This window comes from Seriola dumerili, unplaced genomic scaffold (assembly GCF_002260705.1).
Source record: "Seriola dumerili isolate Sdu_G_001 unplaced genomic scaffold, Sdu_1.0 BDQW01000138.1, whole genome shotgun sequence".
NCBI lineage: Eukaryota > Metazoa > Chordata > Actinopteri > Carangiformes > Carangidae > Seriola > Seriola dumerili.
The window spans coordinates 6,828,086-6,972,264 of NW_019174393.1; the positions used below are offsets into that span (position 1 = coordinate 6,828,086).

A 144,179-nucleotide genomic window follows, 5' to 3' on the forward strand; every position below is an offset into this window, starting at 1 on the left:
GTGCGTACTTCTCAGCCAAACGCCTCACACCGCCATCGGTGCGCGTTTGGAAACAAATCTCATCTGGTATGCCCCCCCCCCCACACCGGTCGAGTTGAGGAGTGTGCTTATTTTTGGTCCAGCGACTGTGTGTGTGTGTGTGTGTGTGCGTGTGCGCGCGTGTGTATATGAGTGTGTGTGACTGTTGAGTGTGTACCTCAAACTGCGATAGGCTATTAGCACAGATCTACGGCGTGTGTCAAAAAATAAAAGGAGAAAAGGGGAGGGCGCCTTTAGATCTTCAGCTTGGCCGGCGGAGCGGTGCCACTCCGCACACTGCAAAAAACATCGTACCCAGCGTTTAGCATTTAGGTTCTTTACTGTTACACACGTGGGAAAGTGAGTTGAAGTGGGTGAGATCAGCTCATATTCTGTGCGTTTGAAATTCTTTTTTTTTTTTTTTTTTTTTTTTTTTTTTTACTTGAATTAAGCATAATTTTCTAAATAGCTCTGGAGTGACCCTGATGCTGTATTCTGCTTCATTTCAATAGAGATCCAGACCAATATTTATGTGAAAATCCTCTCAAAAGTGGAAAAAAATAGATCCTATAAAATACTTTATGTCGATCTTCACTTAAAAAAAATACACTAAAATGACACTAGATTAAACAATTTGAAGCGTGGATTAGTTAGTCGTATTTTTTTTTTTTTTTTTACAGTGTGCGTTTTTTTGTGTTTGTGTTCCTGACTCACAAATGTGTTTCCGGGCGCCCTCTCCACCCACCACACGCAGCACCAAACGCAGCACCACACATTACGCACGTTTTCTCTCGCCGTCGGAGCCTTATCAAGCACCGGACACTTGACACAAAAACCGCCTCGGCACCTCTCAACACCATGCAGCCACCTTCCTGTGTAGCAACTGTCTACAGTTTTCATTCAGACTAATGGGCAGGTCTCTCTTTATCAACCTTATATGACCTCCAGCTGATGATCACCACAATGCAAATGACAACCAATATGAATAAGAATGCTACGTTTTGTTTTGTTTCCTTAAAATTAATTTTATTTCTCTAGTCTACAAAATCCTGCATCCACAGATTATTTCTTAGTTTGGAGCATAAATTTGCCTCCTTCACATGCATAGCTCTAATGAAACCTGCCAAAGCTGACTTTTGCTGGGCTTTGTTCTCCCTCCTCTGCATCCTTGATAAAGACGCATCACAAACCAGGTGGGACTTGTGAGTGCACATGAGGACAGGTTTGTTTGTGTCTGGTCACATGTTGCTGAAAGCGTTTTCCAGGCCCTCCAAGTAACTGTTGTCCATGTCAGATTCAGTGAATCATCATGAGAAAAATTTAGGTTTTATTATGTATATCGTTATAAGCCGTCATTTAATTTTGCATCATTGCAGTGCATCCGCTTATGCAGAAATGATATAATAAATTCTGCTTGCTCCAAGGGCTGTGGCAAACTTAATATGAAGTGACATTTCCTGTGCTGGGACAATCAGCAAGGTAAATACCAGAAGAATATACTGTACTTTCTAATGAGTTTCTCTCCAAAGCCTCTTGTCAGATATAAAACTAATCCCTGCCTAATTTCCTCAGAGCTCTTCCATTATTATGGAACCCCAAAGTTATTATTTCTGAGTGAAATTTTTATCTACTTGTTTGTGTATGTGTGTAGAGGCAAGGAAGGGTCAGAGCAGACAAACAAGGCAAAGTGCTGCTCACCTGCTGTCAGATGAATCACACAAATAGATTTACTGTGCAAATAGCTGTCCATGTTCCCCTAACTCAGGTTTCACTATAACTCATACAAAAGCGGCTCCTCTGGGACCTCCTCTCGGGCAGGGCTCAGAGGTGGGTGGGGGGGTAGGAGTATATTTACAGAGCAACAGTGTCGAGTCAGTGCAGGTTAGACTGTCAGCCGGACAGAAAAAGGACAGATGATTTCGAAGTTCATAATGTAGAGATATAAAGATATAAAGATACAGATGAAGACATGCAAGGGAGGAATTCATAAGTTGATTAATACAAAAAAAATCCATCAGCCTGTTTTGAATTTGCGATGGATTCTGAAGACATTTCCTGGAACAAAAAAAAAGGCACCATGTGTTGTCACGTACAAAAAAAAATCCAACACCAATCCCTCATGCTGCTTCTGTTTTCGAACCAAGGAAGCAAATGCAACACTCTCTTAAATAGGATTATATGGGATTCTTCACAGGGATTAGTTTTGTTTTACAGAGGCCTCTCAAAAACAGCAAATGCAGTTTGACTAAATACATCCATTTCCAATTAATGATCAGATTATGACACACAGTGTTGTTTCATGTAGTGTTTATCCTTAAAAGAGGCTATTTGTAGGTTTTCTCTGCCGCTGAACATGGTTTCTTGTTGGGAGCAGGTGGTGGTGATGTCGTTTGACAAGAGCTGCAGCCATCATTGTCTTAATAATACAACAAGTTAAATACACCCTCTGAACAGCATCACATCGTCAGGGCAGATTGGAGGCTAGTGAGTTGCTAATGGAAAGTGACGAGACGGGCTAGGGTTAGCTGGTTAGCATGCTTACTTCAGTAGAAGAAAAGACACGATACAGACGAGCCAACACTGGTATTGCTTTGCACCACTGGAGACAGCTCTTGGTGAGTAAAGGAATGAAGTTTGATGCTGAACTCACAAAATTTCTTCTAGACTGGTAAGAAAACAGCTGTAAATACCAGCACTGGCTATGTAGCAGTAACAAAACTAACAAATAGCTCCTTTAAAGCTGATATAATGAATCTATTCATGTAAACAATAAATCAGATGATTTATTGTATTGATGTAATGTGAAAGGAGTCGTTTGTAGAGACAAAAGGACCAATAATTATCACCAAACTCTACAGTTGCTCTCTGCTCTGTCACATTTTAGTGTCTTTCAGCTCATTGTTTTGGTTTTACAGCCCACAATTTTAATCCTCTGTATGGAGCCTGCCCCACACCCAACAGCAGATGGACAAAGGTAGCATCTAGTTGGTGATCGTAGAGAAGCTTTCAGCAGCTAAAGAGCCAGATATTTCCTTCAGGAGTGGAGAGTAGAAGCTAAAAGGGGAGAGGATATTGTACTGCTGGATGTTTAATAGGCAACAGTTTGCTAAAACATTTGCCAATCAATCAATATAGGTTTAAGTATTTAGCAACAGTATACTAAGAAGGAAAAGGCTTTATTATAGGCTTTTTATTCTGTTTCTATATTTGTTATTATGCACACTGATTGTGTTTGTGCCAATCACAATAAGCAAAAAGGCTGAAATTAATCAAAAAGCTGGTTAAAAACCAGCTTCAATTGGACAAAGATGCTGTAAAAATGTTCTCTGTTGGGCATTTTAGATTCAACCTTCTGTAAAGGTTGTGTGGTTCTCAGTTATGTGGTTCACTGCGCTTTCATTTTAACCTGTTGACCACTAAGTTACAGTTTGCTTCAGGTCATGTTTCCAGAAAAGAGCAGCAAAAGAGGTAAAATCAAGAGTGTAAGTGTGTGTGTGTGTATATAACAGGCAGCGACAGGGGGGGTTGATATAAAGGTTGTGTTTCTGAGTGAATTAGGAGTGTGTGTGTGTGTGTGTGTGTGTGTGTGTGCGCCTGTCAGGCAGCAGGTGCGGCCACTATCGCCAGCTCCCGACCCAACCCACCTGTACAGGGAATTGCCCGGCTGCCGTTGCCTAGCAACCCCTTTGCCGTCTCCACGCCGACTCGTCACAACCGAGCCACAAGGCTGTTGTTTTCCCAACTAGTGAGTGCACATCTTAAGTGTGGTCTTACGCTGGGATCTGCACATAGAGGACAAAACAGGAGAGATGAATACTCAGTATATTTTTATTACTTTTTTTAATTTTAAACACATACCTTTTGGCTTTTCATTCACACTACCAGACAAAAACAGTCTTTAGTATTGGTTGCTCTTTAAAAAACTATAAACACCACAATCTTTAATATTAAGATTATCCATTAAGCTATTAATAATCAGTTTCTACCAGCTTTCCTCTCCAATAAAGAAGGAGAGGCTAATTAGGGTTTATTTCCTAAAAATACAGCAGTTCATTAAAAACACATTTACAGGGCAAAAGCCTTTGCATTTTATTCAAATAACATTTCAAATGTACCCATGGCCATTTTTCACATCAAATTACACTTTAAAGTCAAGTAAAGATGACACAGTGTTTTCTTTTAGCCAACTCCTGCATTTGTGATTATCTTTGTTTTTTTTCATGGCTGCTTTTCTTAATGCTGACATCAGTGGAAAAATGCAGGTTGTAAGCATTCAGAGAGCAGTCTAAGCTGCACGAAATGATACAATATGGTGAAGCATCTGTCAAATCTGACTCCTGTCTGAAAAGTTTAAAATGTCACTGTCACATCCTCTCATATTTTTCAGTATCTTGCAGGACGAAACAAATTGAGGTATATACTGCTGAGCCTTCACTAAAATTCAAAAAACTGCATTCATGCAAAAATCTTGCATTATACCGTAATCATTTATTAATTCTTCTGGGCAAGTGCGTTACCCTGGCAACAAATGATTCCCGAGTTTAAAGTTTAATCGGCATCTCCCCCGCACAGTGTCTTCTTGGCAAAGATGATGGGACATGTGTTTTATCTCCACATAAGCTGACACAGATCCATCCTTCATTGTCAGATCCAAGAGAAGAGATGGAAGATGGAAAAACAGGAGATTTGGGTGTGATTTTGATTAACACACTGTAGTTGGAGTTTAGTGTCTTTTGAGGAAACTGTGTTTAAGCTTATGTTAAAAAGGTAAAGTTACAAAATTTTGGGAAATATGCATTTCTTGCAGAGACCTCCAATGTATACATTATATATGAAGCTTGAGCCAGCAGCAGGTTAGCTTAGGCTAATTAACACAGGAAAAGGGGGGTAACAGCTAACTTTGCTCTCATGTCTGTAGTTAAATATGAAGCTACTGCTAGCATTAGGTTAATTTAGTGTGGTATAAAGACTACAAAAATGGGGGAAACAGCCTAGCCGAGTGATCCAGTTTTTATGCTAAGATGAGCTAATCAGCTGTTAGCAGTGGCTTTAAGTTGATTACAGGCGTGAGAGTGGTATCGATTTACCCATAAATATCAGTAAATTTCCCTAAACTATTCCTTTAAGGCTGATTTAAATCATCTTTCTAGATTTTTCTTGTCTTTACAAATTCATAGTTGCTGTTGGACACCCTCCTCTTTGACTGGTCATCATCAGTAATAACACACAGCTTTTTTAGGTCAACACACACACAAAAACCCACACAAAAACCCACACAAAAACCCACACACACACACACACACACACACACCTGTTTTCTCGCACCACATTCTCCTCCTTCGTGATGGTAGCCATGGCTGCGCCTTGTTGACTCAGTGAAAGAGGAGTGATGCCGAGTGTGTGTGATATGATGTCTCACTTGGGACAGGGGCATCCTCAGTCCCCTCTGTGCAATGACTGATCACATTACTATTAGTGAAAGCTATTCTGTCAGGAGGAGAAGTTATGACCCAGCGAAGGAGGACCTCGGGGTGAAACAGGCATCCAGTGACAGGAAGTCAGCTTCAGGGGAGATTTGAGGTGATTGGACATGAAGGGTCCTTGCTGTCCTGTTCAATTTTTTTTTTTTTTTTTTTTTTCTTACAAAATCTGAGTTCCTTATTACAAAATTATGTTTTTGCTTTTGTACTTGTCAATGTTGTCATTTGATGGATGCTTTATGTCTAAATGGAATGACTGGTGACAAAATATGGCGCTTGGTTTAACTACATGGACAGTAGTAAACTCTCACATCTGTAACAGGTGGCTGTGATAAATGTTTCTGCCTCATGTGTAACCACACTTCCCAAACTTCTTGATCTACAGCTTCATTTTCATTTCCCAGCCACTATTTCTGAATTCACATTTATGTTCTTAGACTCTGGCTTCATCTAATATCAAGACACTGACATTAGTCACTGGTTAGTGACAGCATATCGCTATCTGTGTATCATCTGGACAGCTGGACTTTTCCAGATGTCCATTTCCCATTTCGTTCCAAGAAGACAAATTTAACAGGAAAAAGGTTCTGATCATTAAATCAAAGTCAGACAAACAATTTTCAAGACCTGTCTGCCTCTGCCTTAAATATTACCAAATGTAACACAAGAAAACTGCAGCAACTGCCAATCTGTCAGCACAGCGTTGCTTTGAGCTGAATGCTAACATAAGCATGCTATCATGTTCACAATGGCAATGGTAACATGCTTATGCTAAGTTGGTATAATGTTCACCATGTTCCATCTTAGTTTTGCGTGTTAGCATGCTACATTCCTAATTACTACACATAGTACAGCTGAGGCAGATGGTAATGTGTTCAGTTTTGCAGGTATTTAGTCATGAACCATAGTATTGGACAAATTCAAATTTTGAACTAATTGTGATGCTAGATGAAAAGTTAAGGCACCACCAGAGTTATTACAATTCATCCTGAACAGGAGATGAATGTCAAAATGGTACAAAATTTCATTGCATCCCATGGTTGTCGTGATATTCCACTCAAAACCACAAGTCAGTCAGCACAATTCATCCTCTGGGAACCATGAATGTCTGCAAAAAATTTCATGGCAATCCATCAAATAGTTGTTAAGCTATTTCAGCCTAGATCAAAGTGGTGGACCTTCTGACACGGTCATGCCACTTAAAAGTCACACTATCTACTAATAATTTTTATCGACTATTGATTTTCTAATCCAGTTTTAATCCCTTCTGCAACAAGAAACAAAGCAATGAACAAATTTTTCCAACTGACCGCTCAACTGAATGTTTCTGACTCCTCTTTGGACATCAAGCCATGTTCGATAGATGTGTGACCCCTGTCTGACCTCCTATGAGATGATGCATCCGGCGACGTTACCTAGTGTGGCCTCGCCAGATCTCAGTCTTTCTTATTCATTTTGATCAGCCTCACCACTCAGTGATTCACAGACGCAGGGCGACATCGGCGCGTTTCCAGGCCCCAGCCTGACGCAGGCCACATCTTTGAAGGCAAAAGAAGGGAACAAACATCTTTAGAAGTGAAGGATCTGAAGGATCCATCAAAAAAAAAAAAGAGAGAGAACAGAAGGAGAGTAACTGAGAAGAGGGATGGAGAGGGTGAATATGAAAGACAACACAGGGAACATAAAACGAGAGGGGGAGACTGAAAGGGTATAATGTAGACAACAGAGCGGGATCTGGCAGGGAAAGCCTGGCATCCTTTGATCAAATTGTGAGCATTTTCAGCAAAGGAGCATATGAGAAGTCAACCAGGCCATTTACATCATTGTCTGACAGACACTTCTGGAAAGAAATAATACAGAGAGTTGTGCATGACTACAGTAAATTAGATGTTTCATCACAAGATTTGGTACGCTATTAGAAAATGGAAAGTGCTTAATTAAGTGAAATTACTGCCCAATATTATCATTTTACAGTAGTTTAGATATAAAAAATATATATATATATTTTACATCAGACAAAGCCAGACCAGCCTTTTCTTTTAAAGTTGACCACTCATATCCATTAAATTTAAAACTGCATCCAGCATGTTATCTTACACATTTTCCAAATGCATTGAACTATTTTTTCCAATACACAGAATTTCAACTGTGAATAATTCCGTCTGTTAAACTTAGTGAGATGTGAGTCTGAATCTGTAAATACAGCCCTTGTCAAACTTTCTGAATATAGCTTGTGCCAACACCTCGGTGCTCTTCTATATTTAAAATGTTTTATCTATTTAAAAGTACAGATGAGACTCACTGCTTCTTGCTGAGCCACACGCAGCTATCACATGGCGTCTGCAACAGGTGTCCGTACAAAAATTACACTCAATCATCAATATGATGAAGAGTCCCTGAATTAGTCATCATCAAGCCTCACATAACAGATTGGCATCTGTTGATCGCCATTTAAAAAGCGAGAAAGTGGATCACCCTGAGGAGCTGAATTTCATGACTCTATTCTGAAATGTGGATCCAAGCTCCACTCTCAGGCTTTTTTTGTTTAAAACGTACAGATTCACACTGAGGATCTGGGTGATTGCCTAATTAATTCTAGTTCATCTTTTACTGAGCAGGCCCTTTCGTACTTTTCGTATTTTCAATATTGTATGTTTTATTAGAGAGAATTCATATAAAAACATTTAAAAACGTGGCTAGATAGTTGGTTAAAAAAAACAAAAAAAACACTCTTTCCAATTCATTTTATGTACAGTCTGTTTGTGACAGACTCAGCACACTGAAGCAGGTGGTTTGTAGCTGCAGCCACCGCCCAGCAGTTGCTGCACGCAAGTGCACGCGCGCACACACACACACACACACACACACACACACACACACACACACACACACACACACACACACACAGGTCTATCTTTGTGAGGACACTCCTTGACATAATGCATTCCCTAGCCCCTTATCCTAACCTTAAATATCACAATGGAATGCCTAACCCTAAAACCAAGTCTTAACCCTCAAACCCTTTGAAATTGTTTGCCAATATGTCCCCACTTTCCAAAAATGCCCTCACTCTGTAGGTTCTCTGCAGGAACTCAAACTGGTCCTCACAAAGGCAGAAGTACAAGTACACACAGACACACTCACTCACATTCAACATCAACAAATGAAAATGCATTCAAGCATTTAGTGCATTTGGATAATTTTCCTTGTGAACTCTGACAATATGTATTTGGCAGAGGGAGAATACACAACAGGTCAAAGGTCCAAAAGAAATCCACAACAGAGAGACCATTGGGTGACTCTGCAAAATGGGTTCCTCACTCCCCCTGCAGGTAGGATTATAGAAATGTGGGCATTCAAATTCAATACCCCCTCAAAATGTGATGCCATTTTCATTGAACATTGGCCGCATGCAATCAAGTGACAAATGGACACGTGTGTGTGCGTGCATAGAACTAGGCACATTTCCTATGTGCATGCCTTACATTTTAGGAGTGTGAACAGTTAAATCTGAATTGTCATTAAATACCAAGCTTTCAGAAGAATAGAGTAGAATCACTGAACCAATCAGAAACACTAAATTGAGACACCTTACACTAAAATGGATAATTATGTGCCATTATCCTGGAGCACAGCCCCCTTCAATTACATATTTATGTCACAATGTTGTGGAAACACAAAAATAAAACTGAAAAATTGATGCTAATGTTTGGTAACATTTGTACCAGATGGAGTATTTTGAACCTGTAGTTCATCATCGGGTACAAAAAACAATCCAAAAATACTTCATACTCAGGAAATAAACAACACATGTCCAGTCTTTAAAGCCATTGGCTGCAACTCAAAATGACAATTATTTCCTTTTCATGAGCGTCGTTTGATTTCATCACACAATTCATCAATGTGCCCTGGCTACAGGCTTTTTCTTGAAGTCTTCATTACATGATATATGTATTGTAAGCCGACCACAGCTTGATCTCCAAGAAATCGTGATCACACAGTGAGCCAAACACAGCTTCTTTGTTTCCTGTGGTTCACAAAACATGTTGACCTCTAAGATGTGAACAGTGGCTACAATAGCGCACAGCTGCTCACTTCTACAAATGTCTCGGCTTGAGCTTGAACTGATTCCATTCTGTTCGAGCTGGCATCAAAACTGTCACTGCTATCCAAAATATATACTATAAATCTTCTATTTTCAATGCTAATGTTCATCGTCTAAGATAACACTGTGTTCATCCCTGAAATGAGGCTAGTTTGCAATCCAGGATCTAGCAATATACTATTTTCATTCCAATTGTGTGTGGTGGTTCAAACTCCACCACTGGCCCCTCAAGTGCCTTTAAAATGTCCCTTCTATCAACTCACAGTGCACAAATCAGTAGTGACTACAAACAGAGAGGACCAATGACACTCTGATTTATGAGGCCACTTAAAAGGTACACACAAGAAAGTGGATGCATACTCCTGCCGATTCTTTTTATGACATGCCAAAGCAACAAAGAGGATTTGTAACAGCTGAGAGTGATTTGAAGACCAGTGCCACTAATGGCATAACCTAGTACAACAAAAACAAGGACAAATAAAATGTTACTTAACTAAATGAGGAAATTAACTATAAATCAAGTAGTATAGTGGTCTCTGTGGCACATGTCCTAAAGGAGAACATGATTTAGGGATGTGGCAAACAAACTGAAAGCCAGAGGAGGGAGATGGAAACTGACTGTCACTGGCTGAGCTATTGCAGGCAGTCAGACCAGGTGAGCTGACACACGGCCTTTTTAACTGAACACTTTTTTTAAACTGTTACAGTCGGAAAAGTTTATGACTTACTGGGACACTTGAATATAACAGTTAATGGTGTTAGTAACTCCTCTACTTTCCCTTCAATGATAAGTCAGAATGTCTGCTGTGAAGAAATAACTGAGAGCATCTAAAAGACAGCAGCAGGAAAAACAACCAAGTTTGATCATATAGAAAAATCACACATTACCTGTGTCATCATTGAAAACATTTGGTCTGGTTTGCAAATGTGTTGCCATATTAGTACCCGGATGGTGAACTGAAAATGGTGAAAAAAAGTTCAGCGTAAAACAATGGGCTCTCTTCGCCCATAACGGTCGCCATCTTGGCTACGTAGGGGCATGGATGTATTATAATACATCCACGCACAGGGGTCACACACAGGACAGTAAAACCTTCAGTTTGAACTGGAGTGAGCAAAGCATCCGGCAGGTGGGCGACAATCGCGGGCACCTGTTCCCATCGTCATTTCCGGTGAGTGCACAACAGCAGTGTTTGATTTGAAGTATCCGATTTGACACAGAGCAACGGACCAACATAGTCAGCATAAAGGCCTTGTAGGGCTACATACACCGGGTGTGATTTAGACGGTCTCTCACCTTGAAGTAGAATGGCGCTATGGCACAGGAGAGAGGAGCTGTCAATCAAACACAACACAACCACGCACGCGGTCTAATCAACCAGTAATTGAAAATACCTGTGTCAGTGTCCCATGGCTGTGTAGGCCCTGTGAAGATGTTACCATGGACTTTCTTATTCTTTGGACGTATCTTAAACTGACAGCGCACAGCACCATCTTGTGGTTATATGCTGGTACTTCACATCATTTGTATCATCACCTGAGAATCAGCTTCGACACCACTCAGGGAATTTTAAAGTTGAACATAAAACCAAAATATATCACTAATAAACCAATATGCAGTAAATGGCAATACACAACAACACTTCATTTGTACTGATATTTAATATTTAGACATGGGGCAACAGCCATTTTTACAGCACAATTTGCATAATTTATCAATACCTCCTGTATACAATCACAAAACCATGACAGTAGATTTTTTTCTGTTTACTTACAAGTGAAAAACCAGACAGGTTTTACAAGCATAATCTTTGTACAGTCAGCATACATCATCGATAATTTTAATAGGTTTTCTCCATAAGTTCCCTCTCTATAACATTTTGTTCTATATCTTTCTCTACCTCATTCTTTTTTTTTCTTTAATAATATCTGGACACAAAAATAGTATGAACCACCAACGAAACATGCAACATCCAGTGTGAGCACATTTAAATTCTCCTGCAACTACTTGAGTTGTTAAGATAGACGTCTGTGTAGTTAGACTCTGGTAAACCTTTAGTGTTTGGTGTAGAGGGTCTGGTTAATCTGGGTCCCTATAGACAGACATAAAGTCGTTTCTCAGTCTATCCACTGTACATTGATCAAGAGAAAAACAACTTCCTGTTACTTCTATGATCACACACCATTTTGTTTTTTTTTTGTCTGCTAAAAGACCTATTGCTCCCCAAACCCCAGTATAAAAAAGCTATGTATTTACAAGGTTGGAAATAGAGAGATGGCATCTATGTGTGTGTGTGAGTGTGTGTGAGCGCATGTGATTCTTTGTGTGTAACGAGAGATTTTAAAGTCCATATTTTTAGACAGACAACACTTAAAAGAAGGGATATGCATTGGAGCCAGTGACATGCATGGACTTGGTATGAAGATGCTAACACACACACAAGCACATGGGTATAAAAAATAAGAAAAAAACAAAAACAAAACACACACACTGACCTAAAACCACTATTGTTTCAGGTATAACATCCACTGATTACAATGTTCTTTTTTTGGTCATTTCTCATACACATACTGGAAAATGAAACTATTGAAAGGGGGAGTGCATAAAAAGATGGGAATCATTTGAATAGGAATGTTCTTTTTTTTTTGTCTAATCTTGATTCATAACTAGGTGAAATTCAGGATCTCTGCATGTTTATTTTCGTATGTGAGTGTGTGTTCGTGCACAAGGGCAAAAAAGTTGGTTCTCTGAGTTTCAGGCCCTCTAAACATTGTAAACAAGCACTACATTGTGTATAAAAACAAAATTTCTCAACTTTTTTATGTACACCTGATATGTACTGTAAACAAATATAATACAACATATGAAATAGTCTCACAGGCAATAAATAAAGATTCATATAGCAATACAAAATAATACATCAAATAAAAAAAAATCATATTAAAGCAGTAACCATTTCGAGTAGGACATAAAAACACTGCAGTGCAAAAGAAAAATAAATAGAAATGCTTCTTCTCCCTCAAAGTGTCACACTTCTAGCAAGTCAAGATGCAGTTACCACCTTTATACAGTAGACGTTGCATAGAAATCACTCCGATATTAAGTATAGTTTCGCTGCTAGGTTTGACTGAAAGTGTTGAATGAACCAGCTGCCTCGCTTCTTGACCCCCGTACAAGCACACAGGATGACCGTCCTCAAGACAAAATGGGCGTAATAAATATCTAAAGACACAGCGTTGCAGTTTGAAGTGTAACTGTTAATATCAAGACAACACAGACTTGACAAAAAAAGCTGCGACATAACATCAACATGCTACTGGAATAGCATTGTCGTATCTTAGAATGATAATAGTGGTTTTTCATAGATAGTTTCCAGCACATTTGTCTTTTGTTCGCTACAATATCTCCTGATGTTGTTGTCATCCCTTTTTTTTTCCCTTACCTCTCTACTTCCTCACCTTGGAAAATAAAAAAAAAAATCTCTGTTTATCTCATTTTTAGCAGGATGATGGCATCAGTTTTACATTCTAAGCAGGAAAAGTGCAAAATACCACAAAAGCGTGTGTTGTTGAGTTGACTGCCCTTACGAACCAAAGCAGGACTGATGTAAGACTCATAATGTGCTTGGATCTCACAAAGAAAAAACAAGAGGTGCTTAAATCTCAAACGGTAAATGTCTCACATTCTAAGGGGCGTCATCAATAAATAAAACCTCTATGTCACAATCACCAAGACTCGATTGTCTGTGATAAAGATATCTATATATCTATCTATATATGTTATAATTAATTTCCAGCTATCACACTTCACTATATACAAAGTGAACCTTAGAGGTGATTTTTTTTTTTGTGCAGAACATGTGGCACTGCATACCAAATACAGTAGATAGACTCATGCGCACAATATATAGTGTCCAATTTGCGATATATTCATATTTATCATTTATCAAACAATAATTTGATAGAACTTAGTTTACACTTAAAGCGAAAAAAAGATGGGCTTAATAAATTCAAAAACATGCTTGCTGGGATTTTTTTTCTCTTGAACTGGAATGATAGGTAGTGTGTTATAAAATATACTATTCTTCCTTCCCAGGATAGATTTTTAAGTACTTAAATAATTGCGGAGAAGACAAATGATAGAACTCTATGCTAAATATCATAATACAAAAATAAATAAGAGGGCTCCATAGGGGAGTCTTCAATATCTCATTCTCAAAATGCTTTGTAAATCAATAAAACTCTGCAGGTCATTATAAAGCAACGAGGAAAACCTTTCATGGGTAAAACTAAGCTAAATAAATTAAATTATAATCTACAAGTGTGTCCATTCCCTGTATCTATTAGAATTAAAATGTCTCTTCTGCGTGAGTGACTGTGTGCAAAGTAGTCGTAAATAATCATGTGCATGTGTGTGTGTGTGTTTGTGAATTAAAGTGTGTAATACCTGGTTGATTCCGCACTTGACCTCCGAACTCAGCACTTGTGTTCTCCTCAGCCCTGGCCACACTACTGTACACTGTATGTCCTGTAAACATGTGTTCATTTCCTGTAAACACATAAATTCTTCCTCCTAACGTCCCACATGACAGAAAACCACCTGAACTCTTTCTTTGTCACCTTCCAAAACTCCAGCTATCCGAGCCCTGAAACAAAGATTGAAGAAAGAGATATTTTTTGCCCCGTCCTGTACCCATACCACCCTTTCTCCCACCCAACAAGAGTGGACCAGCGTTACAGATGATGGACCTTAGTGTCCCCAGATGTCAGAAACCTCTTTGTGCCCTCTCAGGTTTAGTTTTCTTTTGATTTAGTCTTCTTCTATGAGTGGATCTGGGCAGTGCTGGCGAGCAGCTTGTGCCAGCTCACCACTCGCTTGCGAAGGTCGACTTTGTCCAGCCAAACGTAGGCCTCCCCGATCAGCGTCTTCTTCACAAACTTGCCACCATTGGACACCAGGAACAGCTGGAGAAAACCAGAAAACAACACGTTATGATTGATCATTTCAAAGGAGTCCACCAGGTTACGCGTGGGGACACTTTTTCGCTTTCTTGCTCAATTTCATTCTCATGTCTGTATGCTAAATATGAAGTTAGCCGTCAGTCGAGTGGCTTAGTTTAGCATGAATTTTGTGTGAAATAGACAAATGGAATATAATGCATAAACTTGTGATCTTTAGCGGTGATGGTGAGCTTCATATTTACCATACACATCATTTAGTTCTCGACAAGAAGATGTGTATTCTCCCTGAGTGTGTGTGGGTGTATGTATATGGAACTGAGGGTGGGATTACCTGCAGAGCGTGTCCGGTGGGGTTCATACAGAAACGGAAGGTTTCGTTGAAAGACGGCTCACGATCATGGCGACACACTCGGGTCTTTTTCTTGATGATCCTTTTCTGGGTGGCAATATTCACCACGTACAGCTTCACATAAAGATCTGCGGACACACACACAAAGCTGACATCATGAGTTCAAACCCCCCCCCCCCCTCCACACTCAGTTTTTCGACTGTGTGTGTATGTAACCTTGCTACTTCATATTCGCATCATCTTTTGTGTGCAAGTTTTCCACTTTCTTATTTTCATTTTGTTTATTGGCAAAATAAAACCACAGAAGCCCCAAACCAGCCATTAAATGACATGAAACACAAAGGACTGCACACCTAATTATGCAAACCCTGTACCCATACTTTCTGCAGGCACTGATGATTAAACTAATTTATTATCAAACAAATCACACCAGAGAGAGAAACATTAGAGCTGATAAAATATACAATTAAAAAAGTGGCACCAAAGAAGTTAATCAATTATATTTTTTTTACATACTGTAGAAGATGGATTGTAGTTATTAGAGGTGGGTGGAATTTCATATTTTTCTGCAGCCAGCCACTAGAGGGCAACAAGAGAGCTTGAACACTAAAGACTGGTGTTGGTTTACAAAGTCAAAACCACATGACATGCAGAAAAAGAAACACCAAAGGTACACGAATACTGATTAACATTAAAGTGCTATTGTTATGAGTGAGTGAGGCAAATTGTGTGGTGGAGACCCACCACATACTGTCAATGGAAATAAAGCTCTGTGGGCAGATCCCATCTGGAAGCAAATGCAAATCAAACAAGTGGTAGGCAGCTTGAGTTTTAGGATGTAAATATTATGAGGAGGAGGCGAGGTGGGTGGCAATCTGTGAAGGAGAAGTCTGATTTCACCGTGTACAACACAGACACATGTCCAGTCTTTATAATGCTGGGTTAACCTATAATCCACAAATTCAGTTTTCAGTGTGTCAGTTATTTAACTTGCCTATGATAGTCAAAGTTGACGTTCATGCCCGAGCACATCACAAGCCTGGTGTGTCCATGGTGTATGTGTACATGTGTCAGCTACTCTTGTCTTAATGGATTCCGTAACCTTGCACATACAATATACATTATTGGCCAGTAGGTTAGTCTAATGCCCAATGCTGCTTTCCAAGGGAATGTTGGCTGGAAGAAACTATCACAACACACGTGGTTCAGCATCTAGAAAAACTGGAGAGGATTTTATGGTATGTCAGATGCCAGTCCTTCGAAAACAAGTGTCTGTGTGGGTTTCCCAGCTGTCAAATATTAGAAATTATACGTATCACATAAAATTATCTTTGAATACTTTGTAGAGACTTTGATGAGATTTTACAGAAGAGTGGAACATAAGTGAAAATTATAAACCATGAGGTAATAGATCTAGAAATTGTTTCTGGGGAATTTCTGTGCATGTGCAAGTATAAATTTGAAAGTGGATGTGTGACATGTGACGTGTATAGTTAAGCTATTGTCCATTACCAGGCAGGTGGTCTGGAGTCTTGAACTTGTAGGTGATGTTGCGACACTGAAGAATCTCAAGGACCAGGTGCTCACCCTCCGTCTTCATCTCCTTCTTCAGAGCGATCTTTATCTCCCCCATTACCTGGGATTTACCTGAACATATATATATATATACATGTAGACACACACAAATTGGGTCAGATGAAGTCAAATATACACTACATATGGATTAAAGGACACTCAAAAGGATAAGCGTTACAGCTAATGGATTGATGTTGTTTCGCAGCTACAAAAATTGAATGCCCAGTCTATCAATTTGCTCTCCGTCCCCCATTCTCCCCATGTGCTCTGTCAAATGAGGCATCTACTCTATGAGACTGCCCTCTACTGGGCACTAAGTGTACTCACATGATGAGTAATATCAAATATGGCCCGCAAGCAATCACATTTGTTTGTTTAACAAGGATGGGGAGAAGTTATGAAGAGCTCTGCCTGTCCTGTTGTTGCCGTGGCAACTGAATGGAAATGAAAGCAATATAAGACCCTGCCAAATGGTAAGGGTGGCCTCTGTATGTGTGTGTGTGTGTGTGTGTGTGTGTGTGTGTGTGTGTGTGGTGTGTTTTTGTGTGTGTGTGTGTGTGTCTGTGTGTGTGTGTGTGTGTGTGTGTGTGTGTGTGTTTTTGTGTGTGTGTGTGTTTCAGAGAGAGAAACAGTGAGACAAAAAGGCTGAGAGCAAATGATGGAAGGTAAAGAGATGAAGAAACAGTACAGATGTGTTTGTGTGTTCACTGCGCTTCAGTCATTGTTGTAAAGGTGAGAGTGACATGGTGCACCTCAGGTCTTACTACCTTTTTAAGGTCATCTTTGCACCTTTGCATTAGTCATAATTAAATGACTCAAAACATCAAAGACAGGACGGAGGAGTGAGGACAATTAGCAAAGACAGAATGACGAAAAGAACATTTAAATACCAGCAGGTCTACATACGGTATGATGCTAATGATGAATAACATAACAACAAAACATTTTCATACTCTAATTGTTGGATGGTCACAGCTAAATACACACACACACATACACAAAGTACTTTCTAAAGATTAAAAAAGGAAAATGAATAGAAAAAGTGTTCAAAAAAGAAAAAGTGTTCAATCAACAAACCAATAATCAAATCTATTAATTGATAAGTAATTTGTCACTATATCTACTGTTACTTGAGGTGGGACACTTGTATGCAAATATAGGATAGCAGTAAAATTTGAGTTTCATCAGTTTGAAGTTTTCAAACTTATCTGCTAAAACTGATTTTAGCTATTCAGCCTTGCAATGACGTGTTTTACAGCCATACATAAACACACACACACACACACATACATGTATACCTTACCTTCACTGTCACCGTGTCCCATTGATGATTTCATCACATCCGTGCCATTTGGGATCTTTCCACTAAACAGAGAGGAATCAGAGAAATGATCAAACTACACAACAGATATCTGATGTTTATCTATGGCTCTGAATGGAAGCATGTCTGTCTGGGAGCAGTGAGTGCAGCAGCTAAGCATCAGATAAACATCTATAATACATTCAAAATGTGAAACTGGCAGCCTTTTTAAGATAATAATAAGCTGAATAAGCTGACTCACAATCGGGGCACCTGGAAGATGGCACTGTCCACCTCATTTGTCTCTGCTTCTTCATCCAATAGGCTGTAGGCGCTGCCACTCAGGCCGCTGTCCAATGAGGCCGCCGTCACTGGGGCGTCGCTGGATCTGTAGCTCGACCGAGCTGTGCAGAGATACGACCACATCCATCACGACAAGACAAGGACAAGAGACAGGAAGAGAAACTGCACCTCTGCCAGGTCCAGGAATGTAAAAACTAGGGCCAAGAAGCATTAGTTAATATCTGCAGCAACTAAAATCCATCATAAACAACTTCAATACTGAAAATAATTCATGCCGCAGTCAAGAGGGTGACTCATTTTAAAGCACACAAGACTGAATTGTAATGAATAGCACACAAACACAGAGGACTAGCAAGAAGCATATGGACAAACAGTGTATTCAGAATCTTTCTCTCAGACAAAGACAAGACAGTAAAAATCCAAATGTAAAGCTTTAACATGACACAGACAAATAAATCCAGAGGAATATTACACAGATATGTTTATGCAGACCAAACAAGAGGCACGTAGACCCTAGTGACATTGTTAGTCTACTGTATGAACTATTTATAATAATCTAATATCTGAGTCTCAGCATTGATTTAGTTTAAAAAGTTAAATCACTTGAAAATAGTTTCATATCAGGAGGAGTTTAAAGAATCGTTATGAGTGTACCTTTTTTCATGGATGTTTAAAAAACCTTTTTACATACAACATATTTTTGATGTAATTCTTTAAGTGCATGTTTAAATGATTTACATTTCAACATTTTGCTCTCAAACAGCTGGTCAGGCAGTGTGATAGAGTATGAATGAGATGCGTGGATGTGGTGCAGAACAGGATCCATGCTGACACGTTTTCCTTTCAGGCCACTCTACACCATGTCATTGACGTATTGCAAGAGCTCACTAATACCAGTTCAATGAAGCAGTGGGGGAGTCATGACGCAGCAGATGTGGCAGTGGCACAGTGTTAACTCTCAGTGAATCATATCACAGTTTGAGACATTCATTTCCTGGTATTAGTGAACTGTGTTGGTGGCCGTGAAGGAAGTGTGCCTCGCTGCATGAATCTCTGGTGATGTGGCTGAGTGCAACTTTCTCTCTGTCTTCCTGTCTCTTTTATTAGCTTGTAAGACTCCCCTCTCTCTTTCTGCAGGTGTGCGTTAGTAGTATCGCATCCTCTCTTTCTCTCATTCTCTCTCTCCTTGCTCCATCTGTGCTTCAGTCACACGACAGAGAGGAGACTCTTGGGCAAACTCTCACCTCCGGTGCTCTGCGGCCTCTCTTCTGACACAGCTTTCCTGAGGGTCAGGTGTCTGCCGTCTGCTCTGCTCCCTTTGGCCGACACAACCGATGGCAGGGCAGGCAGCCAATCGGACTGGGCTCTCTGAATGGTGAGCACGCCCACTACGCTGTGTCTCTGGTGCCTCAGTGAGAGGCGGCCTCTTTGGCCTGGATGTGTTTGTTTTCGCAGGCGCAGATCGGATGTCAGGGGGTCAACGCCAGGAAACAAAGGTCATGGGGTCGAAGTTCAAGATGGAAGGGGGGAGGAGCAAGATGGAGATTCAGAGAGCGGTTTATCTTCACCATGGCAACCAGCTTGACTGTCAATCACATGCAGCCACAGTGTGCGGTGCACATTCGCCCCATCCCGCATGTCAGTAAAGGGCGGGGTGTGCAGCATCTACTGAGGTGCATTGTGGGTCCGGTAGTTATTCAAACAAAAAATGGGGGTAGCGGACTGCATGCACAGCCATCTCAGTGGAGGAGCTTCAGAAAAGCTGGTCATTGCTTGTTGATAAACAGAAATAAAAAAAAATAACTCCAAAAAATAAGAAAACAAAAATACCAAAAGAGGTTAATGATATCTTAGGGAGGGGGGGCGGGGTTGCAACTTTCTTCTGTTTTAAAGGTTGGACAAATCAATCCAAAATATTTAACTGCTAGCTGGCAGTAGGAACCTCTCTTTGAAGCAGAACATTTTTCCCGTTGAGCTCCATTTAATGAACTTGTAGCAACAAAGTTAATAATTTGCTGGTTTTGTCATTTAAAGTGAGCTGGAGACGTCACTGCACTCTGACAATAACTGACAGATATTGCTGATTTGTTTTCCTTCAAGTCTGCTGTTTCTTTTTCCTTTTTTCCATACTACTTATCCTATTAAAGTTAATGTATTTAAATTACAATTCAAAACAGCAAAACCTAACGTTAACCTGGGTAAAAGTAAGTATTTCTGTTCAACTTCATTAAAGTAGTATTAAAAAAATAAGATTTATAGCCTCTAAACATTTAATTTAATGGTTAACAATTTCTATGTAGTCAGAAGTAGCCTTTTATAAGCAACCATTATGCCTCTTTGGGTTCAATGAAAGGGTGTCAAACTCAGGAAGGTCAAAGACAGTGTGCTACAATACAGGTGAGGTGCTGGCTCTAGACACTTGTGAGTACATACAGAAGAGAAGCGGCGAGAGGTTGACACACTGTGAATACAACGGGGAGGAGGACCAGAGGGTGTAAAGGGTGAGGGGAAACCGAGAATAAAAAAGGAAACTGAAAGAACAGAAAAAAACTCAACAGAAGGTAGAACAGATGAGTGCGAGGAGGCCATGCTGCGTAGGCTTTATTTGCGTCTTGGTTTACTTGGTTGGAGGCGTTGCGGCGGCTGCTGCTGTGACTGCTGTGGGGCATCGCCCGTTGCTATGGCAGCGCCTCCGCTGCTTCCAGTGCCGCTGTCCTGATGGTGTTGCCGTGCGGCGCTTTTGCTGGAGCGTGAAGCGCCGTGCGAGCGAGAGTGTTGGCTGTGTCCATGGCTGTGGCTTTGGCTCTGGCCCTCGGACGGGGAAGGCTTCGATGTGCCAGGGCTACTGTGAGATTTCTCGATAGTGGGCACCTGCGTGTCTAAAACAACCAGATTCACCAAATTACCAAAAAAACTACCTTTTATTTTAGTGAACTGAGGCTGTTACCTTTAGTTTAACACCTGTGGTGAATGAGTTGCTGGCTAGTGGGATACTGCATCTAGCCAGCACGGTAACTGCCTTAGAAGTCTATGATCGTCTAGCATCCTTATTAAATTTTCCTCTATTAATTTTTTTTCTAAATTAGGGGGACATTCAAAGCCTTCCACGGCCATGTTGCCCTCTGTGTTAGAAGAAAGATAGAGGGAAGCTAAGGCTAGGCCTCTGAGCTTGGTGACATCATGGCAACTGAGAAAACTGACCATGAGAAAGCAGAAAGCATGAAGCTGAAGCTACGATGGGGGTGCAAAAATGGGCAGAGGAAGGTGCTGGTAGAAAGAAAGGATTGCAGAGAGAGAAACAGGTGGACAGAGGTGGACACTGAGACAGAAGGAAAAAGCAGAAGTGAGAAGCAGTGACAGGAAGAGAGCAGAATGTAAGAAGTGTGAAGAATAAAGAAGAGGAAAGAACAAACACAGAGAAGAAAGAAGCAGAAATAGTAGAAAAGCAGAAGGTAGAGAGGGCTGTTAGGGGATGAGGGTGATCGAGTCGAGCAGGAGAGGGGAATTCATCGTGTCCTACCCTTGGCCGGATCTGGAAAGATCCCGTGGCTTCGGCTCTTGATGACAGATGATTTTGGGGAATCCTGATTATCATGTGAGGAGCCAGTGGTTTTGGGGGAGGAGTGCTGTGAGGAGGGTTTAGAGGAACTGTGTCGGCCCTGGCCTGAGTGGGAGCGCCGGTGGTGTTCCCCCTCGCTCTGCTCCTTCAGGGGGAGCCACCGCGGGACGTTGTCCAGCTGGGCGGTGTTGGACAGGTCAATAAGGACCTGTGAACAAACAGCAGTTTAATGAGCATTTGCATAAAAATGTAGTGGTACACAATTGAATGAAAACTGATATTGTCAAAGAGGTTTACCTCTCCTAAGAAATCATTAGAGGAGCACTTGTCATAGTCCCACACGCTCACCTCCAGGGTCTTCTTCCTCAGCTGGAACACACACATTTAAAGAGTTACAGGAGCTATTTGCAAGTGTTGCTAGTGCTACATAGCTAACGTTAGTGTTAACTGTTGTTCACTTACCAGTCTAGAAGAAATGTTGCTAGTTCAGTATCAAACTTCATTCCTTTACTCGCCAAGAGTGGAAAAGTGGACAACAGCCCTTTTGTTGCTTCTATTTCTGTCACAAATGAATTGCTAACCGACTAGCTCAGTCCTTTCTGATACTGAGTCAGTAGTGTCCAGGGTACCGTAAAGATGTAGCACTGCACAGAGGGTGTATCACAACTTCTTGTATTGTAAACGCAGCAATGGCTGAAGCTCTAGGAAAGACTGGTAAGTAAACAGCTGCTAATGCAAAAATGTACAAATAGCTCCTTTAATGTGCCTTTATAGTAACCTATCTTGGCTGAGTGCACAAAAAAATGGCAAAAATAAACCTTAAACAAAAAAATGTGCAGTCATTCAGCAGCTTAAAAAAGCAGACAACAGACGTTCACAAATTTGTTATGATTGATATGGGTCCAACTAATCTAAAATGGGATCTCACATGGTATAATTAAATCCCAGTGGCATATCCATCTGCTCTGCTAAAACCAATGGCCACAATACTAGTCAACGTGCCAGCAGAAAAAAGGCAATATTCTGTGTTTTGAATCATTTTAACATGGAAATTGACACATATTGTGTCTTTGTTCGTACCCAGTGACTCTGTGCTGTAGAGTTACAGAAAGTAGTTGCAGACTTTAAATTACACTTTCAAACTTCTGTAAATGTAATGTGATGCCAGGTCTATGGTGCTGGCTCACATTTGCCACTTTTGTGCAAGCCTTTCACCACATAAAAAAAGATGTGTGATGCTGCACATGTGCCTGTGTGTGTCTGACCACATACAGTACCTGCTCCAGGTGGATGTTCTTATAGATGACAGTCTGGTTCCACTCAGGGTTGAGACTCTTGCCCGCAGGTTTGGACCTCCTCTTGTTTTCAGCACTGGGGGAACACATCACACCAATGGTCACAGACATGCAAGAGTCCTGCAGGTAAATGGGGCAGCACAGTATACTGGAGTAGGGCACAATGTGACAGTAGAGGGGAGAGAATGAATGCGATGCACATTGTTTGGACGGTAACAATGTATGGGCCTACGTGCATGGACGGCAGGGTACGATGTCAGGGTGTGCTGCAAAAAAGTCCATTTTGATTTCCATCAAGTCATTTAGTCGCATAAAAATTTCTATATCCTAAAACAAGTGAAAATGAACACCAGTAAATAAGAGACTCATTTCTGATTACATTTTTCGCCACTTTAATTTAAAGTCAATTTGCACTACGTAGAAACATTACTATAATCTATCTTCACTGAATATTTCACTTGTTTTGAGGCAAAAAATATTTTACATCACAGTTGACTCACTGGAGTAGAATGAATGACTTGTTAGATGGATGTTTTTTGCAGTGTGTGGGATTTGATTTAAGATTGTAGGGTATGAGTAAGTCTGTAAGAGTTAGTTTGGTAAAGACAAGGACAATCTACTGTATATTGGAAAATAATGGAATGAATAAGGAGTGCAGAGCAAAATAATGGGAATGTGTATTAAATGTGGCGAGGCATCGAGCGCACAGTACGATGTTGGGGCACGATTACTGAGGGATTTTAATCACAAAACAGGGACAAACTAAAGCGTGTCAGGTTCAATGTTAGGGTTTCAAACTACAATGGTTAGGAACAAAAACAGACCATCTACCAGGAAAACACAACAGTTAGCTAGGAAAGCGTGAATTGTCAGCACAGAGGACTATATCTTTATATGTTATGTTAAATACATGGTAAGATGTTAATATTTAGGGATTTTAGTTGTTTAAAATGCAATGCAAAGACACTAAGCCTGAAGGTGAGGGGAACATCATGAGAATATGGCGACTAAGGGAAAATGAACAATTGTTCCAGGGTGAAGAGAGTTAGTGGGACTGAGCTAATTGACTTGTATCAATGAGCCTCCGATCAGTTGGAAAACAACCTGGACGTTTTGTTACCTTCACCAAACTGACAACCAAATTTCAACCAAAACAGAACCAAAGTGCCAAAGTGGGCAAGTCACATACCTGGCGTTCTGGACAACCATGACCTGACTGAGGGGGTCCAGCATGCATTAAATATAAAGAACAACATACAGAAACAGTAGTCAGAGGGAGGGTGGGGGTCAAAGAGTGTCTGTGGACTGTGAGTGCGTATGTGGGAAAGGGGAAATTACTGTAGTTTTTGTAGTTTACTGTAGTTGTAGTATTACTGTAGGCTGAGTTTGTGATTCATTATCTGTGCGTTTGGGAGAGGGACAAGAGCAGGGAACTGTGGTATGCTGCAGCGGGGTGGATTGACTTTGTGCTTTAGTGTCTCATGAATTGCATATATGTGCGTTGAGAGGGCTTTCAGGTGATGTAACGCATCCATTGGCAACCCTAGTGGAGATCTGCTGCTCATGGGGCCGAGTGAACAGCTGATTGCATTTATAAATCTTTGTTCCCTGGATAGAATTCAAAGTCTAGGACTAAGACTTCAGCACTTTACATCTAAACACAAAATCTAATCTAATTTGTGTTTACATAGTTTGTTGGCTAGAAAATCATTACTCTATCAAGTAATATTGGATTACAGTTTAAATATTAGATTAACACTTAATCTTAGCTGACCTAAGCAACAAGTTGCATTGGTCCATTGCAGTGGGCATTATGGGTAATGCGCAATAGAAACCTGCATATCAAGTCAACTCTTAGGTGAAAGTTTTCTCTAGTTTTTTCTTCTAGAATCTGGTCGTTTACTTACTACATGTCCAACCAACACCCGTGTACATTCGCTTACATGCAGCTCGGATAAGCATAATTCCAGCCTTGTCCACACTGACATGTAAATATATATTACTTCCGCTACATTTTTTCCTCTTTCCTGTTTGCTGTGTATTGAATCTTTATTTGAAACCATCCAAAATACTGCAGGACTTCCATGTGGTTGCCAGGAGATCTGTGATGCATCTGAAAAGCCTCTGCATGGATTGCAATTGGTGCTCTGATAGCTGTGAGATTGACCATGTATACACAAGAAGCATATACAGTATATGCACACGTGCACTTAAATGTGCATGTTTCTGTAGCCACTGTGTGTGGGGTGGCTGCAGGGCTTGTGGGTACCACTCTTTAGCATAACCTTAACCCACAGTGATGTTTGCATTTCCGCATGTGTGAAACTGAAGGCCTGAGTGGCGGCTGGCTGTAAAGCCCACAGCCATATATTATTGCTTTTATCTGAAACAATAACAGGAAAAAAAAACACTCTCTCGAGGGACGTCATACAGCAGAGAAGGTGGGAGAGTCAATTACATTAAAGCGCAATCACAGTGAGAAGGGAACCCTGGATGTATGAGGGAGTGTGGATCGTATTGCAAGTAAATATGAGAGCTATTGATTCTGACTGCACTCACACCTACAGTTGAGCACCCATCATCATGGGCAACATCAACACAAGTACACTAAACCCCATAGCATTTACATAACGTTTATGTCATTCAGCAGCGATAAGGGGCTGATGAGTCCCATAGCAAGAACAAGTAACTGGAATGTAAAACATAACATTTGATGGACCTGATGTGTAGTGTATACATAGGTGCTATGGAACTGATACCTAAGAAAGGTCATGTGCTGCACATTGAAAGATGTCATGGTAAGCCAAAATCAATTGTAAATCGATTTTAAAATGAATGGAAATCAGGTTTGAGCTTAACAAAGTAGCTGCCTGCAGAGCCTGGATGGGAAAATCTAAGCAGGTGTACTTAAATTCCTCCTCCAACAGTGGCTGAAAACAACAGCAAACCATGAAATAAAAGTCACATCTTACAAACTTCTATTTGCTTAAATCAACAAAACTGGTACACCTACAATATATTTCTCATTCTATATCATTACATCATTAAAACTGACCTTGGTCCTGCTCTGAACTATTTTTTAAGGTGTGCTTGCAGGTTCCACACCCTTGACTCACCCTCTCCCTGGCAGGAGATACACTTTAACAAATGGGTCAGAGTAGCCATTGTTGTCCCGCGGAGCGAGGTTTCTGGCTTGCAGGACATGGACGATCAAGTTGCCAAGCTGCTTATCGTAGTGGATTTGAAGCTGCAGAGAGAGGCGCACTGAATTAGAGTGGATTCAAATGCATTTGGGGAGAGAAATGAGATGCAAAAGTACAAAGTAATTATATAAGTGATAAGTGATAGAGCTACCATAACCATATATTTACTTAAAGATCACAGAATTCATGGTTTCTTTTCACAGACCTGAATATCTCCAGAGATGGGGTGGGACAGGGTCTTCGTTCCCTCTGCAGTCTGTAAGAGATAAAAGCAACATGTTTAGATCCTGCCAGCAAAAATCTGTGGGTGGAGAGTTTGCGTTTACTGGTGGGTGTTCATACTGTACACTGTGTACTGTACTGTGCTGTGCTGTACCTCATGCAGTGCTTGAGTCTAATGTTGCATCTTTGAATTTGTTTCACTATTCATTTTGATTAAGTTATAGCTGGTTTTGCTGCTTTTTTTACTTTTGTTTTTTTTTTACATTTTCACAATTCATTGGCAAATATTATATATTTAGTTATATTGATTATAAAAAGAAAAAGCTACCTCAATGTGTTAAACTTATTGTTGGAAAATTTGACACATACTACTTTAAAAGATTATTTTAAAGACTGATAGTGCCCAACATAGCTTCTTGGGAAATGCATTTGTAAGTTACTGAAATGTGAAGGTGTGATCTTCACTAGCCATCCGTAGATTTAACCAGCAACTCAATGTTGAGATCATAATAGTATTGACACTTCTTCTGGGATATTCTGTAAAAGTTTGATCCGCTTTTAAAAGCTGATCATCTGAAATCTCAACTCAACAGTTCTGTGAGGAACATGACTAACAATCCCCCCCTCCCACAGACTGGCCTTGCTGCTGTGGCGTTTCTTGCTGACGGATGGCGAGCCTGGCTGAGCGGGACTGGAGGTGGCGGAGGTGGTGGCGGGCAGGCCTGAGGAGGAGCTTGATGTGGGAGCCTGCTGCTGCGACACTTTCTGCAGCTCAGCTGCCAGCTGCTTCGGGTCAACCCCTGGAGACCTGGGAGGTCTGTCACCTACAAGGTGCATACATACAGCATGCATCCAGAAAGACTATAAGAGACTATATTCTAGCCTTTACTTATCAAAGGAAAGATGGAACGGGAACACACACTGTGCAGGGGTTGAAACCATAAAAACTTTTGATCACCAATTCCATTGAAAACTAAGAAGAAATGAAAAACCACAAACAGAAACTTCTAGTTGAATATTAAGGCACCACATTATGGCAGCCCTTTGAAAACTATCTAATGTTCCCAGACTGGTTCAGTGTAATGCAGACAGACAGAGGAAATAGGCCACAAGTAATACACGGCTGAACTTGAGAAAAGAGCGAATCTTAGATGAAAGCGATATGAGAAGAGAGTCTGAAAACTGCAATAGACAAAAAATTAATTAGGAAATACAGAGGAGGCAGAGATGGTGTCGGAGAGGAAGTGAGAAGCATTAAAAAAATAATTAAAAAGCATGTTGGGGATCGAGTTATAGAAATGCTGTAACTCACCTTTGCCATGCTCCTGGAAATTCAGGTGCTGGGAACCGTCAGCTTCAGCCAGCATGTTGAGATCGCTGAAAACAGAGAAATAATGTGTCATATAATTCTGAAAATAAAATTATGAAAGTAAAATGAGTCTCATTAATTCAATTGGGAATAGCAAAGCTAGCAATCATGACTGACTTTAAAATATGAAATGAGAAAAGGATGTTTTGTAGAATTTAATGTGTGATTTAGGGGGAAACTGAGATTTTGCAAATTATGACAATGACTGGAAAAAAGAAAGAAGAGCAGAGGGAAACATTAGGTAGATGAGGAGGCAGGAAATGAAGAAAGAGCAATGATTGGATTTGGATCCAAGATAAACTGAGGAAGAAAATAAAAAATAAAACAAGAATGAATATGGTGTGCTAAAAATACAATGCGGGAGAGAGCAGACAGTGACAAAGGTTATACTCACAGTCTGACGCACACTTCTGCATCACTGCACGGCTGTCCGACGAGCCCTTGTACTTCTTCATAGGTTTTCCCCGTCAGAAGAACTCCATTCCACTCCAGGACTTGCATTCCTATACACAGTTTGCACACAGGCAGGAAAACAATCATAAATACTATATACAGTGCAATAGAAATATTTCATTTCAAAACAGAAAGAAATCAAAAGCTTGAAGTGAGAAGCTCTTTGCCTGAATAAAGGGATCAATTCATATAAAAAAATAAATCCATGTTGGCCAGGATACGTGACCAGTTCATGGTCGAAAATCCATCCTTTGACTCAGAGCGAGGAATCTTTTGAGAGAAAACAAGCTTTGATTCTTACACTCAAACGACATGTGCATCAGACTGCAAGCCAAAACTGGAGAGATGAATACTGGTGACAGCCCAAACAGCAGCTGTGTGACAAAGCTGCTCATGGAGCTCTCAGGCACAGACAGAGTGAAAATCAACTCAAAAATGGCTTCATGTTGTTTCAGCGATACAACTAGAATTTGCAGGACAACAATGCAAACATGATAAATTATGGAAAGAATCCAAAATCCAATCAGATTCTCCCCGCTGATACTTCAGGAATGAAAAATGTCTCATAAAACTGACCATTTATTTATATTCAATTCAGCAGTGAAAGCTCATAGATTTCCACACAGCACAGCAAACCCACTGCATCCTCCAAAAACACTCCCTGCACACTGGCAGGACTTACACAGGTTGAAACAGCCCATCAGCAGGGTCCTCTGTTTGCGACGATACTCCCTCGCTGCATGTGTGAGTGACAGGGAAGTTGCACTGTAGTTTCACCCTGATATTATTCATCACATTGGTCCCATTGTGTGGCTTGTGAAATCTGAATTTCAGCATCAGCACAGAAACAAGCACGCATTCCTACATGTGCTCTCTGTGACACTAAGCCTCTCCGCCTGTTGAATCTGACGACATTTCCCCATATTCACACCACAGAGAGTGAGATACCGTGTTCCCACTGGCAGGACTAAAGTACTTTGCAGCCATTCTGCTTAGTGTTGATGACAGGGTTATGGCTGTTGTCATGGTTGAGTTGTCCTCGTGGCAAACAGGATCGCAGACGCATCTTGACTCTTGGACTGAAGCAATCATCATCAGCTACAAACTATACCACAGAGGTCTTTCTGTGCTTAGAATAAAATACATAAGACTATAGAAGGCTCAACCACGATGGATGAATCACAAATAGAGAGAGCAATATAGTGTAAAGCAGAGTTTCAGTTTCAGTTTGATAGAATATACTAAAATTATGTCGATTAAAAATTCTACGGCCCATTAAGTCTTTTAGAAATTACACAGCATGATTAATCCTGTGCCCTTTGACCTTTTCAAGTATTAAAACCCTGATTAAAGCTTTAAATCTTATTCAATTTTCAATTGAGAATCTTGTTTCCTGATTTTAAAAATTATAGTTTATCTATTTTTTGTAAATCTTCACACTTTTATTTCAGATATAACCTAAATTGATTACATGATCTACATCTACATACAGTATCTCTGCCTGTTTGTCATAATGTTACACTGGCGATTCCAATTTCCACTATGTCATAAAAAAATGTGTTTCAATTCAAGCAAATACCTTTAAGCCAAGTTAAGCCCTATTCATTTCCACAGTTTTTCATGATTTAATTTTTTATCTTTATCTTTTCATGATGCAGTTTTCACTGAAAATCTCTCAGAATGTCCTGATTAAGAAGTAGAAACAGCCATGGATATGGATTTTTTTTTAAACAAGGAAGGGAAATGGGATGAGACACAAACAAGAACAGAAAGTGTGAAAAGAAATGCCCACGCTCAAACACACACACACACACAGACAGATGGATCGCACACACTATTCCGGGTCCAAGCTGGGCAGTATTTCTCTCTCCCTATCTCACCATCCATAGATCACCAGTGCGGCAGCCTCAAAAAGGCTCGGGCCACAGCTTTACCAATTGTCCAACACCTTCAATGTGCCTCAACACAGAGATTAAAGGGGACTATGAGTAGACAGATGGACAGGGAGGGTGAGAGGGTTAACTGTTTCCAGAATCCCTGATGTGAAATCAATAACACCTCATGAAAAGTGTTCCTGTTAATACACCACACAGCAATTCATCCTCAGGTGGTGTCAGTGAGAGGTGTGCAAGGGTGAAAACACAGGTCATATATCTGTGGGTGAGTGCATTATGGTTACATGGTGACTTGGTGAAATAGCTAACTGTGGTAGCTGTTGCAGCTTCCACCTATATCATACAGTGTATAGTGTAACTGATCACATTTCAGATGAACAATCATCTAATAATCCATTATTTGTGACAAAATAAACTAACCACAACCACACATCTCCAGTATTATTAATTTAAAGCTTGCTTATGAATATATCCAATTTTGCTAAAAACACAGCTCCATGAGTCATGGTCCTTTGCCAGCATGTGATAAAATTAAGTTCAAATTAAGACCTCTTTCTGTCACCACTCTGTTCTCAAATCTTTGTCCTTTATACATACAAATGAAGTCTATTACAACATGTTTTTGAAAAAAGAGAAGTAAAATTCATAAAGGAACATACCTTCAAGAATCTTTCCTGTTTGTTCTGCAGCTCCACCAGGTAGGACTTTGGCAACATAAGCTCCAATGTCTCCATTACTGCCAGGGACCTCTTTCCCTCCAACCACACGGATACCCAGACCATTTCCTGTTTAGGATAAAAAACAAAGACTAGTTAGTGCCATTAGTAATTAGTCTGTGATCTTTAAAATTGGCATTAAAAGCGGCTTTCTTTTGTATGTCAACACACACACGTAGACTCGGAATTTGACTTTTTGGTATCAACTTTACCACAGAAAAATCAGTATGGTACAGAAATGTTCAATTACCATGAGACATACTGTATGTAAAATTGTCATACAGAGACAAATAGCTAAAGTAGAGGAGATTTATAGAGTGAAAACTACAGCTAGTCTTAGCTGAAGCCAAAATTAGCCTACATTTACTTCCTATTTTTTTCCTTACCTGTAACCTGTAATTGAAAAGGTAATTATAATAATTTAGCTAATTATTTCAAATATTCCATAATAAACTAAAATTGAGAGATGGCTAAAACCAATTTTGATTTTGACTAAGTTAAACTCGCGCTAAAGGTAACTAGCTTGGAGAGTAGCAGGAAGTGTCATCTCAGCCTTTGACACAATTAAAATCTATGTGATGTCATTTGGTGTAGGTAGAGTATTAAAAACACATATTTTATGTTTGTTGTACAAATTTATTAATATATTTAATTTATCAATATATACATACATCTATAAATAAACATTTCACTGTTCTGTAGGCACTGCATTTGTAACAGCATACATGCCAACTCCGCTACTGACTATCCACAAATCAAATGCATCTAGTATTCCTCTGCAGGTCACACATAAAAAGGCCTTCACCTACACAGAACCACAACCTCCATCATTTTACTGTATAAACGTCTTAAACATGGTTACTGCAGCATGAGCAAAATGACTCAGTTCAGCACCCGGCCCTCATAAACAAAATGCTTCCTTTGTGGGCTGTTTGTTAATTGTGTAAGATAATCCTGAGTGTGAGGGATACGCCATTTTGAGCATGGCACTGACTGATGAGCATGGATAAGAGCCACATCAAAAGGGAAGCCAGGAAATGAAATGTCTGTCTGCTTTGAGCCTGGAGGAACGGTGTGATGGAACGTAATGGCAGGGGAAGTGACTTGCCAGTTTGTTGAGGTTTGGCATGAATATCAAGTAAATAAAATGTGTAAAGCATACTAGTCATGCTCTGTAAACCTAATGAGACGTTATGATGCATATTAATGTGTAAATTTTACTGTCTTTACCCTTTTTAAATAAGTTTGAATCCATTTTATGATCATTCATATTCAATAAAAGGAAAACAATGTCTGTGCTGTAAACAGTGCATATTTGATGCAGTCAGTAAGCATTGGGGTCAATAAGATCTAATGCATGCCTCAGTCAATAACACATTAGCTTTTAATACATGCCTCTTTGAATGCACACTAGTCCTACTCATGCAGCAGCATGCTGATGGTGTTATTGAATGAAATGTAGTAAACTGTGGTACTTTACCTGAGACACTGCGGTCTTTGGGATCCCTTTGCAGTTTGACCCTGAGGTGAGGGAAGGGGTAGAATGGGCCTTTTCCCTGTGGTCCATACACAATGGTGAGATGTTATGTATGTACAAGGTAAATGGGAAACAGTTAAGTATGGATTCTTTGCAACATGAACATATATGTGGCATTTAGGTGCCTTGCAACAACATCTGAATGTACATACCACATATACAGTAGATATCCAGGTGAATGAATGTGGGTGCATGCATTTCATTACTGCTTGGACTTGCTAAACAGTGTACAATGTGTGTGTGTGTGTGTGTTTTGTCTTTCCTGTTTCACCTGTCTCTTTTCTTGTCCGTTCTCTGAGCGCCCATCTCTTGGTTTGTCAAACCAGTCTGTCTCTTCTCGTCTAAGGTGGTATGCTTCAGGGATAAAAACAGGCACTACTTCAGAACCAATCTGAGAACTTGGACATTTCCATCCTACTGGAGAGAATGGATTTCATTTCATTGAAAGGTGATTACAGGCCATATAGCAAAAGTTTTAAGGTAAATACTAATTAGAAACGGGGATAAAAATATGAGGAAGGTAAAATGGCCAAAAGAAATTTTGATTTATTATTTCACTTTTTTGTGAAAAGGAAAAAGGATGCTGAGGAACACAAAATTTTCACAGGTACTGGAAAATAAGCGGAAACAATAATGCAGTTTGAATAAAAATAGTATTAGTACAGTATGTACAGAAGCAAAATCTAAACCTATAGTGCGGTAATTTTCTATGAATGTAAATGTTGGGTATGTATATATTTTTCATTACTCTCCAACTGTTATGAAGGTGAATGTGTTTCTTCCAAAACATATGTACAGTACATCTTATATGACATTTGTAAAATTGCATATAAAATCTGTAAAATTTGTTTTGAATTGCAAGTGAAAGTGGTATTTATATGCCATTTTACAAGTGTCTTAGACCTCCCAAACATTTAGTCATCATTTTATGGAGCTCTGCATTTGACTTGTGGTGCAAGGTTAATATGTTAGCTAATGGATGACTAAAGAACTGAACTAATACTCTACCATTGGCTGCATCGTCTCTGTTCAAAGCCATCAGGGAATCACTTAGGGCTGGAATCAAGGCAAATCAGTTTACATTGCAAAATGACGGGATCCATATGAATTTAATAACAAGTAATTATGCTGCATTCAAGACAACTGCGAACTGGGACCTTTAAACTTTTAAACCAGAAAGATACAGTAAACAATCGTACTTTCATCAGAGTCTGCACTTACTAAAACTGGCACATTTTGATGCTGCTTTAATGAAAATACTATTCTCAGCTTTAATGAAGTACTTAATAAAACACAGTATTTATTGTGATACAATTTAGTCACTGCTGCAAGAGTACGCACTGACAGTATCTTGTTTATATCAAATTAATGGTTTATTGTTTTATATCCAAGAGTTTTAAAAGAGGAGATTGTACTAAAGTGAGATTTACCCAAATTTTCTTAAAAATTGAGTTCTCTTTCCTATAGGATTAAGACACTGTTCAACACATTTTACAAAAACTGGGTCTTCCAGTGATGATGGCTGAGAATACGGCATGCTTTCAGTAATAGAAAGTGTAGAGAAAAATAATGAAATGGAATATTTGTTCAGCAAATTAGATTTTCAGTGCTTTCTTCCATTATTGATTTTTTCCATTAGATTCTTTCCTGATTTATAATCAAAAATACAGAGAATAATGGGCCATACTAATAGAGTGCATTCTTTTTGATTAAAGTTAGGCAGTAATACCTTTAGGAAATGCATTATGAAGAACTGTATAGAAAGATCAACAGGCATAAATGTATTTCATGCAACATAAAGTCACTGATGTATCACAATACATACAAGCAAGTATTCACGACAAGACATGCAATTTAAAGTTTTGTATTTATTACACATATGTAAGTGTTGCAACCAAATATCATGCATTTCAAACATAAAAACAATCAAGGTCTTTCTACTGTGACGCTTTAAATTTTTTTATGACATTATAATGCAGTGAGGGTTTAATCTATAGTTTGTTATCATAATAACTAAACCCACAAATACGTTTATAAACTTAAATGTGATTATGAAATACACCAATAATATCCACTATCCACTTTACACAACTATCCAAAGATATACTCCATGTACTGTTGGTACCGCTATGTTACAGTACAATATACTGTCATTTTGAAGAGTAATTTTAGAAGAACTGGCTCAATTGATAGAATTCTGGACCAATTATGTAAATTTCAAGTGGGGAGGCACTTTTTCAGTGTATCATTTGTGAAAAAAGAATTAGTTTTCTAAATCTGACATAAGTTCAACTATTGTGCCTCAAGCCTCGTTTACTTAGTAGGATTTGAGTGACTTGAAAATCTGAATAGAAACAGCTACAAATGACAGCATGCTCTAAATAAAATATGGACTGCCACAAGCGGAAGCCTCCCACACAATGTAGCTGTAACATAAAGTTAGACTGTATGATGCCATGCAGCGAACTGATATAGGAAACGGTTACACAACATCTTGAATGCAGAGAGAAACACAGTGCATGCATAAAGATTCAAGCCCATCCTATAAGACATAGAGCACAATGTACAAAAGTATGCATGCACACCAGATCTCATCAGAGTGACCAAATGTACCAGAAAATAAAATGAAGATATATTCACCAAAGTTATGGTTGAACATGAAAACGTGAAAACATCAACACATGCAGACTTTCAATAAATACACAATAGCTAAATATTACCCACATTGGTACTAAACGCATGCAAGACAAACAAATATCACACACTCTCAAGGATGAAACATTAAATAGAAAAAGAGAGACAGCATGACAAGTATGTTTTTTACCTTCACTATCTGACATGGTGCCCTGAAGGTCATCCAGAAGCACATAACCCCTACCCCTGGTTGGCTCTTCCCTGATATGTTGCTGCTGCTGGGAGTCCTGCAAGGAGAGGCAGGAACCAAACTGGTCCCTTGAATCAGCTGAGATGGGTGGCAGTGGTCCAGCCGATGCACGTGCCATGCCCATAGGCTGCCCAACAGGGCTCAAGGGACTCTCTTCCTCTGAGTTCTGGGCCACTATAGGTATTCGGCCACGTCCACTTTGCACAATAGGAAGGCTGGTGGGTTTAGTGCGACCAGAGGGGGTTTGATAACTTGGTCCGTCTCCAGATGCTTCACCGTCCCCTTTAAGCCTCAATGAGGAGCTGGAAGGGTCCCTTTTGATAGACAAGTCCAGGCCATAGCAAGACGTGGGCCTGGATGAGGGTCTTGAGCGGCTACCACTAGGATAAGCAGAGTCCAATCCCAAACTCTGGCCCAAATTTAGTGACCCAGCCAAGTTGGCACCCAAGGTGGACCCAAGGTACTTTTGCTGCTCAGCAATATTCTTACGAAGGCCAAAGGTAATTTCATCCTGCATAAGCCGGCTGGATCTTGGAGATGCACTGGTAGACCCCAGATAGCTGGTATAGTCTGTTTCTAGACCTCTGCTGTCTGTAATAGAGGAATACTTGGAGGAGATTTTAGGATCTAATAGTGGAGTCTTGTGTTTTTGGTACAACATAGATGCTGGGAGTTGTTTAGCTGCCTGCTTCTCTAGAGTAAGTCGACTGATGCTGTATTTTTCTGACTTTGGGTAGTGTCTTTGGGAGTAACTAGAGATGCTAGTGCTTGGCGTATAGTAGTGCTGGGAGAGACCTGTCAGTTGTTCTAGGTTTTCTGTCCCACCGGTACTTCTCCTAAACTCTTGCTTGAGCTGCTGCTTCAGGAGTTTCAGTTCATACGGTTCCTCCATTGTATCCTCTTCATCAGGGGTCTTTCCAAAAGTATGGAGTCTGGAGGTGGATCCCAGATAGTCAGTAGACCCCAGATCTGCAGCACTTCTTCGCAGCAGCTTCTCTGCCTTGGCTAGCTCCCTCTCAGCCAGGCTATAAGATGAAGACAGGCCTGTGGAGCTCTTAGCCAGTTCTGCAGCATCTTCCAGCAGCATGTAACTCCGAGGCGTATGGTGATCTACATCTGGGTAATAGGAATCAGAGACAGCTGACATGGGGCTACCTGCTATACTTCCCACCTCCAAGGCTCTGAGGTCTAGGTGGTTGCCGTATTTGTCATACTTGACTCCCAGGTAAGCTGAAGATGTGGGATCAGGCTGGCGACTAATGACATCATATTTAGTTGCATCCAGCTCTGAGAGGAGGGCTGCTTGTCTGGCAGCTTTCTGCTGCAACAAGAGCATCTGGTGGTAACTCTGCTGCTGGGAGCTAGTGAGCGAGGGGACAGAGGAATAGATGGAATGAGACTGGTAGGACTGGGGTGTCTGATACAGAGTCTGCTGGTATTGGCTTTGTGGGTATTGATACTGGGAGTATTTTCCATACTCATGCTTGGTTTGAGGTGGGACAAAGTCATCCAATTCTGACTGAGGAGCTGTCCTGGGACGTTCAAGACCATGACCTTCAATCTCTTCATCTTCACCACCTCCATGCCCACCTCTAGTCTCTCGGATGTTACTAACCTCACTGTCTGACATGTAATCTCTGTCCTCAGCAACACTCTGTAAGTAGGCCCTTTCTCTCTTCTCTCTCTCTTTCAGCAGCGCATCTTTTCTCCGATTAATGCCCATCTCCAAATATCTCAACTTGGCATCAATCTCTTTCTCCTCCTCATCGAGCTCTGCTTGTCGTTTGCGGAGCTTGGAAGACTCACGTTCCACCAGATCTAGCTCACGATCAATGTCTTGCAGAATCTTGGCACGTGCCATGTTAGAATTGCGGCACATTCTTCGGCGGGCAGAACCAGTGCTGTATGCTGTCTGGCTACTGGTTGTGGACTCATCCTCTGACGGTGGATTGGGGAGAGTCCTCTTCACCTTCTTTTGAGTGCCTGTTGGTGTGCCACCTGAGCCTTTCCCCTGTGGGAAAAATAAATGAAAAATTTATTAGCACTTTAGAAATTGTATTAAACAGTTTTCTTAATCTCCAAAATAAATGAGTCAGCTTTTTGAAAAAATGAAGTTCTCTGAACCATATTAATCAGATAAAATTAGCGTGAGGTAATTGTCAAATATTGCATGATTTCATATATGTAATCAAATGTTTAAAAAGGGGAAAAGGATGTCAATTCTGGTCATGACTATAAATTAGTAGGTGAAAATTGTGTATTTGAATGTATAAAAGGTTATTAGAAAAAACATGTATTGATCACCCTTTGTACATCCCTGTAAAATATGTATTCCTGCCCATAAATGGTACCGACTACTTGCTAAATTGTACAATCCTAAGTGTAGTCTCATAAGAAGTAATTTATTCACATTAAGCCTCTATGGATATCTGACAGCTCAATATTTTCCTGCAAGCTCAGCTTATTTCCCATCCTTTTATGTATGTATGAGATTCTCAGCAGTGAATTGCCGAGGCAGAAAACTGACTTCCATACCCCATGAGGGCCAGGAGCAACATAGGATGTCTAAGCGGGTATGCGCAACCTGTTCAGTTGTTTCTTTTATGACTATGTTCCATTCTGTATGTCAGCAAACAAAAAATTCAAATATTACTTTGAATGTTTTCATTGCGCATAATATAGTATTTAAGTAGAAATGCCTACTGTAATTCTTAAAGTTATACAGCTGAATTTAAGCTTTTACATATAATATGTATTGGTATGAACATTCAAGTCTGCACTGGGTAACTTTGTTAATGTCTCTATTGTCAGAATGTGAGGTTGGTACATCCCTTGGGCTAAGGTCACACCAATTTACAGGATAAAAATAGTATAGCACTGAATGCAGGATATCTGCATATCCCAAGCATTAGACTGATTTAAGTATAACTACATTTCCTTGTGTACCAGGCTCATAGAAATATTCTATGACAAAAAAAAGTATGTCTTTGGTTGACTCACCATCCTATTTAATCTATTAAATAGTTATTTTTTCAGTTGTTCCTCTATGTTTGAGTTATCCAACTGTTTAGAGGAGCATTTAGCAGTCATGGTGCAGCAAACTGTGTGAATTGGCAGCAGTATTCCTTCTTACTAACATACATGCATGCCACACAGTATGATGTGCAAGTGTCTTCATGCAAACGTGATGAGAACATGCAAACTCTTGCTGCGGGGCAGGAATGCTAACCACTGAGCCATCATGTCACTTGCGCTACATGAGCATGACATGAAAAAGGATGGTTTGTTGGTGTTGCAAGATGCTTGACTTGTATGGAGCAATAATTCTTGGATTATATTAATCCACAGGATAATATCTGAAAACTTTAATAATTTATACTATACTATACTGGTGATCTTATCTTGTTTGTTGTTTACACTGTACAAATATTTACTCATGTATGCAGCTGAATAAAAATAGTGTAAAGACTATTGCCATAATGAACCAAGAAAAATTAACATCACTGGAGCTATTACTGTGGTATTTTATCAATAAATTTGCTCAAACTAGAAAAACCTCTCCATAAACAACTGGACAACATTTCTAACTTAAGTGCTACTCACAGTATAGCTATCACCATACTGGGTGCCAGATGTTGCCTTTTCCTCTCCTGTTGGACTCATGGGCTTGGGGTCAGACATGGATCTCTGCATGGCTTTTGGTCCCCTGGGACTTGCTGGAGAGGCTTTTGATGGATCTGTACTTCCCCTTAGCTTTTGTGGGCTTGTATCACCCAGTGATTTCTCATAGGACACAAACTCAAGGGATTTGCTGGGGGATATGCAGGGGGATATGGGGGAATAGAGCACTTTTGGAGATTTAGGGGGGGCTTGAAGCGTAGAGGAATCAACTTTGAGGTTAGGAGACTGGCCTATTTCTAAGGGGGTAGGTCGTTTCTTTGGTGAGGTCCTTTCAGAGTCCGACAGCTCCATCCTGGTGTCCATTCTAATGTTTCCCTCTGTATCTGTTTGTATAGAAATCTCAGTATGGGCTTGAAGAGACATCTCTGACTGGCCACCTCTATCACCCCTGGCTGTGCGTGGCCGGCTTTGTCGGCTTCTGGTCTGAGCTTCCCATTCCTCTTGATCCTCATCATCAGTCTGCACACAACTGTCAACACTCTTTTTAGCACTTCTCTTTTTTCTCCCTGCTGTGTAAGCTTTGCTGACGGTCTCATCCTCATCATCTGTCTGGCATCCACTATCCGTAATTTTCCGGGCCAGCACTGTGCCATCAGGTCCTAAGACAAGTGCCTCCTGCAAGCCATGCCCTGGCATGTCCCCACCAGGGTACATCTGACGAAGTTTTTGCTCTTCCAGTTGCACCCGCAGTTGCTCTTGAAGTCTCTGAATCTGCTCAAGCTGCTGCTGTTGTTGGGCATAGGTTTCTTTCTGCATCATTAAGTGGGCCTGTCTTTCCTCTTCTTGTTGGGCCAGGATCTGCTGCTTCATAGCCTGCAGCTCCTCCAGTTCCTTCTGTACTAGGAGCTGTTCTTGCTCACGGAACCGCTGAATCTCCTGGCGCTCCCACTCTAATTCCTCAGCCAGGCGCTGTTGCTTGAGTTTCTCCATCTCTAGCCTCTCACGCTCTACCTGATATTGGCCATCCCCAGGAACCATGGGTGAAGACAGAGCTTCCAGTGAAGCAGCTATGGCCTCCAGGGATGCATCAGTGTAGGTGTCAAGGGATAAAGAGGTTGTTGCTGTGGTGACTGAATCAGCAGCAGTAGTACCCCCTCTAGAGATCTCCAGATTGAGTGGGGCATCTCCCTGTTCTTCTGTTACAGTAGTGGAGATGGTGGACAGGAAACTGTGGGACCGGGTAAGTGGCAAGCTCTGGAGGTTGGACAGGGAAGGCATGGTGTCGCTGGTATGCATACCTGACAGAGTGTTGTATGTTGTACTAAAGATGGACCCAGGTTGGGTAGTAATGGCATATGTAGATGGGATTGGTGCTGCAACAGAGGAATAGACCACGCCATTTGATGACCTCAAGACACTGCTTGTACCAAAGAGTGTACCAACTGCACTTGTAACTCTGGCTTGGGAATAGGGTGGAATTGTCATTCCTGCGTAAGTCCCTTTCTTGGAGTAGTCAACAGCTTCACCTGTCAAAAGTCAAAAATATCAGTTGAGTCCAAATATTGCAGACTTATTCAATTTTGAAGCAAGCCATGCCTTATCCAAATTATGAAAAAGGGTGGAGAATGGAAAAAAAACCTCCAATGTTGAGAAGTGCAACAAGCATAAACAAGATGTACAGTAACAGCATGCGGGCACATGCAAAAGCATTATGATGACAGAACAAAAAAAAAAGAAAAAAGAATTGTCCATGCAAAATAAAACAAAAAGCAAAAACAAACAAAAATCTTTGCCACGTTAGCCGTGAATGAGTGGTGGCAGTTCAAAGTGACATTTAAGTGACAGGTCTGCAATGTCACTGCACTGACCTGCATCAGAAAGCTTTGCTGAGGTAAGATCTACTGCACCCTCTGTGGTGCCACTGAAATTATAGCTGTTCTTACTCTTATAAAAGAACAGGCCAGCTTCTGCTAGGTTTGTGTCTGACATCGATGGTTTAATTCCACCGAACCCTCTCATGCCATAAGGTGATCGGTCATACTGATAATGGTCATCACGATATCCAAAACGGTCTTCAGGCAAGGGTGTGGTAGGTTGCTGAGCAGTGCAGCTTCTGGCAAATGGGAGCTTGTAGACAACATCACAGCATACAGCTCTTTTTCCTGCAGTCAGATCCACTGGTTTGCCATCATCATCTGTGATTACAGCTGTGACCGTTTCTGCCGAAGCACCATCTACGGATACCACAGTTTGGAATGGTTTTGTTGTGCTAAGGTCAACAGCTCCTGCCACTGTGGTTGTACCCGTATTCAATCCATTGGCAACACAACTTGCAACACAAGTCGGTGCAATAGTGACAGGAGTGGTGGTCTGGAAAGTTCCTCCACCTGTGCTTGATCCAACTGAGAGGTTGATGGGGATCTCTGTGCCAACATGAGTGGAGGGCTGAGAATCAATTGGCCGATATATAATTTGAGAAACAGGCTCAAACGCTTTATTTTTTGTTAGTTGAAGGGGCACTGAAGATGCTTGAGACGTATCTACATTGTCACATCTCTGGAGTGTTGCAGCACAGGTCACAATGGTAATACTATCCGTCACTATAGAGACAGTAGATGATTCAGCACTGAGGTTGACCACCGATGACTGCACTGCACTGTTTTGGCGACTGACATCAGTCACAAAGGACTGACGTCTTGAGTCTGTGCCAGCAGAAAGATCCACACCATTCCTGTCTGATTCTGGGTCGACCTTCATAGTCCTAAGATCTACCACCTCAGAAGGTTGGAAGGCCTGTCCATTCTGTGCAGGCATTTGGGACTTAGGTTTCTCCATTGAGATTGGGACACCATTTGCCCTTGGAGCCGGCACTGGTGGTGGTGTCCTTTCATGAACAACTGAGACAGTTGTCCTTTGGACTTCTGTGGTGACCACTTGAGAGATGAGGTTAGGCATAACCACAGGTGGCTGTGCTGAGGCAGATATAGCCTCAATTATGTGACAAGAACTAGATACGTGTTTTTCTGGGCCACAAATCTCTTGGCTTTCAATGGATTCTGTGACTCGTGTGTATGCCAGAGGCACCCTGGTTGTTTGAGGAGGGGTTGGTTTTGGATGCTGCTGTGGATATGACTGAGGTTGAGGCTGTGGTTGGTAATAACTTTGGGGCTGAGCTTGGTGTGAAGGAGATGCTGGGCCATGACTACTGGGAGCTTGAGTTGAGACACTGTCTACTGGAGAGCTGGGCTGAGATGGCAGTGTGATGACCACATATGTGTCACGAAGATTGCTGGCATATCTTGGAGAAGAAGGAGACTTTGGTGAGGGCTGAAACTGCTTGGTCTCAGAAGAGGGGCTCAGATTGAGGGCTATTTCAGGAGGACCAGTAGGAAGTGCAGTGGGTCTTGGTGGATGTGGGACATGGGCAGGTGAAGAAGGCTGTGAGCCAGGCTTTGGTGCAATTGGTGGTTTGACACCATGTCCTGGTCTGTGGCTATCGCCAATCCCAGCAGGAATGGATGGCTTTGGGGGAACAGGAGGGGGAACATGAGGTTTGTACGTTGGTGTAACTGCTTGTCTTGTAGGTGGTCCTTGGGCTGTAGTCATAGCCACTGTCTCTGGTCTGGTTGGAGCTGCTGAAGCCTGAGGTGGAAGTGGAACTGGAGGTTTCCTGGGAAAAACAGTAGGTTTTGGTGGGGTGGGGGGAGGCAGTGGCGGTGCAACAGGTACTTCTGCTTTTTCCTGAGAATTAGCCCTACGCAGGACGCTTGGCTTAGGGGGCACAGGTGGGGCAGTTGACACTACACTGGGAATACTGGGTGTGTACTGGGGGACTGTGGGCAAGGGTGATACACTGGCAATAACAGGGACCGACACTCTTGGGAATGCACTAGATAAGTCGACAACATCAGCCTGGGATGCTGTGATTGTGGTGTGAGATTGCTGATCCGCTGTGGATGATGGAGAAGACTCAGAAAACACTCCAACAGGCTCAGTTTCTGTTGGTGATGTTGTGTCTGATACTGGAGTAATCTCCTCTTCCTTTCTAATCATACTCTCGTCATCAGAGGACAACTCTCCTGAAGAGCACTGCGTCACCTTTAAGTCTGGGATGGGGTGGAGTGCCCTTCTAGATGCGGTGGCTTCCACTTCTGGCTCCTGCTGAGTTGGACTTGTTCCGGGAGTCAGCACTCTTTTCATTAGCTCTTCATAGGCTGCTTCAGCATCCAACAATGGCTTCCCGTCTTTGGCCAGTGTTACTGGACTGCTTTTAGAGAAGGTGTTTTCAGCAGGTTCCAACACAATTTCTGGATTAGTGCTTTCCTTTTTCGGCTGCATATTTTGATATTCCTGCTCCAGCTGCATGAATTCCTTCCTCTTCTTTATCATGTCTTCATAAACTTCATCTGGTGATCTCAGCTTTTTGGGCTGAGAGGGAACAACAATCTTCTCTGGCTCTCCAAAATCAACTGCTGAATTGTCGATAAGAGATGCATAGGCATAGTCTTCAATGAGCATGCCTCCATAAAGGGACTCTTTTCCTGGTTGAATCTCACCTTTATCAACGGTTGGAGACTTAGCCCTCAGCATTATTTCCTCATAAGCCTCATCAGCAGATTTAAGAGATTTTTTCTGTGATTTATCAATATTTTGATCTTCTGTTGGGGAGTGAAGAGATACAGATGTAGGCAGCTGATATGTTTTCTGGACTGCTGCAATCTTTGCAGCATGGATTTCAAACCCTTCGGGATCTGATTCAATACTAGGGGAGAAATCAGAGCAGGATGATCGTCTGATCTCTTCCATTTCAGCTTCTTGCCTCAGTTCTTCAGTTGGTGAGGCATCTTCAATGGGGGAAAGGTTGCTCGGTGGTGTCTTCGGGCGCTCTCGCCTCCTCTGTGCTCGAATCTCTTCTTTGTCTTTCTTGGATTTTTTCCCTGAGCCCTTCTGTTTTTCTTGCTCCCTGAGCAGCTCCTCTTCTTCCCGTAACTCTTCCTCCTCAGAGGAGTCTTCAATAGTTGGCAGCATTTGACCAGGTTGTCTGTGTTTGGCTTTCCTGTGTTGTTTACCTTCATCAGAACGGATATGGCTGGGACTGCTACTGTCACTGTCTTCATCCAGTGATGAGAGGGATGTTGGGGATGTCCCAGGAGTGAAGCTCGATGCATGTAGACTGGATGACCCCTCACCTCTAGACCGATCATCTGGAGAGTCTGTAAGGCTTTCCATTTCAAGCTCTCCATCATCATTAGTTATGCGCATAGGGCAGCTGGTTGCATTCAGCTCCATACTTTGGAATTTGCGAACTGCAGTACCACTTTGATTCTCCTCTTCATTTGCTTCTGGTCCCCCTTTGTCTATGTCAGGTTTATCCAATGAGCCACGGAGTTGTTTATCCTCTCCATCATCTGGACTTATAGTGCTTTTCTTGGTAAGTCGCCGGGCTTTTCCTGACGTACTCCTCTCTACAGCCTCTGTTTTCTTCTGCTCCATTTGTTTTTTCTCGTTCTCTCTGATCTTTCGCCGGATTAGGTTTTCCTCATCAGATGGGGAAGCATCCTCATTCTCACTCATTTCCATTATTTGTTTCCGAATAAATTCTTCATCATCCCCTGACATTGGGCTTTCTTTTCCAAAGCTTTCACTGCTATCATCCAGGGAATCTGCTCTGACATCCATGGGGACAAGGAGCTTTTTCTTTGTGGTACCTTTGGTATTCTTCTCAGATAGTTCTCTGTCATCTTCTGAGCTAGGCGAGTCAGGTGAGAGAGGAAGGACCTCTAATTTACGTCTGGTCTTTAGGGTGTCTGTTAGTTTCTCCTCCTCATCCTTCAGTTGTGTGTTTGCCTGGGCCTCAAGAATGGGAAGGACTGTGTTTTCCAGCTTTGCTAGGTCTGATGGGCTGGTGGGACTGCTCTCCTTTGCACCCATTTCTTTATCTCCAGGCTCTTTCAGGGTCTCCACCGTTTTCACCTGTTGGATTGAAAAAAAGACAGAAGTAAGTTTTTTCCTCAGATACTACAATAAGAAAAAATTATATAATAAATATTTAAATTTTTTGAGCATGTTAGATGCTTTTTAGAAATGTCTTTAGAAATAAAACAAATGCTGTGCGAAGGTAATCGTATAATCTACCACTACTTGTGCTTAATACTATGGTCACCTCAGCAACTGCATCTTCATCACTGGGTTTTCTCTGAGGCTGAGCTTTAGCCTCCTCTTTCTCCTCCACATTAGTGTTCCCCTCCTCTGGGCCTTTGTCCTGCTCACTAACTTCAGAGACTGGGATTTCAGGTTCTGTTACAGGGACTGAAGCTACTGATACAGACGCACCTCCATTTTCAAAAGCTTCATCCGTCTTTGATATTGTGTTCTCTCCTACATCAAACTGTGCAGTGGCGTCTTTGTCACAGACTGTGCTTGCCTCTGATAATGGAATAGTTTCCTGGATATTGCCAGCAACAGGTTGTGGCTCACCCTCTTTTTTGTCAAGTTTTGCTTCCTCCTCTTTGACTGACGGCTCTGTAACTTTCTCGAGCTGTTTCTCATCACTGCCCGTCTGAGCTAACGCCTCCCTCTCTACCTCATATTGATTTTCAGCAATGCTGGGTGTCTTTTGTGAACCAGCCTCTATCTCATCCTGAATGAGTTTCTCTTCACAGGCCTGATCACTAACTTGTGTCTCACTAATAACAGCTGAGGATGACACCATCTCTATACTTTCCACTGGGTTCTCAACACTGACCTTTTCCTGCTCTTTAGAATCAGGAGGTGGGGGAACCACTGTTTCCTCAGATTTATCTTCTTCTTTTAACATGGTATCTAAAGGTGTCTGCTTTTCCTCTTTCTGCGCAACACTCTCTGCTTCTCTCTCCTCTGATTTCTCTGGCAATGACACTGTCTCAACAAGGCTTTCCTTGACAGGTGATGGTTCATGTTTTCTTCCAGCTTCTATCTCTTTATGTGTTTGTATCTCTTCTTTTGGGATTTCTTCAGTGACAGTCTGAGCTGTTTCTGTCTCAGTAGACGAGGATACTAGACTTGAATTTGCATTATTAAGCTCCTCCTCTGGAGGTTTCTGGTCATTTGCCCTCTCAGTTGTGTTCTGTTCAGTTGCTTCTTCTTCTAAAGCTTTCCCTCCTTCAGCTTTCACCTCAGTGGAACTCTCTACAGCTGCATTCATCTGAACTGCCTCATCTCCAAAGACTTTGCCATTAGATGATTTATTCTCAGCGCCTGCCTCCTCAATAGCTCTCTCCTCAACAGTTTCTTTTTCAGCAACTTTCTCCTCAATTATTTTTTCTTTACTTGTTTCCTCGCCAGACTTCTCATGTATTTCCTGCTTAACTGTTTCCCCTTTGGTAACAACTTCCTCAAATGCTTTTGTTTCAGTCATGTTCTCCTCATTTGCTTTCTCGAGAGCTCTGGTTTCTCCTTCGACTGGAGCAACAGGTGGTGACTTATCTGCTAAGTTAGGTGCTCCAGGTTTGTCCTCATTTTCTATGGGTTTCTTTTCCGATTCATTAGCCTGACCTTTCTCCTCTGAAGCTGGGACAGGATGTTTTTCTGACTCTACTGAAGAGCTTTCAGATTCTATGCTTTTCGCTGGCTCTTTTTTTAATTCTTGCTGGGTCTCGTCAGGTTTATGGACCTCAACGTTGTCAACGTGGTCTACAGGAGGAGGATGAGGAGCATCTTCTGTGAGTGCTGGCTTCTCTACTACTGCTTCTGGTTCTGCCTTTATTTCTACAGTATTTTCAGTCTTGATATTGGGCGCTACAATGTCAGCCTCAAGTTTTTTAGTGATGTCTGTTTGCTCCACATTAAAATCAGTGTTTACTGTAACTGCTGGAGGAGCTTGGGGTTCATCTATCTGGGGTTTCTCAACTGGCTTTTCAATTTCCACCTCAACTGTTTTCTCCTCTTTTACATCTGTAGCTGCAGAATCTGGCTTTGAATCAAGGTGAACTGAAACTTTCTGTGTAACTGTTTCGGAGATCACGACAGGCTTTGGCTCAACTGAATTTGTTGTCACTTCTGGAAGATTTTCTGGAGTGGGCTCCACTTTCTCATTATCTGTCAGGGGAGCTGCAGCCTCACTCTGACTAATCTTGGGATTTGGCTCTGTTCCTACCTCAGCAGGGACTGTTGTCTTGTCTAAACCTGTATTAGCCAATAGATTTTGCGTCTCACTTTCCAAAGGGACGGAAAGGTCCTCTGTCGTGTTCACAGGGCTACTCTGTTGTTGCTCAACTGCTGGGATTTCACTGACAGGTGCACTCTGTGCTTGTTGTTCAACATTAGATGGCTCTATTTTAGAGTGACGATTTTCCTCTGTGGCTTTCTCACTGCTACTCAGTTGTTGCTCAACTGCTGGGATTTCATTCACAGTTGCACTTTGTGTTTGTTGGTCAGAATCAGACGGCTCTTTCTTAGGGTGAGGATGGTCCCCTGCTGTTTTCTCGCAGCTACTCTGTTGCTCAACTACTGGGATTTCACTGGTAGTTTCACTCTGTGTTTGTTCAGTAGACTGAGATGGCTCTGTCTCAGGGTGAGGATGGTCCTCTGCTGTTTTCTCGCAGCTACTCTGTTGCTCAACTACTGGGATTTCACTGGTAGTTTCACTCTGTGTTTGTTCAGTAGACTGAGATGGCTCTGTCTCAGGGTGAGGATGGTCCTCAGTTGTTTTCTCACAGCTACTCTGTTGTTGTGCAACTGCTGGGATTTCACTAGTAGTTTCACTTTGTGTTTTTTGATCAGAATCAGATGGCTCTGTCTCAAGGTGAGGATGGTCCTCTACTGTTTTGTCAGAGCTACTCTGTTGCTCAACTGCTGGGGTCTCACTGACAGTTGCACTTTGTGTTTGTTGATCAGAATTAGATCGTTCTGTCTCAGGGTGAGGATGGTCCTCTACTGTTTTGTCGGAGCTACTCTGGTGCTCAACTGCTGGGATCTCACTAGTAGTTTCACTCTGTGTTTGTTCAGTAGACTGAGATGGCTCTGTCTCAGGATGAGGACTGTCCTCTGCTGATTTCTCACAGCTACTCTGTTGTTGCTCAACTGCTGTGATTTCACTGACAGTTGCACTTTGTGTTTGTTGATCAGAATTAGATGGTTCTGTCTCAGGGTGAGGATGGTCCTCTGCTGTTTTGTCAGAGCTACTCTGTTGCTCAACTGCTGGGATCTCACTAGTAGTTTCACACTGTGTTAGTTCATTAGAATTAGATGGCTCTGTCTCAGGATGAGGATTGTCCTCTGCTGTTTTCTCAGGTACAGCTTCTGAAATCAGAGGTTCTTGTTCAGGCTGAATTACAGGCTCAGACACTGGTTCAGCTGCTAGAGGTTCTTTTTGTTCATTTGATTGTGGGGTTTCCTGAGGAGTGCTATTAGGAGGAGGGGCACTAACAGAAAGAGAAGCATCATTATCAGGTGAAACTGATGCATCAGGTGTGGGGATGGTTGTGGGCTCTACCTTGGTCTCAGGAGCAGGTGGGGTTGGGTCTGCTGCTTCTACTACAGGTTTGCTATCTACAGCAGCAAGGGCAGGGGTGGCAGAGGGAGCAGGAGCAGGAGCAGGTGGCTGCTTCTTTGGGGAAGCCATGGATGGAGGTGGCATGTCTCCCAGCTGGCCTGACATGGCTCTTTGGGTCTGACAGTTGAGGCAAAGCCATTCTTTCTGTAAGACAAAGACATGAAGAAATTGTTAGTCATTAGTATGAATTCTTAGAATCGGTCCCTGCAATATGATTTCTACCACTAAATTAGAAAATACAAACCACCAATGTGTGTGAAATGTCTTGTGCAATCCCCTCAAATAATTATATGTACTCTCTGAATTCTGACACAGTTATGTGAAACAAAATGTTTCTACGCAGTTAAAACGTCACTGTGACAAGGCACCGGTGCAACTTCTTCTATTTCAAGGGAAGCTTTTACATTTATGGGACTTAAGAGATAGGCCCATGCATAATGCATGATAATGGGACAGGGGTTCACCAAGGCATGTCAGAAAGGGTTGCGTGTAGCAAACTCAACAGGGGGGCTGTGTTTGAATGTTTGACTGTGTATTTGTCTTTTTATGATTGCCAACCATTAAACATTACAGTAGAATGTATGCATATCCTAAACCTGTTTAAGACCATATATAGTGAATTAATTCAATCACTTACAGACATTTTCACACTTTCCACAGGCCAATTTAAATAATGTTTTCAGTGCTGTTTATTCCTCAAGTACAATCATTTCAGCTTAATCTCCTCCTTAAAATCACCTGTGATGCAGTCCCTGCCCACATATTCACAGTGCTACTGCTTGGAACAGAGGAAGAATCTGTCATCTCAGAGCTCTGTTAAATCTGTCCTGTCATGGCTATCTTATCTGTGTTGTATATTCCCAGGTACTCACTTAAACACAGGGCTCTAGAGGAACATACCTACGCTGAAGGCCCTGCAGGGGGCTGTAAATTAAAGAGCTGCAGCCATTATTGGAGTTTAACATCCAGGAAATAAAAGTGATGATAAACAATCAGCATGTTGGGATTTGAGAGAAATAAAAAAAATATAGCTGTGCAGACGCACACACAGAGCAGATGTGTATTATGGGAATCACACACATACACAAACGCTCATCTGTCTCACGCACCACTTGCACACACGTATACAGTGACTCTCAGAGGAGGTACTAGTCAGCATGTTTTCAACCAGCCTCCACTCTGACGTAAACACCTCATTTGACATCTTGCCAAGTGTTCTGTTCTTCTTTGCCCCCCCCCGCCTGAACCCCTTATGAAAGCCTCTGCCTGGCTCAACAGCAGGGTTTATGCTAAAATTTGGGCTTCAGAGAAGATCACCTGCATGTTAAGCCGTGCAGCAGATGAACCACCTCTCTCCAAGTGTCAACGCTCAACTCACAGTGAGAGAGAAAGAAACGGGGAGACAGGAGGAGGATGGAAGAAGAGGCAGCAGCAAAGTCAGGGTAAATAAGGCATGAGCCTGTTACAGTTCATGCCTAAACAGCAGGAAGCGAATGACACACCTGCATACAAATCTCAGTGCCATGTACCAAACTATAAAGAAGCAGCAAAAATGTTATTTTAGAGTGTATTTTAGAGATACTTTAGAGTGTATGTGAAACTGTGACTCACATGATGTAAGAAGTGGTAATGAAAGAGAAGATTTTAAGGACAGAAGGAAAAAACGAAAAAAAAAAGATGCCAGTGCTCCATCTATCTCTAAGGTTTGCTGACATTAGGGAGTTGCATTCCCAACTCGACAGAAATCCAGTTAATCCTCAGACGTGATGATGGACACAGTACAGATGTGAGTGCATTTGTGTGTGTGTATGTGCGCGTACCAGCACGCGCTATTCATATGACCCTTCCCAATCGTCCCTGCTGGGAAGACTTGAGATGGGAGTTTCTCCAGCTTGACGGCTCTATCAGTTAAACCAGAGAGAGCGGGCACTGAGAGCCAGAGAGATGGCCGCCGATAGGAAATACTGAAAACCCACTCAGTCAGACAGTCGGTCAGCCTCAGCCACTTCAGAGCCAATCATCACCAACATTATCAACACATCACAACGGGCACACTTTAAGCTTTTACTGCCGCCTCAGAAACACATGGTCAACGTGTTTCTTACAGCTTCTGTGCAGAACTAACCCCCCCTTTTTAAGTAATTTGAAATAACCTCCAGATATGTTAATTTAAATCACTACTGCTAAGTGGCCATCTCGAAAGTATTTCCTGCTGACATGCCTTACAGCAATCACCTTGAAAGGCCGTCAAGTCATTAAGTGTGTTCCTGGCTTCATTTAAAGCTACACAAGCAAACTTAAGCAACTCAGATGTCAACACACAGAAACCAATACATTTCAAATGCCTATGTTTACCTTTCAAGGTAGCCTGGATCCCTCTGGAAAAGCTAAAGATGTCCTGCAGCTTTGACTGTCACTGCTGTTAAAAGGTTTTTCAAATAGGGTTGAAATGTTGTCCTTAGGCATAGCGGTGCTTGAGCTAAATGCTAATGTTAGCATGTTAACATGCTCACAATAACAAAGCTAACATGCAGACATTTAGCGGTCAATGTTTACCGTTTTTATCATGTTAGTTTAGGGTGTTAGCATGCCAACATTTGCTGATTAGCACACAACACAAAGTACAGCTGAGGCTGATGGGGATGTCTTTAGTTTTGGAAGTATTCAGTTATAAATCAAAGCACTGTACACATTTTTTAACTTGATGATGGTGCTAGATAAAATGTTAGTGGATCACTGAAGTTATATTATATTATATAATTTAGTTATTATTATTTTTCATTAATGTCAGTACCAAATTTTGTGGCAATCTGACTGATAGCTGTAGAGATGTTTTTCTCAAAACCACAAAAATCAACCTCATGGTGGTGCAACAGGAAGTTAGGGGATCACTGAAGTCAGTAGGATTCATCATCTGGGCACCATCAGTGGACACCTGTACAAAATGACAATTCATAACAATCCATGGGGACAAATAAAGTAGGCCCTATCCATCTAGCTATCTAAATAGGAAGGAGGAAACATAGGTTCTCCTGGTGAACAGGTAGGGAATATGTGTCCACAATAAAGGGAAATTAATTCCCCCCAAAATCCATCCATTACTTGTTAAGATATTCCCCTAAAATAACAATATTTCAGCCTTATGGTAGCGCTATTAGGACTCATTACGTGCCATCATCTGGGGACCATGAATTTCTCTATTAAATTTCATGACAATCCATCAAACAGTCGTTTCCATCTGGACAAAAAGGGTTGAAACGACTGATCAACAGACCACTACTGGCAGCCATAATGCCACAGTGCTAGAATGGCATGAACACATTATGGCAGTAACGAGTAGCTCCAGCTTTAGTTAGAATTTTTTAATGAGGATTGTCTCCTTTAGTCATCAGAGGAGATTTCTCACCAGTTCCACCACACCCATCACAAATCCACAGGGTCTAAATTAGCGAGGCTGGTACACTTGTTTCGTAACATCGCCTTGCAATTAACACTAACGAGACAGGTGTATTTATATAGTATTTATATATAACAGCAGCTTTCTGCGACTTTCAAATAAATGTGAAATGCCTGCGTGTGTCACTTTCTGTCTACTGCAACAAGTTCTGTAAACAGCAGCATGGGTGATTCATAAAAGCAGAGGAGTCAGTCACCACCTTCCAAGGACGTTTTCTAACCTCACATGCTTGGATACCAAAGAGCTGACACACACCAACACCCACAGTGAAGAGTTTGTGACAGTGTTGATGACAGACACATACTCCGATGAAAGGAATGAAATACCTTGGAAGACGATGACAACTCATTCTCTCTTCCGACATGATACTCTCAAACAAATACAAGCTCATACATGAATGAATAAGGTCAAATTCAATGTGAGCGCTCCAAACTTTCAATCTTCCTCAAACTTTCTCCAAGGACACAGAGAAGACAAACTGAAAACCGCAGACAGCAACCAGATATTGAGACGAGATGGGCTGTACCCATGTTCGGTTATTGTTTCCAACTGGGAGTTGGAGTGTTGTGAAGGTCGGTAAAGCTCTTTGATTAAGACAAGGGATCCTACGAGGGTTTTACCCAGCTAAATTTAGACAGAGCCTGGCACAGTGAGTGGGAGAGGTAGAGGATCTAGAGGATGATGAGACGGATGGAGAAAGACAGATGAGAGCATGGAGAATGAGAGAGGAAGAGGAAATATGAGGAGGGGAAAAAAGAGTGATAATGGTATGTGAGACAGTGGTAGAAAAAGGATCAGTATTAAACAAAAGAAAGGAGGAGAAAAGGAGCATGGTGTAGTGAGGGAAAGGGTGAAGCAGTGGAAGTGAGGGAGCTTAATCGTCATTGGAAGTGACTCAACACTAGCTACTGCCAACAGGCTTGACATTATCATCCGGTAAATCTGCAAATCAGTTGCTGGGAAGTCAGAACAAGCTACCGTTCATGACGACTGAATGTCACATTGCAGGTTGAAAATGTAGTGAACACTTACAGTGGTCACTTATGCATATAGTGGCACAGTCCTACCCCGCTTTCAGGTTAGCTTCTGTTCCATTAGCTAGTTTGCTCAGTGTTATTTCTCAATTAGGGTTTCTTAAATTGTTTTGTTTTGAAAGCTTAAAGGAATACTCATTTCATTTTTGGTCATTAGGCTCATTTGCTTTCTCGGTAAGAGTTGGTGAGAAGATCAATACCGCTAGTTGTTATTAACAGCCAGCTGCTGGCTAGCTTACCTTAGCACAAAGACTGGAAACAAGTGGAAATAGCTAGCCTGTGTCTGTCCAAAGGTGACGAAATCCACCTACGCCTGGAAATTCATGGTGATTTCAAAACTCCACACCCACCCAATGAAGGATCTGGTATATAAACTAGTTTTTGTATTTTTGTATTTTTAAACTTTGTTTATATAAATTGACTAAAAGAATAAGATACAACATGTTGATTAGTAGGCTTTATAGGTGCTGGTTTATCCCTGTTTCCAGTTAACCATCTCTATCTTTAGCCATATATTTAATGGACAAATAAGACAGCGGCATCAATCTTTTCATCTTACTCTTGGCAAGAAAGAAAATAAGCATATTTTGCATGTTGGACAATTCCTTTCAACTCAATACTAGTGTTTTCAATCTATATGCTAATAAATGCGAGTATATATTACTGTTCTGTAAAATAAACATGAACACCGTGTTATTTTAACCAGGATAAAAAAGCAGATTATTTTGTTAACATGCAACAACTATAGCTCCCATGGAGCTTTGACAGTGCTATTGTGGCGAAGACTCTTGGGATGTGTTGTTGATGAATGCTAACAAAGACAAACAGCATTTATCACAGATTCCATTATCATGATATGGACATTTTTATCCTGATACAATTTGCAGCCACATCACATAAGAAAACATTCTTTCAAAGTAGGGAAAACTGCTTTTCAGACTGACCATGTCGCTAACATGAGATGGATATTGTGGCTTAGCAACACTGATGTGCAGATGCATCAAAGACCACGTAAGTCAAGGGAAAATACAATATAATCCTTATTATGTGAATAATAAGGCTGTTGAAAGGCCAGTGTCCTTTCTGCACTGCTTAATTCACCTTTCAGTGCTAAAGCTCTTGCTAAAATTAAAAACTGTAAGTCACTGCCCTTTTCTCATTGATGAGTGTTGCTGAGTGGCCAACTTAATTATAGTCCACTAGACTGAAAGCAGAACATCACAGCATCAGCTCCTTTGCAAGCCAAAAAAGATCTTTGTCCTAATAAATGTCCCACTGTTATGGATGTTCCCATCTCGGGGGTTCAATGTGCTGTATGCACCTTTTCCGACTGATCCCTGCACATGTGTTGATGTAATTCTCGTTTAAATCATGAAACTAAATGTTATGTGAGTGGTGATGGCCTTAAGGTTGGAGAACTGGGCTTGAAACCAACAGACTGTTGGCTTTTATCCCAATATAAGCAGCAGAATGTGGGTTGTGAAGTTGAATAAATCGAATGCTCCCATCAAAAAGCCTCTGAAAAAAGTACTTTTAACCCTCAGCTGCTTGGAAACCAGCACTAGGGGACTATGGTTGTACTAGGCAGATCCCAGATGGGTATGTGTGTAACAGAGTGTGAGCGAAGCAGAGTGCTGCAGGAAACCAAGCCTTCTGAGGAAACATTCCCAGGATAAATGGAGGTTGAACAAATGTTAATTATCCAGTTCTGTGTACAAATCTTTTCCCTGACTCAAACCTGACAGATGACAAACAAGAGACTGAACATTTCTGTTCTCTCTTGACAAGATTGTCAGGTTATGTCACTCTATTGTGGATTGATATTCCCCTGCCAGGTGAGTGAATAAGTGCCAGAGGAGAGAACAAGTGGGGTGTTCATGTGTACAAGTCTATGTTTTCAAAGTGGATGTGACACAAAGGAAGAGGTGTGAGACAGGGCCTATATATATTCTCAGCCCAGGGATTAAGGAGAGAGAGACATTAGTTCCAGGCCATTTTCTGTCTGCATCTGTGTTTGTTTATCCACAACCCACTTCATAATCTGTCTGCACGTGTCTTCTTCCCATCTGAAATACAAGTAGTTCAGTTTTCTTGAAGACGCTCACAGATTTTAACCAGGTTTTCTTTCCTCCATCAGTGTCTATGAAGTATCTTTGGTCCCATAAAAGGTCCCATATTGTATTAAGTGAGACTTCCATGTGCTTTTTGATTATAAAGAAGGTCTAGGTTCTATATTAATACTGTGAAAATATGAATGCGCTCAACCCACAGACTTCTGTAACTTTGTGATGTCACAACAAAGCAGTCACCACTATCAGCCATGCCCCAAGCCCAGCCCACCCAGTAGCCACCATCCAGCCCTGCAGGATTTGGTTTTTGGTGTTTACCTGGAATCTGCTATATTCCACTCAGAGGCTCAGAGCCTCTCTTCTGATTGGCTCACCAACCTGTTGTTAGTAGAGCTTGGGGGAAAGCCTGAGACAGATGTAAAACTACATTGAGATGGATTTTAGTAGTTAAAACCACAAATTTACCTTTAATGGATATAAACACTTCAAATAAAACACTAAAAAAGTGTAACACATGGGACTTTTAAAAAAACTCTTTGGGCACTTTTATTCAAAGAGCCATACAGCAAAATAAATGTGTTCATATTTAGTCAGGGTGGCCACACTGGGAAGGAAACCTCCAGTACCTGGGATCCTACCTGCTTCATTAATCAATGTTTTCTTGGGGCGCCTCGGTGGCTCACCTTAGAGAGTGTACCATTAGGACTCGGTCCTTACCGCAGTGGCCTGGGCTCAGATCCGGCCCATGGCCCTTTGCTGCATGTCATTCGCTCTCTGCCCCCAACCTTCCTGTCTCTCTCTCACTGCTACTCTAATAAAGTCATAAAATGCCCAAAAAATAAAATAATAATTTAAAAAAATCAATATTGTCTTAATATTAACAATGAATCACATAACTGCATGTCATGTGAGTTCCTGACAATGATGAAACCACAGAAAATTAACACCAAAATCTGCAGTTTTAGGCCGCTATTTAGCCTCATGTAACTTGTCAATTTACATCAACTGTAGGTGTGTGTAGCCTCTTTGTCTGCTGATAAATCTGTTTTCCATTTTTACCACTAATGAGCTTATCAGTGCAGGTGGACAGGGGAAAGATGCCAGAAAAGGGGAGAGAGGAGAGGAAAAAAAGAAACAGGGCGGAGGGAAGGGGGGAAGGAGGGGTGTCCCACCCACGTCTCCATTCAGTGTAAAGGTTAGGCTTAATGAGCTGTGGGCTTCAGTTAAACAAAAAACATTTGGAAGCTTGCTGTTGTTTAAAGGAGATATGGCGTAAAAGGCAGAGACACACAGGGGGAGAAAAGGGGCTGTGTTTCCATTTAACTGTTGAGTAAATTACATGCTGGAATGTTGCACAACAAAGAATGTTAATTACTGTGGCTGTGTATTCAACAGCTGTGTTTAAGTTAACCTGTGAAATAAAAATCTATAATTTATATACACCCTACAACCATGTACACTACCACAAAGTGGTACATGTTTTGAATATGTAAATTTCACTGGTTCATGTATGTTTTGTGTTTGATATTTATTGCATACTTACATGAAATATAATGTAGGATGTACAATGATTTATGCATGCATTACATATATGACAAATACAAAAAATAGCGTATATGCAAAAAGATACTATGACAAATTATAACGTATGCATGAATACATACAAGTTTTCAGTCAAGTACTTAAATATAAAAAATAGTTTTGATTGGTCATCAAACAACATCCACATAACACAATTGTCCAAAACCATTACTGTCATCACTAGCAGAATTGGCCAATCATGTAGCTATTATCAATAAATAATATGCCACTTTTGAATAGCATGATTATATCTGGATACAACTGAGAAGTGTTACATGTACCACTTACTGTATGTAATAAATGAGTGCTAAACTGGTTTAAATTCATGAAAATATTCATAATTTAAATATCACTTGCAACACAGTTTAGACATTTACAATGAGATATTTTCTTCTGATTGGTCGACTAGACGCAACACAGACAATTTCTACTCTAACAAGCTCAACTGATCACAGAGAGACAGTTCAGCCTCACAGAGTCTAATCAAATCAACACAGCAGCATGCCACACTGAACCACTGCCATGATGAGTTCAAGTGATTTCAAGTGTTGACTCCTTCCTATATTCTCACTAAATCTTGTATGACGTGACAATTCTTGCTTCATCAGATGTTCCTGCCCTGACAGTAAATTCTGCCTATAGGTGCTGTTAAAGTGACTCACAGGCATGACTCATGAGCACAAAAACAAACCACAATAGTCAGGTTGTCATGGTCTGTGCTGCTTAGGGCAGCACAGGTTGGCACCCATATTCTTTGTGACACCACCGCCCACTCATCTTGACTCCCCTGTTGGACTCACAGTCATCTTTCTTGTCTCTACTCTCCTCTGTTTTGGGCCTCAACTCCTCCAGTCCACATTCACATTATCTGTCTGTGTCTCTGTTACTCATTCCACAGCTCTTACATCTTTTTCCTCACATCGTTATGAGATATATACTGGTTGTTTTTCTGCTTGGATCATGTACATGTGTTCCTGCTGATTTCATGTGTCACTATTTAATTGTGAGACTAGGAGCTTGTATAAGTTTCTCACAAGCTTTCAATCCAACCACCGCCCTCCAGCTAGACTCCCTTTACCATTTTTCTGTATTCTCCAATAAAGATGAAAGGCACTACTTTAAACGTGAGGGGAAAAAAACTAATCCACTTGCCTCTCAGGTTTTCTAATGCACAAAAATGATTTTTGGAGGTGAAGCCATTTCCTAATCCAGGCTCTGCTGCTGGCCTCACCTATTGAATATCAATTATTAGGGAGGAAGTCAGAGTCAGGCAATCCATCCATCCAACAAAGCCAATACTTTTTCAATCCAAATAAGAGTCTCTTTAGTCACTGTAGTGAAGCGTTTGTTGTGGGAGAGAGAGAGCAGCAACAGTCAGGATGTAAATACAACACCCTGCACTAACTAGATGAGGACTTTGCCAAGTGTCTGTGTGTCTCTGCCTGCCTGTCCTTGTCTCTCTGTCTCACCAGGACTGTGCTGGCACCCACAATGTCTTGCCCCCCCTTCTTTCTTGGCACCAAAGGCTCAGTGGCTAAAATGTGGCCCTTGCTAAGCATGCAAGCCCCAGTAAATTAGAAAGGGGATAATTGTAAATCATTCTGTAGTGGAGCTGGAGTGGGAGCTGAATAAAAAGGAAAAGAAAAGTCAGTTTGCACTGCCTGACGACAATTCATTTCAATCATAGCAACTTGTAAAACAATAGCAAATCACTTATCATAGCTTGAAAAGGGTCGTGCACATAGTAAATATGATGGACAAATGCTCAGGGAAAACATGCACATAATATCTACAGTATATTTCTTATTCATGTACTAGTGTTTACACTGCCAAATTAGCTAAAATGCTCCTCCAGCAAACAGACAGTGCGCACACACACACACACACACACCTGAATGTCTAAAAATACTGTCCATTTCAAGCCTTCCAAGGTGGCCATGTGGGGGACTCTGTGGGTTGCCTGGTATAGCAGAGAGACCCTTTTAAAGAAGGTAATATGAAAGAGGGAACACAAAAGAGTTATAAAAGAGAGTGGACGGAGAGACAGAGAGAGAGAGAGAGAGCTGCCCTGCAGTCATTTGTGTTCTCCCCTTTGTGGCTCTCTTTTGTGGCTGTGACTATTTTTGTATGCTTCAGACCCCTGGGCAAGTGATGGGAGAGCTGTGAGGCAACTGGACTGTATGGAGCGGATATAGACTAACCGGAGTTATACACAAACAGGGTTCAAACTACAGTCAACAACAGATTCCTATAACAGCTGGGTTATATACACAAGGTGTGATATGAAGAAGAAAAAATAAATTACACCAGGCTGAGGTTGAGATTGGGCCTTTACTGTATGTGTGTGTATAACAGCTGAATAATACTGAAGGCTGTTAGCATGCTCTACATGTATATGTGTGTATGACCACTGAGCCTTTATCTGCCAGTGCAGACTCAGGAGGGTTCAGAGTGTGGGAGGAGGCATGGGCACGACCACAGAATAACAATGAGGAAGGAGGACACAGGAAACACCACGCAGTGAGTGTGTATAAGCATATCAGGCCGTAGAGGCATAGAGGGATGGACAAACACACATATGCAGTAACACTTGCAAGCACATTGAAATAGCTTAAATTGACTTATTGGCTTCACCTAACCTCAACCATAACTGGTACATGCCTCAAACAAGTATGATGCTAACATTACTAAACATTATGAAACATATTCTGAAATATATCTTTGTGGAGACCAGCTTTTCATCCCTGGATGGGAGGCAAAAACCCACAGTGCAACTGCTTGACACACACATATACACAGGTCAAAGAAGTATTTAGCCTAGCAAGAGAAACTGCTAGCCTAGCACTATCATTTACACATGTACAAAAACAATTTACTAATTTTTCATGTTAAAAATGAAAGAAAATATTGTGCAGCATTTTTTTTAGCAGTCACTGCAGCACATGTGGCATCTCAAACTTAAAGGGAGTATTTGGAAGTTTTCTCTGCTGGAAGCGGGTGGTGGTGATCGTCACTTGACAAGAGGTTATAATACGTCCTCTGAGCAATGCTACATCTTCAGGGCTGATTGGAGGCTGCAGTGAGGCACTATCAGGAAGTCACAAGACAGCCCGGGGCTAGCTGGTTAGCGTGCTAATTTCAGTCAAAGAAAAGACGTGACAGAGACAAGAGTTGGTGTTGCTCTCTACCTCTGGAGACAGCTCTTGGCAAGTAAAGGAATAGTCTGAAAAGTCTGATGCTGAACTCACAATGTTTCTTCTAGACTGGTAAGTACACAGCTATTAACGCTAATGCTATGTATCGATAGCCAGACTAACAAATAGTACAGAAAATACCTAATCAAAGCATGACCGTTCCTTAAGGTTAACTGCATGTTTATTACTGTAACCGTGACAACAAAGGTCCGGTTCGCCTGCTGCCATAGGGGCGGTATTTAAGGAGACACCTCCTATGGGTTGTACAGTATCAGAGAGCAGGGACAAATAACCCGCGTGGTCGTTCAGGTTAGAAGACTTGTTGCTTCAGGTGCTTTTTTTGTTCTCACTTTGCACTGAGCCTGTTGAGCATTTTCCCGTTTCTAGTCTTTGAGGCAAAACAAATACTTGAGATGAAAGTGATGTCAGTTTTCTAACAGCAGATGAGGATGACCTATTTTCCAAAATATTCGACGATTACTTTACAGCTGGTAAGATACTAAGATCACCAGTCACTGTATGACTTTGTTTATCCATTTGATTTTGAAGTCTCTACAGTCAAATTCATTCACCAAAATAATGAAGGCATCTGGAACAAAACATTTCAGTTTCTACGAATCTGCCTCTCCCACAGCCTTACAGTGTTAAATAATTAAAGCCTGGGAGACCATTTGATATATTTTAGCTTTTTTTAGTTTTTACAGCACAAGTTTCTTGTGTTTATCCTAAATAAATAGCAAAGCACAATCTTCTGGTGCATAAAATACCTTGTAAGTTGTATAGTTGATGTAGTGGTAAATAAAAAGGTGAGTATACTGCAAACCTCCAGTCAAAAATTACTATAAATAAACAGTTTGCCAGTATGAACAAAAACACACCGATATGAAGTGAAATGGTTTCATTTGGTGACCTGGACTCATTTATTAAATGATAGAGGCTGTGGCTCAAATTTTTTATTGTTTGGTAAGAAAGATAAGATCTGGTTGGTTATCCTTGGTCTAGGTGATACAGGATGTAGCTCACAGCTCCGTTCTTATCTGGATTCTTTGATTTGTGCTTGTTAGCAAAGTGGTGCCTCTCCCATTTTACGTAAGACTTCTCAGACGAGCACACTCATTACTCATAAGGGCAACATGACATGGAGCCTGAGCTATGGTAACATCGCTGAGCAGCACAAGAACCAGACACACATTTACAGATTTCCCTACATCAAAGGTAGTGACAGTGAGAAAAGCAGAGGGATAGCACTACTAAGGGAGAGTCTGACGAGGAGAAAATACAGTTTAAAAGAAGGATAAGCGCCAAAAAACCCACAGGCATTAAGTGAGTTTCCTCTGTGTCTTATAAAGTTAGGAAAAGATTAAAGGATACAGAGAAAGAAGACATAAAACACAGTGAAATAATATAGATATTCTGAGAAAAGGTGACGAAAAAAAGCAACGGAGGGGAAAATACAGACAAAGATGGAGGGCTGTGATGGAGAGGAGGGAAGAAAGAAACCATTAAGGTGAGTGCTCCTCCTTCTGGGGTGCCTATTTTCTCAACTCATATTGATGGGGATTAAGCGCAGACACCTGAGTCTAGGATCAAGCTTCGATAGAAATGACAGGCTTCCTGTTGCCCTTTAAATCCTTTTAGGAAACAGAGATTACGCCTACACACGCACACGTGTTGACACACAGTATGCATGCACACTCATCCTACAGTATTTCATTAGAACGACGTACAGAAATGTAGTTAAATAGCCCAAATTCTCACATGTACGCAGGCATATTTTCATCATGAAAAGTCATTCAAACAAGCAACACACCTACGGTATGCAAACTCGCAACAGCCTGCCCAGTCTACACCATACTCAGTAACTCAACAATCTTGCAAATAAAACATACTGTTCAGCACACACACATACGCACACTCACATACACACACTCTGACCCACTCACATGCGTCAGCAAACGGACCCTTGCTGACAGCCAACATTATGACAGCGCATGACACAGAAGCGAGGCACAGTAAGTAGGGGGTAGATGACTCAACCAAGGTGTTGTATGAGTGTGTGTGTGTGTGAGTGTCTTCTACGGAATATTCCACAAGGCACTACTTCTACCCAAATCCTACTACGTTCACTGAATTATTAAACTTCATTTAGTCCCGCATGAGTCACAAATGATTCATTATTCTTGTTCCAGTGTCTCGCTCCATCATTCTTAAAAACAAAACTGAGCTGGAGATTCTGGCTTTCAGAGGACATGCTGTTAAAAAGGACTCATCTATATCCAATTAGAGCATCAGAGGCTTGGATGCCCATCTCTCAAGCATAATTACATTTTTTCCCCATGCTTGCCCTCAATTAAGTGATTGTGCAGTTCAACTCCTCATTATCCCAGCAAGCATGTGCAATTAAGATCTGCAGAAAAGAACAAAAATTCCCAAACTTAAAAGAACTCGGGACTTTAATAGTCCTGTCAACACTGTAAACAAATGGCGGCCATCTTGTTTTAGAATACTAACCGTAGGCAGGGGACAATTTAATTAATAGAATTGAACATTCATTATTGTACTGCATAACAGCAGATAAATACTCTCCAATCTGCAGTGTCACACCAACATGAGAGTAAGTTAAATATTTTTGTGATAACTCAACTACACACGCCTTCGTTAAGGGCATGGAAGATCAAACTACAAAACTGAAAATTCGAACTTTTCCCGTCCAGGATACATTTTGGCATTTCACAAAGTTGTTGAAGAAATATTTTGACATTTTAGGAAATACAACTATTCATTTTCAGGCAGAGTGTTAGATGAGACTATTGATACTCTTTATATGGAGTCTGGCTCAGTCCAAAGATAACAAAATTAATCTACCAGCACCTCTAAAGTTCACAGGTTAATCCGTACAAAAATCTCTAAATCAGTTTGCTGTTTATAGGGTGGTTATGTTCCAGAATTCAGGAAGTTACTGAGCCAAGCTGAGAAATAGCAGTTTCCTCCTGTTTCCAGTCTTTTTAAGCTAATCTAAGTGAACGGGCTGCTAGATGTAGCTTTATGTTTAATGGACAGATATGAGAGTGGTATCAATCCTCTAATCTAACTCTTATAAGCCTAAATGTCAAACTATTCCTTCAAAAGTTCAGAGACAGCTCTGTATATTCTCACATTGACTCATACAAACAGAAAGGTAAAGGAAAGTATACATTTCCTAGAAATCAATATTCTTTTGTAAGATATATATATTTCTTCAAAATAAATGTTGGCTTCCCATGAGAATTTAGCACTTCCTGCACACAGTGGTGATGGATTTCGCTCACAGCTTAGATCCGCTCGCCGTTACAGAGGGCTCTTCAGAGAGCCAGAAATACACAGCAGATTACTAAAGATACATTTAAACCACAAGCTAACAAAGCAGCTAACACGTGAAGCCAAGATAGAGGTGCTGGTTGAAAAACACGTGATAGTGGCGTGAGTCGCATGACCATGTCAGGAGGATATAATCAAACAACCTACTGTAACTGGTCGATAGCTTATGTTCATTTAAAATTAGCTTGGAAGTTTCAATGAATGTGTAAAACTCATGAGTGAATGAGTGATGCAGTATATAGATAATGACTAGGATACTTCACGTGGAATAATAAGTGGGTGTAATATAGTATATATGTAGTAATGTGTTGAGCCTTCATGCTGAGAAACCACTCAACCGAAAGCACTTTTTGGCCTCCGTTCCAATAATATACTGATCCTACACCATAGAGCACCATCTGCTCGGTGGAACTCAACACACAGTCGTGTGATGATGACAACACACAGCAGTAACACCACAAAACCAGTCCCCACACCTCAGGAGATAAGCAGGCCAAAAGTGTTTGGTTTCCATGTCATCGTTAGGCAAGCTAAGACAATGAATGGGCACACACTCAAATACACAAATGCACACAAGCACACATTTGCCTGTGCATTTACATATTTTCATACAAGCATGCGTCTGATTTCAGAATACAAGAAATACTGTCTATCGGATGAAAGTTGTGCATTCTGTATAAAAAGAAAAGCACACACACAAGCACACGCATATACTGCATACACAAATGTACACGGTATTGAGTTTCAGAGTCAAGTGTCAATTGTTTGAAGTGCTCTTTGATGATGAGTTGTCCATTTAAACAACCTAATTTATCTTCACATTTCTGGCTGCCCTCTCCACTAAAGAAAGCTTGATAGTAATGAGACCAGCATTTTAAAATGCAGCATAATTGACCACATCCATTCATTCAGTGGTCAAACATGTGCAAATGTCATTACAGTGTCTATATGGGGAGAACTAATGTACTTAGTACAACTAATAACATGCAATCCTCATTTCAGAGTACTTTGCTAGATGCTTGTGGGAAAAACACACAGCTGAAAACTCTGCTGCTCCTGATGGTATCTCTACTGTGACCTATTTCAATGAAACATCTAGAGGATGTTTGCGTTCTATTTATATATGACAGAATGCATAAATTACTGGTAGGTGCAGTGTGTTGAAAGCACAGCAAGCTGTGGGGCTTAAGAAAACTGCAACAATAACAAGGTTTCTTACCTCTCCTAAATGGGGAGTAGGATTGAATCCACACAGATTGCACACTGTCTTCTTGCACTCGGTGCAGAGGCTGAAGTTGGGCGTGTCCGATGGTCCGATGTTCAGCTCCACATTACAGAGAGGGCAGCTTTCCTTGGTTGTTGAGGCTGGGGCAGGGGCAGGGGCAGGTTTGGCCGGTGGGGCCTTGTCTTCCTGCTCCACAGAAATGGTTCTGGGGGGTTTCTTGGATTTGGCAGGTGGGGTGTCAGGAGCAGAGTCCGAATCAGGGGGAGATCCAGGTGCAGAGAAGGGGGAGTCAGGAGGGGAACCTGCTCCGGAGTCAGCAGGGGAGTCTGGCGGCGACCCAGGGGGAGAATCTGCTGCCTTTTCGTCCTCTCCAGTGACAAGATTTGTTGCTGAGCTCAAGAGGGACGATCCGAAGCTGAACATCTGAGAAGCAGCAGCGGGAGGTTTTGCGGATTCTGTCAACCCTCCAAAACCTCCAAACAACTTCCCGGTCACCGACTCCTCCTGTTTTGGCGGAGCCTGTGCTTGAGGCTTCGACGTTTCCATTAAACCACCAAAACCGCCAAACAGTTTCCCTGTAACAGACTCGGCAGCTTGTGAAGCAGCCGCAGGAGGTTTAGCCGCATCTGTCAGGCCTCCCAAACTGATACCTCCTAACCCCCCAAAGAAGCTGGACTCCTGTTTGGCCTTAGCAGGAGACTGCTGGGGAGTGGACTTCTGCTGAATGGGACGACCTGTCTTGGGGTCAATTTTGGGGGATCCTACTGAGGAGCCTGGTGAAACTGGTCCAGGAGAGGTAGGACCCGGGGATTTCTGTCTAGGCGTAGTTGGTGGCGTTAACCCTGGGTCGGTGGTACTCTGCTGCTTTATCAGCAGCTTGCCAGGCTTGCCAGGTGCTTGTCGCTGGGGCGAGGGTGGGGCCGAGCCTTGTTTGGGCTTCGTCATGCCAGGGGGATCCATACCTCCCATCGCTCGCTGCATCTGGCAGTTCAGACACAGCCACTCTTTACCCTGTGCAGGAAACAAAAGATGGGTTAGATTTGCCTGGAACAGATTTCCACACTGTTGTGAGCACAGACACCAATGGCATGTGTTATTACAGAATATACACAGGCAGGCATAACCAATTAAACCCCTAAAATAACCATTTTCTTTTTGTTTAGTGTAACATACAGACAAATTCAGAGACATGTCCATTAATTAGTATTTCAAATGATGCTGAATCCTGTTTTCTCCAGTCAAATTGCTTCTTCATAGCATGACAGAATTCAAATCAGGCAACAGCCACATTAATACTAATCAGTCACTGGATATTTAATTTCAGACAATACGAATATTTTTTGTGAATTTTACAAATAAAATGTTTGTTTTAATTAAATTAGAAGAAAAATGTGCTGTTTCTAAACAAACTGTTTCAATTCAGCAATAACAAAGCCTGTAAACCCGGTGACAGTTAGCACAAAGGCAACTACTATTCATGTATCAATGCCTTTTATTCATCCCTTTATCAGAGGTACTGTATATGTTTAGACCATGATAAACAGTTGTATTTCATTGTCTTTGTCATGACCACACACAGTATGTCTCACATCTGTTTCTACCTTGGTCTTTGCTTAGTGTTAGGATAAGGCCTTGGTTTCCAGTGTTTAAAAGAGTCAATGTTGACAGTTTGATCACTATCTACAACAGAACAATGTGTGTATTTTTGTATGTGATGGTACTTATTGCATATAATGTAAACAGAGATGAGGTCAACTCAACCAACCTAAAACATACACTACAGTACAGTATACCATTACCACAAACAGCATTAAACTTGTAGAGGCCTTATTCAGGATTCAAAATCAAAGGAAATCCACTTCCTCCATTGATCAATCTGCTGAAGAATTGACCCCAACTACATAGTAACAAATCCCAAGGAGATGCTCAAGCAGAATGAACCAGTCATTTTGGTATGCTGTAATCATGGCCCACCAGCGTTTACAGTCCATGTGTGACTGAGTGTCCTCACTGGCTGGCACAGTATCTTCCTGTGGCCATGACATGAGTCACCTTGATCAACATTCCCTGGGTCCATATGGTCCCTCTGTTCCTCAAATTGTGTGCCACTCTTATGAGATGCATTTCCTCTGCCAGGCTCAGAGAATAGCAATATGCTGCTACAGTTGGATTCAACTATACTGTAAAAATGTGTACCCTAACAAATGATTTGGTCTAATTTTGCATGCTTATTGCTTTATCCAACTACTGGAACATACTATCCTACATTTCCCTTGTTTCAAATTCAATTTCACCATTTGACAATTTCCTCCACAGAGTGGATGATGTTGATTCAACTAAAAACTACATATGAAGTCTGAATAATAGAGTAAATGAGCTTTTAGGATGTTTTTGCAGTGTAATATGGACAGAGAACATCATGGACATCATTTGATATTTCACACACAATTTAATCATGTGTGACCTTTCACACCCTCTGCCCTCAATGACATGGACTGTCTTGTGTATGATTATTAGATACATGCCAGTCTGGAATTTTGTATATTTCTCATTTGGGAAACTGACATTGATGTAACACATAACAGGATATTTCTGAAGTCACAGTTAGAATAAACTTACAAAAACAAAACAAAAGAAAAAAGGAAGTAATTGCTCTCTTACCGCTGAGTCTGGGGGGCTGAACCCACAAAGGCTGCAGACCTGGTTTTTACACTCAGTGCAGTTATTGTAATTAGGAGGGTCCTTAGACCCGGTGTTCAGCTGGGTGGTCTTACACAGTGGACAGAGTCCACCTCCAGTCTTTCCAGGCCCCTGCTGACCAGGAGGGCCTCCGCTCTTAGCTGGCTCCCCAGGATGAGCCCTGGGGCCAGGTGGTCCTTGCTGCTTGGGTCCAGGCTTCCCAGGTCCTTGTTGTGGGGGGCCACCTTTTTGTGGGGGAGGACCTCCCTGTTTGACACCTGGACCTGGTGGACCTTGACCTGGTTTGGGGGCCTGCCCAGGGGGTCCTTGGCCTGGTGGTCCCTGACCTTGCCTGGGGGCCTGCCCAGGGGGTCCTTGACCAGGAGGACCCTGGCCTGATTTGGGGGCCTGCCCAGGGGGTCCTTGGCCAGGAGGACCCTGGCCTGATTTGGGACCCTGCCCTGGCGGACCCTGACCTTGCCTGGGTCCCTGCCCAGGGGGTCCTTGCCCTGGCCTTGGCCCCTGCCCAGGGGGGCCCTGACCCTGTCTCTGGGGTCCTCCCTGTTGTGGTCCCCTCGGCCCTGGCCCTTGCTGAGGGCCCTTCCCTGGTGACTTTCCTCCCTGCTTGGACTCAGGTGCTGCAGGTGCATCTCCCTCCTCCTCATCCCCAAACAGTCCAAACTTGGGCATGTTGACATTGTCGCCCATTGAGGATATGGAGGAGGAGACAGAGGAAGTCATAGATGACACGGCACTGAGGGGGTTGGCCCCGCTGAGGAAGCTGGAGCCAAACATGCCGGATGACTTGGTCTCAGGGTCTTTTGGCTCCTGCCGGAATCTGGATTCAAAAAGGCTGAGGGATGAGGGACTGCGGCCCGGTATGGGCTTACCAGATGGACCCTGGTTGAAGGCGTCTACAGTTCGGCTCTTACTTAGACCTGTTGGGCCCCTGGAGGCCCCTATCTGCTGGGTTCGCTGGGCATCAGATTCTGAAGGTCTGGAAACAAGAAAAAGAACACAGAGATAGTTTTTGTCAGCTGTCGTAATTGCTATTGTGAGAAAACCTTTTAAGCCAAGACCACACCAACTCACAAATGAACCAGAGTCAAAATAAAAACAACAGACCTGACTGTGAACTAGACTTTAAAATCGATATAGCTCTGAAATATCCTTCAGCTCCTTATCTGTTAAGTTGCAATGGTAATTTGTTTGGTGACATTCAGCTGAAATGAAAACCACAAAGACCACGAGAAACTACTGCTGAATTATTCACTTTTAACCTGGGTTTAAAGACTCAGATCAAACACAGTCAGTCATGTTTGCCAGAAACAATACTACTCATAGGCTGACATTTACAAAGTCAACCACAGCAACATCAAATTTGTTCAGAACCTTTACGTAATGTGTCTTTTATGACTACCCATAAAGGATGTTACAGGAAACACAGACTGCAAACTAATGGTAAAAGAAAATGATTTCTCTTTCTTTTTAAGTCTATTTATGTTGCAACATTCTGAAAAATGGCAATTATCCACTTTGTTTTTATTTGTCTACCTACAGTGTTATTAATGCTTTCAACCCATTTGCCATTTTTCATCTCAAACAGTATTGCTCATGATATTAGCTAACTCCACTGCCTCCACTGTAGCATCACTGTGCTAATAATAAAAGTTAAGATCATGGCGCTAGCTCTCAGGCCCTTTCAACACATCAGTGAACACAAAATGTGTAGCTAGCAGCCCCGGGGTAAAGCTGACAGGAGAGTGAATACCACTGAATGACACGGAGTGTAGATCATTGAGATAGAGAGGGAAATGTGCGGCTCCATGGGGGTAAGCTGACACGTCTTTGTTAGCTCAGACTGAGAGGCAACATACACAACCCACACACACTGCCAGGCACAAGAATGAGAGTCAACAGGACCCTTAGAGAAATGCATCAATGGACTGATTGGATATTGTTTTGTTATTGTACGATGATGCGTGTATGCAACATATAGAGCACTACTGATTCTTGCTGTTGGTTGAAAGTCCCTGATGCTTCTGCAATTATGCCTGAGACAAATTACCTTCCCAGGCAGTAAAGTTGAATGCTGTAATGAATACTGATTCATTTTTACAATGAGCAACTAGGAACACATGACTTTACAGAGGAAGAACCCAGCAAACATTAAAAGCGGTGGTGTTGCGAAGATCCTCTGCAGAGTGGATTTCAGCACCACGGACAGCGACCAGACTCTCATTCACACTGACGCCTCAACAGCAGAATATGAAATCCGACTTTTAAATAAAACAATCAGAAAGCAGCAGGAGGGATGTCTACGAGTGATGACATTAACGCTGCTGTTCTATTTATAGTCCTATTAATATTGATGCACCCCCCACCCCCATCTCTAGCTCTGATATAAATAACAATTCTTCCCCCAGTTGGAGCCAATTAGCAGCACCGCACATCATCCCATTCAATTTGATATCGAGGAATCTTTCAAGATTATATTAATAAAATTCAAAATCTGAAATATAATATTGTAATAATGGAGCTGGCAGCAGATTGTTTTCACTAGCAGCTTTCTACCACCCCCTCCACAATAAAGCATACCCCCCCAAGCCGATTAACAACCAATTTAGCGAAAGGAGATATTTCTAACTGATGGTATTAGAAAGAGGATGCACGGCTGATAAGGGTGGTGGATTTGTTTTACTGGGTGTTAAGGCGTCGTTCTGATGGGGGGGAAAAAACACTGGGCACGACTGATTTTCTTACCCAGCAGGCATTTCGAAAATTTCGCACAAATATTGGAGGTGTGTCTCTCACTCTGTGAGTAACCGCGGACACTGACACAAACAACGGACTGATTCGGAGTCATTTTTTTTTTACACATATCATCTTTGAGAACCGTCGTTTGTAGTTAAGTGGTTAAAACAAGGATTCAAAATCCGTGGAAAAATAACGGATACACAACGTTCAAAGCGGCAGCCTATCAATAAAACGTGCCCAGCTAATATTAGAGTCAGCATGCATTTGATAGGGAAGACAGCAGTCTTTCTCAGTCATGCCAGATGTTGGTGATAATCCACTACAGAGGGCTCTAAGAACGGAATCATTTCTTGGTGCGGTTGGGGGGATTTCAAATGGGCGTGAACAGGCTCTCTGCCTCCTTCTTTCCAGATGATGTTGCATACAACCACAACACATCCACTCGCTCTGCTTTTACGTCTCATCATCTGGTTACTGTGGATTTTTTTTTTCTAAATGCATTAAAAAAAGCTAGTAAAAAGCCCTGCCTTCGTGCAGCTGCTGCGCCTCCGGGCTGCCTGCCTTGCGCCCTTGACATCGCCGCGGCGAGCTGCCTCCTCTGCTCCTCGCTGAGTTCACTCAGATTGACCGGAGTCCCATCGGAGACCCGGACAAAGCCGCCCTTCCCGTCAGGTGCCAGCCCCTCCGGTAGCCCAGACGGCGGCCCATCGCCTCCTTCCAGGCTGGCTTCGTTCCCCATGATCGACCCCTCCCGTCCCCTGTATACGGATCAATGCGCGATCCGAGCTTCTTCGCGTTTTTATCTCCAAAGTGCGCGGCGAAGAGGGTGTTCCTCGGTGTGTCGAAGCATCTCAGATGATTTTTATTCACTGGTCACTTCCTTTCCCTGTCCTCTCTTTCCATTTCCCTCGTTTCTCCTTGTTTTTCTGTGTCGCGCATTTCTGCAGCTGCACACCAGTCACCACAGTTTTCCGTGAGGGGGTCTCCAGTTTACTACTGCTCACTGCCACTGAAGGTGGTTTCCGGTATATTTTACAAAATAAAATCATAATTAACTGGCATTAGTGTAGGTATTCACTTTTGTACATCCCACACCACATAATGCAGAGCCAGAAAATAAAAGGCCAATTAAAAATTTTAATCTTCTTATACAGTAAACCTCACAAAGAACAGGTCAAACAGACTAGTCCTATTATAAACAAATAAAAAAATAAGTCTGTTAGTTAGGCCTCACTTAAGAAATCTGGCACGATTTGTGGTTTTGCTCCGCCACCCTAGGAGTTAATTAATTTTCACCCCCTCACCACCCCCCTTTTTAAGGCTTTTATATTGAAGTCTAAATAATATCACTTCCGCTTTTCTCTATGTAACCTTGGTTATCTTAACGATTCTCCAGCAGCCTCTCTGCTCTCCTGTTCACCGCGCATGTTCCGCCTCTGACAGGTGATCAGAAGACATCAGCAGAGGAAAATGTGGTGTTAAAGGGGACTAACTCCACTAAATATGTCTGGGGTGATTGTTTAAAAGAGTCGAGGATTAGTGGACCACAGAGGACAGGTGAGCCACTTGATGCTTTTCTTTTAGTCCTTTATTCTGGTTTTTAGTTTAAAGTAGGTAAAACCAAAGGAAACAGTTGTAAATCATGTTTATGGGTCAAGAATCAGGGGCATGGGTGAAAGGCATGTGGGCGTTCATATATATTGTATGAACACATAGACTTCTCCACATACAAAGGCTGTCAGTGCTTTTAACTATAACAAGTAACTGTCTGTGTGTCTGCACTGGCCATTCAGGTCAGAGCAACGACAAATATTAGATCAGTGTGAATCCAAAATGTCATAAATCTAATTTTAGGAGACATTGTTACCATAAAATATTCAAAAACATAAATAAGACGCCTGTGAAGGGTTCAGATGTTTCATGACATGAATAATATCTCATATGCTTTGTTTTTTTTTCTCAGCTGGCAGTTGGAGGATGTGTCATTTCATATGTAATTCTTTATATTCCTAACGTGCAGCTGAAGGCTAAGGGAAAATCTGGTTGTCTGTAGCCAGATAAATCACTATGAATTCTTTATCTCCACTCCTATGGTGAAGAATTGATTGCTGGTGTTATCATGAAGAACACTGCAAGTGATCAAATGAGAGTAATAAAAAAAAAAGCTTAATAATGAAGAGAACAGAGCACAGAGGCTGCAGTGTGTCTGACACATAGTAACATCATGCACTAATATAAATAATAATACGATTGCATTACATCAGCCCACAAAACAAACCTACAGTATATTTAGCCCCACCGTACGAAGAAGATGCACAACCAGCCGCCATATTCAGCGAGTAGGATATTAAAACACGTCGGCTCTACTGTACGTCAAGCAGATGTGCTGCGATATGACAGCGAGTGCTCATTTGTTGTGTTGTCTGTGGAGCTCTGGGGCAGATGTGTTCTGGATGCACCCAGCTCAGAGCCCCCAGTACCTGGGCAGGGATGGAGGGGAAGACCGAGTGACTAGATCCAGTACCAAGGGAAACAAAACCAAAGACCAGTACTGATTGTGTTTTTTTTTATTGCTACATGGAGAAGTTTCTGAATAAAAGCATGGAGGATGTGACACTACAGATCATCATTTAAACCACATTTTAGATGTGATGACAGCTCCTGTAAGTGGGATGTTAGATACCAGTCCATCCCTTGCATATCTTTGCTGTTGGGACTACATACGCCTACACAAAGTTTCATTTCCTGATTTTAGTTAAAAAATGATAGTGATGAAAATAGCAAAATAGAAATCATGACAGTAATGCACAAAAAGCAAATGCTGTTTTGTTTTCTTATAAAGGAATAGTTCAGCATGTTGGGAAATACAATTATTTGCTGTTTTGCCAAGAGGTAAATGAAAGATTCAATACCACTCTCATGTCCATTTGTGAAATATGAAGCTGGAGCTAGGGATGGTTAGCTTAGCTTAGCATAAAGACTGGATACAGCTAGCCTGGCTCTGTTCAGCGGTAACAAAATCAATCTACAAATGCCTCTAAAGCTCACTAATTAGCATATTGTTTGTTTTTAATCCATACAAAAACAGAATGTGCTGGACTTTTTCTTGGCTATACCAGCAGGGACTTCAGGAAGTCTCTCTTCCAAAGAAATAGCCTGGCATATAACCAATGAAAACCTTCTTTAGTTATTTATAGCCTACATTCAACAAATGAGATATAACATGTTCATTAGTGAGCTTTACAGATGCTGCTCAGTATGAGAGGAACAGCAGATTCAGACATGTATGTGTATGTGCTTGGCTGAGGAGACGATGGTGTGAAGTTGCCATCTGTGGGATTATGACTGAACACCTCAAAGTCAGCATCCCACCTAGACGTAACAATGCCATAGAGCCACAGAGCTTTAGTCAGCCCCAGATATCCAGCTTCAGTCAGTGAGTAGAGCAGGGCTGAGGTGCAGCCGGATGGTAGTCAGCCAGTTTGTGCAGAACCTGGTGTTAAATCAAGTCCCATCGTCCAGCGCGACTAGATTTTACCTGTAGGCAGAGCCAGGCTATAGCTGTTTCCCTCTGCTTTCAGTCTTTGTGTTGAGCTAAGCTAAGGGGGATATGTGCCAGATTATTTCTTGCATTTTTGCAAAAAATGGACACTGGAAAAAAGAGAAACAGCTAGCCTCTGAAAGCTCTGAAAGATGACAAAATTAGCATGGAGGTAACCAGGTAAAACAATTTGCCTGGTCAAGAAATAGTGTGACATATAACCAACACATGTTGTTTTGCATGAACTAAACAAACAAAATGAAATGTTTGAATTAGTGAGCTTTAGAGGTGCTAGTAGGAAGAATTTTTATGTTTTGGCAGTGCCCAGCTAGCCCTTTCCATGTTTCCAGTTTTTGCTAAGCTAACCTCCTGACAGACATGAGAGTGGTGTGAATCATCTAATCTAACACTTAGCAGGAAAGTAAATAAAAGTATTTCCCAAAATGTCAAACTATTCCTTTATCACAGCAGCAGTGGGGGATTTGGTCATATGGTGAAGATGCTGTTGACCTTGGTGGGTGTTGCAGCCACAGGGTTCATATCTCAGCCATTGCTCTTGCCTCACTGTAACCTTGACTGTTTCCTTTCATGCCTTTTTCCCAACCAACTTTTTCTACATATTCTTAATTATATTTTCTACTTCATCTCCTTGGCTGTCCTATGTATGAATATGCCTCTTTTTTTTTCTTTTTTTTCATAGATTTCTCTTCCTTTCCTCGTCTCTTTCCCTTTCTCTGTCTCCTCCTCCTGCACCTTAATGTATGTTTATGTGGAGGCAGAGGTAAGTTTTGGTTTCTTTCGTAAGTGATAAATGATGGTAGTATAGCGATTGCTCTGCTCCTCCCCTTCTTCCCACTGATCGCTGAGGCATGGCCTGATTGTCTCTACGCTGTGAAGCGGAAGAAGAGAAGCCCGTACATGCATGCACTCTCACTCTCTCTCGCTCTCTCTCTCTCTGTATCTCACCCACATATATTCATATAAACACACTGACTAAAACATCCAGTCATGCAAAGCAAACATATTCACCCAGACGGACAGGCAGACAGTCACACAAACGCACACAGGTGTAAATACACAACAGCAAACACAGGCCTGGGAACAAGTACTCTCTGAAGCATGTGCAAACCCAGCAAGTTAGACACACACACACACACACACACAGAATACTGAACCATTTATATCAGTTATTGAAATGTATCCAGTCATACAAGATGTATTCAGATCCTCTTTGTGATGAAGTATATGTAACAATTTAGCAATCTAAAAATACTACCTTACAGGCAAAGGTCCTGCTGTAAAAATCCTACTTCACTAGAAGTACAGATATCTGCAAGATGTACTTGTTGTTGGCAACCTAGGGGTCATGCCCCCTCCAAAGGGTCACAAGATATTTCTGTGGGGTCATGAGATAATTAATGGGGCAGGAAAGGAGAAAAAACAACGTCCTGCTATAAAAATGTTTATTCATTTTATGAACTTTGCTCTGAACTTTTTTTTTTTTTAATGAAAATACTGAAGAATTTTACCTCTTTGGGCCTTTGATAAGATTTAAATGAGTTATTTAAATGAAAACTCTGAAAGGTTCAGAGGGGAAATCAGCTGAATAAAAAGGTAATTGGGGTTAGGGGTGGGGTTAAATGGGAATACTCAACTAAAATAGAAGTACCTTAAAATTATCTTTAATTACAAGACTTTTACTTATTTTCCACCACTGAATTCATGTTTTTGATCAACTCCTCTCCTGGACATTTACAGTATGGGACAGATATGCAGTGTACAGCCTCACCAATGTAACTTGAGTCTGGTAACCAGATAACACACACAGTGCCGTGTTCATTAAATTTGAATACTCAGTTGGGGTATGAGTGCAGAGATGCTAACAAAGGCAATTTCTTTTGCTCTAGAGATCGGTGGCACTGCAAAAACTCAAGCCTCAAAGCACTAACAACAGCTTCCAAACACAACAAGTTGCAGGTTTACATCACAAGACGATGCACCAAAGACACCACTATAGATCTAAGACACCTGTGAGACTGTACATTTACCACCACAGCTCTTTTTCCCCTGTGGTATGGCTGTGTAAACAAACTACTAGAACCTGCCCCAGAGAGACTTAACTCCATAATCCCGTCCTCTTTCCAGAAAAAAAAAACAAAGAGCAAAGAGTTACATACCTTGAATTTAGTGGATTGTATGTGTGTCTTGTGATATCCTCAAACTTAGCGTGTGATGAGGTGCACCTGCTCCTAAGTGACGGTGTCCTTGCAAGTGACGTTTAATTTCTGGTACATTAGGACGGGACTGAGCCTTTCTCATCCCTATTAGCAACCTGGCATGAGTCTAATTCCAACATCAACGCCAATTTCTCCTGACCAGCGAGATACCGTCGACTAAAAATACCTTTAAAGTCACAGAGGCTCCCTTCCTTTCCTCACTCAATCTTACTATCAGGTAATCACACATGCATGCGCACACAGACTCACGGGTAGGTGTGCACCTGCTGCCAACACACACACACACACACACACACACACACACACAGTGACACAGACAAAGACACACTCATGCACAGACGTAAGACGTCCCTCTAATCCTCTTTTCTTCTGAGAGATAGGCCAATCACACACTGCTCTGTGCTGTAAGCTGTTTTCTTGTACACACAGTGCATGAAGTCCTGCTGTAACTCTCTGCCATAGCTGAGGGTCAAGTTAACTCACTGGCAATCAACTGAAACAACAAAACAAACAAGCAGAAAAAAGGCTCCTGAATCAATTATTCATCCCGTGCCAAACTACATTTCACCCTCAGAATCTTTTTCTTTCCCTCACAGCAGCCACAAATGCCTCTAAAATTGCACTGAGGAGCCATGACATGACCATCTGTTGAGCCCAGTAAACACAAACAAGGGAAGTGGATTTAACATGAACAGAAAACATATATGACTGCTCTGCATTATCTGAGAAATAGGCCATATTTCTTTCTCGCAGCATGCAGAGTCCTTTTCCTCACAGCCAAATTCTCTGCGAATAATGTTCCTCGCTCCCCGAAGACACACAAAGGCGTCTGATTCAGACTCAACGCAGTGACGGAGTTACATAAATCCCTTTTTTTCATACGAATACACAGCAGCACAAATACAAAAGGTATGAGTATAAAGAGTCCAGAAGATGCGTGTGTATGTTGAGCTGCTAAAAAGCTTGAATTGATATCTGTCTTTGAGATTTTATGATATGACAAATGTGTAAAATGCAACCAACATATGACAAAAGCTAAATCATGATTTACATGCTTCAGTTGTTTCGAAGCTAAACAGTCACATGTGCTCATCTTCAGCTCCTCATCATGGCTAAAGTGGATTCAAAAGGTGCATGGAGTCACTCAGGGATCCCAGTGGTCATCCTTATTTCTCCTTTCAGTCCAGATCGCTGCCAGGTCATCCTCACATTTTACTGATCACATATGTTTGGACAGTTAAAGAGAAATCTGAAATCAGTGTCTGTAGGGTTTATTTCCAGGAGGCTGTTATGGTGCTTGGGTGAAGGACGTGGGAAGGAAACTTCAAGTGGTACCAGGACTGTTAATAGGATTTGCTGATCATTGTCTGGAGGCCAATCTCCAAAGCCACTATTCCAGTGGCAGATTACTGTAACAGCAACATGACCTCCTTGCCAGTGAAAGGTGCAAGGTCAACACTGGGGATAAAACCACAGTACTGGTAAAAAAATAAAAAGATAAAAAAACTGAGTGTGTTCTTGGCATTTTGTTATGTTTTTGCACTGCGCTTCCCAGAGGTCACTCAGATGGTGTGACAGTCCTCTGATGTTTTGTTCCTAGGAAGTTTGAATTCCTGTGAGAATGCCACTCATTTTTTTTGTCCATCCAATGGAGGCTGCTCAGGCTAATTAACAAGTTTTTTTTATGGTGCATTCCCCACAAGCTGCTGTCAGCATAGCTGCCTGTCAACACACCCCTGGAAAACCCAAAACTGCGGTTTTGAAAACGTCAGAAAGCCTTTGTGAATTGGCAATGTAAATGTACGGATTATAACCTTAAAGGAGCAGAAATACACTTGGAATTACATGTACTGACTTTCTTGCCAAGATCACATTCTCGTGTCTGTATGTTGAATAATGCAGAGTTGAAACGGGGGGTAACAGCTGGCTTGGCTGTGTCCCAGGTTAACAAAATGTGCCTTCTAGCACTTCTAAAATATAGCAACTAAAACATTGTATATTTTATGCATCACCATTTCTCACAAAGGCGCAACAACCTCCTGAACATAACCCCTATTAAAACCATTTCACTGTTTTAACTGTTGCTGCAGCTGGATTTTACAGTGTTAAAGTTTGTTGTGGAGACTCCAAGAACCCTCTGCTCCAAGAAGTTATATAGAGTTTTTATGGATTAAACAAAAATACTTTTAGTGAGCTGTAGAGGAGCCGGGGAGTGGATTTTGAGCCAGGCTAGCTGTTTCCCTCATTTACAGTCTTTGTGCTAAACTAAATCTAACTGATCTTCTCATTGAACACTTGCCAAGGAAGCAAATTAGCATATTTAGCAAAATGTAATACTATTTCTTTAATGTTAAATCAATGAAAATAATATTATTCTTTAATCATGAAAAATTCTTGTTGAACAGAAACTCAACGTTGTATGTTGCCTTCACAAACATGGCTCACCACTATAATGGATTTGTTTTTTGTCCTCCTCATCCCCCACTCTCACTCCACACACCACTTGCATTTCTCTTCATGAGTTGACAGCAGCTGACATCTTAACTGATGCTGCTCCAGGGTCTGATGGGCTGATTCATCAGTAATGGAAGAGGATTGGGAGTAGTCCTTTAGACAGAGAAAAAAAACCCACTCATTTTAGAAAGAAAGGGAGGAAAGATAATGTCAAAGTAATGTGGGTTTCAGTGCCAATCAAGTCATACACACCCCCGCAGTTCATGAATCATTAACAGCACACACACCTGTTGTCAGGGTAATGCGTCACAGCTGGTGACATCATCACTTTGCAGCGAGGGGGTAAGTCCCTTGTGTTTAGCTTGGCTGAACATAGATGAGTCACACTGAAGGCAAATTCAAATGTGCATCTACATACAAATATACACAGTTATCATTTTATGGAGCCAACAATATTGTGGGGTTAAAACAGTCCAAAGCCAAATATCTCTACAAGCCTTAGGGAAATTTCTTTTTTCTCTGGCTTGTCTGTTGTTTGGACCAGGAGGCTTTAGAAGTCCTTGTTGATTTACCGAATCCTTGAGCGTCCCACCGTGAATCACTATTCTCTCCAGAGATGGACAGGAATAGGTCATTGATCACCTCATCAATCCCAAGCAATCAGTGAATGGAGCATGGATGAGGTCAAACTGGTGTGAGAGTCTGTTCATATCTCTCCCTTCACACACGCCTGGCTGTGCAGCTGTTGTAAGGTGTCTCTGTTTATGACTCCCCAACCTTGTAGCTCAGTGTTGAGGAGGCGGGATCACAGCCATAAATCATGGCTTCTTAACAACAGACATGGAAACAGCACTCCCACAGGGCACGGCATATACAGTGAAACCCCAAGGAATATATGAGCAGAGAGTCAATGCTCGTGGTAAATATGGCTAAGAAGCTTTTAATTTAGTCCAAATAAATGTGTGTTGAAATATAATGCACCTGCCAATTATATTCTTGATTAATCAGTTAATCATTTGATCTATAAAATGTAAGGAAATAGTCAAACTGCTAATCTCAAGCCCCTACAGCCCAATGTGAAGTCATCAGAATATTCAAAGGGAATGTTTGACAAGCAACTGAAACAATTAATCAGTTATCAAAATAGTTGCCATTTATATTTCTCTCAATCAACTTAATCAATTAATCATATAAGTTAAATCATTGAATTGTTATTATTATTAAATTAAAATATCAATTAAATTGAGTGAAATCAATTTAATTACTCAATTAAATTAATAATAATAAATTTATTCAACCAACTTGAGTAAAATTAATTCACTTGAATTTATTCAAATTAATTAAAAACTGAGTGAAAATTAATTTGATAAAATAGATTAAATAAAATTCTATGAAGGACAAAAATTTAAAGGAAAAAAATGACAATAAATAAATACATTTATTTCTGTATTTCTACATTTATTTATTCACATTTATTTATTTATTTAGTCTGTTTAGTGGGATTCAGGCTTGATGGAAAATGTCATCTATCATCCAGGAGAGCTGCTCTGTGCCAGATGCCTTCCTGGTTGCCATGGTTTCTGCAGCAGCTGCCACTCACCTGCAGGGTTCCTAATTATGGGATCACATGAAGATTAGTGCAATGCACATAACAGTTCACTGTAGCACATCTACGAAGCCTGTATCTGTGTCATACAGTACGTGTCACTGCTTTTCACAGCAGCTCAAACAACTGAACTGCAGGTGAATGAGTCAAACAGAGTTCAGAGCTTTACAGATGCTTTAACATCAGCCAGAGAGAGAGAGATGGGCAGGTGCTGATGAAGGGAAACAAGAGAAGCCTGCTGGCATGTTGTCCTGCTGTTGAACTAAATCTCTCCTTGCCCACAGACTTCGTTTCCCACAATCCCTTGGGTTTGCGCCTGGGCAAGAAGGAATGGGTCAGAGCTTCTGAATTCTGAAGAAGTTACTTTCAAGGGCTGTGAGAAGATTTGGACACAGACACACACACACACAGACAGACACACACACACACACACAGACACACACACACTTTAGGTCACCCACACACACAAATATATTAGATATCAATGTCGCCCTTTTCATTCCACTGTCTTGTACCTCCCCAAGTACATTCAGCGCACACACATATACACACTGACACTCATGTTGTAAAGAGGGAGATAAAAAAGTTGAACTGATGTCCTTTGATCAGGTATGAAATGTGAACAGGCTTCTCCATTTAATATGCACTAAAATATTGATATCATTTAAATGCAAAAGATTTGCAGAAATTTTCAAGTTAATTGTCAAGTATTTTTAAAACATTGTCTTAACTCTTAATTAAATATAATAGATTTATGTTACACTGCAAATTGCACATCCTTGTCACTGCAACAGGATTTGAGAATTAAGACTAAAAAGTTTAAATTATGTGAAATTTTACGAACAAAATTGATGAGAGCAGTGTTGAGTTATTCAGTTATCAAGGCCTAATATTCTGAAACCCTAATAAGCTGCTGTGGTGTGTTAAAGCTGTTTCACCTTTTTCTCTAAATATTACAACTTTATTCTCAAAAGTCCAAATGTATGTTTCCTCCAGGAATGGCTCAAATACTATGTTATACATTTTAAAAAGGAAAAGGGAAAAATCCAGTGAAAACATGAATAAATGAATAAATAAATAATACATTTCAATAAATTTCATATGGAAGTAATAATTGTGATCGACAGAGCTTTAATGAATGTTGCTTATATCCTGCAGCAGCTGATGGCTGACTGTTGCTGAGATGAGTCTGCAAGAGGAGACAAAATGTTGCTCCCAACAGAAACGTACTGTAGCTCTGAGCACACATGAAGAGGAGAGCACTTCAGACAGTGGAGAAGCTCGCCTCAAGCAAAGCACACAGTAATAAAACCCTCCAACATAATGGTAAAGACATCTACATCTACATTTCTACAGCTGAGAATATGTATTTTTAAGACTCAGACAGTCACCCACACACACACACATATATATATATATATATATATATGTACACAGACACACAGGACATTCAAGGACAGTCGCCATGGTAACAGAACCAGCAATGAAGCAAGGACATGCTTTAAGAGGTAATTGTGTCTGACTGCAAAGGTAAGGGATTTCTGTGAACATATTGCGACATGTCTCAGTGTTACAGCCACTTGGACCCCACTTCAAGGCCTTGGACCGGGCTTTGTCAAGCAGGCTGCAAAGGCAGCAATACAACAGCACCCTCTGGTGGTTCATCATGAGAATCAACACATTCTCTGTATACCACAATCTCTCTTTTTGTTTGAGTTTATAGCTTTACTTTTCTAAACTGAAAAGATTTTGACATTGTCATATTAGGAAAAGCCCACATAGACAATGAAATCAACTATGGCTGAATTCTTTATAGCTGCTGCACTAGAACTAGAACAGAGTCATTGTGAATGTTATTAGTAACACCCATGCTTTTCATGCTATGACAAGTCAAAATGTCTGTCTGCATAGAAAAAAAACTATTGTAAACTACCTTAAATATTTATTAACAGCAGCTGAGAGCTACAAGAACATTTTAACAGTTTCATCTTAGTTTATTCTCAGGTGGGTGTAGTGTGAAGAGTTTTTTCACCCTAATTCCAGAGAGAAAAAGAAAAATCTCACTTACCTCTAATTTGAAAATATCCATCTGTGGGATGTCTGCCTCCATCACAACATAACAAACATGAATGTAACCTCACAGCACTATAAAAATTAATCACCTTGAGTCCTTCCAGCTTTCCAGAACACACCTTGTTCATGGCAGACTCGTTAGCAGGAAAAGCACAGGTGAAACTAATTTTGTTAACGATGGCTCTTTTACATCAAGTCTCGCACTAAACTTTTACTGTGAGTGCACAATACTAGGAACCTGAAACATTAATTTTACAGTCACAAGTGTTTGCTTTTGTTTTGTTTTGCAGACTGTCTCACAGCCTCAGTGTGGCTGTGTTCTGCTATTGAACTAGCAAGGTAGAACAGAATGAGGCTGAGTACACCATGTGCAGGCAGTTTTGGAATGAAATGAGAACAAAGAAACTTTTTTTTTTTTTTGTAACGGAGATGTTTATTTAGACAACTGAATGCATGCCAGAAAGAACTGTGTTACAACAGGGGTAACTTTCAGCTCTCTCGCTTTTCTAACTCTGAGGGAGAGACCCAAATTAGGGACACACCAAACTTTTTGAAGTGTTGGTACAGGACACTATCTGCTCTAATTTATTGCATTGACACATTACTCTTGTCATGTATTAAGGGGACAGGGAAGACAGGGGGGTACCATTGTTGAATCGGAGATTAACGAGCTTGGATCTCAAACAGCTTTGGCCAGAGTATCATGAGTTGTTAATATCACTGTTTTGGCAAAAGGACAAAAATTAATTCACACCTTGGTTTAAGGGAACTTTACCTCTCACACAAAACACATAAAGAGACGATAAAAAAGATGCACTTACTGTAGGTAGCATTCACATGCAGTATAACGTGTCTTCTCCTCAGACTAGATTTAACATTTTTCTCCACTATTTCTTACAGAGATTCACAGCTAAGGTTTTTCAGTTTGGGGAATTATCTTACACATAATGGCTACTCGATGAATAAAAGACATGTTGGATGGATCTGGGAGAAAGGAAAATGTAATAAAATTATCCGTTATGAAAGGCAAAAGAGACAAAATTGTGCTTATCGTTGGTGGGATCTCTGTCAGAAATTTGGTTAATGACACAAACCCCTTTACTTAATTCACTTTCAAACCTTATATCCCCAAAAAGGGACTCCGTGATACAATTTCAGTCAGTTGGTCCATCAAAGTTTTCTTAGTTGCTGTTGCCATTGTTTCTCCAATATATTGATGAGCCAAAAATACCATAATATCAAAAATAAATGCAACCCTTTCACAAAACAATGAGCAATAAATAATAATCAAGTGGTGTTCTTGTACTGTATATGTACTGTATATACACAGAGAGTTAAGTTTGTTGTATATATGTACACAAAACAAGTGGCAGTCTATTTCAGACTGGGTTTTTAGTATAGTCTACAACTGGAATTTGTGCCCAGATCTATAAATCCCAGCAAAAGCAACAACATAATAACTTACACAGAATCCTCGGGAGCAGAAGGGATAATGCACAATCAGACTACGATGTTGCTTGTAATTTTTGCCCCCAAAAATAGAACCACTGGTTTGGAAAGGAAAGAAAATATAAAAGAAACATGTAACATTTTTTTTAGGTAGGGTGTAAAAAAAAAAAAAAAAAAGAAAAAGAAAAAAAAGCCTCTAGAATTCCATAAAATAACTAGCTTATTAAAACATTGATTGACAACAACATGCACAATGCCTTCCCAGCCTCAGGTGGAGAGGGTTGCGATGAAGCACTTTCTCAGCATGACTTTGCAGTTTTTGCATGAACTAATGCTTCTGTTTGTTTTTAAACAACGAGTGGGCCACTGGTGCAAGCTGTGCACACCTGGAGGTGCAACCCTTTCCTGTTCCTCCTTTCAGTGTGCTGTTGTTTGTATTGACTTGAAAGACTAGACGGAAGGTTCTTTAGTCCTCCTTCAAAATAAGAGTTCTTTTTAATCTATTTCCATGTACACTATCTTGCAGTTCACATGCTCAGGTCAAAGAGGGCAGCAGGTTGCAATGAATGCATCATTTCTGCTTCCTTAAATGTCCGTGTATCTATTAATGTCTCCACAACTGTCCTGTCAGCATATTAAGTTCATCTGCTCACCAACGAACACCTCACTCAACGTTTTCATCCCAGTCTTATTTTAGTAGCTTATGTACAGGAGGTTGAAGTGTCTGCCAGGCAGTATCCCAGGCAACCAGCCATATCCTCACACATTTACAGTATGCTTTCCAGTTTGTCCGTCCTCTGTTCATCTTCACAGGTTATCTGCATTTGTGTATGAGTCTTTGAATGAGAGCTTTATTGTTGTTACATGTGTGCAGTTCATGTATTTCTACCTAAAAACTGTGTTGGATGTTTTTTTCTCTTTTTTTGTTCTGGCTGTTGTTATGGAGAGGTCACTGAATCATACATTGGATACACAATCTATAGAATGCGTTTGTGTGTATACAGTATGTGTGGATGCATTTGGTTTGTGCTCGTGTGTGTACATCTGGTTGCATGTGTGCATCTCTGTGCTTCTTTTCAAACACTACGTGGAGGTCTTTGAAGCTCGTGGGTTCTCCTGTTGCGTCCCTTCTTATTTTCCTGCATTCGTCTCCACTTGGCCGTGTGCTGGCTGCTCGCCCGAGATCCCCCCACGGCCTGAGAACCAGACAGGCTGCCCTGCCCCCTCTGGCTGCTTTGTGTCTTCGGGTTGTTGTTGGGTGCCTGGCCACTCAACATACCTAGATTTGATTGACCCTTCTGGGTATTCTGGCCCCGTGCTGCCCCTTCCACTGTTGGAGCTCCAGCCTGAAGCCATGACCTGCTCTGTGGTGGACTGGCTTGCTGCTTCTGAGCATTGGGAGCCAAAGCTTTAGGCCGTAATGCAGAACCGCCAGTGCTGTCAGGTTTACCCTGACCATTGCCGTTGGGCGCCTTCACCCTCTTCTGTTTGCGCTCTTTCTTCCAAACTCGATCACAAAACTCCTCCACGCTGTTGAGGTCTGGGTGGTCCAAGAGAGACAGGAAATCTCTGTACCACAGCCTGTGCTTTGCAGAGTGACCTACACCGCCTCCTGTGCCAGGAATTCCAGGAAGGATGTCGCCCAGTCTCTGGGTGGGGATGACCTGGAGGTTGAGGCGCAGGAGTGGCTGAATAAAGCCGTGCTCAACAGCCTGGCAGTGGTAGATACCTGTGTCAGACTGAGTCAGACTGCGTATGAGCAGACCTTGGTCTGTGCGAAGCACTCTGTCATCTAACTTGATCTGAAAGACACAGAGTGAAACACAACAAAATAAATAATAGTTGGAAAATTAGAAAAAGGGTAGAAGACATGTTGACCTTACGGACAAATGGGCATGTTCTGTGACTCTGGACCAAAGTTTTTTGAACTTTTTGAACAATTCTACAACCCATCACTTCATGGTACTTTGAGGTTTTGACCACTAGTAAAGCCATGGTGCAATGTTTCAACAAATGTGCACACAAACCAACAGAGGCAGTAAAGAAGAAGACTAGCAAGCTGGCAAACATGGATGTAAACACTGAACGATTAAAAAAAATTCACAGGGCACCTTTAAATTTACGTAGACCCGAGTTCACAAATGGTTGAGAAAAGGTTGAGTCTTGGATTGAGCCAAAGGTTCAGCTCAAGCTCAGGCTATGTTCAGCACTGCATGAAAAACTGCAGCTATGTGATTTATTTGAATGGGATTAATGTGTTAACTTCCTGATAACTTGTGACAATTTTCTTTCCATATATTATTACAAACTGCTCTGCAGAGTTTTCGGTGTTGGATAAACTTTCAAACTCTTGGATTCATTCTCAAACTGCTCTTTCTGGTTTGTATTTCTTCATCTCCCCTGTGCTTAACCAACACCCTCTGAATGCCCCGGTTAGACAAATATAGCCACATTAGAAACTTGAGCAAAAATACTCTTACATCATGGGGTCATAAGTCAATCTTAACATCCACAACCCAAGGTTTCCACCTTCTCTAGGTCATGAAGGTTAAAGGTCAATAGGGTCATAGGTTATAACATGATAACAGAGCAGGAAAGGCGTAGCCCCTGGCAGAGAGATGATGTTTTGTCTGCAGAAGTCTAATTAGTGTAAAATAGATACTATAGATACCACAGTCTAAATTGGGCTGTGTGAGTTGCGCCCTGCAATTTATACATTCTCTAACATGCTGCAAGTCAGGAATAACATAAGAAATGCACACACCTCGTGCTTTCGATCATCGTTGGGCTTCTGCAGCTGCCAGTAGATGAGCGCCCTCTGAGACTTGGGGCTGCACTCCAAAAACATGCTGCTGTTCTCCACACCAAACACACTCCTGTCCTCCACGCTGCCGCTTAAGCCTTCCGCGTCGTCTACTCAGACCGAAACACACAGAAAGATTGAGACGTGTGTGAAAGAAGAGGGGAGAGTGCTGGTGTGCGTGTGTGTGTGAAGTCAGTAAGGTACCATGATGCTGAAGGTCAGAGCACTGAGAGAGAGGGTCTCCGTTTCTGATGTCCTGTCGTCTGGTTCGCCTGGGAAGAAATGTTGCAATTAAATTTAAGTATACTGACAACACATGTTCTACAATATAGACCAGAAATGCCCTGATCACATATTCTGTTCTCTGTACTGTTTAATTTCAACCACTAGGGGGCAATGTTATCTAACACTAGTCCACATTGAGCTTCACTCACATTTCAGGAATAGAAATGTGTATTTATTCAACCTTCACTCTACTGTTAAATCACATGTGTGAAAAAAAACTAAACCCTGGAAGAATGTAAGAAACATAAACCTGCCAAGCAATGAAACTGCGTGCCTCATTGCCTTCTGATGAGCCGTTTTTATGAAACACATACAATATTATTTTGCCCTTGAAAAGCCTCGCAAAAGCAGGCCCGCTCTTTGTCCTCTCGATGTGAAAGTCCACCATGTCATTCAGCTTTTTTTTTTTTTTTTACTGCGGATGTGAGGAGTTTCCATAGCCTGGCCTCACTGACTAACTGCGACTGTGTCTCCCCTGTTCCTAGTTGTCATGGTTTAAAATGTCTGACGGATGCTGTAAAAAATCAAGCAGGAAGAGATGGGGTAAGCCAAAGGTGAGACGAGGGCTGGAAAGAAGGAAATAAAGTAGGTGGAGGGAAAATGTGGAACCATTATAGGTAGAAAAGAAACAGATGAAGTGAAATTCTGCGAACAACATATGGCTACTTTCATCCTCCCTTCCTCGCTTATATATACCACACATATTTAGATCCTCATCTCTGTCTCTTTCTCACACATGTCTCTGTACATTCTCGTCTCTTTGGTTGTCTGAGCACGTGCGGGGACGGGTGTCTGGTTCCCTTTCTGGGAGAGGGAAAATATTTGTAGTGTAGAGCAGAGAGGAGCTGGTCCTGGCCTTAACCACGGGGTGTGCCACCTCGTCTGCAACCCTGCCAAGCTGGAGTATACCCGCTGGCCTACTTCTGCTGGTGTGAGAAGTTCTGGATGAATGAAATGCAGGGGTGTAGTGCTATGTGTGTGTTGTGTGTGCGTGTGTGTGTGTGTGTGTGTGTGTGTAAATGTGTGTGTGAGGGCTGTAGTGGTCAGCCTAATCCCGCTGGATACAGCAGAGGGTAATTTGAGGGTGTGTATGTTCATACCTCCTGGCTGCGGGGTGAAGCGGTCAGACAGCTCCTGTTGACTATAATTTAGTGTGTATGTGTGCTTGTGTAGGTATATGTTCATGTATGTCTCTATATGTATGTGTGTGCATCTTTGCCATAAGGTGACAGGATCATAACTCAGAACAACTCTTACTGGCAGGAGTTGTAACCCAGGTTGTTATACCTCTTGGAACCTTTTGCGTACTTAGCCTGTGCGTATTTAATGACTGTATTTTGTGCCTGTGTATTATTCCTACTCCAGATTACTTCCACGTTTAGATGTTTTGGCATGTACCGTGCATTCGTGTACATTTTTTTGGACGGGCTGCACTTGCTAATAGGCCAGTGGAGGTCTGAGGTTGGATTAACAAGGTTGCATGATGAAAAAGCCCTTGAGCAAAGTCTTTAAAGCCAGTTGCAACAGCAGAGTGCAGGTGTACTGATAAGTCCCAGGTGTGACTGCCTGTGACGGCATTAATACAAAGGCAGAATGTTGCTGAAAAGAGGCACACAGGCTTAGCTAACCCTGAATAAACCCAGAAAAACAGGTTACAGAACAGTGTTTAATGTGTGTCAGCTCCTACCTCTTGGCGGTAGGAAAGTATCTTGAGCATTCGGTGCCGTCCCAGGCGCAATAAGGGTCTCTGGCCAGGCAGCACTCAGCGCAAGCTTTCCCATACACCTCGCAACGGTGTAAAGACATCTGCGATACACCCAGTGACGAGCCAAGGTACAGCTGTTGCTGTGGGAGCCAAAGAAACAGCAAGGATTTAAAAACTGACTGGTCCTGTGTGGCTCAGTTAGAGAGGTTGTGAAAAGAAGGTGCTTGTGGGTTTGGTTCTCTGTAGGCACATTACATATCTTTGTTTTTGGATATCAGCGTTTGCTTAAAGGCCCACAAGTTCACACTTTTTTGTTTCCCTTGGATTTGTTAGCCTTGTCAACAACTCGTGGAAGAATTATAACATGTGAAAACAGGTTTTTACCTGCTTGGTGGACAGCTCCATTGCAGTAATGGGGGTGGGCTCCTGTACAAAGCAAATACAGCCTGTTTAACACCACATCTATAGAGCTATGCTAGTTTTATAATGTAGCTTCGGTGTCAGCATCATAAATTGTTATTAACACTCAATTTTCAATGTCATACCCTGAAGACAGTCATCTCCTCCAGTACCACCTCTTCCAGGTCATGCCAGCTCTCTCTGGGGATTGTCACCACCTTCAGCACTGTTCCCATATCTGAAAGACCACGGATATACAGGGCGTGTATATACAAGCCTATTTTGATAACATATGAACATACAGTATGTGTTTGTTCAGTAAAAGGTTTGTTTGTGTTTAACTGGATTAGGAAATGAAATGAAATGCATGAAATAAAAGAAATTGTAATTTATCTGTGTTTATTTGAAAACATAATTATAGTTTCTGGTGAATTATCAAATCTCATCTTCTCTCTGTTTTTCCCTTCATATTTCAAGAGAACCTCATTAACTGTAAAGTATGGTGACAACAGGAAACAACAACTTTTGCATAGCAAAATATGATCCAGATTAAAACTAAACTGACTATTTTTGACTAAAAATTGGTAAAAAAAACAACAATCAATTTCAAATACTATGTAACTATGGCTCATCTGAGTCATTTGTTAGAAATGTTCTTCTAGAAAAGAAAAAAGCTTCTTGAGGACCAGCCTGGCATCAAAAATAAACATCGAAACACAAAGCAAAAGACAAACTGTAAGAAGTTGCGTACCTGTGCCGATGAACATGACATCATACTGTCCGTCCTCCGCCTCCACTCTGTCCACCACCAGCTGGGAGAACTGGTAGTCCACATCTGTCCTCACCATGATGGGACGCCCCCCTATCGGGTGCACCGGGTTGTACATGGCTGGGTGCCCCCTGGCAAAAGTGATGACATCATCTGGAAGGTCCTTTGTGGAATCGAAACCGCCAAATGTCTTACTGGGACACTGAGAATGACAGCAAAATGACAGACAGGTAAGGTTTAGCATTAATGTGAATCAGTGTTATGTGTATTTGGTGTCATGGAAATGTTCACTGGTTGTAAATGTACTGCTTTTGTGAACAACTGTTTATGTGTAAGCTCACAGTGCCGGGGCGAGGGTAGGGCACCCTCCCTTGGAAGGGCACCCACTGGTAGTTGGGTCCGTCTCTGTGGGCGTAGGGACCCAGGAAAACTCGTCTGATGTCTGCCATGTTGTACATACACACCGCTGAGCCTTTAAAGATGTTACTGTGGAGGGAAAGAGAGAGAAATGGAGAAGGGGTGAGATACAAAAACAAAAAGAGTTTAAGTAGAAGAGAGGTTGGGAGGGAGGGAGGGAGAGGGCGGTGAAATAAAGAAGGATGACTGAGACAAACAAAGGGGATTCATAAATGATCGGTCACAAGACAGGGATTAGGAGCTTGTGAAATACTGAAGAAAGACAACAAAATGACCCTTCATCGCACAAAGACAGCGGGGAGCAAGGTTGTCATTACCTAAGTACAGGAATGACAGATTGGAACTCCTCTCTGATTGCTTCCAGCCTCTTGAGAACAGACAGGAATTTGGGCACCGCACCAACAAAACAGGAGACCTGGTTCAGAACATATTTGAAATCTCCTCCAGTATTTTTGCGAGTGCTTGCTCGAGCCAGATGGGTGGGTTTTTCTTTCACTAGCCAGACAAGGTCCAACGCAGGGCAAGGTCAATCAATCATGCAAAAATAAGGGAAATGATGTGGATTTTATTTCAATTCATGCTCCGTCCCGGGTCGTCCAAAAGACAGCTATTTGAGTTATGACTCATTTGAGGGGAGAATCTGGGTGTTCCACGTAAATAATCCAAGATATATATTCCACAAGAGTTATTGAAATATTCATATGGAGATTAGGACAAAGTGAGATGGCTGTTTGCTCTGAGCAAAATCAAGAATAAAACCCCTGACCATGTATGAGGAGATTTCATAGATTATAGATGTTCAAAACTAATTGCAACTTCAGTCATCCACTTCCCAAGTGTCACTTTTTACAGTTGGCAGATTTTCATTTGGACGGCAAATCTCTTGCATTCGCAGGAACCAAATGCTTCAGTAAGATTTGGGACGTCCTTTGTCTTGCTGACTGCGATGGGAAGTTGTATCAGACTAATTAGGGATGTGGCTGGCATACACACAGCCGACAGTACTCACCAAAGCATGGAAGATGAATGGATTAGCATTTGAAAATGTTAATTACAGAGAAATTCAATTAACTCCGGGGGCAAAAAAAGAGACACTCCTATATCTGTGCTTATGAAGGAGGGTGAACATGTGTTTGTGCAGATACACACAGTTTGAGAGAGTGAGAGAGAGAGAGAGGCACACAAATTCGGTCAACCCCAGAAAAAAATGCACATGCATACACATGCACGCACACACACACAAATAGGGGTACAATCAAACATTGATCTGTCAGTGGCAGCTTCTTTGTGCCTCATTAAGCAGTGATATTAAAAGCCGGTCCCTCTGAATCTCTGCTCTATTCATCTCTGAAAACCGACCACTTAGAAAACCAATTAAACCACTCTAATTCCTCAATGCCCTATAATTGAATTTTAAAGCATGCATGTGTGTGCGTGTTTGTGTGGGTGTGCGGGCGGGCACACGTGTGGGTATGTAGGTGTACGCCCACCACCCTGCACCGACCTCTTGGTCTGAATACATTCCAGAGAGCTGAAAAAAGGCCATACGGGCCTGCTGATGCAAGGCGCCCGTCACTACGCGTTAGCTTGCGCCGCCATTCTATTCAGCCTGTCTTATCATTAGCGGTGATTGATGGTGCTTGTCCTCCTTTCAAAGCGGTTTAGAGACACTACTGGACACAAAATACCCCCTCCTCCTTCCCAAATGCAAATTCATCATCATCATGATAAGTGCCACCATCTGTGCCATTTCAACTCACTTATCTGCCTTGGCCTGCGCCTTCACCTCTCCGCATGCTTCAATAGAGCCACACCCGGCCTCTGAAAACCCCATTCAATGCTGGGGCGGCGGCCAGGGGAGAGACGTGCGTTCCTGCTGAGTGAATATCGTGTTTCTCTCGCTCCCTCCTGCTCCATAATCTGATTTCCCTACAAGCCTCTGCCAGGGTTTCAATGAAAAAAAGAGGACAGGTAGCGGGGGGACTGGGGAATCGGCTAAAAGCAATCTCCAACCTGAGTGGAGGCGAGGGGAGCCATATGAAGGAAAAGCAACCGTAAGACACCTGTAAGTGGATTATGGGACTGTCTGGGAATTTGGCAGGGGCCATGCTCGGCCGCTCGCATTTTGCCGTGTCATTTAAAATGGTAAGGAAATTACAGATAAAGGGATGGAACGAAAGATGTGAAAGGGAGGAATTCTTGAAAGGAAATATGAAGCGTGTGTGTTTTTCAAATACAGAGGAAATAACTTGTCCAGGGCGGTTGCCCGTCGAATATATATCAGCTCCTTCTAGTCTCCTAGCAACAAATCAACAAAACAAATATGATACTACAAGTGTCTGTCGAGCTACTTGAGTATATGAGCCCCTGTGCACACATTTTGGAGGTCATTGTGAAAAGATCTGGACGGGATTGTACCTGGATGTGGTGAATACAGCATAGATAACTGGATTCTTTGGGTCCTTGGAGCTCATGAGAAACACGTCCTCTGAAAATGAAAAAGAGGAGTGGGTGAAGGTGAAGCTTTTTGAAGAGGAGCCGAGTCTTTTCTCCACACACAAATAAAGAATACACACTTACGTAGCTCATCAAAGTGTGTATCAATGCCGTTGACCCCTGGGACTGAACACATTAGCCGGGCCTTGAGGAAAGTGGTCCACTTGTTCACCAGACTCCTGTGACCTCCCATATCGTTCTGTAACATCATCACATTTGTGTAAGCTTTCACATGAATATATCTCTGTGAGAGAAAGTATAAATACAAGAAATAAAGAGTATTTCCATTGCTTAAGAGTAAACTATGCAAAGCATTTTGTTGTGTGTGTGTTGTTACCTTACACAGTTGTCCAATCCTGGCGATGGTAGCCTTCCCAGTGTGCTCTCCATCCATGGCGTTCTCTTTGAAAAACAGGAAGATCTTGTCGTCTTCGGGGTTGTCACTCTCTGGGATCAGGTGTACGCCGACGAACCTGGGGTCTAGAGGAACAAAGAAAACGAATAAAGCAGAATACAGCAAATAGTCATTTTTACGATCCAACCTCTGTCCCAATGACAAGCCTTTCACCCCTGTTTTACACCTCCAAAACCAATCCCCCATGATATTCTCCAGTCACGGCTCAGTAATAACAGCCATTCACTTTACACCCTGGTGTTATAATATCTGACTTTACCCTAAGCAAGCGCTCCAAGTCCAAATCCCACATAACCCCCTTCTCTAGACCACATCCTCGCAAACACACATGGCTCTGATTGTCCCCGGTAACACATGAATAAATTTATCTCAACTTTAAGCGCGAGAGGAAATCAAAGCTAAACGGGCAGGCCGAGGCCTTGGGGCTGAGATACGTCTTGCCTGTAAGGGGCATAGGGACTGAGGAAAAGTGGCCGCAGTCACTGAGGCGTCGTCACGCGTAAAACGAGCCTGTGTCTGAAAGCTCAGGGGTTAGCTGGAGAGAAACAAGCAGTGCCATGTTACGCCTCCATGGCCGTTTAGGATATAGAGTAGCTGTGAAAAGGGAGAGTGTGGCCAAAGTGGGAAGCAGATTTATAAGCGCTGTGCGGGTGCGAGACCTCTGGCATGAATCATGTGTACCCCACACACGCTTCATACCTTCGTTGTGAATATGTTCCATTAAATCTGCGCATTAATAAATCCAACTGTGCATGCACTCACATACAAAAACAGGCTGCTGCCAGTACCACCAACCACTGAGGTCACACAATTCATTACATTTAATTTCCAACAAAAGGCCACTTTATTCAGAGGAGGTTTAATCCAACCTACATGAGAGTGAGAGGGCATTAAAAGGTGAAGAGATGTGTAAATAAAATGCATGAATTCAGGCTAGTAAACCCTGAATCCCTTTAGAATCAGCTGCTATTAAGTATTCATTCCCAAGTTTCTTTCTTGTTACATTTGAGTACCATGTAACCTTGTTGATAAAGGCTCAACAGAATATCCCCATCCCAGTAATCCATGCAATTACAATCCCCCCTTTGTGGAGAAGGAGTTGGATTTTGCAGAATGGATACAATCCCTGGCGTATTTGTTTGAACAAGGTGAAAGATCGATGGGGATTAACATGGTAACAATGACTTCTCCCTTTTAAATCGCTCTTTATTAATATGTCACAGTAATCAGCACTGCAGAGGCCAGTATTTGTGATTTTTGATGGTGGAGGGAGGGGGTGGGGTGGGGTGGTTGAGGGAAACTGAGAGGAATTTGACTCCACTACAGGAAAACAGCTGAGAGCGGATTAGTTCTGTGGGAAAGAGGGGGAAAAGGGATGGCACAGCTTGAGGGAAAGGTTCAAACTGACCTTTTGTGGCTCCCTAAGTCCTCCACGGTGCCGAAAGATAGCCAGACAGACTGAACAGTCAATAACCAGCACTGCCGCGCTAATCTTACTAGCGCAGGCAAATCCAGTGACTTTGTGAATGGGCTCTGATATCTGATGTCTGCACATGAATGGAAATGATTGGAGGCTTGAGGCTTGTGAGAGAATTTAATGCTTCAAAATCTGTTGAAAAGCTCACTGGTAGTCTTTCTCCAGAACTGGCCAATGACAGAGGTTTACTTCCACCTTGCAGTGAATAGTTGAGGTATATTGTATGGAAGCCACAAGTGTCCAATTTTACTTTAATGGTTAACTTCCAGTGTTAGCTTGGAGATGCAAATGGCCTCTTAAAAAACCAGTAAAGACAGCGTATTTGAGTAGAGTCCAGAGACAACACCCAGTCATATATTAATACCAAATGAAACATGAAACTAGATCGTACAAAACACAGATGAACCTTCACAGGAAAATTGAATTCTTCCAGAGTAAAATCCATTTTTTTTTTTTACCATTCAGCCATCTTGAATCATGCTGTTCTGTTCTGATTGGATGATGATCTCCCAGGGTACGGAAAATAGCAAAGTCCCTTCCCATGAAATCAGCAGATGTGCCAGAGTACAGTTCTCCATCTGCCAGTGAGAAAGTACAGTTAGGAACAAATGACCAGCTCTGAATTGAATGCACATTTCCTGGAACCAATCGAGGCGGAGATCAAACCCACCGATCAGGAGTGAGGCCGAGAGCATTTTGGGGTCATAGGGGCTTTTCCCGCGGCCGTTCTCGAAATGTGAGGCCAGTCGAAAGATGTTGTCCTGTGGTGGAATGGGTCAGAGTTCAACGTGAGGCCAGTGAAAGCCACATTAAGCCTGGCTAAAGGTACATTTATAGCCTGTGTTTCAAATTACAACATATTCTGATTATAGCGCACTACTTTTGGAATGGGATGCACCACAACTTCAGCTAGATATGAGCGATAAGATTTTGATTACAGAACAACAACAGAAACAAAAGGAAATAAAGTAGTGTCAAGCAGAAAAGGAAAAATCAGACAGAAAATACTTAACTCACTCCCTTTTCTTTAAATCAGTTACTGACAACATTGGTTTAAACTAAAGAGAACACATGCAGGGTCTTCTGTACTAAAAACCTGCATGGTGCAAACACTCAACCCCCTCCCCATTGTCGGGCTGCGGAGCCCATGCTGGTACATTGATTAATCTGCAGACCTTTATCAAGATGACTGATTAAACTTTTATGTCAGGGAGAGGTTGTTTCATTTCCGATGGCTGAAGTCCAACCATGTAGTGACCACTTTTTCACACAAAGGAAAACATCAATGAGAAGATAGTCAATGAAGGGGATGAATACTGCTATGCATGACAGTAAAATTGTGTGTGTGTGTGTGTGTGTGTGTGTGTGTGTGTGTGTGTGTGTGTGTGTGTGTGTGTGTGTGTGTGTGTGTGTGAGAGAGAGAGATTATACTTAATACAGCTAGTGCAGTTGCAGTACGTAAATTCTTTTTAAAACGGAAACAATATTAGATTTTCCCTCTCATTAGTTTACACCAGCACTGGTGTCACATTTTATGACTTCTTAATGAATGCTCCATTGAAATCTAAATTACCTTTTGCATATATATAACTGATTAAAAACCCACAACATTTGGTTAACTAACATTAATGCACCAAATGTATTACCTCTGCCCTCTTGCCCATTTCCAGATAAGCACAGATGGGGTGGAAGGCTCCTGTGCCGCAGATGTACAGGTGGGTCTGGTTGTATGATTGAAGGACCCGGATGAAGTTAGAACACTCTTTCTGAAAAAGAAATAAGACAAGGACCATAAAAAAAAAAACATATTTCTGGATAATTCTATACAGAGACACACACAGCTGTTAAAGACATTTAAATGCAATACCTGTCCCTACCTGTCACAGTATATTACACAGCCTCGCAAAGCATATGAAACCTCTATGAAAAAATGTGCATATGTTAGCAGGAGCCTCCACGCTGCCAATTCTTCCCTTCATATCGTAAAGTTTAAATTAAGTTTATCCTTTATTAAAATAAAACAGACACTTCTAATAGAGAAAAGCTCTGTTGTGATTCAACTGAAAGTGGAGACTAATAGAAAGCAGAGAATAATGGTGAATAGAGAAAAGCTTTGTTGGAATTCCGTTTAAAGCGGGGACTTTCCAGTTGGTTTGGAAACAACCGTATGAAACCGAGTCTCCTTCAAGGAAATCCCACCTGTAAGTCAAATCAGGCAAATCAACTCAGATATTTAATGATCCATATGTTTGAATTTACTGAGGTTATTTGGGTTGGCTCTCCAGCTCATGTTGATAGTCCCAGTGGTGTGAGACTGTTTATTAGAGTGCTAATCAAGGGGATTGGTTAATGTGGGAGGGTTATTAGCAGCCTGGAGGAGTTGATTTGGGCACATGTGTTTAAGAGATTAGGCTGGGGTTTGCCTAATTATAAATACATGCTGAATATCTACCTAGCAAATAAGTACACATTTGCTCAGGGATTTGGAAACGCAGCACACACATCGAATCACATGCAGACAGCCAAATTATCCTTCTTTCTTCCTCCCTTAAACACATGTATCTCTTCAGGCGTCTAAACCTCACGGACACTTCAGTTTGATGGTTTGATGATGTCCCTCAAATGAGACATAAATGGATACAAGCCTTCATTTTGGAATGATGACATTTTACATTGCAGGACCAAATTAACTCTGGGATCAGACACTGAGAACCTTTTCCAAAAAACAGATTTCCTGCTATTATTCAAAAAGGTAGAAACCCTTGTTTCAGCGCTGACTGTTTTTCCTCCACAGTCATCTGCTTTAAGAGAAATTTTGACATTCTGGGAAATATACTTATTTACTCTCTTCACTGTGATACACTGAATACACTGTGAAAATGAATACCACTCTCCTAACAGTAAGATCAATCTGGAGCTCGAGCCATTTTAGCTAGTTAGCTGAGGGTTTAATCCATTCAAAAAACAAAGTGTAAAAACGGCAATTTGTGGTTTCCTTGCTGGGCAAAGAAATTTTCCCACATGCTGTAAAACCACAAATTGTCATGTTTCACTTTGGATTTCTTCCGATTAAACAAATAAGATACAACATGCTAGTTAGCAAGCCGTAGAGGAGCTGGAAGACAGATTTTGTTAACTTTTGAGGGAACCAGGTTAGCTGTTTTCCCTCTTTCCAGCCTTTGTGCTAAGCTAAGCGAAGTGACTGCTGGAAGTAGCTTTATATTACTGTACAGACAGAAGATTGGTATCATTTTCTGAATTGAAGAAAGTCAATAAGCAGATTTTTTTCTTTCTGTCCAAATCTGAACTCAGTGTTGTTGTAATACACATTGTGTTTAGCATGTTAGCAGTTTCTATCTGACTGGGTTCATTGAAGAATTTAACACCTGTCACCTGTGTGTGTTATCATTAACCCTCAATCCCAACAAAGTTTGCACACGGTGCTATTGCTGAATTCACATAGGACTAAACCTGTATGATGTCTGGTGGCTGACCTCAGCCCTGCACCTCTTTGTATCTATGTGACTGTATAACTTAATGACTTTACCCCCTGTGTTTCCTACTGGGAGCACAGGTCCCACACCACATCATTCCCACGCCCTTATTATACGTATTTCACAAGCTCCTCTAGGCCCCCCCCCATGTCTGTTCTGTTTAGGATTTGACATGGCTGTCTTCAAGTTAGACTCATTAGCTATGTGGGAGGTTGGTTGTACCTAAACACTGACAGACGTTAGTTATGCAAGTCACTCAAACATGCGGCTCTGTCTTGCCCGCAGGTGAAAAATGGTTTCCCTGATCACAAACCATGTCATTATGTGAAAACCACAACACCCGCTGAGGATAAATGAGTCATTATTGGATAAAATTAATGATTCTCACTGCACTGGGTAGTGATGAGATGATGACTTTCCATGGGAGAAATGGGTGGACAGATTTGTATATGGGTTTGTATATATTTGGATGAGTTGAGTGAATTTTTGAGATTATGCTGAGGCCTCTAATTGAATATGGAAAACACATCGGAAATGTAGGATAACTTTAGTCTTATTATTTTTCCTTTAATATCTGTAATAGCTGGAGGAATAATCAGAAATGACATCAGGCAGTTCTATGAAATTGTGAAGCTGCACTCCAATATCTGAACCCTTTGTTCACTGAATCAAATGCAACAAAACCTGGGCCATGTTACACACTCATCCTGCCAAGGAGAATGATACAGCCATCAGGCATTTTGGAGGGGGGCAGCTGTTACATTTGTTCTGCGGCTGTAAATTGTGGTTTGGAGAAATGCATCACTTTGGGAGCTCTGAATGCTTCAGTAATGTCCTAATCAAGGCCTCCTCGCGCTGCACTCCGTCTCTGCTCTCACCGCCTCATTTTCAAGGGTAAACATTTTCACAGCACGCAAATACCTCATCATTTTGTTTTGTGCGATTTTGCGCTGCCAGAGCACACACTCTTTTCTTTCCAGTGTGCGAGGGAGCGATGGTGTGGTGTTGCTTGTGCGGCTGCGACTGCGACTTTGTATTTGTGTGTGAAACCTAAAAATCTGGTGGCTGGTTTAGACCCTGGTGGAAACTCTGTGATTTAAATGGTCTATGTAATTCTGGATAATCCTAAAGCTCTGCAGCCACTGCTCTCGAGACGCATCCAGCCATGAAATTAAGATCAGATACTACACAGTGAGGGCCTATCCAAACAGCAACACAAAGATAACGCGCACTAACACCGTCGTGCACACAAACATAGCTGGCGGCATATAGTATGTGTTCAGCAAACTTGCGCAGAATTGCACATGTGAGCTAACACACCGTGCCAGATAACGGGAACTCAAACAATACACTCCCACATAAATATGCACACATGCACACACTCTCGGGCACGTACATAAACATACTCCCAACATTAAACTGTACATCACAGAAGCAAATAACCTCTGAGGTAATGCGTCACTGTGCCATTGAGACACTGTGTACACTTGACTGTGACTGAACATCTGTTGTACAGTGTTTCTGTGTGTTCAGTTGTGGGTGCCTGTGGGGGATGGGCTGTAGAGAGTACAGTGTGCCAGAGGTGAGATGGGACATGGCCAATATCACTTTTATCTGAGCTAATTTCCTACCTCTCTACATTGCTCGTGGGTACTGGATCCAGACAGTTACTTCTATGCTGCATTGTTGTTTGCATATTTAATGTGGTCAGACAACCAAAACACAAATCCCAGAGAAATTTGAGGAATTACATGGAGGCACAAAGAACAGCCACACAAATTGGGCAACAACAGAGGCAGAAATTGTAGGGAGGGCTCAAATCATGATGCTATCATGAGTGTGGACTTACCCCAAGGTCTTTCCCTGCCCACTTGCATTCATCCCTCTTAGAGGGGGTGGCAGGCCATGCAATCTGTGCAAAAATGAGAAAAAGACAAAGTCACACTGTGCTGGAGGTGGAGAAGAGAGATTCACATGTTGTTTCATGAAACAAGGAGGCAGTGAGTCAATGCAGTGAATCAGAAGAAAGAAGGATTTGTGTAATTCCAGGAGAATGACTTCTGATTTGTCATGTTTTATACTCACAAGGCTTGGTTTACTCACTTCTGTGTTTCACAACTGCATCTACATATAATAAATAGGCCATGGCCTTTTAAACAATATAACAATGGACTGTAACAAAGCGGAGAAGATAAAGGCAAATGAAAATGAATAGAGACAGAGTTAAATAAAATGTACCATGTTTATGTGAAACATAAATACGCAGGGATATTACCCTTTGTATTGCACTTGCGCCAATATAGAAATTTATATTGTCTAAATATGGGTTCTGGTCCAAATTATGGCATTTAAGAAGTTAAACTCCTTTCAACAGTTCAAATCCTGAGCATATGGTTGTAGTTTTCACTTCAAATATGAAGAGAGAGCCGGCTTTTGATACTTTGTTTTGGAAGAGATAGGACTCATTGTCAAATAAATAATGGCTTTGTACTGTCCTTACGGCAAATCCATCTGTGGCCCCTCGTGTCACATGAATTATAAACACACATGGAGCATGAGTGTGCATGTGTGAGCAGTAATGAGTAAGGGAATGATTACATACTCAAAAATTGGGTGCGATTGAGCTCACTTTTTATTTCTGGTGGTCACACAGATGTGGGAAAAGCAATGTAAATGTATGCCCATGCATGTGTATGCATTATTATGTCCATACAATACACACACACGGACACACACATTCCTCATTCTTTTTTTAAACCTTATCTCCTCTCTAGATCAGCTGAGGTTTCCTCTCTTGGGAAGCTGCATTGCACATTTCAGGGTAATTACATTAGATTTGCTTAATCACTGCTTTTTGGCCTTTATCTTCTAATGATGCAAAGAGCGAAAAGGAAAAGAAAAAATACACATCCGAGCCAAGGGCAAAAAGATTTCAGAGAGACACTCTCCCTCTCTGCATTGACTATGTATTTTTCAGCACTTTAATTCCCCTGCTCAGCTCTATGCAGCCTGCAGGCAAGTCTGTGTCAGTCTTGTGTGTCTATGATAGCTGCCCGAATCAGATAAAGAGACTGTTAACCTAGTCCAGGTGGAGTAATGAAATTATGGACAGCCATGTCTGGACCGAGACAGAAGGGAGTGGAGAAAGACATAAGAGTAATGGACTCCAGAGGGAAGGGAGGGGAGGGGAAGGGAAGAGAAGAGAAGAGAAGAGAAGAGAAGAGAAGAGAAGAGAAGAGAAGAGAAGAGAAGAGAAATAACACCTTCCAACCTGCCTTCAGCTCTCACATAAACGCATAAAAAAAACACCCAACAACCAAAATAAAGTTGAGCATGTTTGAATCTCACCTGTTTGTGGTCTCTGTTGATGTTGACGAGGTCGAAGGAGAAGATGTGGTCCTCAGCTCCGACCAGTAGTCTCCCTCGCTCCTCGTCCAATAGGAAAGTGTCGTAGCTCGAACTGTTGGCTAAGCCGTTGAAGGTGACGAGGTTACTGGACTCTAACATCTCTGAAAGAACATGAGAAGAAAGAGTTGATGTTGATGAATGAATGTATGGAAAAGATTGATAAACAAACAGATGCAGAGCAAAATGCAGCACAAAACATTTTATGTTAAGTCAGTCAACCACAAGTGTGGACTAAACACTCATGTTCCACTCTTTCTGACAGTAAACATGTCTCAGAGGCTTTGCATCTATTTGCATAAAAAAAAAAGAATCAATAATCAGTGATATGAGTGTAGAAAAATTTTGTTTGTCTTTGACTCAAAGAAAAACTATGAGTGCTCCTTCGGTCAAGATTCCCTGCTGTATGAAATGAGTTACTGGGTTTCTTTTTTCCATGCTTCTTTAATTGCTTTTCCACACACATTTGCACACACTTACATCCGGACACATGTCAGTCAGGTATAGCGTGAGACATTTAAAGTGAACACAGCATGTCCCAATCAGGGACACAGTTCAGACTGTTCAGCCGTGTGATTGGTTGAATAATTCATATGGAGTCAGGGCCAGGGGAGACACTGTGTGTAAGTAAGTATGTGTGGGTGTGTGTCGCATGTATCTGCAAATGGGTTATTATGTAAATTAAAATTAAAGAGTTTCTGACTGCACATGTACTTCTGTACCGCGTTCCACTCAGGTGTATAAAGTCCTGAAGTATGTATACTAAAAATATACATCCATGCTAAATGTAAACCAGCACAAGACTTTACATATGGGCTAAAGTCTAGCCAGACTGCTGAGAGTCAGTTAACATTTAATCACCAAAGAGGAGCTCCATCGACTCATCGAATCAGCTACACTAAGCAACAGTATCATATTAACAAAGAACAACACTCCCTTCCTCACAGCAACTTAACCCGAGATTATGTGTCCTGTAAATGCTAATATGAACAGCTTTTGTGTCATGAAACCCCACATGCTACAATAAAACTAAATATTATTCGTTTTTACAAATTTGCCTAACCAGATTTACACAGCCATAGGTTCTTATAGTGTGTTCATGGTAATAATCTATTTATACTATTTTACAACATTTTGTAAGAATGAACAAAAAATTAAGGTATGATCAAAATTTGTTTGTTGTAGTCCTAATTAAAAGCACAAGACTCAAAGTAAAGACACTTTGTTAGCTACTTTTCCTTCCCTTCACAGTAATTACTAGATTTTTCTATTATGTAGAGTCCAAGCTAAGCAAATGCTTAAAACATCTATATCTTTAATTTTAATTAATTTATTTAATTTAATGAAGAATAAAACAATGTTGGCAAATTGAACAGCATCTCCCACAACGAAAATGTGCAGTATGTCAATCAGCAGTAGCCCATTTTTGCTCATACAGTGTGGGCTGCTCTAAATTATAATAATCATAATAACAGCAGTAACATTTGATTTGCAATTAAATTGCATTAAATTGAATTAATCCATTAAACATCTGCTCCTGGTTGGTCTATTGGACACGGAACATGTGCTCTGTATATTTGCACCACAGGTACAGTCTTGTGATACATCAGCCTCAGTCTGTCATCCATCATCATCAGTGTCACCACATAGCATGGACACACGCAGGCACACAATATAGAAACCAGCACAAGAACACACATATTCACACAAACTTGTACACACTATATACGTATGTACACACATATATACACACACACACACACGAGCGTGCAGTCCAGTGGCTTGTGATCTCCCTGCTCTCCCCACAAAGCTCTGATTGACGGGCTGCTATAGGAGCCATCTGCGCCCACTCACAGTGTGTAAGATCTTGGACATCTGTGTCTACATAAAAGAAGGATCTGATGGAAGGGGAGATGGAGGAAGTGGTGTGTCAACCATCTCTGTGTATCGAGTACCGGCGGGGTGGATGAGGATTGCGAGAGGGAGTGGTCGTCACCTAATAAAGACGGTTGCAGCTCATCTGCGTCATTTGGATTTTGGTTTGAGGCGAGGTTTGAGGCTAAGGAAATGGAGTGGGTGGGTGTGGGCATGAATGGAGGTCTGTGGATGTGTGTCTATGTGAGAATTTGTACTGTACCACAGATGGGTTGAGCGTATGTGTGTGGGTTTCAGTGTGTGTAGGTATTTTTTATTTTTATTTTTTTTTTGCACTGGCCATTCCATGCAAACCAGCATCCTGGCATTCACATTTATACACACAAAAGAGAACCAGTGCGGCAGTACTCAGATTACGGTGACAAGAAATTAAATATTGAAGTTTAGAGGTTGTCTTCAGAGCAGTGTTGTGATCATGTGGTGGCCAATCAGATATATACCATTTCTTTGGTTTACCAATAAGACATGACATCGCAGGGTCAGTAAATGAGATAGGGGGAAATGGGATTTCCAGTCAACAGACCGCCAGAGGAGGTCTTCTTATGTTCCAACTGTGAAGCAATGGAAAAAAGAGAGGGATGTGGCAGGAAGCCAAGGGAGGCATAAAAATGGGAATGAAATGGAAAAATAAATAGTTTTAGGCCCTTGAAAGACCAGAGAAAATAAAAAGGGAAGAGCAGAATGGCAGATATTGAGGCACAAGGATAAACTCTCAATAGCAAATGAACAAACCAGAGGACAAATAATATCCTCTATCTTCTCCCTGTTTCCACTTAGGGGAGATTTTTCTCAACTCCTCTTCACTGCCATCTTGGCTCTACATGAGACGACCTGTATCAGCTGAAAGCGAGACTCTGGAGCTGAGCGGGAGCCAGGACTGTGCTCCAAAATGGCAGCGTCCGAGGGCCGTCACGAAAGGTTTCCCCCAGATGGGCCAAAGTAAAAAAACACACACGCATATTTCAACACGTGGCGATCTCTGACAAAGACAAGGTGGCCTGCGCACACAAAAACACACAAAGAGGCTTTATCTGAGCTGGGATCTACTGTGGTTTGGAGAATTGGAGGAACTGGGGCGTGAGCACCTAAGGACCTCCAACCTAAACACAGACACGCTCGTTTGGAACTGGGAGAGCGCACAGCACAGCTCATACAAAATATAGTAACCAGGCACAGGACAAGCACACACACACATTCAGTGAATATATACATAGAATTGAGTCCTCACACCAAGACATGGCAAGAACATTCACACACACATACACACACACACACACACACACACACACAAACACACACACACACACGCACACGCACAAAACAGGTTCAACATGAATTCACTGTGCTCTACTTTTAAATGCGAACACCTACCACACCCTTTAACTGACATGCATATATTAATATTGACCTGAATGTTTACACTGCATTAATTCCCCCTGAACACACACACACACACACACACACACACACACACACACACACACACACACACACACACACACACATACTTCTTCCCAGACTAAGTTGTAATCCAATAAGTATTTCTGCTTATGCAGCATGAACTTGTGGAACAGGGAGCGCACTCAGCAGCTTCCACCTCTAACACACTCCCTGGCCCCGGACCCTCACCACCCCCTCAATACAAACGCATACACAGACACACTCGAGCGCCTCTAATGTATGTGTGTGCAGCATACACACGCCACGTGCCCCCTCCCCTCCTCACCACACACAGTCTGCTTACACTACGCCACTGGAACACAGAGACATTTAAACGCATATACTCGTGTGTGCATATGCATTCCAGTCACTTCACACAGACACGGCTACAGACACACACACACACACACACACACACACACACACACACACACACACACACACACACACACACACACACTGTTCGGTCTCTGCTGCCCACCTCCATCTCACTTTCTCTTGTTACACACATCCCCTGTCTGCTCTCTTTCCCTCACACATTCTGTCTTTCACACATAACACATGCAGACACAGTGGCCTATGCAAACAGCCACAGACATACATGCAAACACACACACACACACACACACACACACACACACACACACACACACACAGATGCAAATATGTAGACACACCTGTGAACATGCAAGATTTTGCACAATCAGTGTCTTGGCCGCAATCTATTGTTAATACATGACTGAATAATGGAACTATGCTGTTTTATCATATCTTATTAAGCTTATCTACATATTTATACATGTACTAGACTTAAGTTCTATGTTTTCTTTTTCATATTCATTCCATGCACACACACTGTATATTCAAGGACGCCCCTTGAAACTGGCAAATACAAGCAATTCATTCACATAAATTATCATTCGTCCCTCTGTCATACTCCATTATGGAAAATAACCTGGCTCTTGTCTTAAAAAGCCCCAGGAAAAAAAAAAAAAAAAGACATTCAAAATTCAAGTGCAATTGTCTGTGGAGTACTCTTCACTCCCCCATTCTCCAAACAGGCAGGCGTTTTAGACGCCTACATGCCATGCAATAGCGGAATAATGAAACGGTATGAAAGAAAAGGCGACAGGGCATTAAATTATGTTTATCTGAACGTGTGTATGCGCGGCCGTGTGAGTGTGTGTTTGAGTGACATGAAACATAAAAGCCTGACAGAGGAAAACACTTGACTGAGATTCAACAGATGGGTAATATTCCATTAAAATAATGCAACACTTTTCAAGTGTTTCTCTTGTTCATATATATGGTGCATGTTCGACAAGAGAAGAGGAGTTTTCAGTATGTAAAAAGGCGCCCAAATGACACGTTTTACTTGTTCATTTCCTGCTCATTGACATCGTTCTTTTTCTTCTGCAGTTGGCAGAAGGTTTTTGTCTCAGACCCAGGACGTGTGTTTTTGTGGTTTGTCAGAGAGTGTGTGTACTACGAAAGAGCTACTCCTTTGACAGGCAGGAATAAAAAAATAAAAATAAAAAAAACAGTCTGAAAATAAAATGGCAGCTCAAAAAGGAACCGGAGCAGAGAATTACACATGTTTATCTTTCAAATACAAGGCTAGTTCAAGCAAAGACACAGAGTACTGTAATATCTCCAGCGGTTTGGTTTGGCATGTCAGTGTCTACCTCCGAATGCTTTCTTTTTTCTCTGTGTGTGGTGCGGTGTACGTTTCGCTGTTCTCATGATGGCCTCGGCCACAAAACACAGGTGTCAGAAAAAAAAGCGGAGACGGCTGCCCCACGGAAATTTGCTGAGAGCTTTGCTTAACAAAGTGCTCAAATATAATCCTGAGCTCAAGGATATCCACACATGCCTCAAAAGTTCACCTCCCCTCTCTGTCTTTCTCCCTCCCTTTTCTCTCTCTTTCTAAGCACAGTAGCAGGTGTGGGTTGGTTTCCATGGTGACCATCTGTATAATACAACCTGGGCCATTGGATTTCTCATTCAGGTGCAGCTGAGTGACTGCACTGACAGGAAACGTGCTTCCTTACACGCGGTGCCATGAACTCCCCGATTAAGACGAGAGAACACAGAATGCGTGCATGAACAAAGTGTGTGTTGATTGCTCAGTCATTACACCCACACTAAATATCTCAGAAGTTTACTATTGCAGAAAGAATGAGTGAGTTTCCTTTGAATCACAAATTCAGTCAAAATAGTTCAACTTAATTTTCTGTTTTTCAACCAAAGTGACTCATAGCCATAATTCATAGTCATTCATAGTCAAGTACTGTCTCCTATGGGACGATTTAATACCATATTATGTTCCGTGAATATGACTCAGGGTATTTTCAACCATAGGATATGTATCAGAGGGACTAACAAGGAAAACGTGACCACATCCCAAACCACACGGAATCTATATGGGTAGTCTAAGTATGTGTTGAATTTCACCATGCAGCACCATTCATCTCTCTCAACCCAAATGCTAGACTTCCTCGTCACCGCACGACATTCCTGTTCTCCCTCGAGAGAGAAAGACAGAGAAGCGAGGAGCGATGCAGAATTACAAGAGCAGAGAATACTAGAAGAGTTGACAGGAGAAGAAAAGCGGAGAAAGCAACATACTGAATGATAGACACAAAAAAACTCAAAATTCAGTAGTTAACTAAGGCAGAAACATGAGCACTGATTTTTTTTTTTTTTTTTTAAAAGCACACATGCAACAAAAGTGGTTGAATATGGAACCATTTCATTAGTGTGTGTCTCCTCCTGTCATTGGATGGCTGGACCACAGAGAGCGGTTTTCCACCAGCACTGTGACCACAGACGGCAAGAGGCCTGGCCATGCCTGCCACAGAAAGCCCACTCACACACCACTAACTGCTCATGGTATAACCAGGCTGCTCAGTCGCTCTGGTTCATATTAATTTTTAAGGAAAACAAACAGAGACACAGACACACTTGCAAATATACACACTCACTTTTGCATGCAAATACAGCCACGAATGCAAAGTTGCTTGTGAGAACACACAAACACACACTCACGAATCACAAAATCACTCCTCGGCGAAGCTGTGCACAGAGAGGGAGATAGTGCTATCTGCTGCGAGGCAGTTTGATGGATGGACGTTGAGAGGAACCAGGCTGTGGTTAGCGTGGTCATGTCTGGAGCCACTGCCTGTTAGTGCAGCCTGTCAGCTGCACGGTGGAGCTGAATGTCAGCTCTGCCATTTTATTAGAAATTAATGAGGCGAGGCTACAGATCTGAATGTGTCACGGGCAAACTTGTGACAGTAAACACGTTGATGCGACAGAGATACTGGAACACGAATCCACATGCGCAGATGCACATTTCAGCTCTGTACGGTATTATTTAAGGAACAAAATGAGGTTTCGTGTAATAAGTGAGTGGTGTCTGCATTTCATGAAACTCCCTCATACTGGAAAATGATAATCAATAAAATAAAAAGTACTGCGATGTCAATTTTCATTTCCCAATGTGGTGATGTGAAGTGTTTTCAAAACCTTCCTCATTATGTCTCATGCTGCTTGTGTTATTTATGAAAGGGAAAGAGAAATAACAAGTCTAAAGGGAAGAAAGTCTTAAATTACTGAGGTTTTAAGGGACTGTTTTTTTTTTTAAGTTGACCTTGAAATGTGACATTAAAAACAACAGCGTGGTAAATTTGGATTAAAACCACTAACAGTGTCTATAATTATTATAAATCACTGAGCATCCTTAGTAACATCAAAAAATCATTTCACACTCTTCTTTCTCTGCTTCTTTCTGCCTCCTCTCTTTCTTTGTAAGCGAGTCTGTGTGTTGACTATCAGTCCTTCGGCCCGTCTTTCCGCGGAGATGTCCCCCTCATTTGTAACTCGACTCTGTTCAGATTGAATGGTGCGCCCTCTCTCCATCTGACTGACAAGACTTAGCAGGTGGCGGGACCCATTCATACCCTCGCTTCAGCAATCTGCACCACGCTGTAACCCAAGCCTACATCCCAAACACAGATGCAAAGACACTGGATATTTTTCCTGTGTGCATGTCCATACACTGCTTATGTACACACAGACAAAAATGTACACCCAACATGCACAATCGCTGTGTCGCTGTGCGCACACACATTAATCTTTGAGCAAACACACACTGCGCTGACACTATCTCCTGTTGCGGCCTATGAGCACACAACCAGCCTGTTTGAAGTCATCATTTTCCTTTAAATAGAATTTTCTAAAGCAAATAGGTTTGTAATAAAACAGCTTTTTGCAACAGAGCATTTTATGAACACTGGGGGAAACGCATCACATTCCAAAACACACACCGGCTTGAAAAGTAAACTAAAGACACATGAGAATGAAAGGTCATAAAACTTACGAATTATACCTGCCTATTTTTCAGCATGCGGAAATGATAATACACTTTAATCACTCCTCTAACATTGCTGTGCTAGCTTAAATTACATATAATAAGACATAGTATGAGGCAATGCATGATAAGGAACAAAACAACCCTCCAGTTTTAGTATGCAAGTGTAAAACCGTGACAAAAACAAGTGACAGATTTTCCACTGACTTGATAAATGGCTTTTTTGTTTTGCAAGTGTGGTTGTGTCATTGCACAATTATCTGTGGGGCAACCAGTGTCAGTGCAAACACACACTTATACACTTCATCATACCATCTTTCAGCTTGTGGACGAGGGTGGTGGGAGCTTACTAAACACTGTGGTCAGGTATGTGAGTCAGCGTAAGGAAATGGGGTATATTCGGATGTAACATGGGGGCATAGTTGAAAAGCAAGCCACTTCAAAACATTGGTTTATACTATTGGAATGTGGCTGTTTGGGAGCAAAGATGAGGGACGTTCAGTGTGTGTGTGTGTGTGTGTGTGTGTGTGTGTGTGTGTGTGTGTGTGTGACAAATAGAGTTGAAAAGAGGGATAGCCAAAAGATATGTATCAAATGAGCTGCAATCAAAGAGACAGGAAAAGGAAACAAGTAAAAAAAAAATTTGCAAAAACACACACACACACACACACTCAGCCTACTTGAAGATTGTACTTAGGGTCTGCGGTGTTGTGGTTCCATGAGAAGGGACTGAGCCACAGGAGAGGGAGGAGGGGGTAGCAAGAAAAGAACGATGAGAGAGATAAAAAGAGAGAGAGAGAGAGAGAGAGAGAAAGGGAGGCAGACATCTCCAAAGTTGGCGCGTTGGGAGAACACCTTATAATTATCTACATCCGCTCTGTCAGCCCCAGCCCACAGGATGGACAGCCACAACAGAGAGAAAGAGCGCGGCTCAGTCAGATGCTCATTCACATACAACAGACTGAATAGACCAAACACTCTTGATAAACCGGCACACACGCAAACACCCACAAACATACATACAACCGGTGCATATTTTCATAGGCAGGCACGCCCACACACAAACACACATGGACATGCTCGCACAGACGAGGCTTATTATGGGGCTGAATCCAGACTGCGTTGAGTGCGGTTCCACACCAAGCGTCTATTTTGAAGCGTTGCAAGCCAATTCCAGATTCCCTGTCTCTTTCTCAGTCTCTTGCTCTATCTTTCCACCTCAGTTCCGCCCTGTCAGCCAGCATGGGGCGGCCGCGGTGGCATTAAGAGGTCATACAGTAGGGCTCCATAATTAGCCCCAGAGCTGAGGGTAATTATCAGGTTGTTTAACGAGACCTTTTGGTTTTTAAAGTGCCGCTCGCTGGCTCCTTTTTAGGGATCACAATAGGGTCAACTTTTGCAGTTTCACCGATCTGCCCCCCCCCCCCCGAATTCACTGCATGCTGTATGTACATCGATTGACCTTTAGGGGTCAGTGTTCCTCCTGATGGTTACCTACAGTATGGGAGAGAGCTGCACATGGATTGTGCTCAGGAATGCCATTGTGTGCAGGTATGCATTGATCCATGGGAGTGTATCGTAGTTACATACAGTACATATGGATGCTGTATTGCAGTAGAGCCACAGCAGCACCGAATAGTCTCGGCTGTTAAAGATTACACGCCTACAATCTAACACAACAATATACTTATGATAAAGTCTTGCTGGATATTCTAAGTGTTGACTCACTTTTACTACAAAATCCAGTTGCCATTTTAGTCCTTCCTTCCACTACACAACACTGAAGTTATATCAACATGTGCAATATCTCCGCTGAGCAAGATTATTTTAACTTGGACTTAAGTTTCACCTCATGTCGCCCTCTCCTTATGTTACTAGTGAAGGCGAGGAAAGTAAGAGCTATTTTAGTATCAAGGAGAGGAGAAAATCATTAACTCTTGTGATCATCGTTCTGTCCCCGTGAAGCCAGATCCTCTTTGCTGAACGTCTAACTGACCCCACTGGGAAATCATTTACTCTGCACTTGCTGCGCCAGCTGTCCCACGAGAGGTCATTTTATCTACCTGCCTCCATTGCTCAGACGTTCCGCCTCTCAAACTGCTCACTCTGCAGTCGCTTGGCTGTCCTTTGCAGAGGGAGAAAATCACTCACTTCTGTCTGACGATCTGTCCCTGGAGACGTGTCATCAGCACTCATTTGAGGATGATTTCATGGGACCCTGCTCACATGCTCGGTGTTTATTTGACCGCCTCAAATCACAGGCCCTGCTTGTTCTTGAGACCGTCCCACTCCTGCGCCTCAGTCTCTCTTTCACTCTGTGCTTGTGTGATCGTTCCACTCAAGGGCCTAGCCCACACTTTGGCTCTGCGCTTCTTTGACTGTCCTTCCCAGGAGGATTCCTCCTTGTCGTTTATTTGACTTAATTACTATGCTGGATTCATGGAGGGAGGGGGGAGGATGAGTGACACTTCACTTAACGACCAGCCTCCCTTCCTTATGCGTCGTCTACTGTATGTCTGCCAGCTTTTGCTTCATTAAAAGCAAATCTCCTCCCCTCCACCATCGCTTCCATCGTCCTCCCCTTCCTCCCTCCATCCACCACAGTGTGGGTGTTAACTGAGAAACGTCCCCTGACAGGCATCAAGAGAGCCATCAAACACCTGTGGGCCTGAGACACAAGCGCAGACACTGGCAAGCGGTGACACACAAAGACGCCAGCACATGATACGCTCTCATGCCGTTACACACCACGTTCACTCTCACAGTGACATGCATGTATACGCACACACACACACACACACACACACACACACACACACACACAAAAACGGTGCAAGCCAGCAGCAGTTTGCAATCACACGCAATTACAGAAACACCGATTCAACAACACAATAAAAAAAAATACCAATTTGTGAGCTCATGCAGTCGTGCACGGGCACAAGCACAAAACCAGGTGTCTAATTATATGAGTGCATGCCAGACCTGACACTTTTTTTTTGTCTTGCTAAAGCACACACACACAAACTCACACACTGACACACCACTTACAGTCTAAGAGGAGGAAATCACAAGAGAGGGTGTTGAGTCCTCACACCAAGACGTGGCAAGAACATTCACACACACACACACACACACACACACACACACACACACACACACACACACACACACACTCACATACTCACACGAATGCATGCATGCGCACACACACACACACACACACACACACGCACACACACACAGAAACACACACACACACACACACACACACACACACACACACACATAAACGATGAGGCTTTGATGTACTTTTAGTAAAAATCATTGTACATCCTCAAAAGTACATCTATCATGACAGGCTGCTCGCTCCCAGCAGACCCGCTCTCTCGGTTTGACGATACACATCCATCACTCGCGCAGTCAGTCAATACAGACTATGATGCTTGATGACATATCTCTTGTCTAGTATTGTTGTCAGCAACGTGTTCACTTGTCAGACTGAACAGCGGAGACGATCACAGAAAGGGGCAGGAGGGAACTATATTCACATTCTTTTCTTTTAACAGATGGCTGTGGAAAGAAGGGATGACATTTTCCCATCAGGCTCGGCTTCGTGTGAACTGACATGATGGAGCCCGGGGGATATACGGCCAGAGCCAGGTAACTTTAACGGTGATTCTTTCCAGATTTATTTTGTCCACATGGTAAATGCACGTCGTCACCCTTTAAAATCCTTTATCATGGAGGCAACCACACAAAACCATTGCAACTCGGAAACACTCGAAAAGTGGATTAAATGTTAAAGTACAAAAAAAGTCACATGCATTTTGACTTCACTTCACAATAACCATACGCACTTGGAAACTGAAAGGGTGATAAAGGAAAATATACTATCCCAAAATTACAACTTGCACTCCATCTAGAGAATAAAGCATGTCATATAGCAGGCCTCTAAACATAAGTTATAGCAAACGTCTTGGCTAAAGATAGAAAATGAATTAGAGTGACAAACATCATATTCACCCTCTTCAAGACTGAAATTTGATTTTCCCTCAACATGGACTGGAATTAACTGAGGAACCAAAGCTTTGGGTGACAGTCAAACACACAGGGGGGACTTTTAACCACACACTCATGTTTTCAGCTGTGAAATGACGGCAAATCAGCCGTGTTCATAAATTTTCAGAGGGCATGCTTTATGAGGGTAACGGGACTAAAATAAAGAATCGAGAGACCACACTCCCAGCTCTATACTTTCGGTCATGTTTTAGGACAAAGAACCACAATAGCCTCCCGCACTGACATTAAAAAGAAGAAGAAGAAGAAAAAAAAAACTTCCAAAAATATGCCAAAAATGTTGACAGTTATTTCTAGCCGAGATGAAAAGTCTGCTATTACAAAGAGCCTTATTTAGTGTAGGGTGTGAGAGAGGAGACGAGACAGAGAGAGAGAGAGAGGGAGAGAGAAAGAGGGAGGAGGAGAGAGACCGGCGCTCCGCAGTCTCCCCTCAAAATAACACAGAAGGAGAGAGAATAACATGTTTGCTGTATACGTCAAAAAACTTACACGTGCACGATATAAAAAGACACACAAAACGCCCTCTCATTCTGTACCCATACATTCTGCTGCGAATAGTTGATTTAATGCACAAGCAGTAAATCAACACGTATGTGTAGTTTTCCATTTAAACAAAAGTAACTAACTAACATAACTCTTGGATCCTTTTAGGACACAGTAATGAGAAGTCAGGAAACCTGCGTGGCCGCTTCAGGAAACGCTCTGTGTCATGACCGAAGCAGAGTTTTTGGGACAGAAGCCATTTAAACAGAGGCTCTACTGCCTTTTCAGAGCACTTAACAGGGCTGTACAGTACTAGTAGAAGGGGACAGCACAAGGGGAAAACTGGTACAGGGGCCAATATATACATTTAAGTTCAGGCGAGAGCCCTTCCTCAGCATATGGAACCAATCTGACTATTTGTAAGGAGAATAGTGGATTCTGAAAGACGAACAGAGCGAGTAAGAGGGAAGGAGTGAGTTAATGGGAGACAGGAATACAGAAGCTTAAGCAGAGAGTTAGATGCTGACCAAGAGGGAGAAAGAGTGAATGAGACAAACACAGAGGCAGAAATAGATTCACAGAAATAGAGGAGGAGAAAGGGATACTCAACATAAAAAGAATGGATGAAAAGAAAAGCATGAAAGAGCCCCCACAGGCAAGAAAAATAGACCAGACGAGCTAGTCTACGTTAAAAGCACCAGCAACCACCATATATCCTGGAGTCAGGAGAGAACGGAGAATGGGCTTACCCTTGTATGACAGCTTTAGCCTGGGTACGTTGTGCTTGGGCTCAACTCCTCTCCCCAGCTGCACCGCCCCGCACAGCAGCACTACAATCCCAAACAGGTAATCCATGGTGCTGGAGTGCTGCTGGCTGGCCTCCAGACCAGGGGGCACTCACACCCCGACCAGTTCCCCCAAGATGAGTGTCTCCCGCTGGGGTACGCAGAGCCTGGAGAGTCCCTCCACGCAAGCCCTGAAAGTGGAGGTTCCAAGGACGGGGGACGGGGGGTGGAAAAAAAAAAATCCTGGCTGTGCTCCCCAGCTCAGAGTGGAGACTGTGGGGGGACTTCTGTTGTGTGAAGTGGGTGGAGGGGTGCCGCTCACATGGCTCCCCGTGTGGAGGTCCAGGATATATAGTCCCTTGGCTTATCTGTCCTCCTCCAGGTGAAGGCTCGAATGGCTTGAATGAGATGACAGATAGAGTAAAGGTAAACCAGATCACTTATCCACAATAGGAAGGCTATCCTTTTCTAGAGAACCTTTTTTTCTTTTTTTTTATCTCTTTCTGTCTTCTGGCTTCTTCTCTTTGAGCAGACACTCACAGCAACCCTCTAATCCTTGTGTGCGGCTCCACCAGACTGCGAGAGAGAGAGAAAGAGAAAGAGAGCTTCACCATCCACGGGAAGAGAGGGGAGGGGAGGGAGAGCAGCTGAGAGAGAGAGAGAAGGGGAGTGCTGGTGTGAGAGAGAGAGAGAGAGAGAGAAAGAGAGGTGGGGGGAGCGGGATGACTTGAGAGCGACGATGAAACCAGTTCAGTGGATAGGAAGTACAGTGGATGGTTAGGTTTTTATAGTGTCCTTTCTTCCCTCCCTGTTTCCTTTTTTTTTTTTTTATTGGTCATCAATTTTCCATTTTCTTCTTCTTTCTAATATCTTTAACACAAAAACTCTTTGCTCTCCCTTTGTCACTTCCTTTACCTTCCCCTCTCTCTCTCTCTCTGCTCAGTTTATTCAGAACGCCTCTATCACCTTTTCCACCTACAGATGAAAACAACTATAGTGCTTGACAAAGGAAGTAAATCTTGAAATGAACTCTCCTGCACGTCAGGAATGAAAGATTTAAGTGGTTATATATATATATATATATATATTTCTTATATATATATATTTCTTATATATATATATATATATAAAAGAAATCTAATGGAAGAGCTTCCAATCAACTAACACACGGCACCAATAATGGAGATACAGAGGTTTGTAGCTTTAAAAAGCTCCAAACAAAGCGTCCGCTGGGTTTAATGCCCCTGTTGGTTGATTTGTCTCCCTGTCCCTCCTTTGTTGCTCTTCCTGAGGCTTCTTCCATTTTTTCCCCATTTCACCCATTAAGGGTTTTGTGTGCTGTACGAAAGCAGCTCGAGGTAAATTGAGGTAAAAGTTGAATTGTTAGATTTTGTTGAAGAGACAGCTTCTGAGGTTGGTAAAACAGCCAAAAGAAAACTTTTTTTTTTTTGTGTTGCAGCTTTTTCATCAAGTAACAGTCACTTTATACGCTGCAGCTGTCTCAGCATGGGGTCATGATGTGTGATAATTTGCTTTACAACATTTCAGGAAATATACTGTTTTCACAATTAAGAGTTAGATCACTACAGATGAGACAGACTGTTCACATTATCTCTTTAAATTTTAAATGCATTGTTGTGATCACATTTAAGGCTGTTTCAGGATCTTTGACTGAATTGGACTGGATGAAGAAAAACAGCCCTGGGAAAAGTTGAGAGAAATAAATCAGGTCTAGGCAAGACAGAACAACAGTGTCTACTTTCTATAATGGCCGTATCACATACACTCTAAGCCCTTACTTGAAAAAAAGAGGTCTTTATTTTTGAAATCTTTCATATTAATTTCTATTGTTTGTTTTCTTTTGAGGCCAAAATATTTATTTACATATTTTTATGTTATGAGTAGTCACAGCGTTCCCACGGAGAGTTTATATTAAGGACGTATCCAGATGAACCCTGTGGTTAAAGGGAACACATGCTGGTAGTTAACCTGTATAGTCTGAGACGAATCCTGTCTCTGGTAAAGTCATTCACATCAGCAAGGCAGGTCAACAACACCCCAGCACCCCCTACCCCAACCCCCCTCCTCTCAAACCCTGCAGGTGTTTGTGTGTGTGTGTGTGTGTGTGTGTGTGTGTGTGTGTGAGTGGGCACCTCCTGCTTCCTCTCAGGGGGTGACATAGCAATGGTGAGGTGATAAAAGCTTTGATAAACAGGGGTGCTGATGTGTCAACTCACACAACTTAAGACACTAAAAGAAAACACTGTGAGAAATGAGCTGGTGTAGTGAGCGTGGTGAGTCTGTGCTGGTGATATAAGGGCACCCTCATATTCCAGCAGTCCCAGCGCTGCTTTGTTTTGAAGCTATTGCTGCATTGTACATCATATCTGATCTGGCATATATATATGTTTGTGTTTTGTATAAAATTGCTAAACTTTTAATAACATAACTTTTTTTTCCCCAACAACTTTTTTGGGATCCTTAATGATTTCTGGATACAATACAAGAAAAGTAAAGCATGTGGGACATCTGTCACCTTAAAGAAACACCGTCCTTAAAGCCTAATTACAGTTTATTACAACTTGGATCTTATTTTTGTAGCTTCAGTCATCGTTCCTATTGGTAAAAACAACACTTTATTCTCCAAGTTAACTGCTGAGTTCTGGAAACACACCGTCATTGCTATGAAAGTCAGACAGGGTAAGAAACCCCCGCTGGTTTAGCCAAAGTCATCAGGAAGAGAAAATTGAAGGCAAACATTAACATTATAATCCAGTCAAATGGTTTTCTAGTTTCAGCTTTGACCTGCTATATACTTACTGTAGTTTTGGGCAACCAGTTTCCTGTGTAATCAGGGATCATTGCCAACACTTTAGGTGTGTCTTCTTTCAGTTTTACCTCCACATAAAATGTCTTACATAATCTTATTTAATGGTTGACTTGTTTACAACCTGTCTGATCATCTAATTGCTCATCAAACTCAACAAATATGGCTGGTAGTTATGGACATAAGACCTATGTTGTAATGTTTGTGTGTGTGTGTCCCTTTAAGTCATTAGACCCTGTGATGTTGATAGGATTCAAATTTAAAATGATGTATTATGTGTGTGTTTACAGTTAAGTCCTTTCATCTGTTTAAGTTGGTCTGAGTGAATCTTGATGTGTGCATCCCATGCTTTCCATTGTGGCTCCGCGTCCACAACCAAGGCATCCAGCATCCTCTCAACTCATCACCCCTTTAGTTTAAACTGCCTTTTTAACTGTTTACCCAAAACAGAAAGAGGTGCGGACGGACGCATGAAAGTACCCTCTTCTCTCACTCAGCCTCGCTCCATCGACCTCAGCCACCTTCCTCCCATTTATCCGTATTAGCCAAACTAATAGCGGCCTGGCTACCTGCATCGATCTCCACCGGCGGAGTGAGATGTGCTGGAACACGCCTTTATGGGTTGCCCTTTAGGGAGTGCAGCAACAGTCCGGCCTATCCTCGCCGATCTATTTCCGACACCCCCCGGCACCACAGCAGCCTGAGTAATGACGACTTAATAAATGGTGACACGCCGTTGGCGGTGGAATGAGATGCCCATTGACAAGGAGCTTCCAGAGGCTTTCAGCGCCTGCCGGTAAAAATAGAAGAGGACATGAGACGCCCTGCTTATGAGGACACAGTGGATAGGGGCTCGGCGTCAGACAGGTCTGTGTGTGTGTGGCGAGTGTCAATGCGCTGTTACTGATATGATGGTGTATCTTCATCTGGTGGTTATGGGAAGCTCTGATAATGTTCTGTGTGTGTGTTAGAGAAAATGATTATGGTAACATGACGCCAGATGTCTGTTTTACAGAGAACATCGGAAATGTCCCACCCTGTACGTCGCACACACTGCCCTTTGACCTCCATCCCTTCTTCAGCACACGCCTACAAACCACCCCTGCTCATATCCTAACTGACCCGGTGTCCCGGAGGCCATTGCCACTGCTGCAGCGGAATAATTCATTGCCATTTCGATAAATGACGTGAAGTTCAAGGTATGATTAAGCATCACTTCCTTTCTGCGGCAGGAGTTCCTCTTTCTATTCACTTCCTTTTCACAAACACCACCTCCCGCTCCATGATACAGGAGGTCACACGGCCACCCCTTACTCAGCAAATGACACATCCAGGAAACATGGGAGATAGTCAGGAAAGATTAGAGGAAGGACAGAGGAAGAACGGTAGCAACTAGTGGGTGTTTTGGCAAAGTGGCGTTTCCCTTTGTGTGGTGCTGAACTGCTCACCCCAGCCTTGACGACGCTGCTTATTTGACAGGCTACGGTTGAGTGTGGTGTGTCTTGTCATGTGCACAGATATGCATATGGGGGGGGGGGCCTTGATCGTAAAAGACGCAGTAACAAATGACAAGTGTGGAAAGTGAAACTGTAAAGCATCAGCACATGGGTGAGTTACACTGACGACGTTTATTGCAAAAGGGAGGATAAGAGGTGCATTAAGTTAAGGCGATATCTGTGCAACTCTGGACTTTTTCATCACACACACTGGGCTGTAAAAAGGGAAGATCACCTAATATATCAGCCAGTTGCGCAAGCGGTATGTCACGATTAAACATTTACCTGAAAGTGTAGGCATGGAAAAGGAGCAAAAAAAAGAAAAAAAGACAAAAAACAGATGTGTAGGGAATCATTATAGTAACTCTGTAAACCCGTCTGTCTCTGTGAGAGCTATACAAGCAGCGATATATCACAGTATATGAAGCCTGAAGGTACGCCTCCGTTAGCATCTGAAAGTGTCCAGTCAAGGTTTCTAATATTTCTAAATCCACGTGAAGAGATCATCTTAACAGAACAGACATCTGGAGTTTGAATGAAAGAGGGTCTAGAAGTTACGTGATTAAAGACACACAATTTGACTCTTTGAGTCTTTACAATCATTAAAAATCTAAAGTCATCCCCCTGTGCTATCATCTGTCCAGTCAAGTGCTGACACCTGTTTCTTTTTGCCTTTCTCTAACTCTTCAAACAAAGTGGCGCTTTCATTAAAAATCCATTCTAGAGCTCATTAACAATGCTTCCTCTACGCCAGAAGAGTCTCGAAACTCCGGCAGAAGGAAATGGGAGGTTTCCCTCCATTTCATCGCTTCTCAAAAGGTCAGAGGTCGGCCTCCAGGTTTACAATGGGGGTCACGCAACCCCATCGTGTGCATGACGGAGCTTGGGTAATCTCTTTTAGCGGGACCATCCACCTACACATACACATACGCACTCTCATGCGTGCACATCCAGCTTCCGCATCCACTCAAGTACGGGAATGAGAGCACAAATAAACAAAAGTGGAACCACATTGCACCATGGGAGGGAAAACACTACCCAGCTGTAACATCTGTTGCAATGAGGGAGGGATGAAGGGAAGTTGTTGGGTGTATTTATTCATTGCTGATACATTTCCATCCATCTTCTGGTGACTGAAGTCTCCTGTGGAGATTTGCCTCACACAGATGTGTCCGCTCTGCTCAGATGATGACGGTGGTACAAGGCGGATCAGGAGCCGTTTACAGGAAGCGAGGAAGTTTGACTGAAACGTAACACTGATTCATAAAATCGGATAATTTCCTGCCGACACTCGCTGCTGACGTTTGCGTGGGGGAAGGAGGACGGGGGAGTTTGTTCCATCTGACATCAGCTGGCGTGCACTTGTTGAGCAACATCATAACCATGTCCAGTGCAGAGGTGTAATCTCTTCTTCTGAAGTAAATTACCATAATATACCCTACATGTAAACCAACAGGGTTTTTAAATCAGAGCAGCTGAAAAACAAGTACCACGTTCCAAACGAATGACTGAGTGACTTCCAACTCTCAGATGAAAGACTCCTGAGTCATTTGGGTCAAAGAAAGCTCATCATGAAGCATCACTGATGCGGAAAGGGCCGAGAGAAATCTTGAAGTGAGGGGGGTGTGGACTAATCCGAGAGCTGAAGGATTTCTTTAAATCGTATGTATATGTAAATGCAAAACACACCATTTGTGAATGGAGGTTTGTTGGGGGAGAACTTAAGCCCGGGTTTGGGCTGAGACAACAGCGGAGAAGCTCATTATTCCCTCTATACGGCCGAATCAGGGAGCTTACGTCCTCTGAGAAATCTGCTCTCCCTCACCCCTGCCTCCCATCTACACCCACAGTCAACGTGAACAGAGCCTGTGAGAGATCTCTCAAAGAGCATTAGCTTCTGTGCTCGGCCGCTGAAATTAAAGTCTAACCTAATTGAGTGGCAAGGTTTGGTAGGACTGGTTAAGGTGGGGGTGTAATGATGAGACTAAAAGCATTATGGTGGGACCTTTGCTTTGCCCTGTCCACTCTAATACAGATTAAGTTTGAAAATGGCAATTTAGTTTCACTTTTTCAGAATGTTTTCTTAAAATTTGTTCACACTAAAATGTCAAAGCAGTACACAAGGGGTAAAAATATACTTTTTCTTTTAGTTTGAAAGCTGCTCATAACTGACTCAGTCAGTGTGGATGGATGAATCAAACCTTTTAATAAACATGTTCTCCACTTTATTTACAGACTAAAGTGCAGTTCTATCTCTAACTCTCCTTGCAACTTTTTAGCTTATTTCAGAATCCAGGTATTAATGTTGTCATGGTTTCACAAAATAAAGGCCAATGTCCCCATCACTGCTAAAATACAAAACTGACATTTTAAAATGTGCCCACTGTACTGCAACTAACAGTTATTTTATATCACTTCATCAGAGGATTATTTCTAGATTACTTAATTAAAATAGTAAAATATACTCATCAGCAAAGATTTTGCATTTAGATATGAGAAGCTGGAACCAGTAGCTTTTTGGCATTGTAGTTTAAGAAATTAATAAAAGAATAATTAACTGATTCTCAAAATATTGAACCACTAATGTTCCAGTTATGTAATATGCATCTTAACCATCTGGTTACCAGGGTGCCCCTATGAAAATTGCTGATTAATTTTCTGACGAAGGATTATTTCATTGTTTCAGCTCTAATCCACATGGCACCTCCAGATGGCTAAGGTGTATTTGGCTATAATTCATCCATCCATTCATTCATTAGCCATACAGCTTATCCTTTTTACTCGCTGGGGAGCTGGAGCCAATCCCAGCTGACACTGGGTGAGGGCAGGATGCACACTGCAGGTCGCCAGTCTATCACAGGGCTATATTTGGCTCTAATTATTATTATCATTATTATTATTATTATTATTGTTGTGTTATCCTCCACTCTCCTGGTCACCCACAATTTCCTTTCTAATTTCCTCTCTTTTATTATTGCAAGCCGCACAAGCTTTCAAGATGGTTTCCTATAATAATTTGCATCGTCCAGTAGTAATCTGTCTGGCCTATTGATCTGAAGCTTTGAACTGGATTCAGACATCCTCTCTACTGTGGCTAAAATAAAAGCCAAATCCAGCTTTCAACCAACAGCAGCATGTGGTTATGTCATGACAGCTCTGTGCTGTCAGTGGACTGATGTTGATTTCCTCTTAACTATTTCTTATATTGTGGTGCTGGTTTTGTAAAAATTGTGACAAAGTGAAACTGTGGTTTTATTGGTTAAATTAAAAATGCACTCTGTGCATTGGATGGCAAGAAAATCCTACTGAAAAAAGCTGTGAAGGATCATGATGCAACAGGTGCAGCAGCCTCTCACAAAAAATCCATCAATGACAAACAAAATGCAAATATCAACAATTTCCATTATTTCCCTCTAAAGCCTCTCAAATCAATTTTTAATTGTTAATTACTGCAACAAGAGGTCCGCCCCTGGAAGTCATACGCCTGTCCAAGATTTCTCTGGCTACAAGGCTGAGAGCAACATGCAGCCTGACATGCAATGTTTTGACCAAGCAAATTAATAATAGCCCTCTCACCACAAGTTCCACAGGAAAGTTTGACATCAGTGTTTGTTAATCCAGCTGTGATTATTTGTTTTAGTCCTGCACAAATACTCAGCTCTTCAGCTGATTGGGATCTCAAGCTGATCGTCTAAATAAGGAAGTGAAATGTGTGTGAGACTTGTGGGTTTCAAAAATATGAATGGAAAATGCTGTGAGACCAGAAAATGCATCTGACCTCCCACCAGCCTGTGTATGCAGCATATGTATGTATGCAGCAACAAAATACCAAACACACATCCCAAGCTTGGAATGCTGTTAGTCGCCATCATATTTCATACATATCAAGTTAGGTATCAACATCTATACCAACTAACATCTTCTGCAACCATAAACAGCTTGTATATCCATGTCTGTGTCACAGGATCCAGGAATCCGACTGTGACGGCTAAGAATTAGACTTGTGTATGAATCTTCTAGCTGCTACATAAATTTCTCCTGTCAGGAAGAAATTCTCCCTGTATTTCTCCCTGTACATCGGTATGGCTGACAGGGCAGGAACAGTGACACAGCACTCCAGCCCGCTCTTCTATTAAATATTTACACGCTTGTGAAACATATAAAACTAACCGCCGGCGCTCGCATTACCGCTCAGCAGAGGAGTCAGATTTAATATGGCTCACATTCGCTTCCAAGAATATGTGTGTTAAATAAGGAGAGCTGGAGAGAGACAGACAGATAAGACAGATAGAGTCACCCACTGCATTCATACTGCTGAATAAGTGTGTAATGGTCAATTGGGAGCTCTTTTATCTTTGTTGTTTCTCGAATCAAACCACAGCCTCAAATCCCACATCAGGAAGCTGCACTTCCATCTTCCTCTAAAGCCTCTCAAATCAATTGCATTTAATACACATCTCACTGGTTTAACAGATTATATGCAGAAAAGTTAGCTAAGGGACTCTGGCAGCCACAGTGTTTCTGCTACACTACACGAGTGCTTTTTTATTTTTAAACAGAACCACAATTCAAAATGCAGTGACTGCGACTGTGTGTGGATGTAACGTTGGTTGGGAGATAATGTATTACTCAGTAATCTAATTACCTCTCACTGGGATGAGCAGCATGACAAATGACTGTTTCATTTCCAGAAATAATATTACACTTGCAAAATTTCATTTAGTTAGGTTAGTCTAACACTTTATAAGATAAATGGATGAATGTGAATTATGCAAAAATATGACACCATATCCTCCAAATGATCATTGGCTGAAAGAGAGGTGACCCTCATTTGTTAGGAGTAGGGGAAGAAGCACTTGCCAATTTGGTGTGTATAAATAAAGTTATGTAAAAAGCACAATAAATCACTGCAAACAGGAAGTAATATGTACAGTGATAATATTCCTTCTGAAATGACAAAGGAGAACAATATCTTTTTTCAGAGGCGAGCCCAACACTGATCACTACCATATGATTCCAGAGAAAGCTATCTGAAAGTAAAATTATGTATTTTAGCTTGGTTGCTGAATGTCTCCTTTTAATATAGTAGATGCGTTGTGGCATGTTGGTGACTCAGCCGTCACATATTTCTCCACGGTGATTTGCCCCAGCTGTGTGAACAGGCAAACATTTCCACGCCAAGGGAAAACATTTCTGTGTTTTATCAAGAGAAGAAAACTCATCGCAGATACACAACCATCCTGCTCGACTAGCACCGAACCTCATCACCTTTCATTACTGATGCCTGTTTTTCCTACAGATAACAGACCCGACTCCTGAACAGAGTTATGGCCCCCATTTATAACAACGTAATTATCTTTTATTTATTGTCCTAGCTCTCTCTAAGAGCCATTAGCACAATATTATCAGTTCAAATTTATCAGGGCTCATAATGCAACTTTAGGGAACTTCACAACCTTTGAGCCCCAGTCTGTCTGGGGGGGGGGGGGTTCATGTTTGTCGCCTTTAACTTTTTTATGAGACCCCGTGTCATGTAACCCTGGGAACAAAACTGTCATGTACTCTCTATTCATTACTTTATGCAGACAAAGTCCACATATTCAGCTATAGCTTTACAGCATTCATATAGGGCCTCGGGTGAATACAAACCATCTGTGTAAACACAGACTTCTGACAGGCCTGTATGGTGAGCGATGAGTCCCACCTGTACAAAAGCACAATACCTCGACAAAAGTCTCCTGGGATTCTAAAGTGGTTATGTACCTTCTTTTACAAGTTGCACAAGCTCATGCACTCTCATGTAGACTCTAAGCGTATACCTGAGAGAGACTGTTCCTCATAAGAGTAATGGCTGAAATGACTCACTCCAATTCGACAAGGGATAATTGAAGGACATCCTGCCATGGTAATGAATGATATATTCTGCCATCTCCTCTCTCTCTAGTGCAATCACCCACTCACAAATTGATGCTTCACATTCACTGTCCCTTAGACACCTTGTAAATCAAGTATAATTGACAGACAGAAGTGATGAAATGCAAAGCGGTGCAACTAAATGACTCCATCAAAGCAGCTCCATTAAAACGTCCTAGGTGACCAATTATCTTTCACACTTGCTTGGCAAATAACACAGGCAAGGCAGACCGTAAACAGCAAACTCTTAGCTGTACACTATATTTCAAGGCAAGTTGTAAATGTGTGTATAAAAGTTCTGTTCAAGAAAGGGTGGATAATAAACAGCTATAAATTTAAAACAAGTTTTTGGGATCTAGCCAACATTACTCTCACTATATTAACAACAAGTCTGTGTTCATTGCTCTCCTTCAGTCATGGAGTGAAAATTATCAACTCTTAAAATCTTATACCAGAGTCCACCGCAAAACTTGAGGCCTCCTACATGATGTAGTGGCTACCAGTGCTAGTTCATAAACTAATGTAGTTAGCAAACTAAGAGCTTACACATTAGCTAGAGCTAGTTGGTCATTATAGCTTTTCAAGCATCTTTCTACTTTCTCTACTGGGCCATTCTCTCACCCTGGGAATTTTATTTTCAGGACTGTAAATAATTTTATTCAATAAAGAGAACTGAAGAGGGAAACGAAGCTCTCCAAGCTAGCGAGCTTGCTAAGTGTTAGTTCGAACTGTCCATTAACAAAGCTTGATGCTAATGGGACAATAAGCACACATATTTGAATTGTCTCCTCTCTCCTGCAAACCATCCCACTTTTGTGGAGCAGGTTATACTCAACATAAGAGAGTTAAATGAAACTAAATGGTACAACACAGCTATGATAGCCTCCTCCAGCTCTCTGTTCCCTCAAAGGTGAGCCCTGACAAGACAGCATGCTTTTCAATGGTGCAAATTTGTGGGTCAAAGTTCACCAAAATTGAACTAGTAAGCTCCAAAATGTTGCAGTTTTAAATTCTGATGTGACCAGGCCTTAAAACTATACACTGGACTCTTACAGGATTCACCAGCATCTGTTAGAATTCATCATTTCCCAAGGGGGGAAAAGAAAGTTAGACTTCCAGCTACTCATCTCATCATAATCCACACACTTCAATCCTTTAAGATTTAAAGGAATCTCTTCCTTCAACTGCTCTCCGACAGCCTGCCGACCAAGAGCAACTCTGTTCCCTGACTCAACTTGGACTATTAAACCACTGGACAGATGGATTCAAAGCACTGTCCACAGGGTGATTAGGTTTCATTATGGCAAATGAAACACCCCATTACTCTTTACTGCATTATAATAAATGTCTTTAAAGAATGTCTCCATGAGTTAGAAAAAAAGACCATCCAGAGATCAGGACGATCAGGCTGCGATGCTGACTTTTGAGGCCTCTTCTTTCAGCCATGAGAAAACAAGAGACACAGAGAGGATGAGGGAGTGAGGAGGAAAGAAGGGATTTAATAGAATATAAATGTCAGCAGTTTGTGTCTGTACAACAGGCCCAGTTAAAATAAATAAGTCAGTGTGTCATTTCTATGCTCTGTTCGACCGGCACAACGCAGTCCATCTGGGGCCTGACAGCAAATATCACGAGCTCAAGCTTAAAGATCCAGCTTCAGCAGCCTCGCATCTGGCGAATTAGGACACAAGATAGAAACACAATCAATTTACAGAACAAAGATCGAGCTGTGGTTTGTTCCACTGCTCAACGTCACAAACGGCGGGGCTTTCTTTTCTCTGATAAAATGCTGACAATGAAGAGACAACCGATACCCATCTAATGGAGTAATCCCAATTTGCGCCATATCCAAAACTCAACACACAGCGCCCATTGCAACACAGGGCAGTCTGTTTGGACAGTTCCCCGGAAATTCTGTTATCACTGCATGTCCAGAAATTAATGTAGGGAGGGTGGACAGTGGGTGGAGGGTTTGTGGAGGGGTTTGTGGGGGCGTGGACTTGTTGGAAACATCGAGTAGATGGTGGCCCCCAGCTGAGGCTGTCTGGCAACGGATCAGTCTCATTCCTCTTCAGTCGGAGGCTCCTTTTCTCTGACCCGTCAGTCCCCACATCTCGGAGAACTGACGCAAGAAATGCGGCTTTAAAAAAAGCCTCTGGTCCTGCTGGTGAGAACCGGGCAAAGCTCGCTGAACACATTCTCAAACACACAATCACATCATGCAATGACATACAGGCTCACTGTACTCCAGCCATCTTGCATTTCAATAGGGAGTGCCAACAAGATACTGTACATTTGTGGGGGGCCTGTGTGTGGTATATGATAAAAAGAAAAGATAAAGATGATACCAATGTATTAAGTGTCTCAAACAGCTATACTGCATACGCTCTGGCACTGAATCCTCCCTTTGAACTACAGCCTTTGTGACGACTGTAAAATAAGTACTGACAGTGGAAGAAACCACATCAGTCACCTGCGCAGTGAATGGTGCATAATGGTACCCTGTTCAAATTTGCACTGAATTTCCTTCAACTACAGTCAAAGAGTAAAAAAAAGCCCTGAAGCCTTAAGTCTATTCAGACCTTCATATCAATGGACATCATTGATAAAGCTGCACTTGGGCCAACTTTCCTACACACTTGTCTGCTTCCAAATGGAGCAAAAGACAAGAAAAAAGTGAGCATGAATAAGCGGAGCAACTGTTTGCTCCAATAAAATCAAAAGTTTCCAGGCTGGTGGCACAGCGGTTCACCAGTCACCTCAGGCATAGAAACTCATCACATCCTGTTTTTCCTGTGCCAGCAAGGTTGGACAATAGCAGCGCATCTCGTCCCCGTGTTTTTCTTTGGGGTGGATTCTTGCTGGATGATAGATGAAGCTGTGTCCTCCTGTTTCCCTCTGATGTTTGGGCTCTGCATTATCCCTCAGCTCAGTGTGGTTGTTTTGGGTGGATTTGGCGCTAATCTCATGTGCTTCTGTCACACACTGCGATGAAAGACAGCCTGTTGGTATTGGCTCAATACTGAGGCTGACGCACAGGTGCACCGTGAGAGAGGAGAGGTCACACTACAGGCTGACAGTGCATTTGTATCTTCAATAATATTCAGCAGAAATGCAAACAACAATTATATGGTTTTCATCCAAGTAACATTGACAAAACAAATGAAACTAATTGGCTGACTAATTGAGATTTCAACTCACGAACACCTCATTCACTCTACAGCAGTTAAAAGTACCGGTTTCAACTTGTAAAACCTGATTTTGAAGTGACTAACCTTGCAATTTACAGAATTCAGCTTTTTCCCCCTCACCTAATCCTTTAAAAAGGGCGGAGGTTTTTAAAACAAACCACTCACTGTGCTCTTTGTTGCAGGATTTTGCAGACTTGACAAGTTTAGCCTGCGAAGCTAAGCTATTTGTGATTAACATGTCTTCATCTTCTATATACAGGATTATCTTAAAGCAACAGTTGTCAGGGGAAATATGTAGGCAAAACATACATCACAAAACAAAACATGTCCTTTAGCAAAATACCGACGTTTTGAATCATCTATTATTATCTGCACCAGCACGGTATAATCACACTGTATACACTCTGCAGCAAGGACATGTCTACCAATACCTGCATGTCACAGGTGTGTTTGAGAGCTTTGGGAGTCATCATTAGTTGCTTACATTTATATTCAGTCATTTACTAATTTAAATTGTCCTAAAGGCCAACCTGCTTGAGCAATTAAAGTTTTAAATAAGAGTTTGCAGGTCTGCATTGATCTTTTTTTTTTTTTTTTTTCTTAAATCTGTGTTCATGGAACACTTTTGAGCGCTCCAAGTTTTTCTGTGGCTGTGCAAATTAATGTTTTCTTGCCATTGTCCAGTTTTCTTCTGTTAAAATGACTGAGATTGGCAGGTGGATAATTATATAAATCTGATTGTGCTGAGTGCAACAAACAAAATCCCAGTGGACTAGGTGGTTTTCTTAACCTGCTGCAACACAGCATGAAGCATCTAATCCTGCCAGACAACTCCTATAGGTTACGCTTCACCAGGGAACAACACGTTTCGATTACAGCCACTGAACACAACTCCTCAGAACGTACATTAATTCATGTCTGTGCGCGGGAGTCTTTATCTTTGGCCTTCTACCTGCCGGGGTGTGATGGGTAAACAGTGGCACTGATGGCGGTTGGTGGTCTACAGTGTTCAGTGGTTTACTGGGGATTTGCTCCACTGGGGAGCAGTCCTGAAGAGGAGGGGATTACCTCAATCCTCTCTGCCTGCTTCACCCCTTCCAACTCGACACTTCAGATTCAAACAAAGGCTCAGGGACTGTGGGCCTCAGGCCCCTGGTGCGCTGCTAATCCCATTCCAGCTGGACAACAATCCGTCTGGCCGGTGGCCCCTGCGGGGCTGTAAACCCCCGGTAAGAGGCTTGGAGGAGAAGTCAGACAGCTCGTCAAGGATGAGGACTTAATTAGCCATGCAAAGTCAACCTGGCTAATTGAAAAGATTCGACCTGAGTGCCGCCACAGAAGCAGTAGAGTGGAAGAGAGCATTTTTTGCGTTTTTCTTGCATTGTTCAAGGTGTTCTGTTGCCAAGCGAAGAAAATGCCAGGGATGAGGCACCCCTGCTGCTTCAGAGTTGGCATCGGGAAAAAGGGCCTGCTTGTAAGGTTAATTGGCCTGGACACAGTGCCAAGATAAAGTATGGGGGAACATGTCTTGAAGTGTTTTGCTGGATCTGATCTTAATCTTTCATGACAGGCTTTATCGGTGGGGTCAGGAGTGTAGGTCTGGGATTGATTGTACAAGCTGGTTTTATTAGATGCCTCAAGTAAAAAAAAAAAAAAAAAAAGGCCAATAAAGACTCCGTGTACTTGTCAATTTGTGACTTATTTCACATTTGTATCCATGTCTATGTGCATATCTGAGGTTATCAGTGTGCCAATAAGCCCTAAAGTGTGCTTTAGGTGAGACGAATCACTCTGATAAGTTTGTGTACTCGGGCTGAGCTGATGTCAAAACTCAGTCAGCACTCAGTGGGAAGACAAAGCACACACACCTCGACGAAATAAAACAGAAACTCTCTTGACCTCCTCTCTCTCTCCACTCTCCATCAACACTCTGTTTAAGCATGCCATCGCCGCTCCAGCATAATGTGTTTAGAAATGTTGCACTCCCTCAACCTCTCCGACTCCGTAATGCATTTTGCTACACAAACCCCATCTCTCTTATCCATAATGTGTTTAGATACGCCACCTCTCCCTAAACACAGTGTGTTTAAAGAATGCCACACTCTACCTCTCAAGCTCAATCACTGTAACGTGTCTGAGAGCACAGGCTGCCTCTTTCTTTGTGTAATTTGTTTGACGATGCTAGCCTCTCCGACGCCACTTACACCTAATGCGTTTGAGCATTCACAGAGTCACATACACACTAACACACACCAGTACAGACACAATTTTTACTTTGAGCAGTCAACTGAATAAACTGAATCCAGAGAACGTAACTGATTCCTGAGCTGAGGCAGCAGCCAATTCTGCCTGCAATTACAATGTTAAACGTCATGACGAGACATAAAGACTCAGGCTTAAATAGGAATTAAATATAATTAACATTTAAAAGGCTGTTGTAAATGGTGGCTGTTTTTTGTTTAATGAATCTAAGAGGCTGGACAGGAATGTTGGCCTATCAGCTGGTCCACCACTTTGGTCCAGACTGAAAAACTGAATGGATTGTTTTTCAGTTTTGTACAAACTTTTGTGGTTCCTGAACGATAAAGCTGTCTAACTTTGGTGATTCCCTGACTTTTCTCCTTGCCCCACCATTAGGGTTCACATAGTTTTCAGATGCAATTTTTCTTTTGTGCTAATTAGCAAATGTTATCTGTTATGTGTTACCTGCTAAACTTCAGCGTGTTAGCATTGTCACTGTGAGCATGTTGCGAGTGTAGCATTTAGCTCAAAGCACTGCAAAAGTAGTGCACTCTTAACATCAGTATGTAATGTTTTTATAGTATCAGTAGTGATGGATTAGGAAGCAGCACGGGACATTTCAGTGATTAGCACACCTTAAATCAGAGAGGAGAAACTAATTGGTGAATTAGTGACATCACCTGTCAGCCTTCTGTAGGTTGGGTCTTTCTGTCACAACATTTTCCTGTTTTTTCAAGTCAAATGTTTTTTTCACTTAATCCCCCTCTGTCTCTGTCTGTCTTCTTTCTTCTCCTCTGAAATCCTCACTTTGATCCACATCTTTTCTTTCTTCCGGCTCCTACTACCTCAAAGTAAACTCAGCGCTGACCCAGAACTGTAGAAACCAATCATCCACAGCTATGATGCTAATGGTCTTCATGGGGTGACGATACTGTGCACAGTGTGGTCATAAGGGATTAGGGCAGCCCTCTGCACATGGACCCATCACTCATGGGTGAGGACAGCTGAGAGTAAAGGCAGATTCAACTGAAAATGATTTAACAACTTCAGAGCTGCTTTGAATTCTCTCTCTCTCTCTCTCTCTCTTTCTGTGGGTGTATTAGGTTTTACTATACTGTAGCTTGCATATAAAAAAGGAACAAAGCTAGAGCTTAACTGTATTATTTTTGTTTTTATTCTTAAAGTTACCGCCATCATGCATCCCAAGAATTAGAACATATCCCGTTCGCATGTGCAAATAATCCGTTGGCACACAGTTTGTAATCATCACAGTAATCTCTTGTCTGTTTAATATCAAATGCAGCGCTTCTGGAATCAGCTGAAATAACACCGCTGGTGTTTCAAGCAATTAACCTTTTCCACTGTGTAAATGGCTGGGGGGGTAGAGAGTGGAACTCGAGTGGGAATGAATGTCTGCCTGTACGGTTCATCCACTCTGGGAGAATACATGGCACGTTTCAGGGAGGCCCCAGCTGAGACAGGAGTCGGGTAAGAACCTTGCACTGTGTGTGTGTTGAAGGGTGGGAGACAAATGCAAAGGAAATCAGTGTGGTTTCCAAAGCAGCATTTGGAGTTGATATAATGGGGGAAGGGGAGTGATGCGTGGATGGTAGTGGGGGAGTAGGGGAGGTAAGACATTAATAAAAACCAAATCAGTCAGGCTTGACATAAACACCCCTTTGTTCTTTGATGTGATGGCAGCGGCCACACAGTCAGCGACGTGATACATCATGCACAGGATCGCTGGAGAACCCCCCCCCCCCCCCCCCCCCCCCAACACACACACATACACACACACAACCACACCACCCCCTCTCTGTTGCTTCATCAAGATCACATATACTCATGTTCTCTTCTGCTGTCTCCAACTCTCTCTCTCTCTCTCACACATACACACACATACACACACTTTGAGGTTTAATACCCCCTCCACCTCCATCCCCTACCTAGGAGCCTAATACCCAGGGCTTGATAATAGAGCGCTGTGTCTGATTCGTGTCTGCAGGAAGGAGCCATGAAATTACCTTCCTATGCATCAAGGGCTATAGCATAAAGCCGCACCTCAATCACCAAGAGAATAAGGCCTATTGTTACAAGCCAGAGCTTTTACGAAAGTAAGCGATCCTACTTAGGAAAAAAAAAGATGATGATAAGACTTGATATCTCTGAATAGTACTACTGTCGCCCAGAGTTAGAGCTTTACAAAAATCCAGGTCAGGCCCCCTCTGTGTCTTTGAGATCTTGGAAGAAACTCTTGAGTGCGTGATTATATATTAACCCCCAAGTGCAGGAGAAGCTCTGTCCCTATGTTGGGAGATGTTTAAAGGAGGGTGAGTTTTCATTTGGTTTCAATTCAGGGTTATCCTGCTATTGTCTTCTTGGAAGTCATAGTTTTAGTTGGGTTGAGGCTATGAAACTTGGCAGCAGCAAACAGCCATTATCCTCCTTTCAAACCATATAATGGCATGTTGCATTGAAACAGTGGCGTTTGATGACCCCCGAGCGCTACAGGTAAAAAGGGTCACAGCTTTCTTTCTGCTTAAAAGGTCTCTAATGGCCAGAGGTCAGCGTGTCATGTTTGTCCTGCCTGGAGTGAATAACAATAGAAGGGGGGTGGCGATGGACAGAGGCAGGCAGGTAGACAGATAATTAGATGGATGAGAAGACAGGGCTGAATCTTATCAGTGAGAAACAACAGGGAGGCAGACGATACTGGATGTCCTAGTCTCTTTGTTGGGTCCACAGAGGCACATGCTCATTAAAAGTTTTGTCCTACATTCACACTATAGTAAATCGGGTGTTTGAAAGGCTGCAAGACAAATGTTTTATGTGCGCAAAATTAGTTTGGGATTGTTTTTGATGTGTCATTATTTGAGTTTACCAAATGCAAAAAATTCTTATCCTACTGTACACACAGTAGACACAAAGATACTTATGGACTTAAGTATGATGATTTTTAGTTTTCTGTGATTGAACACATGGATTTTTTCTTTGCTGCTTGTGGGATCAGGACTGGCTCTCAATCTAGACGAACGTGATAATCTAGTCCAGAGAGGATTGGGATGATTTTTTGATGAAATTCATTAACAGGGACAGTCCATCATTTATTTAATTTAAAGGAAGAGGATGAATGAACCAAGAGGGTGACTCAGGTCCTCTGAGCAGAAGCTATTCTTGGTTCTGTAAAAAAAATCTAAAAATCTATAAGTGGTCATTTTCAAAAATGTTAATCCAGAATTGAACAGATCTAATTAAATCATGAACATTTGTCTTCGTAGATTAAATGTATAATAATTTAGCTTCAATCTCAAATGGAAATAATGATTTACAGATTGTGAGTGGTGAAGTTAAAGCAAGTGATTTAAAATTTATGAATCAGTCAAGCATCAATGATGAAAAATGCTATTGCTATATAAATATGCTATATGAATGCTAATGCTATGTATCTATATATAGGCCTAACTCTAGCAACACACTAAATTGTTAGTCTCTCAGGAGTTTTAGTTATTTATCTTTGTCTCGATTAGGTCATACACAATTATGTGAGACTGTTAAAGATGTTTTTCAACCTCTGTGCTGAAAAACAAAACCACCAAAATGTGTTTATAGCATGGAAAACGCTTGAGAGCAAAATTTATGATGAGAATTAAGGCTCAGATATTCATCCTTGGATCAAACCCTGGTGGAAAGAAAAGCTCAGACAAATGTTTACTTAATTACCAGAGCAACAACAATAACTCCATCGATGGCTGTTGTTGGTCTGTGACTTCAGCTGGGTTGATGAGTTCTGTTGTAGTCACAGGACTGCACACGAGGATCGATCAGGGTCTTTCATTACCAATGAATGACGGGCGCCCAACGTGGGTCGATCCCGAACCAGGACTGACATTGACCCAGTTCCCTCCCTGCATGAGTCCTGTGTCTATCCAAGTCCATCATGACTGTCATCAATAGCCAAAACCCTTGGGGGCAAAATGTGTGTGAATTGATTGTGGGGCGCACATGCAGAGTATTACTTGTGGAGGCACTGGACCTCAGACAAAAACCCACATCCATCACTGTGCTGCCTCTGTTATCAATTCTCCATTACGGTTAAATTAAAGTTCAGCACATTTGCACTCAAACATTTCGCCTCATTAATTACGTGGTTGTTCTGTGATTTGAGCAAAAACATTCTTAACTTTTATGTCATGTGAAAGTGTGAACAGATTGAAAGAAGAGTGGAAGTGCTTGTTGCTGTGTGAGTTAAAGTAAAGCATTGGACAGAGTGCTAATTTGCTGCTTTCTGTTCCCTCTCAGTCTTTTCTGTTTGCTTATAGGCCTCGCCAACCTGGTCATCTAGAAATTTAACACACACAACTCATTTGCAACAGCAAATATGTTTTAATTCAACATTTCAAGTTAATTTTGTCAATTAACTTATCTGCAAAATTGCAAAATAGATAAAACAGCATAACATTCACTGACAAAGTATTGTGTTTGTTTCCCTACATTACCCACTCTTGTAATGGAGTCTCCAACTGCATCAGCTCAACTTTTTTAAGGTTATGTTTAGTCACTCAGCACTTAAAGTTAAGGGGTTAACCCTTAATGTACAAAACCCTTCTATTAACATGTAACATAAACTACAGTCATTCCCTGACTGTCTCAACATAACTATAAAAACTTTTAACAGTGTCACAGTCTCTACAAGTGGATATCGTCTTGTAAAATCAGATGCTTTGGTGGAACATTTTACTGATTCCACCAGGATCAACATATTTGTGACTTGTCAAATACGTACATACCCTCATTATGTTAGTAAAAAATGTAATCTGGTCATATTTACGAAATTATATTCTACATTAAGATTATATTCTACAAAATGTATTTGCTGCTGCAGTTTAGTTGTAAATAACTCACCCACTAGCCTAGTTCAATCTAAAACATTCAACTTTTTCTCCTGTCTTTCCATTGGTTGGGCAATTTGGACAACAAATAACTTTTCAAAATGCCATCCAGGGTGGACACATCTGAAAACAGTAGTTTCAGATTTTAGTGTGGACAAGGAAAACAGAAAGGGAGGACGTATGCCTGCTCAGACACCGCTGGGTGCTGCGTGTTTAACAGGTGTTTAGGATGTTTAGGAGGTTGAATCAAATCATTTAAATCGTGAGATTTACTATATTGGAAAAAAGTTTTCTGCCGACTGAAAAAGGGCAAACAAGAAGAGATGAGGCTGTTTTCTTACTGTGCAGACAGTTCCATGATTTTTATGAAAATGACCTGAAAGAGTGGAAGCAAGTTGTTTTCCAACGTTAATCACATTTTTCGGTGGAGCCAGACATATTTTCTCTCTTTATATCTGTTTAACCTTTTGCTCATCGTATCATCATTGAAAAAATTTCTGCCTGTCAAACCAACACGGTTCACGGTTCACACTATTTCTAGCTCACACACTGTAACGTGACAATCTGTGCAGAGTTTACCTTCTCTGTTTCTCTCAGCAACAGCCCCCACCGTGGTCTCCCTCCTCCCTCCTCCCAGGGGAGTCACTCCAACAGACAGGACCAATTTTCTGCTAATTGGGCCTCAGGAAATTGCTCCTCGTTTTAATTTACTGTTGGACAGCCATGAAGACATGTGATCCACCGCTGCTTCTCTCTCTCTCCCTCCCTCCTGTTCTTCTCCATGGTGGGTGCAGGTGTGAGGACGAGAGAGGTACACCGCACTTGCACTTTCTCCCTCTCTCTCTTTGGAAAATGAAATAGTATGCAAAAGTGGAGAGACTGGAGCCGAGTTAGAAGGTTAACGCGCCGTGGCACCCAGGTGCATTAAATATGACACGGTTCAGGTTTGTAGGTCAAACACACACGCACGCACGCACACACGCACGCACGCACGCACACACACACAATGGGGACGTGACTTGAAGGAATTTAAAGTTTTCTAAGACAAAAGTGAGCTTGAAGAGAAAAATGAGGCAGAGTAGGGATCAGATATTTTAACAAATACAGACTGTCACAATATTATCCAAAACACGAGTTCACATTGTACATACTATCCAAACAGGATCTGTATCCACTGGAAAGAGTATTAACCTTTGCTATCAGGCGATGACAGCCCGGACTGTGAGATCACCAGGATCAAATGACGATATCCAACAGAGCTGCGTCGTCTAGAGGATTGTCTAGATAAGATTAACTGCCATACAGTGACAAAACTAACACAATAACCATCCCATTAATGACAGAGATTACTCTGTTAGTAATTACTGAACAAATATCAGGGGAAATCTACACCACACTCAAGATTTTCAAACATTGATAATAACAGACGGGTGAGGCAGGTGTTCCTTCCTATATGGCCATTACAGGGTTCTAGCACTACAAGCAAAACTGTTCAAACGGCACTACAATACAGACCATCCAGCTGTGGTAACGACTTTTCAGTCTGGAGAGAAATCAGTCCCAGGACTGGTGACAAATGCATGTTTCATGGTCCACATTTGTGGTTTGGAAAATGCAGTTATGAACAACCAAAATTACTCACAAATCATCATGCACATTTGTAAATGTTTTTTTTTTTTTTTTTTTTGGCGCATCATGAAATATGCTTAATTATTCCTATATTAAAATGTCTTTGCCAGAATTGAATTATATATATGTTAATGAAATGTGTAGAGTTTAATTTGACATATTTTTCTGTAGCAACAGGAGACATGTTCCCGAGCTAAACATATAACTATTTATTTTACCAAATGAAAGTGTCAACCTTCCTTCTGATGGAAGACATGCCCATTTCAGCTTGAAGTAGTCATGAATCAGGGAACAATCCAAGTTGTCGGCAGAGGTGAAGGAGAAATGTCTCCACTCTCAACAGCAGTTAATGGAAAATTCCCGTCTGGTCTTGTTTTTCCCCTCTTTTATTTAGTTTCTCTAACAGCACCTATCATTGCCAGTTCTATCTACTGTTTTCAAGTGTTTTGCCAACATAAGCAAAGTCAAAAACGCTGGTTTGAAAATTGTGAGGCTTACCACACTTGACAATTTATAAACTATGAGAATAATGCAACTTTATATGGATTTTAGTGGTTGAATTTAGATCAGATTTGAAATACAGTGAATTTCCTTCTGAAAAAATCTCTCCACAAATCTGTCTTGGTGTGGCTACATGCCATAGCACTGAAAGCCATGCAATTAGATTTCTTGCATATGTTTGCCTCACAGTTTCGACACTGACCATAGAAGCTCACAAAATGCAGTAGAAACATTTTCGGAAATTGGCCAATTTCATGCACAGCAGAAACACTCAAATATAAAGAGAATCAATGTTCACAAGATGCATAGACACACGTCTAAGGAGCTGAACTCTCACACAGCCTCCAGCCAACCCTGAACACACGTGTTGCAGAGTGACTGGATCCAACCTTGGTTGACATTCACACCAACACATCCCTGGCCCCCGAGGGCCGGCTCTGACCCTCGCAAAGGGTTCATCTGCATCAACCAATCAATACACACGCATGTTTTAGCACAGAATCCCTCCATCGCTGCCTATCAATACTGACATGTTACCCAGGCCAAACATCCATCAGGCCGTCTGACATGTTTTCTGTGCCAAGCACCAACACCATCCATCAGTGCTGGACTTTTAGAAACCTAATGACCGAATATGAATCAATAAATCATGTTTTCAAACATTCTCTGGTGTCAATATGCAAAGCAGAGCTCCAGCACAAGCAGTGACCTCAAAAACAATCACAACAAAGAGCCACCTCTACAGAAAGATGGCCTTTCTGTTATTGATGTACTATGCATCAGGCCACTGTAAACAAGCAGGAAATTCTCTTCAGCGTGTCTTGTAATGGTGTTCATTGATCCTGTATTTGCAGGGATTAGTGAGCTAACAAAGGCCCAGTAAAGTAGTCAGTCCTGATAAATCTGCAGTGTTTGTTAAGCTATTTCCTTCTCTTTTCATTAAAATGGGTGTCGGAGTGAACTGTGTGACCATGTGTGTTTTTGTTAATGTAGGTGTAAAAGACAGAGAAGAAAAGAGGAAAGAAGGGGAAGGAAAAAAGGAAAAGAAATGACCACACATCCAAGCATGCACACACATACAAACCAAAATACCCCTTTCTTTCCCCTCGCTCTCTCAAAAACACTCGTACACACACATACACACACAGTCTGAGCTCATTACATCCACCCTGCAGCCTGATGGCTGGTTGACAACTTAGCACCTTCAACTTACTTTCACACTTTCCAAACTTCCCTAACTGCTCGGCCTGCGGCGCACAGTGGAGCTCATTCATTCGGATCCTCAGCAGACGGAGAGGAAACAAGTAACCCAGCGAAACCTGTCTTCCCCCGAATCCACAATATCTTATCGGCTTGAACTCCTGACTTTACACTCGCACTTTAATTGTTCACATACTGGCCAAATAGTGCCGTTCAGGAATACTCCTCGGTAAAAGTGAAAAACTTTTTTTCCCCCCCTAAAGCGACGAGGGGTTCTGTTGTGACTAAAAGTCTCTATCCATCATGCAGATAGGTATGTGTCCCTCGAGGGGACTCCAGCACTCTGGCTGTTGTAATAAAGCGGGCCTATCAGTCAAGATAGAGCAGACATATTACTGTCTATGTGGCCTCCTAATGCTTTACACACTCTGTAAACCTGCATGCTGATCCTGCTCACTGTGCAATAACACCACTGCTTAAAACATGGATTTAGAAACAGTGGGAGGAAAACCCCAGGGTTACATCGCAGAGCAGGGGTAAAGTATATTCATGGTTTATAAATGATTATGGTCAGTGGTGACAAATGTAATATTGCATTCAACAACAAACATTATCAAGGAAAGAGTCTCAGTATCACATTTAATATTTATAGAGTCATTAATAATGTAAATAATAATGAATTTCATGATGAGCCTCTAAACTCAGGCCGTTTTTCATTTAGTTTTTTATGTCAGAGGATTAATTAACCACAAGGACAATGGCCAAACACAATCTGCAACCAAAGGAAAACAAAACAATGTGCTGCACTGCGGTCACCACAGAAAGACAGTGGCTGCAGCAACAACAACGCAAGGACACTTACCAAGGATGAAGCAGCACTGCAAGGGCGACTGATTTTTTTTTTTTTTCTCCCACAAACACCCACACGACACCACCATCACTACTACCACCAAAACTGTGGTCTCAGCACACCGTGAATCGTTCCATCCACGCTACAGTACAGTGAGGCTGTTTTCTTAATAAGCCTTGGTTTGTGCTCTGCAGAGATGTGTCGGTCTTTCAAATAATTCACAAGTGAGCCAAAGGTTAAGTCTAGGCAAATAACTGAATCCTTTGAATGACACAGATAACACTCCAAAAAGCCATACGCATCAGGACAGGCTACAGTAAATCATGGCATGCACTTTCAAACAGCGCACCTGAACGTGGTGTTTGAAGGCTTGGTGAGTTTTATGGTGTGGCAGGTCATCTGCACTATGTTCAAACACCCTTGGGGCAAAGGAGAGTGAGAGTACTCGTTCAAAGACCTCCAGTATGTACAGCTATATATTCCACCTGGGTGGCGAGCAGTAAAGATACAGTGGGAGATCATAGGGAAGGAATGTTCTGGATTTATGCATGTCGGGTATCACCTGTCAAAAAGTGGGGGAGATATACAGGCTGAGATCCATAATGAAGAGGCCAGGACCTGTGAATGAGGTTTCCACGTTTGTGTGTTATGGCTCTTTCTTCCACTTTGTCACACCTGCTTTTTCTCTTCCTCTATCAATGTCTCTGCTCAGGTCTTCAGAGGTGAGATGTTTCTATGAACCTCACGACTCACAGTTCTCCAGCAAAGAATCTTAAAATATTCTTTACACTTTTGTCACTCATTACACAGTTTTTCTATGCACTTCATTTCATCAATATTGCAATTTTACTACTGCAAGTCCTGTCTACTCTGTATATGGGACACTTATCCCTTTGTTGTTTTTTTTGTTTTTTTTGTGATGGGATCACACCAGCTGCAACGTCCGTCAACATGCTGACGTTCCAACCCATGAGTACTCAGTAGTTATTACTACATTGTTACATGAGTACTCTGACTCATGGGTCGGATCACACCCATCTTTGAACTTGGCCTTCATTTTGAGCTCAACTACACACCTGTAAAGTTTCGTAACTGTATCTTGCACACTTGTGATGCTATCATGTTGAGAAATTCTGTCCACAGACAGACAGACAGACAGACAGACAGACAGACAGACAGACAGACAGACAGACATATAACCACCTGCCAAAGTACTCAAAACCGCCTCTGTGGTGGTTCCCACTACAGTAGATGTCTCCAGGACCACATTTTGCCATGACGACACGCACAGACACAAAAGGTGAAAACAATACCGGCGCACTGTCACGGCTGGTAACAGGAGACAGTCAATCTTTGCATTTTTCCATATGTTGAAGTGCTGTGCTAAAGTCTGAATTATGAGCAATACGATGTATATAGAGCTTGAAGGATGATGTCTTTTTTAAGCCTTTCAAAAACTAAAATTACAAGACCAAAAGAGCAAGGGACAGATTAAGGATTGTGTTATCTGCTTTAACTTAAACTGGAACAATAGCATGTCCAGCTGACTATCTTACTTCTCACAATAGTGTTGCTACTTCCCAGGCTAAGGAGCACTTTATACCCCACATACATATGTATATGTATATGTGTATAGAATTAACTTGACATGAATTTTAGGTGGAATCGTTTTTGTATGTTGAAATAAACTGTAAACTCCGTCTAAGTCCGTGAAAAGTAGAGGAGAGACTGTACTGAGGTTGTAGCTGCTGGGGTAAGCCATTATCTGCTTTGTCCCCTGGGCCTCTTGCGGTTAGGGAACATGCCGCAATTCCAACCCCAGCCTGAAGCCACTATTTCAGGTCATATTTTGGAGGACGGCCCCTTTCCCCTTGCATCATCAAATGCAGCCTCTGACTCTTACCTGAGAGCTTCGGGAGAGCAGAGGATCAGGGTTCAAGAAAACGCAACAGCTCCATCTTGATACCCATCACCTGTCATTATTTGACCCAGGTAATGCACTTAAAATGGCCTGCGGAGCCTTGAGGGTATTTCTTCTGTTTTAAGTATCCACAATCAAAACTCCTTAAAATATCACGGGGTTCCCCTGAGGCTGGATGCACCAGTAGCCTTTGACCTAAAAGGTCAGGTGACTAATTAGACAACACCTCTGCGGAGCGCTGGAATGCTCTGTGCCGAGGGCGGGAAAAGCAGAAGTGGGATCTGTCAATTCCCCTCAGTGGGACTATAAACACTCGCAGGAAGATACTTGGAAACAGGTGATTATAACGTGTGTACAGTCGCTCCTTCTGTGTACAACATGCCAAGTGGAAAATGATAGACGAGAACGAGGAGGCGGTTTGGGAAGAAGAGCTAATTGTGGTTAAGTTGGTCGCTGACAAAGGTAAAAGTTATGTGTGTTTGTCTCCCTGCCTGAATGTGATGTCATTTGTTAACTTTCACCTTATTTTATTGAAAAGCACCCCTTTGTTCACTGTGCTGGTTGCTAAAAGGGGCGTAGTATAATTTAATGTGTTTAGATGGAGGGTACGAGCCGAGTTCTAATGACATATAATGGTCTGTGTCCTACAGCAGTTTATTGGCTTTTCAAGGACGTAATGATAGTCAATGGCCATGCATTACATTTCAGACCATGGCCCCCATTAGGTCCAATAGGATCTTTCATCTTTTACCTTCCTGCTTGTAACCAGTAGAGGATCCTATGTCACTGTCAAAACGCTCTCCCCGAGGTACAGGAATCAACTCCAGGCCACCTTGACACAGAATTCAACGTGATTGATGGTAATTGCCTTTTGTGAAAATGCCAGAGCCACTGAAGACTCTTTATTTTCCTCCCTGCCTTTCATAAAGAGCAACTAAAATACTTCACCTGATCTATATGAGGAAATGGTAGGCATCCTATGAAATGCATGACACATCCAGCTCTCTGCACTAAATGGCTTAATTATGCTGATGACATGTTGCGATTCATTGGCCCATTTGGACGCGGTGGCTGTGGTCGAGAGTGGCCCGATTTAGAAGGGATAAAAAGACTATTGTGTGTCTGAGGATGAACGGGGAGAATATATAAGGCATTTGAAACTGAAACCAGATGTGTGCATGAGTGTGTTCTTGTGTGTGTGTGTGTGTGTGTGTGTGTGTGTGTGTGTGTGTGTGTGTGTGCAAATGTAGTGCTTGTTTAAAGTGTGCCGGCCATGCCATTGCTTGGTCAGTGAGTTTTTTTTTTTAAGAGGTTGCGGTGTGCGAAGAAGTATGGCTGGTACAATTAAAGGAAAGAATAAAATGAGTAACATGGTGGGGAAAGGAACTTGTACGAAACTGCTTAAGGGTTTTGGGAACAGTGAAGGGACGAGGATAATGGGGACAGAATATATCCAGAAATGTTCTCCTGACTCAGCAAAACAGCCACATTGGAGGAAGAGACAATGTCAAACGCTGACATCCTGGATACACATCACTGTAACAAAGGACGGGCACATAATCTCACCCAGGGATGACCTGCATGAAACTGTCATCTTACATAAACGGCTGTCCCGAAAAAGAAAACTCTCCCACAGCAGCTGAACAATGTTCAGAGCTGCTCGCCCTGTCAGTGCAGCAACCAAACCGAGCGGCAGAAAATAATTTCTGTTTGGGGGGGAAGTAATGAAAAAAGTGCTCTGGCATAGCTCAGGACAACATAAGCCAAGAGACTAATTCCGCCACGGCTCCACAAATGTCCCCTTTCCTTATACCTTGAATATTTCCAGCCGCGCCAAATAAAATTGTTCCAGGTGCGCCAATGAAAAGGACGTGCCCGTTCTCCTAAAAGCAGGGCCAAGGGCTGTTAAAGCGAAGCGCGGTGAATTCAGCCAGGCTTTGTGACGGCTGAACTGAAGTAGTGGCCAGTGGCCCTGGGGAGGCTGAGTGCCCTCTCTCACAATACTGAGTGGTGTTTTACTGACAGGTGCCTGCTAACCATTATAACACATGGCAGATTGATTTCGTCTCATAACATCTGACCGAAACAGGGATACAGAGCCCGGGGTGGGTTTTTATAAACAAACCTTTGTGATGTAAAAACATGTTTAATGACGTGATATTTGGTAGGATTTTCAATTTATTTTAATTTCTACATCACTTTGGAAAAATATAACAGGCTCTTTTGTTTTCTGACATCTTATAAGCAAAACTATGAATTGACTAATTGAGTAAAGATGCTGATACAGTTCAGAACTAATTTAATTTTACAAATATAGTGACTCTCTAATGTAGTTACTAAAAAGTTCAGACTTCAAAGGAGTATGGTTTTCCAGTGCCATGTGAACCATAAAGTAGACTATAGTATCTGAGACTACAGAGAAGTCAGTGAGTGGAGCAGGCCAGGATTCATTACTAACTAACAGATCGCAACAACTCTCAACAGCTCCTACTTATATCTTAGATTTTTTTTTTTTTTTTTACTAAGGCCCTAACAATCTCCAGGTCTAAAGGAGCGGAGCTTTCTGTTCGAGTTTCATCAGTGCCAGTAAGCTGAAACCTGAGCACAGGAAAAAGGGCACCTCTACGTATGGAAAGGCTTAGGTGAGTAGTAAACTCCCTCTTACGGAACTGATGAGAAACACCTGGGTGTCTGAGCAACAACATCAGCCAGACGAATCAAAGCCAGAATAGATGATTGAGAGCGAGGCGGCACAAATCAAAACGTCTGATCACACAGTCACAAGCTAAGAAAACGTACACAAATGGCTGACTCGGTAGGACTGGAATAAAACCCGAAACACCCCCTTCAAAGACACAACACAAACAAAATATGAGGACTGAACAGCAAACTGAACACATTAATCAAATACTCAGTAGTAAACATTAAACAAACAAACTGAGGTCTGCATAAATGGCCAAGATCCAAGTCATGACACACAAAGAACTTCACATTAACAAGCGCAACTGTAGGCACACTGGGACACAAACAAAATCAAGCCACTTTGAAAATAAATGCTTGCATCATTTAATCTATGTGTGAGGTTCCAAGTGACGGTCTCTCTCCACTTTCTCTCTTGATTGTGCCACAAATGATTAAAATGGGGCGCTGGGATCTTTCTGTGCTTTGGTCAAAGTCATTAGAGGGACGCCTGTTGAAAACAATCAAATGAGGGCAGAGGGAACGCTAAAGAGCTGGAACTTGTCTAATTCTTGGCCAGTGCTGCCAAACACTTCTCCCTCAATGTGAAAAGAAGTGAGTTGCGTAAAACCAAGATAAGTGCCCTGGGCAATTTTAGCCCTAACTGCCCTGAGCTGCGAGCTCTTTTTGGGTGGTGTAACCAGATATTTCTTCATTTAAACTCTCTTCATGAAACCCTATTACACCTCAACCAAGAGTGACCATTCTCTATGTTGTACATCAATTGAAAGTAATTCTATTTTGGATAATCGCAGGGGTTTGATGTTTTAATTTCCTCTTTCTGGGGAAGCGCCAGGCATTGGCAAATAGTATGTGAGCGGAAATGAAACACAAATGTCTCTGACTCAGTGGTCCAAGGTTCATGATGGGTTTCAAGGAGGCAATGTGCCCTTCGCTGCCCACTGGTGATTCGTGTACTGTGCCAGCTTTGTGT

The 144,179-nt window shown here is 41.9% G+C and overlaps 2 protein-coding genes across 2 annotated transcripts; both read right to left on the minus strand.

Annotated features, from left to right (window-relative positions):
- Positions 1-11,262: 11,262 nt before the first annotated feature.
- LOC111224574 (protein piccolo-like) lies at positions 11,263-70,470 on the minus strand. The gene is made up of 28 exons (XM_022749118.1): positions 70,276-70,470; positions 66,957-67,940; positions 64,290-65,306; positions 48,319-48,522; positions 45,010-45,597; positions 40,715-44,819; positions 38,829-40,372; positions 35,166-37,236; positions 33,350-33,397; positions 32,613-32,716; positions 32,285-32,360; positions 30,748-30,873; positions 28,135-28,243; positions 27,684-27,748; positions 27,007-27,195; positions 26,355-26,398; positions 26,063-26,193; positions 24,136-24,162; positions 22,929-23,022; positions 21,949-22,020; positions 21,613-21,859; positions 20,714-20,971; positions 19,337-19,525; positions 18,052-18,193; positions 17,793-17,854; positions 16,427-16,561; positions 14,897-15,042; positions 11,263-14,568 (listed from the first exon to the last, which is right to left on the minus strand). The coding sequence occupies exons 1-28, from the start codon at positions 70,468-70,470 to the stop codon at positions 14,425-14,427; spliced, it is 13,116 nt and encodes a 4,371-aa protein (XP_022604839.1). The 3' UTR covers positions 11,263-14,424.
- A 12,786-nt stretch (positions 70,471-83,256) lies between these two features.
- Positions 83,257-114,492, minus strand: LOC111224526 (semaphorin-3ab-like). The gene is made up of 17 exons (XM_022749053.1): positions 113,813-114,492; positions 100,700-100,860; positions 99,201-99,263; positions 95,504-95,623; positions 94,528-94,618; positions 94,316-94,435; positions 92,303-92,445; positions 92,050-92,164; positions 91,888-91,957; positions 89,394-89,538; positions 89,035-89,254; positions 88,430-88,521; positions 88,269-88,310; positions 87,867-88,024; positions 86,099-86,166; positions 85,856-86,004; positions 83,257-84,893 (listed from the first exon to the last, which is right to left on the minus strand). The coding sequence occupies exons 1-17, from the start codon at positions 113,916-113,918 to the stop codon at positions 84,168-84,170; spliced, it is 2,589 nt and encodes an 862-aa protein (XP_022604774.1). The 5' UTR covers positions 113,919-114,492; the 3' UTR covers positions 83,257-84,167.
- Between the last annotated feature and the right edge of the window lie 29,687 nt (positions 114,493-144,179).

Bases quoted from the DNA above. Each gene is read 5' to 3' on its own strand.
- LOC111224574 (XM_022749118.1), bottom strand. From the start codon at position 70,470: ATGGGGAACGAAGCCAGCCTGGAAGGAGGCGATGGGCCGCCGTCTGGG. The intron at 67,941-70,275 runs GCAGCAGCTGCA...CAGCGAACCCAG, and splicing joins AAGGCAGGCAGCCCGGAGGC to CAGATAGGGGCCTCCAGGGG. The intron at 21,860-21,948 runs GTAAACCTCTTT...GTTTGTTCACAG, and splicing joins CTAATGATTTCTTAGGAGAG to GTCCTTATTGACCTGTCCAA.
- LOC111224526 (XM_022749053.1), bottom strand. From the start codon at position 113,918: ATGGATTACCTGTTTGGGATTGTAGTGCTGCTGTGCGGGGCGGTGCAG. The intron at 99,264-100,699 runs GTGAGATTCAAA...ATTTTTGCACAG, and splicing joins TCAACAGAGACCACAAACAG to ATTGCATGGCCTGCCACCCC. The intron at 88,522-89,034 runs GTACGCAACTTC...GTGGTCTTTCAG, and splicing joins TGTCATGTTCATCGGCACAG to ATATGGGAACAGTGCTGAAG.